This window comes from Toxorhynchites rutilus, chromosome 3 (assembly GCF_029784135.1).
Source record: "Toxorhynchites rutilus septentrionalis strain SRP chromosome 3, ASM2978413v1, whole genome shotgun sequence".
Classification (NCBI taxonomy): domain Eukaryota; kingdom Metazoa; phylum Arthropoda; class Insecta; order Diptera; family Culicidae; genus Toxorhynchites; species Toxorhynchites rutilus.
The window spans coordinates 6,103,506-6,247,684 of NC_073746.1; the positions used below are offsets into that span (position 1 = coordinate 6,103,506).

The 144,179-nt window shown below is 38.4% G+C and overlaps 10 protein-coding genes and 1 long non-coding RNA gene across 22 annotated transcripts in view; 5 read left to right on the forward strand and 6 right to left on the reverse strand.

Annotated features, from left to right (window-relative positions):
• Nucleotides 1–9,715: 9,715 nt before the first annotated feature.
• Nucleotides 9,716–19,629, reverse strand: LOC129778678 (uncharacterized). Of its 3 annotated transcripts, none has more exons than XM_055785742.1 (3): nucleotides 19,491–19,629; nucleotides 18,685–19,234; nucleotides 9,716–11,477 (listed from the first exon to the last, which is right to left on the reverse strand). In XM_055785742.1, the coding sequence occupies exons 2-3, from the start codon at nucleotides 19,148–19,150 to the stop codon at nucleotides 10,063–10,065; spliced, it is 1,881 nt and encodes a 626-aa protein (XP_055641717.1). In that variant the 5' UTR covers nucleotides 19,151–19,234; nucleotides 19,491–19,629; the 3' UTR covers nucleotides 9,716–10,062. The 3 variants fall into 3 exon arrangements, with proteins under 3 accessions (XP_055641717.1, XP_055641716.1, XP_055641718.1); XM_055785741.1 differs by having other exon boundaries at nucleotides 18,685–19,258; nucleotides 19,491–19,611; XM_055785743.1 differs by lacking the exon at nucleotides 19,491–19,629 and adding an exon at nucleotides 19,306–19,411.
• A 9,177-nt stretch (nucleotides 19,630–28,806) lies between these two features.
• Nucleotides 28,807–31,455, forward strand: LOC129778679 (uncharacterized). 2 transcript variants are annotated; one of them, XM_055785745.1, is made up of 3 exons: nucleotides 28,807–28,957; nucleotides 29,063–29,599; nucleotides 30,257–31,455. In XM_055785745.1, the coding sequence occupies exons 2-3, from the start codon at nucleotides 29,135–29,137 to the stop codon at nucleotides 31,028–31,030; spliced, it is 1,239 nt and encodes a 412-aa protein (XP_055641720.1). In that variant the 5' UTR covers nucleotides 28,807–28,957; nucleotides 29,063–29,134; the 3' UTR covers nucleotides 31,031–31,455. The 2 variants fall into 2 exon arrangements, with proteins under 2 accessions (XP_055641720.1, XP_055641719.1); XM_055785744.1 differs by lacking the exon at nucleotides 28,807–28,957 and having other exon boundaries at nucleotides 28,964–29,599.
• Nucleotides 28,848–32,447, reverse strand: LOC129778683 (uncharacterized). 2 transcript variants are annotated; one of them, XM_055785749.1, is made up of 3 exons: nucleotides 31,153–32,447; nucleotides 29,890–30,179; nucleotides 28,848–29,832 (listed from the first exon to the last, which is right to left on the reverse strand). In XM_055785749.1, the coding sequence occupies exons 1-3, from the start codon at nucleotides 31,498–31,500 to the stop codon at nucleotides 29,724–29,726; spliced, it is 747 nt and encodes a 248-aa protein (XP_055641724.1). In that variant the 5' UTR covers nucleotides 31,501–32,447; the 3' UTR covers nucleotides 28,848–29,723. The 2 variants fall into 2 exon arrangements, with proteins under 2 accessions (XP_055641724.1, XP_055641723.1); XM_055785748.1 differs by having other exon boundaries at nucleotides 28,848–30,179.
• Nucleotides 32,448–40,827: 8,380 nt separating this feature from the next.
• On the forward strand, nucleotides 40,828–42,728 carry LOC129778686 (uncharacterized). The gene is made up of 4 exons (XR_008743476.1): nucleotides 40,828–42,216; nucleotides 42,290–42,371; nucleotides 42,426–42,627; nucleotides 42,689–42,728. It is a non-coding gene; the product is annotated as an uncharacterized LOC129778686 (long non-coding RNA).
• A 15,902-nt stretch (nucleotides 42,729–58,630) lies between these two features.
• LOC129778681 (40-kDa huntingtin-associated protein) lies at nucleotides 58,631–60,195 on the reverse strand. The gene is made up of 2 exons (XM_055785747.1): nucleotides 59,910–60,195; nucleotides 58,631–59,845 (listed from the first exon to the last, which is right to left on the reverse strand). The coding sequence occupies exons 1-2, from the start codon at nucleotides 59,993–59,995 to the stop codon at nucleotides 59,038–59,040; spliced, it is 894 nt and encodes a 297-aa protein (XP_055641722.1). The 5' UTR covers nucleotides 59,996–60,195; the 3' UTR covers nucleotides 58,631–59,037.
• Nucleotides 60,135–60,665, forward strand: LOC129778685 (28S ribosomal protein S21, mitochondrial). Its single transcript, XM_055785752.1, has 2 exons — nucleotides 60,135–60,288; nucleotides 60,349–60,665. The coding sequence occupies exon 2, from the start codon at nucleotides 60,367–60,369 to the stop codon at nucleotides 60,628–60,630; it is 264 nt and encodes an 87-aa protein (XP_055641727.1). The 5' UTR covers nucleotides 60,135–60,288; nucleotides 60,349–60,366; the 3' UTR covers nucleotides 60,631–60,665.
• A 546-nt stretch (nucleotides 60,666–61,211) lies between these two features.
• LOC129778684 (uncharacterized) lies at nucleotides 61,212–62,558 on the reverse strand. Its single transcript, XM_055785750.1, has 2 exons — nucleotides 62,344–62,558; nucleotides 61,212–62,233 (listed from the first exon to the last, which is right to left on the reverse strand). The coding sequence occupies exon 2, from the start codon at nucleotides 62,103–62,105 to the stop codon at nucleotides 61,593–61,595; it is 513 nt and encodes a 170-aa protein (XP_055641725.1). The 5' UTR covers nucleotides 62,106–62,233; nucleotides 62,344–62,558; the 3' UTR covers nucleotides 61,212–61,592.
• Nucleotides 62,559–68,066: 5,508 nt separating this feature from the next.
• Nucleotides 68,067–81,796, forward strand: LOC129778680 (probable actin-related protein 2/3 complex subunit 2). Its single transcript, XM_055785746.1, has 7 exons — nucleotides 68,067–68,718; nucleotides 75,921–76,014; nucleotides 76,251–76,546; nucleotides 76,611–76,831; nucleotides 76,893–76,984; nucleotides 80,298–80,407; nucleotides 80,472–81,796. Exons 1-7 carry the CDS (start codon nucleotides 68,645–68,647, stop codon nucleotides 80,497–80,499), a joined length of 915 nt encoding a protein of 304 aa, XP_055641721.1. The 5' UTR covers nucleotides 68,067–68,644; the 3' UTR covers nucleotides 80,500–81,796.
• A 225-nt stretch (nucleotides 81,797–82,021) lies between these two features.
• LOC129780007 (transmembrane inner ear expressed protein) lies at nucleotides 82,022–84,311 on the reverse strand. The gene is made up of 3 exons (XM_055787842.1): nucleotides 84,183–84,311; nucleotides 82,193–82,679; nucleotides 82,022–82,134 (listed from the first exon to the last, which is right to left on the reverse strand). The coding sequence occupies exons 2-3, from the start codon at nucleotides 82,443–82,445 to the stop codon at nucleotides 82,022–82,024; spliced, it is 366 nt and encodes a 121-aa protein (XP_055643817.1). The 5' UTR covers nucleotides 82,446–82,679; nucleotides 84,183–84,311.
• Nucleotides 84,312–93,589: 9,278 nt separating this feature from the next.
• On the forward strand, nucleotides 93,590–108,772 carry LOC129776494 (uncharacterized). Its single transcript, XM_055782171.1, has 3 exons — nucleotides 93,590–93,927; nucleotides 106,960–107,737; nucleotides 107,875–108,772. The coding sequence occupies exons 1-3, from the start codon at nucleotides 93,817–93,819 to the stop codon at nucleotides 107,979–107,981; spliced, it is 996 nt and encodes a 331-aa protein (XP_055638146.1). The 5' UTR covers nucleotides 93,590–93,816; the 3' UTR covers nucleotides 107,982–108,772.
• A 14,388-nt stretch (nucleotides 108,773–123,160) lies between these two features.
• LOC129780610 (receptor-type guanylate cyclase gcy-5-like) overlaps nucleotides 123,161–144,179 on the reverse strand; it is a 273,526-nt gene continuing 252,507 nt past the window's right edge. For all 8 annotated transcript variants that reach the window (XM_055789065.1, XM_055789062.1, XM_055789067.1 and 5 more), the window contains one exon: nucleotides 123,161–126,454. In XM_055789065.1, coding sequence (XP_055645040.1) covers nucleotides 124,322–126,454 — 2,133 coding nt within the window. In that variant the 3' untranslated portion in view covers nucleotides 123,161–124,321. The remainder of the gene's footprint in view (nucleotides 126,455–144,179) is intronic.

Below are 144,179 nucleotides of genomic sequence, written 5' to 3' on the forward strand. Positions count from 1 at the left end.
ACAATCCCTTGATAGTGTTAATAGTCATAAAACGTCTGGATCGCTCAGATAAGGACAATTGAGTATATGCTCCTTCTAAATCTAGAGCACAAAAAACTTGGCATCCAGCCAAACTAGCAAACAAGTCCTGTGCTACAGGAAGAGGGTACGAATTCGGTACGAGAACTTTGTTGATAGATACCCTACAATCTATCACTAACCTTATTTCGCTATTTTTTTTAATCACAATTACTACCGGAGAAGCCCACTCGCTGGTCTTAACAGGTGTAATCACTTTTTCCTTTTCTAATCTATCCAAGTAATTTATAACTTTTTCCTTCAATCTGTACGGTACATCATACGCTTTTTTGAATACAGGAACGTCAGACTTCAGCTCCAACTCGGCCTCGAAGCCCTTTATTGGAATGGAAAAATCCTTAACGAAAACATTATAATATTTTTGTTTCACAATGTCAATTTCAGTAGTAACATTTTTTTCAACCATATTGTTGATCGTCAGAGAGTTTGTGAAAAAATGACTCCAATCAACGAAAAACACATCCAACCATGTTCTGCCGAATAAGGGAATAAAATCATGATCACTATTAAGCACCAATAATTGCAATTTTGCTTCAATTCCATTGTATTTAACCAGCATTTGTGCTTCACCTACAATTTTTAGTTTTTGCCCATTAACTACCATTAGTTGTTTAGTACATTTACTTAAGGGTTCATTGAAAATCGAAAAATATTGATTTTTACCAATAACCGATACGGATGACCCACAGTCAACTTCCATCTTAAGAATTTTACCCTCAACAATTAATTCAATTAGACATGGATCGCTTATTTTGTTAATGGAAGAAACCATCATGCATAGTAAATCACCTGTATCTTCATTATCGCTGTCTGAGTCCTCCGTCCGCATACGGCTTAGTAAATCTGAGATGCTGTGATCGTCACTTGGTCCCGACTGATACTGGCTCACCAGATTAACTGCTCCTCGCCTCATGTTTTTCAATTTGAAGCACTTGCGCTTCACGTGTCCCTTCATCCCGCAAAAGTGGCAAATCACGTCCGCATAGCTCAGCTTCTGTCTCCACTCACCAGGTCGAAATTTTTCCGTTTCTCTCCAGCTTTGTCCTCTTGATCTAACAGTGTGGTCGAGTTTCTGGTCATATGGCTTGTAACCCAATCGTTCCTTAAGAGGTACCCGAGGCGAATTTAAATGTTCCCTTTCGTTGTTTGCATTAACTGCGTTACAAACTGCCATCAATTTATTCATAGCTGATCCTATCTTTGGGGAAGCTTGTTGCATTGAAACTATCTGACCATATTGGTCTTCGTTATTACTATTCAAATTTTTTGCATTTTTACCGGCTAGCTCCCAGGTTGCAATAATTTTTTCTGCTATGGCAAGAGTAAGGTTTTCCTCATTTAATAATCTTCCTCGGAGGGATTTTTCACGCACCCCCGCCAAAATACGATCTCTAATAGCGAGATCTTTGAAATCGCCAAAAGAGCAGAACTCTGCCTGTAGCTTGACCGACAGAACAAAGTCTTCGACTGATTCATCCGGTTGTTGCATGCGATTGTTGAATTTTAATCTTTGGATCAGGTCAGATTCAGTTTTATCTAACCTGGTCCGTAACCTGGCGATCATATCATCATAGGACACCGTAACCAAATTTCTAGTTGGGAAGAGTAACTTTAACTCGTGGAATATTACCGGACCACTGAGGGTTACAAAATATGCTCTTTTAGCCTCATCGACAACATCGTTCAAGGTGAAATAAAATTCTAATCTTTCGACCCATTCGCCAAAAGGCATACCCTTACGATAGGGTTCAATAGTGGCTGTTACATTCACATTAGCCATATCAAAAGGCAAAGCAATTAAAAGGTACTAGTTCACCGTAAAAGCTGATTAAATTTAAGTTAGCACACAAGTGAAACGAGAATAGTGAAAATCGACTCATCCGAAATGTTCGCTGCTCACCAATCGGATCATCAACTACGAAAAATGTGAGCTTATCACCACAGCAGTTTGTTTTTTTCTGAAGACCTCACCGCCAAACTTCCTTGACCTGCTTGCTATCGTCCACAGATCGGATCACTAGCTCCAGAATATCGCTTCGTCAAAACGGATGGAACTGACTGTTTGTCACTGGGTCTCTTTTAACTCACCTATTGTACGACGTACCTTTTAACTACATAAATTAGAAGAAAAACTCTCTTATTCTTAAAACCGACAATAGTTAAAACAATTAGCTTTGTTTGTTGAATTGTTAAAAAAGTTCCTTTGTTTATGGACACCCCTTTGTTGCTTACATGAAAAGGCCTTACAGTTTTAGACGTCAAAATGGATGCACTTACCAATACATTTATGCTTCCGCGTACAATAGCACTACAATTGCAATGTCGTTACCAAAATGGAATTGCCGCTGAACTCCGCAAAATGAAGCTCACTCTTACGTAAAATGGAGTTTCGCCAGCGTTCATATACTTACAGTCGGAACAATGGACTTTACCGGGCGGCTTAGCAGGTATGGATGCTCTGATGTTGCCAACGCAGATTAGTTTTTGGGATGACCTCTTAAACAATTACCGAAATCTTTCCTCTACGCGGCTCGGTTCCTGGTATCTTCACAGTGACAGAATTAATTCTGATGATGGTTACTGGTAGCGAAAAATAGAGGATTGACGCAAGTTCAGCACTACTGACACTACGTTCCACACGCGAAAAAAAAATTTATCCAGTCGTCGCCAAACTGTTATGTCCACTGAAACAAATACGGTAAAATAGTTAAGGAGGGGCTAATCGGATTCAGATGTTTCACAGTAAAAAAAAGGTGTGTGTTGGACCAAGGTCGTAACTCGACTCCCGACTCATTTCAATATTTTATTGCATGAAACCTTTCTCCAAGGGAGACACTTATATTTATAGCAAGGTTTGCGTCTCTTTCTGATCTGATTCTATAATCAGAACTGTCATTTGACAGTACATCACAGTGATAACAACTAGTGTTTTCTCTCCATCTACTCTGTGCCCTTTTTCATCAAAGTTCGTTGACCCGAGCCAGAGTTCAGTGAACTCTTTTTATAGAACATAGTCCGAACTTTGTATATTTTAGGTTGAATAAAATGATTCCACTTGCGATCGATAAACCTCTACGCTTCATATATTACTTTTTTTTTGTAAAATATTTGACCAATTAGGTAGAACAACAGTATATTAAATTGCAAGAAACTACATCAAAGTTTTGGGAAACATGAGTTTCCAAAGATATTGGTTTGGGGAAAAAGAAATGTCGTATATCGTCAATATATGGCAACACTTAAACATATCTTGTGTTGTACTTATCGCATCGGGTCATACTATACGGCTATTTAAAGACGACAATCTGTGCTACAAGTGTCGTTTTGACAGTGTTGTGATTGTCCTTTTCAGTCTCAAGTTATAGCGCGTCGAAGATGGAGTCCACCAAGCAAGAAATTCGCTATATTTTACGGCGGCCGAAAAAAATCGTGTAGTTTATGGACCCGATACTGTAACGATTCGCACAGCACAGCGTTGGTTGCCTTCTAAATGGCAACAAGTTTGCGAACAAAACGGCGCATATTTGACTTAAATTGTATAATTTTAAGTATGTTAAATAGAGCGTCAAATTTCGATCAGAAATACGACATTTCTTTTTCCTCAACCCTATATAATTAAAGTTCTTCTTAACATGTCCGTTCTACCCCCACCTCCCCTAAACGTTGTTTTTGGTGATTTTATAGCAAGTATACTATGAACCTTAAACTTACTAATGTTGACCGAGATCCCATCTACATAACATCACTTATGAAGCTGGTGTGCGTTCCGTTTCCACAAGATGGCTCAAGGTGTTATGGATAAACGATGGCGACTGCTGATTTTCATTGAATCGCCACTTTCGAATTTACGCGAATTACGTATATTCGAATCCAGATTTTTGTTGTTGCATTATGTTAGTACTCATGTCTCTCACTTATCCTGACAAGTACGGCTATTTTGATTTTTCAGTTAATTTTTAACAACTGCTTTTGTTACACGTGTTTTGGTTCATCTTCGATTTTTACCTATTGCAAAAATGCATCAAACAATCTGTATCAAAATGTTGTGCGTAGAACAAAATTAAGTGCGCGAACACATTCCGAATGTTGATTGTGACATCTGCTGAGCCTACCTTGGAGCGAAACAACGTTTATCGAAGTTCAAAAAATGTTTCGGAGGGTCGAAAAGATGTAAACGACGCGAAGCGTGCCGGAAGCTCGAGCACGTCAACAACTGAAATCGAATATAAGTAATCCGTGGGTATACAAAAATCGTGATACTTATAGAACAGCTCTTGTATAGGGGTCCACTCTATCCCATTTCATTAATCATTTCAATAGCCATAGACTTCAGCGCTACGAAGATATTTCTCTAGAGATAGGCAATAGGCAAAAAAACGAAGATGAACCAAAACACGTGTAAGAAGAGCAATTGTCAAAAATTAACTGAACATTCAAAATAGCCGTAATTTTCAGCATAAGTGAGAGACATGAGTATCAACATAATGCCACAAAAAAATCTGGAATCGAATATACATAACCCGCTTAAATTCGAAAGTTGCGATACTTTTTGAACAGACTTTGTATATCGACATCTGTCAATCAAATATTGTTCACAAGTCTTTCAATTTTGCACAGCAAGTTTAATTTTTAATGCGTTGAGAATGGCGAGTTTCATTGCAAATAAGCATCGGGAGTTTTGATTTTTTGTTTCCATTGGAAGAAAAGTGCAGACGAAGTGCTTTTGAAAGTGTATGGTGTCTCTTCACCAACGGATGGATTTGGTATGGAATGGTTTGGACGATTTAAAAATAGTAATTTTTAGTGTTAAAGACAAAAAGAGTCCGGGTCAACCGAAAAAGTTTGTATACGAGGAACTGGATACATTGCTCGATTAAGATTCGTATCAAACACAAACAGAGCTTGCAGAATCATTGGGAGTAACATGATAAGCTATTTCTAAACTCAAACTCAAAGCCGACTTTGAAGCACCATTTGAGTGCAACTGTTTTCGTTCTTTTTCAAATTGTATACTCACTGTTCGGATTTCTTCCACTAATTCAATGCACATCAGCTAGTTTTTAGCCTGATCAAAGCTGAAATTATATATTTTTTCTTTTTAAAGTTCACATTTGAATTGTTTTTTATAAAAACTCAGAATTTTAGTTTCTTAATCCGTATTGAACCCTCTTTCATATATGATTCGTTTCTGTCAATACGATTTTAATATCTCTGTGCGAAAATTCATGGTTGAACTTAATTTCGTTTGAGAAATAATTATATCAATTGCATACTCACAGATAAATTATAATTCACTTTAAATTATACTAAATTCAGTTTAGTATTTTCTGTAATTCTCCAAGATTGGTTTTCTAATTATTTTTCACTTCTAACTCAGACTTTCTTCGCATGTTATGTGTTTGTTTACTCTTTGTTTCTGTTCTCTCGCTTCGTATCCTCAATTCGACAACAAGGGACTGTGGAACTAGACAGAACTCCTCTATGAGGGAAACCTTTAGTTGGTTTCGTTGCTAGTGGATCCTCCTTATTTAGCTGTTATTAGTCGGTTGGTTAGCACATTATCCAGTTGGAAATGCACATGTCAAAACCACTTTTTTTCATAGCTTCATTTATAGAATCGTGGGATGCATTGTCAAATGCTCCTTCAATATCAAAAAATGGTCTATGTTTAAAAATCATGAAATTTTATTCTGAACACGTTGATGTTCTGTGGAAAATGTACTTCACAAACTTTTCTCGGATGCGAGTCTTTCCATGATGAGATGACAATACTCGTTAGCTCTATTTTACTATTAAAGGGCTCTATTATAGAAACCGAGTCGATAACGATTTTTCTCGTTAGCTCTATTTTGCTATTACAGATACGGAGCAAATCGATAGCATCGACCGAGTGAAAGCAATCGGTGCAACTGTCACAATTACTCGAGTTGTTTGGTTCGCTTGTCACATATCTTCAGAGAATTATTTTGTTTATTTGCAACACACATTGAAATTCGCATCGCACCGCACCGCGTTTACTATGATCTCGGCCTAAGGGAGGCATCGAGTTAGGGAGGTATCGAGTTATGGAAAGAAGGGTGCTCGTAAAATTAAAACTGCCATGAAATTCATCGAGTTAGATAAAATATCGAGTTACAAAACATCGAGTTAGGGAGAGTTGACTGTTGTACGAAATTTTGCTCGGTGTGATAGTGATAGGGATTGTATCGAAATCTCGATTCGATTCGGAAGTCGATAGCATCGACCGAATGAAAGCTATCGGTGCAATTGTCATAATTTTTCGAGTATGCTTCGTTTCTGAAATGTTTACCAAAGGAGAATATCAGGGACGCAAACCAAAACAAAATAATTCTCTAAAGGTATGCAACAAGCGAACCAAACTCGAAAAATGGGCCAAAAATGATTGTTAACATACAAAAATTCGAATTTCGAAAATTCATAAATTTACCATCTTGGGCTCATTTGTTACATTTTCTGCATGACTTCTATTTTATATGAAAAAAGAAATAAAAAAATACACATTAAAATTAAAAAAATAATAAAATTAGAAAAAAAAAACTATAAATTTCTCTCTACGCTGATTCACGTCATCGTCTAGGTGTAGCTATCCGGGTTGTCGAAGACATAAGCAGGGACATCTGCATGGAGTTCGGCCTTGACAAGTGCCGCTGTGTCCATATGCTGAAAGGGCAGCTTACCGAATCCGGAGGTTACGAGGTCTATGACGGCGAGTTTATAAGAGACATGGTTCGTGGCGAATCCTATAAATATCTTGGATTCCGACAGCTCACCGGGATTCGCCACTCCGACATCAAGACGGAGCTGCGAGACAAGTTCTTGAGTCGAGTGAACTGTGTCCTGAGGACTTTCCTCAACGCGGGGAACAAGGTACGCGCGATCAACACATTCGCGGTTCCCCTGCTGACCTTCAGTTTTGGTGTAGTCAAATGGAGCAAAACTGACCTAGAGGACCTTGAGAGGAGGATGAGGAAAGCATTTAAAGAGGCCGGAATGCACCATCCTCAATCGGCACTGGAGAGAGTTTCACTGCCACGCAAAGAAGGGGGACTTGGAATAGTCGACATATCTGCACTGTGTGTTGCCCAGGTACGACAACTGCGCGAGTACTTCGCAGAACGCGCCAACCAAAACGCGCTATACCGGGCTGTCTGCGCCGCCGACAGAGGATACAGCGCTCTGCACTTGGCGCAAGCGGAGTACCAACTCAACTGCAATCTGCAGACAGAGGAGGAGAAGATTGCAGCTTGGAAGCAGAAGGCAGTGCATGGTGCCCACCCCCATCAACTGGACCGGCCACACGTCGACAAGGCCGCATCTAATCTGTGGCTAACGCGTGGTGAACTCTCTTCAGTAGTAGAAGCCGACATGATAGCCATCCAGGACAGGATAATGCCGACGAGAAACTTCAGGCGGTACGTCTGGCATCAAGACGTTGATGACATTTGCCGGATGTGCCATCAACCAGGTGAAAACATAGAGCACATTATGGGAGGCTGTCCCGTTTTGGCCAACGCAGCCTACACCGAGCGCCACAACAACGTGGCCCGTATTGTTCATCGACAACTGGCGCTCCAATGTGCTCTACTGGAAGACAACGTACCGAACTACCGGTACCTGCCTGCACCTGTCCTGGAAAATGACCGTTTCAAGCTGTACTGGGATCGCACTGTTCTGACCGACCTCTCGATCCACCACAACCGGCCAGATATAATGGTTTACGACAAGAGCGACCGCAAAGTCACCATCATCGATGTCGCTATTCCACTGAACCAGAATCTGGAGGAGACCCACGGTCGCAAAATCTGCAAGTACCAACCATTGGCCGTGGAGCTCAAGGAACTGTGGGGGCTAAGGGAGGTCCCAAGAATTGTTCCAGTCGTTCTCTCTGGAACTGGAATTGTCCCGAAGACACTTCTGGAAGCGCTAAAGGTGTTGAATATGGAGAAGGAATTGGCCGGCATCCAAAAGTCGGTCATCCTTAGCACCTGCGCGATTGTCCGACAATTTCTCGGTCAGGACTGAAACAGCACGAGCATGCAGATACGTGCATTCCGCAGAGCCTAGTCCCCCTTTGGCATTCAGAAGCCCGGGGGCAGGTGAAAATTCTGGCTAGGTTCGCCTAGTTAAGAAGTGAGATAAGTCTGCCAAAATAAATATTTTTTCAAATATGTCGAGAATGACTGCATTTAGAAGGAGATTGATAAATAGCTTTTTTTATTCTAAATCACATCAGGATTCATATAAAAAATAAAAAAACACAAAAAAAATGACATATTTTAGATATTGCAAATTAAAGTTTTTTTTTGTAAATAAAAAATACTACTAATTTATTCACATTTTATTATCAATACTCTATACAGGGTAACTTCGATATAACGTACCCTCGATATAACGTACTCATTTAAAAAGTGATTTTTTCTGAAAGAACATAATGAATTATCTGTATTGTGATGCTAAAACATTAATCAATCCCAAAATACAGAATCCGGAATCACAAAACCTGCATTCTAAATGAATCAAGCTTTAATCAATAGTACGAAGGGAAGCATCATGAGAAAGGCTGACTTCGTCTTCTGATTGAATTTATTCATTGCCTTTACTAAAACAACAACACAATAATGTATTATAGGCTACATTTGTGAGTTCTTTATTATGCTTCGATATAACAACGTACAATTTTGAAAGTGAAATGTACGTTATATCGAAGTTATCCTCTTTTTAAGACACTATTTCGGGACAAAATAGATGTCTTAAAAAGATTTCGAGATATAAATTATCAAAAATTTCTCTTACTAAAATCGATACGTCCTTTTCAAAAGTTACACTTGAGCCAAGATGTATCATTTCATTTCTAGACTTTCTTTTCTTGTGGCTATGAAATATTCAAATGCTACATGAATAAATTCCCTACAATCAAGGAATTGGAGGTCCGAATTCACGTATGGTGCTTGATCACTATATGTCGAATGAACCAATATGTGTGACTAAAAAATATTTTATATATTTTATAGATACGTAAGAAATCAGAAACTCCCAAGTGCTTATTTTAATTTCCTTTTGATAATATAGATAGTAAGTGTAGCATCTTAGTAGCCGAAATGGTAATATCACATGGACTGACACTTTTCATTAATTTCAGATATTGGAACCAACCGATCTAAACTTTCATATTAAGATCATTGTCATATCATTTGTAGGCGATAACGCTCATCGCGTGTGGAGATCAATTTGGCGGAGGTGAATACTTTCAACTTCTTACTAACAATGAATTGTAAAATCCGATGGTACATCCACAGGCTGGATCGTCTGTAGTATGACGGGTGACTAGACTCGACGAGTCAGAATACGTGACATCGCTGATGTCTAAATTATCCGATATTTGAGAAGTATAATAAAATCCGCATTTAGAATATTAATGAAGTCGAAATGAGGTCAATCTTGTTATGAAAACACGAGGTAAGTAGAAGTACACATCGTATACAAAAGTAAAGTTGGAAACAATCCTTGATGCCTCAAATGGTTCTGTTATCCTTCAAAAGCCGTACTCTTTCAATATGTTTCTTTTTCACGTAGAAATCTCAGGGTATTTCGCAGAAAAACATAAACTAACAACAGATCCACATATTATTTTTTTAATAATATAATTAATTTTATGACATCCTATAATTTATCTTTGTATATCTTACTCTTAGTGTCGTTTCCATTAAGTGTTGAACCTTTATAAATTTCTAGAATTTGCTGTTCTCAACATGTTTTGTACAAAAACGCATTTCAACATTTAAAAAAGTGCATATAACAGTCACAGTAACACTTTAAAAATTGTCTAGGCAGGAGATTGTGTGCTTCTAAGCTATAAGTTATAATATTTTCAGGTATTCAAAAGCTATGGCAGCCTCGAAAGTGGCGTTATGGAGTAATCAGGCAAATGTTTCTAGTTGCAGTCTTTTCTCTTGTATGTATATATCACTGAACATTCTCTTTGTTCTCTCGCTTGATGCGTTTCGAGTGTATAATAGGAGATTCCGGGGGAATTTGACTTTGGCCCTGGTTATCTTCTGCGGTACCACGGATATACCGTGTCATGATGGTTTGTGATGCTGCCTTGCCGCTCTTCATTCTGCTCATTTTGTTCTCATCGGCACATTTGGTGGTGATTGCTGTCCGAACCATTGGTTCAGACACGCTGCATGTCTTCGTTACGATTGCTATAATATCTGCTATGATTTTCTGATCTAATTTATCTTTAACTGGTTTCGCACGATCTCCCATGAAAGCCGGTGATGGGCGCCCTGTGAGGGTATGCGATGATAGTATTTCACGAGTGAAGAGAGTCATCAACAGTTTCCTGGTAGCTGCTTTATAATTGGTCCAGTTGATTGCACGAAGAATCTGCCTCTTTACCATTGTGTTATTTGGCCCAATTGGAGTCAATTCATTGTCATCGCCATCGTCATCATTCCAATCCTTCAAAACGTCGTTGACGGTCGAGTTGTTGGTGTTTCCAATTGGCGAATAGACACTCACGTTGCTCACGCTCAAAGCAGATGATGAAGGCCGCTTGGAGAAGTTGAGATTCTTTGGCGTAGATGTTGCTGATGATGTTTCCTCTTGTACAGAGAATTTGCTTTGGCTGAGTGACATGCTACTATCGTCCTGCAGACTAAGACTGTCAATATGCATGTTATTTTCACTTTCATTCGACAGTGTGCGTTTTTGAGGCGCTGTGTGAATTTGAGGATCGCGACTTTCCTCGTCGCCAGTTCCCAATATTACATAACTACCAACAGTAGAGGGATGTTTAACCACTTCCGTAACTTCAAACCTAGTGTTATCAACCATTACCTTTGCCTCCAAGTTCTTCAATGTTTCCGAGAAAGTGTTGAGTTGTTCTACTATGTCGAACATTATTTTTCTGTTGTATTCGTTTTCCATTCGAACACTTTTTTGTTCTGCCAAGATTGTCTCCTGGATCGACAGTATCTTGCTCAACTGTCCACCGTCTTGGGATGGGAAAAACTTCGCATCAGTTTGGGTCTGCTGATCGAACGTCATCGGGGGAGGTTTGCTCGGTACGACGACTGATGTGTGCGCGGACCGTACAGACGGCGAGGGTGATAGCACTCGTTCCGTCTTGCACTTGCTAACCCAATTGGCGGTTGCAATTTGTGACTGCACACCAAGCGGATCGTACTCGGGACTGACCGGTTCGGCTTCGTCCGATCCGGAAGGAGTGGTGGGCAAACGACGTCGCTTGTTGGCGTAACCCACGTCCGGAATCATTCCGTTCCGATTGCAGTGATCCTGATTTCGTAGTTGAAGGTTTTCTGCCGCCATCTTGCGGAGTTGCATCACCTCGGTGTCGATGAAATGTTTGTCCTCTGTAATGATAAAAGATTTAGTTCAAAAGTGTTCAATATTTCGATGTGTAATTGACATATAACGTGTGCAATGAGTTACTGTTAGTATAATTTTGCATCATACTTTGAAGATAAATTTTTATCAACTTTTAGGCTATGGAGTCCTCTCTTATGGGAATTGATTCTCAGGCATAAAAGTGCACCATTAAAACAAATATCGAAAATAAATTAGATTCTCCTTCTCCCTCTTCTTCTTCAATGGTACAAGCGTTCCTAGAGGAACTTCGTCTACTCAACGTAGTATTACTTGCGTCATTTTTGTTAGTACTTAGTTGAACTTATTAGTACTTAGTTGAACTTGAATCCGAATCCCCGTAATGATATTTGTGACGCTAGTCATTTGTCCACGGGAGCACATGATGGATTCCGTTATGTTACGCTATGGATTCGATTCAATCAGTAGTAGGAAGAATTTTCACATTGCTGAAAACATTAGAAACATGTCCTAGCTTAACTTAACCAAGCTTGAGATCCCAACGGTAGTGATTTATTCCCATCGAGGTATTTGTGACCAATGGATTGAATACTATCAAATCATTGAACCAAGAATACTACCTCAAAATATGGTGGTTGCTCTAGCCATCAATTACAGAAATAGTTCACTTCTTTTGCAGAAAGTATTAAACGAGACCTGTACTGCGTTCCACCATTTGTTGAATGTCCCCAACCCCAATATAAGGTATCCAATGCACCAATCCAAAATATGTCGTAATTTCGTTAGAGGTTTGTGACGCAATACGCTACCAAAAATGTTGTGGACTGTGGATCAAAACATGTGAAATCGCTATTAAACGAATGAAAATGAAGAATTTTCGTACCAAATGATGTGCAGGAAAGTTTGGTCCAATTCTGAAATAATTTTGAAATAACGAAACGTACGTCAAAATGAATTTTGGACAGTTCCCAGGCCTGAAATTCTATAAGATGTTCCCAGCAATCCTCCCAATTGCTGCCAGTTCTGCCCAATGCAAAAAATATTGGGCAATTGTCAAACGGAAATTGAAGAAGGGTTCCAAAGAGACTCAGAAAACAGGAAGTGGGTTATATCTATGGTATAACCGCAAGGGTGACATAGGACTATCGTTGATTTAGAGATCATTTGTTTGAAGTTGAATCTGAATTCATTCTGAATGAATGAATATTTGGGGGACTTCGAAAACGAGAGCGTTACGTTGGAGGCACAAGGTTTTGTGCATCCAATATTGAATACGGAAATATCCTACTGATGGGGAAGAATATTCTTCAGAAGCTATCCTGTTAATTGCGGTTGATTGAAAAATCACAAAACCAAATGTATTTGGTCACAGTGTTACATGGATAGAAAACATTCAAATAAACTCTTTCACATGAATGTATTTTTAAATTCCCAGAGGAACTGGCAGATTATTTTCCGGATCTTTCTCGATACTGAATGGCATCCAAACGGAAAGAATTCCGCGCGTGTATGTGTGTGTAGCGGCTACTTCGATGGTCACCTTCTCTTCTCCTGAAGGATCGGCTTCTCTGTGCTCCCTCACAGTTTCAAACAAACTGCTTGCGTTTCAGGGCAGATCTCGATCCTTCGCCGTCCAGCACCCTCAGCAACGATGTTGTCTTGTCGATCTCCTCACGAAAAATGAATGCGTCTAGCCACCAGAATATCGCTTAAGTATGCTTTTTGTGCGTGATTGAATCGAGAGAAGGCGTGGTTTACGATGGCAATTTGGAAGGCAAACTAGAGGGGAATGAACTCTTTGAGCTCGGAACATTCGGCGACTGAGCAATAATCGATTGTGGGCGCATACAATATTGGATACGGAAATATCCTACTGATGGGGAAAAATAATCTTCAGAAGCTATTCACAAATCCAAATGTATTTGGTCACAGTGTTACATGGATAGAAAACATTAAAATAAACCCTTTCACATGAATGTAATTTTAAATTCCCAGAGGAACTGGCAGATTATTTTCAGTAACGATTAGATATTTCTACATTTTCCTCGATACTGGAAGCCCACCAGTGGTTAATGCTAACTCGATAACCATCTGTTAATAGCACTTCATTGAAACATATTTGGTCACAGTGTTACATGGATAGAAAACATTCAAATAAACTCTTTCACATGAATGTATTTTTAAATTCCCAGAGGAACTGGCAGATTATTTTCCGGATCTTTCTCGATACTGAATGGCATCCAAACGGAAAGAATTCCGCGCGTGTATGTGTGTGTGTGTAGCGGCTGCTTCGAGATCTTCCCGGGGAACCGTTTGTGGCATCACTCTACTCCTGATGGATTCCCTTCTGGCCTAAGGTGCACAAACAGGCTCTTGGTGACACCGTTCATCCGCGCTTTCATGATAAACGAAGAGCTTCACCACAACAGCGACAACATGCTCCAATCGCTGTTCAATTTGAACTGAGTGGATTTCCGAGCGGCGTTCGCTTATATACCGATTGGTGATTTCAATAGCCTGTTTTGAAAGCAATTTTAAGACTATTGGAACAAGTTTTTGGATCAGAAAGTAACAAGTATAGAACGCGTAGACATTTTATCTTTCGAATGAAGTGTTTATCATACCATTTCGTTCAGTTGTTTAGGAGCTATTAACGCTCAAAATCTCGGTCTCCGGCGTAACGCTTTCGTTTTCAAAACTTTGATTTTACACCCCGGTATAGAAATGAAAGACGTAGTCCTACGTCAATACAGCAGACATAAAGAAATTGTGAAATAAAATGACCACTTAGGTTGAACAACGAGAGTTCAAACTTTGATGGAGGGTATCCGAAGAAAAGTACAAGTAATCAAAACTCTAACGGAATATTTTTTTCAATATTTTTTTTCCGAAATCTATATATATATATATATATATATATATATATATATATATATATATATATATATATATATATATATATATATATATATATATATATATATATATATATATATAAATGGATTTCTGTCTGTCTGTCTGATTCTTATGTACTCGGAAACTACTGAACCGATCAACATGAAAATTGGTATATAGGGGTTTCTGGGGCCGGGGAAGGTTTTCGTGATAGTTTGAGACACCTCCTCCCTCTCCAAGGGGGGCTGCCATACAAATGGAACACAAATTTCTGCATTACTCGAGAATTAATCAAGCAAATCAAACCAAATTTGGCATGTGAAGGTTTTAGGGTGCAATGTGGATGTGGACGATAAATAAATGTTGGGCAGGACGAAGTTTGCCGGGTCAGCTAGTGAACAATAAATTATCTGCATTTTGATATAAAAACATTTTTTGTACCTTTAATTTTAACTCGGATATTCTCAGTTCATTAAGGCTTTGTAGACACTCATTTTATTTTCTCACAATAGTAAGACAACAGATAAGTGTACAGATCGAAAGATCTTATGATATAACATCTGTATGAGTTCCATTATATTGCTCAATGATGCCTGAGTGTTCGGGAAGGCGATTTGATCGATAGACAAATTTCATACGAAGATTTTTATCTATTAGTGCGTCAGCACTCCTTATTGTGTCGGCGAATCGATTGAGACACTGGATGTCTTGGGCGAGGGTTACATTCAATTACAGCAAATCTTTTATCGAGAGCATCGAAAATCTTGACTTTTATCGTGTAATAATTAGATTATCGAGAGCATCGAAAATCGTAACTTTTATCGTGTAATAGGTCCAATTCGCTAGATGTACACCTCCAAAAAAATAACCTCGGAAGCAACAATTTACATCGATGTAAAAAAGTTACGTTGCCATCGATCACGCAGTTCGGCATTGTCCGGATAGCGACGCCGCCAGAGAAAAAAAACCCTTATGTTCCTCTTTTTTACACATCCAGTTGTTCGACAATAATTTGTACTAAACAAAAAAATATCTTTAGGAACGATTCCTACAATGTTTTCTTCAGACATATAATTTCGAAAATGACAAATTGAGAATGCTGAAAACAATAATACATCCGGCATAAAGTTTAGAAAAGTCATTCAAAAAAATGTTGTGAAAAATTACGCATTTCAAGACTGCGAATGACAGAATGCGAGTTTTGATGAAGCTTTGTATTTTTTAATATGGTAGGTGGTGTGAAATAATGGAAATGGGAATCATTTTAAGGACATATTAATTGAATGTTTGAACTTATATAAAGAAATATAAAGAAACAAAATTTCGATTTATTCGACTAGAATGCTCCCTTAACACGTTGAATTACCTTGAGATCTTGTTCGATTCCAAAGGCCAAAGCCAAAGCCTCTTCGGAAGCCCATATTAGATATCGAATGCCATCAAACAATAAACTTTCGTACATACACCTTCTAGGAAGTTTATCCAAAGTTTCATCTGTTTTTTTCTTTTGTTTTCGAGTAAGACTTCTGCAATGTCAAAATCAACGAGACGAGTGTGAAACCGTTCGATTCGTTCTCTGCAATAGGGTCCATAACCTCACATCTTTTTCTTCTCCAATGTAATGTTTTGAATTCGACAATTGTGGGCCGCAAAATCCTCCATCCACACTTCCGGATTCCAACGATCTTCGATCCATGCTTCGCATCGATTGTGATAATATGCACCTTTCTGATGGGTTTCTCTTTGAACGAGGTCACAGGCACCTCCATAATCTTTAGTTTCCTTATCCTGTGTACCAGGTAAATGAAATACGAGATTGCATCTCTAAGTCGGGAAATGCATACAATTGGAGCAATCCAACGAAACTAAATATTTAGTCGTAGCGCTTGGCCAAAAGCTAAATATGAATGACCATCTGGAGCAGGGCTCGGCAAAGTCATTTTCAACTGAGGATAGTCAGGGGAGTATGCAGCCTCGACCTCCGCATTCAATTGGAAATGAACTTTTGCTTCTACCAGCAGTTTCTCCGACAACATAGATCATCGGTCTTCCGGGCGTTTTCGTTGCTATCTGCTCCACGATGGTCCGTGTTCATTTTATTTTTAACTGTCAAATTGACTTCAAGGCATATGGAAATGACTCCCTCCCAGACTAAATTCGTTTCTCTCTCTCATTTGCAAACTGTGTATGAGTTCCCGATGGGTACACAATGGAGCCCTCTATGAACACTTTGGCGTCCGGCGACACGGCGAAAATGGTCATGTTAAATTTCAAAAACCGACCATGTACATTTTGTTTGTTGGCCCAAAAAAATGACCTGTTTCAAATGACCAGTTTCAGCTCAATCGGACATGATTTAAAGTACCTCAAAGCGCTCTAAGTTTTGATTTTTCGATCCTCGAAAATCTTCCAAGGGGAGAGTAAAGAAAATTTGGAAAATCGAAATTTTGTTCGATGCCAAACGACTTAAAAATGCATGAAACGAGATCTGGTGTCATCTCGAAAAAAAATCGAAAATAGACCTTTTGGGAGTGGTCAAAAAATCAAAACTTTGAGTGCTTTGAGGCAAATCTAAATCATATCCGATTTAGCTGAAATTTTGCACAGGTCATTTTTTGGGCCAATAAATAAAACGTACATGCTCGGTTCTTTAAATTCCATAATTATTTTTTTTCCATATCTTCATTGTCTCTCAGGCAAGATTTTCGAGGATCGAAAAAATCAAAACTTTGAGCGCTTTGAAGTACCCCAAAATCATGTCCGATTGAGCTGAAAATTTGCTCAGTTCATTTTTTTGGGCCAATAAACAAAATGCACATGGTCAGTTATTGAAATTCGATGATGAAATTTTTTCCATGCATCCAATGCCACCCTAGTGCGCATAGTATCTCAGTGGCCGGCGTCAATATCGCTTGCATTCTGTTGAGGTTTTGTTTAGGTAACAATAACTTACACACGCCAACATGTTTTGTGTTTTATAAGTAGGGGAGGTGGGGAAATACGGACATATTAGGACGAACTTCAATTATATCTTTCGAAACTCATGTTTCTCCAAACGTAAATGCCGTTTCTTGCATTAATCGGTCGAATGTTTTTCAATGTTATTACTAAAATTAAAACAGACCGAAAAGTAGAACATTTTTTCGATGATTACCCGCATGGACATAGAGTGAAGGAATATGGACAGGTTTGTAATATTTACGTATGTATATCTTCGAAATTTCATGAAAGTAGAGAAAAAAGGTTGAGAACTTATGAAAACTAACGATGAGATTAGTAAAATTTGACAACTTATAATTTCCCAATAATTTCAAGAACGGGCGGCGACAAGCCAAGTAATCCGAATTAGCGCTGCTGGCGCCAAACGAATATTTTTTTACGAAACCTGCGGACGTCAAAGTGTTAATGATGTAACCACTTTTTTGCATCAAAAATCAAGTTTTCGTTTCACTTTATATAGACTTTAAAATAAGATTGTGTACGCGAGCAACAAGGTACATGTCGGTGGAGTAGTGTGGTGAAGTAATATCAGGTTGAATGGGGGGGGGGTCACAATCGTATTCATTCGCCACGCCAAATAGAACAACAATTTCCTTCAACTAGGAATGAATTGACAGTTTAACGAGTCATGTTGGCATTCGTTCGTTGTGACTCAGTAGCAAGAGAGAGAACATTTATGGAAGTAGTCCTACTCGAAGCAAAGCGATGGTTTTAATGTTTCATCTTCGAAAATGTTTTACCCTGATCTGAAGTATGCAATCTGTAAGGGAGGGAGGAAGGGATTAATACCAAGAATGACAACTGGACGGAATCTAAAACTGACTTCAGTGTTCCCTTTAAAGTTATATGAGAAGATGGTCCTAAAAATTGTCCAGAATAACTCGTGTTTTATACAGTAGCTTGGATTACAAGATCATGTTATCGATATGTCTCAGTTTTCTCGACTGAATTGAAACTTGTTAAAGCGGAAAACGCCTGATTTCGAAGCTGAGCAAGCTCCGAGTCCCGAACTAAAAAATCAATCCGGTCGTTTTTGTGGGTGCGAAGAATGTTTGGATAACCCATGAATGCTGTGCGGTTTTCAACCTCGTGTTTTTTATGATAATGCTGCAAATTATGATATTCGTTTTGAATACTGTTTACTGATGAAAAGGCTACAGATTTGGATAATGTAGTACTGTCGAACACTTCTGAAAATTCCAACCTTAACATCTCATAGTACATTCTATGAAACATTCACACTATACTTTTGAATACAGAGCCTCAAGTTAAGGCGATTTTTAATTGTTTATAAAACCATCTCTATGAATCAGCACGTAAGCCATAATGTGAACTTACCGGAGATGATAACCACAGTCGCTTGTTGCACCCTCTTGCCTCGTTTAACGAAAATAGTTTTGCCCGTGCTGATAGTCTCCTTTACGCCACCCTCGGTACTGTGAAGTACAAGTTCCGATGAGTCAATCGCGGTATAGGTATTGGGTTCGCCGGGTGGCATCTCCCATTCGACCAACAGCCATGTCTTCTGTGGGGGTGGAAGATGCTGCTGCTGGACTGGTTGGTGGTATTGTATTGGTGACATTACGGACCCTCCATTCATTGTGTGGTTGAGAATGGTTGGTTTCTGCTGTAACTGCCGTTGTTGTTGGTGATGAACATTATGATGTATCACTTGAGGTTGAGATCCATATTGACAATCCGGTTGCACCGCCGTCGGACCGACCGCTGTTACTCCCGGTATGGGATTGCTGTTGGCATACGGCTGATACTGCATTCCCATCTTACCATTCTGCATGGATGCCATATCTTATTGACAGCAGTTCCACCTGGATCCTGGTAGTGGGGGAAGCAATGGGAATTAACTATTCCCGTTCCAGCTGTATCCGGCCTTCAGTAAAAATATCAAACAGAACTGAACGATAAGATTACAAAAAGAACAAGAATATTCTACAAGCCAACCAAACTGTTTAGTTGAGATCTAACGTGCTCCACACTAGACCAAACGTATGAATGATCAAAAACAATAAAGACCGCCAAACGAACGGTTCGACACTGCGTTATGTTGGACGGCAGGGGTAGCCTACACTAATACAGGCAAACAAACAAAATGAATGCCGGGGTATGAGAAATAGTTGCATACATACCAACAGGATATTCGGCATATATTTCGTTTAAACAAGATCTTCGAATCAGACTGCTGATACATGACACTCTTGGTATTATAATTTAAATCTCATACCAGAAAAATGGAATTCCGCTCGACAAGTGGGTAGAAACTTTGCACGATTATTCTACACAAGTTCACTGGGTATATGAATAGTAAACTACGAATACATATGTATTAGTGAGCATGGATAGCAACTTTCGATCTATGTTTTCTGTTTACCAAATGTGCGCGAAAGAACAGAATACAATTATGACATAAAACTAGGAGTGTATATGGCGTATGATTAACCGGTAAACATAACAAAATTTGCTCTCGAATAATTTGTTACTATTGTATCTACTGTTACTACAACATCTATATCATTGGACTAATCGTAGCACAACTTTTTCTTCATTGTAAACCCCTTTTCAACAATTTCTAAGCTGCTTTTCTCATCTAGAGAGATAGAAAACAGAGCATGTATATTTTCATTGAAAGAGCTGACTGTTCTTTGACCCATACTGTAAGAAAAATTGCATAAAATATCTTAAAATACAGCAGTAACCAATAGCATTATTGAATTGTCATAACCGAAATAATGTCGTAAAACTAGAACATATCGTACCATTATTTCATATTTTCAAGGACTTCGTCGTTTCTTGGCTAACCCAAAATTAGCCAAGGAATTTTATAGATTATGTGTTATCAGGTTCGGAGGGAGTTTTCATTTGAAACCATCCATTCGACGATTGTAAACAAGATAAGAAATAAATCGGTTTTTAAGGGTTTCGTTAGTGAAGAAACACGAAGGAAAAAAACAATCGGTAACGTTATTGCTTCATATAGGAAAACATTTGTGCTCCCGTGGCCGAGTGGTTAGCGTCATAACTAATATGCCGGGTGTTCGGGTTCGATTCCCGTTCTGGTCAGGGGTATTTTTCGTCAAAGAAATTCCCTCCGACTTGCACTGTCGACTTGCATCACGCGTATTCTAGAGCTTGCCACTCAGAATGCATTCAAGGCGTGTTATTTGGCATAGAAATCTCAACTAAGTACTAATGAAAATGACGCAAGTAATACTACGTTGAGACGGCGAAGTTCCTCTAGGAACGTTAGTGCCATTGAAGAAGAAAAAGAAGGAAATCATTTTATAACTTTTCTTCACTGAGCGTTGATTAGATCAACCATAGCAAACGAAACGATATTCAACCCGCTACCAATAATATAATGTAATATTAAGACCAATAACACTGCACAGAACGCAAATTTTTACAAGGGAAAACGTCCTTCGGATACATCCAAATACCCAGAATTCCATCAACCAAAAGGGGAGAAACATTTTGCCGAAAGTGTTGGCACTGTAAATCACACGATCTGCCCAGCGCACAAAGACTAATTGTGTGATACATCTCCAGATTTAGAACAATTTAACAGTATCGAATTTAGAAACTGTTCTGTTTAACCAGAAAGATTAATATATTTTTCAAATTATTATTTCTGAATTGAAGGTAACTCCAACCAAACTAATGTCGTGTATTACGTAAAAAAATTCAATTTCTATACCCGAAATGGGTAGTGTCGGATTGGAAGTAGTTGTACTACCTCACATCCTAAACAAGCATATTTTTACCGAGAAAAACAATAATAACGAAAATTAGCATGGTACCTCAATCACAGTGTGTTACATTTAGAATCAGTAGGCAGATTCTTGAGACGGGAAGGTTCAGATCTGTTACTTTTTGATGTTCGGTGTTTTGCACTCGTAAACAATTTACTCTATCAGTTTAACGGGCCCAAAAGCAGTTTTAAATCATTTAAGCTTGAATCAAAATTATTACTTGATGTTATTTGAGTACTCGGAACGCGTCGTCCTGAGCTTTATCCAACTGTTTTTGTTGAATTTCATGATATTTCAGCTAAATGTTATTAAAATATAAAATTATTATCAGAGCCAATTGCAGTACATGTTTTTTACGCCTTTCAATTCCATTTCCACTAATAATTTTTATTTTATGAGCAAGTTTATTCCACCCAAAAATCTATTACCATTTTCGCTTTATGGAAATGCCATACAAAGCTCTATGTCGTCAATATCGAATTGTGTGGAACGGTTTGCCACATATACACATCCCGATAAGGTTTAACTCAATCGAATTATAGAATGTAAACTTGTGTTAATTTGCATTCTTTTGAATTCCGGAATAGAGAATGTATTGATCTTGAAATCAAATTCGTGCTTGGAGCGAATTTAGATTAAGAACACATTGGACGGCTTTCCCGTGCGGATTTTACAATGACAGATACGCCGCAACGGTTATGTGAGGGTGCTATCGGGTGAGCCGAAACGTGAAAACCACTCCGCGGTCATATAGCTGCGTATCCTCGAATTCCATCCAAATTGTCGAGAAATGCAATATTTCAGACGTTTGGAATCAACTTCTCTCTCCCTTTAGCTCAGGTAAACATCCCCTCTTCCGTTTTTCACCATTCTGTCTTTATATACCACCCTTCTAATTCGCTTACTGTTCAAACAGTTGTACCTTGTACCATAGACTTGTCTTGCATCCGTCTATATAAATATAATAATGGCAGCTAGCAAAACCGTCGAAAGCCGCTGAATGTGTTTTAAATCAAGCTTCTGCTGCGACTTGTCATTGCGAAAATCGCGCGGGAGAGTCGTCTAGTGTGTTTTCACCACGTAGACGTTCAAATAGAATCCCTATTGAACTGACAGAAGCCAACATATCGATTTCCCCACAGACATTTTCCCTATGTTTTGCTCTGAATCGGGTTCCCCACTGACAGATTTGCTTGAAAGATGTTTGCCTCAATCATAGCACCCGGCTGGTTTCTACGCTTAGTGGAATATTCCGACTGCATTTTTTCAAGGTGAATACAAAATGCGACCTTTCCTACAATTCAATCATTTCAAGACTTTCCCAACCAGTTAAACAGTTATACGTTCTCTCATGGCAATTTTTTAATAAATTTTCTTATAAGATTTATGCTGTTGAATTACAAAGTTCACGAATAATGGGATTATGTAAATTATTGACAAAACTGTCTTTCCAAATGCTTGAGGTTAAAATTTAAAAACAATGTTTATGAAATCAACTCACTATTCTACCTAAAAATAACTTGTTTTTCTTCCAGTCGTTAGAGAATATCTGTTAGCAATTCAAATTCCAACTCACCAATACACGAATGAACTACTGCTAAATGAATATCCTTGCCGCTCACTGAACAGGATTGAGATTGGTATGTATTAGTTAGAAACCGTATTTATTCGTGTATCCTAAAATCAAAGAAAAAGTACCTGTGAGGTTTTTTTTCCTCAGATTCTTAGTAATTATGTATGTCCCGCATTATCCTGTTCTTTTATTTCTTATTCGTACTCAGGCGGCAATTTTGCACGTCCTTTTTTGTTTGTAGGGTAAATATAGTCTGATTCTTCCGGTTGCATTTAAAGCAAAATAATGCATTGTAGCATTCAAATGGGACATCTTTTGTATTTTTGAAATGTTCATTTATGGAGCTTTATATCTTGTAATAATCACTCTCACAAACAACCAGTTCACTATGACTCATCTTTTCAGTGGTTTACATAAAATTATATTGTTTTCACCTAAACGTAAACATAGAAAATCGACCATTTTGACGTAGAACTACGTCTTTCATAAAGGGTGCCAAATCAGAAAAACAGGTCACGTTTTTATGAAATAATGTTAACATTAATAACTATTTTTGCCGCGAACGGATTTTGGCGATTTACATACTAAACGAATCGGAAATTCCGTAAGATTTGTTTAATATGCTCTACATTAGCATCCCCTGGTTTGTAAATGGTTAAAATTCAAGAAAACTTTAAGCGTTTCCATTTTCCCATACATTTTTTCTGTACATTTGTGTGCTTTCCCGAACAGAGCTGTCAATAACGAGCAACTTATCGACGACCAACGGAGGGGAAATCGTAGAATTTGAAGTCTCCGTGAACAAAGGAAAAGTAGAAGATGGAGGGGAATACTTGACTAGAGTATAAACAGTGGATCTCGCTGAGGCATACTTTCATTCGGCATCGGACTGTTGAGCGATTCAGTTCACTTTGCTTTCGATGCGCTTCGATCTAAGATTGGACCCCACCAGTGGTAATCCAACTTGGATATCGTCGTTTGGTTTTTCTGTTCGTTTTTCGCGTTATTCGTATCGTGTGTTTTTCTTTCCGCGTCATAAATTGGACACTTCGCGTAGTGTGTGATGAGCAAGAAGAAGAGGAAGGCAGACACGAGCCCTGCAAAAAACGAACGCATTGCCAGGAGCAATAAAATTTCGAGGCAAGCGTCATCTAATGATGCACGCGATGTTGCTGTAGTGAATAGCGCTCGCACTGAGCCGAGCCTTCGCGAGTGTGACACTGCATCGAACAACAGCGAAGTAGGCGATTTCGGCGCGTCGGTCGAAAATGTAAACGCCGTTACCCATGTAGCAACCAAAATCAAGCTCTCCCCGCTGGTGGTGGAGGCGGTCGCTCTTGACAAACTCATCAGCAAATTCGCATCGATGGGTGTTACAGCAGAGTACAAGCTGTGTGGAACAATTCAGTCTTTTTCCAAGCAGTTAACATTATTTGTTTTCCGTCATCATAAGGACCTTCTATGGTCCCTTTGAGAATGCATCAATGCATTAAACCGATGTTATAGCGAAGTAGACGTTAAGGTGCGCCAAAGCATTATAGAATAATATCCGAAGGTATGAACAAGCGACTTATATCAAATAACAGCGTAGTTCTACGTCAAAAATGCGGTCGTATCTTGGAAACAACCTCCTATAATTTTTTTCGAATGTTATATAACAGATTTTCTTCTCACAAATAACTAAATAATATCCCTAAATATACGGTAAAACATGTGATGTCAACATCCCATCAATACAGTGTCGTGTAATTAACTTTACTGTCAGGAAAACGCATTATGGCACATTTCTGACATCCAGCTATATTTTATCTTCAGTACGATCTGAAAGTTCTTGGATTTCCGACCCAAACCCCGCTGAGCAAATCATCATATTTGAAGTTAAAGTATGTAAAACATACATGTGTCATATCATTCCATTAGCAGTATTTTTCATATAAATATCATCGGCTTATTTATAGTTATTGAGACCTCTTTATTCAAATAACAAACAATACTACTGGAGAGGGGGTCTTCGTAGCCTCATTGGTTACGTGTCCGCTACTAAGCGAACGATCATGAACTCATAACTCAGAGCCCCTTAACTGACCATCTTTGTGGGTAAGTCTAACTACTATGTTCACGCAACAATCATGATGTGACGGTAATCCCAGTCCCTTACCGCTCCCATTTTCGGTCTTCTGCGTCGGTAATTGGCACTATTAATAACACAACAATGGAAGCCTCATATCAACAGTCCAACTGTGAATATTCGAACAACATGAATATTCTTACGCCTGAACGGCTACTGTGTAATAGATAAAACAAATGTTTATCGATGGATAGGAATACTCTTACGCCTAAAAATGGTAACAGTGTTATATACAACAAAAGTTATCTTAACATAAAAATGTACACGAATGAATTCGGCTCTGTTGCAGCTGAATTGCTAAATGACCCTAATAAAAAAAACTGATAATATAAAAATATGCTACTGGAGATATCAATATTTTTCCAAGACATTGTGGTTGTTATTTGAATATAATTTTCAGCTTCTGTACTTTTTCGAAGTGTAAAAGTGTCGATTGTCTGCACGGACACACATTGTTCGTTCTTCGCTACAATATCGAAACTGAAAATTTTGTTATCTCTTCCACCAAAGTGAGTTTTGATTAGTTTTTTTTTCTTTCGCCCTTTCGTGGCTAGTTAAGTGCTGAAGCATCTGGAACAGTGAGGAAGCAGCACCTCTCTAGCGACGCTAGATCGGTGATCTGTGAATTGGTTCTTTTGAGCGTCGCATGGGTATATTTCCCACTTCAAAACAGAGAAGTACAATGAAATAGCTTTTGCCGTCGCGCTAGTGTTTACCTGGATATTCGATTTCGCTAAAAAGGTTCGTCCAGACTCAGTTCCAGCCCAACATATTCTTCGAGAAACGTCTCCAAGCGGTGGACCCCTGGACACACCATTCTCAATGCAGGAATTTTCTATGGCTCTTCTTTCATCGAACAACGATATGATTAAACTCGTTCTTCTAAAAAATCTCCCCGATATCGCGGAAAGACGCTTGCTAGACTTATTCAATATCCTCCTAGAAAACAACATTGTGCCACCCGAATGGAGACAGGTCAAAGTAATAGCAATCCCAAAAGCCTGGCATACCAGCGTCTGACCATAACTTATGCCGTCCGATTGCTATGCTTTCGTGCATTAGAAAATTGTTGGAGAAAATGATCATTCGAAGACTCGGTCAATGGATCGAGACAATTAACTTGCTATTAAGTAAACAATTTGGGTTTCGCAAGAGCCAAGGAACAAACGATTGTCTAGCGTTGCTTTCTACAGATATTCAACTGGCCTTTGCGTTCACATAGAACGTTACGGAAAAGAACGTCCTCGTTCCGTCACCGTCTCCACCAATTCACACATGCAGTCTACCGTCACGTCAAGTGTCAAACAAATGATTTATTCAATTTTATTCAATTTATTCAATTATTCATGGTGTCGCCATCTACAACAATATTAAATTGCAATGCCCTCTTTCGAATCAGCATGCCTAGAACCAGTTCTAAATTTAGAAAGATTCAATGAAAATCATTGAATTATATTATTTAAATGCTTAAACCCCGTAGTCCCGATCCTTATTCAACAATAATAATATATAGACTATTTTTCTCAGCTAGTCGCGAATGATTTTCACTTCGAAATTTGGAACAAAGAGATATGTTGGCATAAAAAATATAACCAAAATCAAAACAAAAGCCGAGACACAAAGTTCAGACAGAAACCCAACGAACCGTCCGTCTCCGTCAATTATTCTTTTTTACAAATACTGCCGGTCGTTTTCGTTGAACGTATGCTGACGGGTCGTTACGTTGGCGGTGTATGTGAATGTTTTCATAAGAATTGCATGGTAGAATATTTGACGTAACGTGACGTGGATGTTGTATGTAAATCGCACTTAAGTGAGCTTTTGATTCGGTTTCCATCGAAATTCTGTACAATTTGTTGTCAGAAAAGCGAATATACTTCACCCTTGGACAAATGACAACTTCTAGAAATAGTTATATGGGTCTACCCCAAGGCTCATGTCTCAGTCCCCTTCTTTATAATTTTTATGTTTAAGCAACAATGCACGCTAAGACAGCTGGTAGATGATGGTGTGTTTTCCGCCAGAGTTCCCCATGCCGAAAACTTTCAAAGACCTGTGGGAGATAAGATGAAGATAATTAAATGAATAAAAATCAGAAGATAAAAGTGATAAACACGTATAATTTAGGCGAGCAAATGTGATACATATATTTGGATGTTTCGTCTGTTCTGAATCTTTGTCGAAATTTAGATTGAGTCTATTCGTTGATATTTGGGTTCCCTATACATAAAAAGAGATGTGAGAGCATTGAGAGAGATGAAAATAGTTAAGAGAGCGTAAGAAATATGCATCGATATGTCTTCATGTTCTGACTGAAGATCAGAGCAAGAGAATGAGAAAAACGAGAGTTTCGTGTTCCACTTCTGCCTATGTGTGTCGCAAGTTTCTATGGATCACGATTCTCTTGAGTAATATTGAAGCAGACGGTCGCAAGAGTGCTTTAACAATGATTTTATTGCAACAGGAAAAAGGAGTCACGATAAGACCATTGCAAAATTCCCTAGATAACTTGTCTTCTTGGAACTTAGGGATCGAATTTTCGCCGCAGGCAACCGAACTGGTAGTGTTTACTCGAAAGCGGTTCCCAGCCCAATTACAACTTAAGCTTTTGGGCAGAAGCATTACCCAATCATTGACCTTCACGTACCTTGGTGTCTTGTTTGATTCAAAATGCACTTGGAATACTCACATTACGTATTTGAAGCAAAAATGTCAAAAGAGGGTTAACTTTCTCCGCTCGATTTGCGGCACGTGGTGGGGAGCTCATCCGGGAGTTCTCATAACGTTTTATGAACCATCTATTCTGAAGAATGGCTCTTTCTGCTTTCTCTCATCAGCTAAAAGTCACCTTCTAAAATTCGAACGAATTCAATATCATTGTCTGCGTATAGCTCTCGGCTGTATGTACTCAACGCATAACATGAGACTCGAGGCTCTGGCAGGAGTAACTCCTCTACAGAACTAATTCTGGGAACTTTCCTCAGAATACTGGTGAAATGCGGCGTCACGAACACACTTGTGATTGAAAACTTTGAAAAAATTCTTCATCTAAATATACAATCTCGGTTTATGAGAATTTATCACAACTATATTTCGTCAGATATTTGTCTTCCATCGTTTACTCCAGACCGTGCTCACTTCACCATCAGCAGTTCCTCAATTGAATACGATCTGTCGATGAAACAAGCAATACTTGGGATTTCAGATCAGCTTCGACCAACTTTCATTCCCCGTGTTTTCAATGAAAATTCGAGCGCCTTCTGTAAACTGAAGGAACCTTGTTCCGTTTATGTTGCTGAGCTGTCAGCAATCGACTTCGCATTGGGGACGATCTCCACCAAGCCTGCAGACCCGTACTTCATTTTCTCGGATAGTCTCAGTTCGCTTGAGGTTCTCCACTCGATGAAACTAGTAAGCACTCATTTTATTTCCTAACAAAAGTGAGGCAGCAGATGAGTGCACTGATCGAAAGATTTTATAAGATAACCTTTGTATGGGTCCCCTCTCATTGCTCAATTCCTGGCAATGAGAAGACGAACACTCTCGTAAAGGTGAGTGCCCAGGAAGGCAAATTGTTTGATAGACAGATCTCATACGATGAAGTTTTCCAATTACTGCGTCAGAGTTCCCTCTTGAGTTGCCAAACCGATTGGGACACTGGAAGTCTTGGGCGATGGTTATATTCAATTATTCCAAATGTTTCTTCAAGAGCGTGGTTCAAAGATTTGGACGTAAGTCGTGACTTCATTCGTGTAATGAGTAGACTTATGTCCAACCACTACGCGCTCTCCACAGAATAAATCTTGTTCAATCCAATGTCTGTCGGAGTGGTAATGGTTACGATGACATCGATCACGCAGTTTGGCAATGTATGGATAATTACGCAGCCAGAGAGTACCTGTTGAATGTCCTTGAGACCCAAGGAAGACAACCCTTTGTTTCTGTTAGAGACGTGTTGGAAACTCGCGACATCTGATATATGCAGTTAAGGCCCATTTATACGTTGCTAGTAGCTGACTTGACAGTGAGCAGCTACTGACCCGGTGGACTCGCTTGACAATCGGTTGACTCGCCTTGTCTGTTCACACAGTGTGAGTTGTTGGCATGTAACTAGATACAACAGCACGGGTTTACCAGGGATGCCAGGTGATTTTTCAAATGTACATCAAATAATGAGAAACAGGAATCAGATCAGAATTTGACAGATAATTGATCCGAAATCGACATCTCTATTGGCAGTTTTTATCTCAGGTTTTCAGTTGCATTTATTATCACACAATTTGATCCCGAAATACACGCTAACCGTAGTTTATACCGTATACAATGTTGTCCAGCAAAACACGGCTGACTGTAGTTCGTACCGTGACAAAAGCGGTTACAAAAATACTTTGTGCTGAATTACTTCGAGCTGAAGGTACTATTCGGAAAAAGCAGAAAGGCAAAAGGATTTGGGCCAGGAATTGGATGCAAAAAAAAGGAGCAACAAATACAATACTGAACGAACTCTACGATAATGATCCCCGAGAGTACAGAGCAGTGTTGAGAGTAACACCAGAACAAGTGGAAACACTATTGGATTTAATTGCTCCAAAAATACAACGCCAAGATACACTTATGAGGGGTGCTATACCTGCAAGAGTGAAATTAGAAATTACTTTGGTGTACCTCTCCTCTGGAATATCGTTCAGATTATTGTCGATATTTTTTAGAATCTCGAAGGCATCCATAGCTAAGATAATTCCGGAAGTATGTGACGCTATAAATTTCAGTCTAAAAGATTTTATTAAAGTAAGTAGCTTTTTTTATTATCTAAGTTCTATTGTATGGAAAGTGATCCTTAAAAATAGTACAATATTGCATGACTTGGTTATAGTATTTGCGACTGTTGATTTGATTGTGAAGATGTAGGACGTTAGGGTGATCTTGGTGGAAAACCTACAGTCGCCTGTGATGTTTCAGTATATTCGTGATCAGAATATGTGTATTGCATTCTACTGACGCAGAGGGCATTCTTACGGTATCTAGAAAGAATTGCATGTATTTCATCTGTCGCATCAATTCTATCAATTGGGGATAACTGTCTGAGCTGCATTATAACATGTCTTCCAATTGCCTCACATTCATCTTCTGGTTCTCCCATACTCGAGGCAGACACTGTTAAATTATTATTCAGTTCCTTCAGTTCATTCACGGCCGCTTGTATTGTAGACTGCTCAGTTGACAATTTCTTCTTCGATCTTCTGTTCGATGGCTTCTTTGGTAGGATTTCATCAGCGTTGTTTTCATCAGTAGCATCGAGGTACTCCTCATCGATTATTGTAATTTCTTCAGCAAAATCGCTCCCAGATGTTGATGCATGAAATGGTTCCTGAAATTGAAAATATTTTATTTTATGACACTATTCTAATTGAAATCATAACTAACAATTATATTTTAATTTTTCAGATGCCGAATAAGGAAGAATGGCAAGATATAGGAGTAGGATTCCATTCAAGGTGGAACTTCCCAGGTTGCTATGGAGCTATTGATGGGAAGCACATCACAATTCAAGCACCACCTAATTGTGGTAGTGAATATTACAACTATAAGGGAACGAATAGCATAGTGTTAATGGCAATCGTGGATCACGATTATTGTTTTAGATATGTTGATATAGGCTCATACGGTCGTAACGCAGATGGTGGGATATTTCAAAAATGCTCTTTATATTCTCATCTAGAAAACAATATTCTATTGCCTGAAAATGGCGTTTTAGTAGGTGATGATGCGTTTCCATTAAAGCCGTATTTATTGAAGCCCTATAAAAATACACCGACTAAAGAAGAAAAGATTTTTAACTACAGATTGAGCAGAGCAAGGAGAATAGTTGAAAATGGATTTGGCATTTTAGCATCTCGTTTTCGTATTTTGGGAAAACCAATCCAGGTTAGAGAGGATACCGCAATGAAGATAGTTTTATGTGCATGTACTTTACACAACTGGTTGCGTATGTCTGCATCGAAAACGTATACTCCACCAGGAACAATTGACTATGAAGACATAATAAATTTTGAAATTAATTTAGGGCAGTGGAGGTCAGAGATTGAGGGTTTACGAAGCATTCAACGCTCACGGATGAATAATAGATCAAAGGCTATTGCAGAGAAAATGAGAGATAAATATAAACATTACTTTAATAGCGAGGGAGCGGTTACTTGGCAAAATAATATGATTTATTAATTAGAGAATACAGTATAATATAGTGTAGTATAGTTGCAGTATAGTATAATATCGAATCATTTAGTAATGTATATATATATTTAGTGTTATAGTGCATTATATAATAGAAGAAAATAACTTACTAGATTACTTATTGTTTGTTTTTCCTTCAGATGAATAATATTCATGATGTAATCCATGGCATCGAACCATTGGACGGAAGGTTTATATATCTCATCAGTACCACATCCGCTTCGTTTGCTTTTCTCAATTTTTAATTTCTCCTGGTTGTATGTAGAACGTAAATTTTTTATTTTTTTTGTAACTTCTTTCGTATCCGATAACCCCACTTCTGAACGAATGTATTCAAGCGAGGCTTTACGCAAATCTCTGTTTTTATAATTGGGATCCATACAGTTCCACAAAATGGTTTGTTCTTTATATAATTCCACAAAGTGTTCATTTTGTTCCGAATTCCATCTTTGCGTCATTTTTTTGCTTTTAACTGCTGCTGCTAACACGAAAAAACATGCAAACAAACAGAATGCACACGGACTACTATCTCTTCGTATTTCGCCTTGACAGCAGCTTCTTGTGCCGATTTGTGAAGTGAAAATGATAGTTGATTTACAGGTGGAATAAATACGCGTCAAAAATTGAAATTATGAATGAAAATGAACTTTTTCAAATCGAATATGTATTCTGTTTAATAGAACAATACTTTTTCTGCAAGTAGTGAGTGAATCTTGAACGAAAATTGTGTCTGATGATAACTTTATACTATAATGATAAGTTTTGGTGGAAATATAAAAAAAATATATAGGAAAATAGTTTATTGAGGATCAGGGTCACGTGCTTTAAATGGTCAAATAATGTATGTATGAAATTTTCATTCAAATTTTAACGGTTTAAAACTGCCTTCAAGTATACTAATCTGATAGAGAAATTTGCCTCACAAACACGGATGCCGCCATTTAATATAGATATTCTATCTTTGATTAGGGATGCCAGGTATCTTTCTCAAATATCCTTGCACGGCATATGGAATTATCATCTGATGTCTTCACTCATGGATGGCTTATGTTTTTGTTTTCAAGAAAACTATCTCAAAAAGAAAGAGTATAAAACAAAATAACAACGATTTTATTTAGAAACTATGTGGGTTTTATTTGTTTTCCAAGAATTTTCGAGTTTGTTAATATTTTGAAATATCTTCAAAATGGAGACATTTCTTTACGTTTGGCATCCCCGATTCGAGCGCTAAATGCTGTTTTTGACGTTTTTAGGGATGCGAGTGCGAGTAAAATCAAAAAACTTTGAAGTAGCTCGCACGCCGGATTACTCATGACACTAACTGGCATGATGTGTTCACACGGTGTGAGTAGCTGCACTGCAGTAACTGACTAGACCGACTCGTATGCTTACTCGCACCGTCTGAACCCGGCTTTAATCTATATGTTTGTGAAACGGTCTAGGATAAGAGTTTAATGATTTTGTGTTTTTTTAACTGACCCATCCCACAAAAAGTGTTGCCCCTCTAACCTCGAGTAAACAGCGAGTAATCGGTCGGAACCTACTAAACATAGATTTAAGTTGAAATTTTGTATAAACAAATTTTGAATTAGCGGCTCCGCGAAGCTTATGCGATTAAGCCTTACAAAAAAATGAATTGGAAAAAAAGACAGTAACTGACAGTAGTACTAACTTAAAACAAAAATGATAAGAGGTTGTGTTCAAGAGACGACCGCATTGTTGACGTAGAACTACGCTGTAGTTTAATTCAAGTCGTTTGTTTATAACTGCGGATATTATTTTATAATACTACGAAAATTTAGAAATAACCATTCTACCAGTTTGATCGCCCTGAAATGTTTTATTACTGTAGAATTATTTGACGATAATTGTGTAACGATTCATTATTGAGCTCGCAGAACAATACATGCTCGAGATAAGCGCAGCACGGGTGTCTAAATAAAAGAAATAAACTCCATCTGTTAATCTCAACAAACTCGAAAAGAGTAGCACTGCTTCATTATGATCAAGATTAGCGCAAATGCAATCCTAGTTGAAAGTAGTTTTGCGACTGGCACGCGAGCCCAAATAAATTAATAACTTAATATAACTTATTAAATAACTTGGTATTCCCCAAATAATTTTTTGATGCACAACCTTAACACCTGCTTCACTATAGCGTCAGATCAATGCATTGATGACAGAAACAAATAATGTTAACTGCTTGGAAAAAGGCTGAATGTTTGCCTCAGCAGAGATTCATTACCAATACACTAGCGTAATTATAAGGTTGGGGGAAAAAAATGTCGTATTTCTGATCGAAATTTGACGCTTTATTTAACATACTTAAAATTATCCAATTTAGGTCAAATATGCGCCGTTTTGTTCGCAAACTTGTTGCCATTCAGAAGGCAACTTCATTATCCCCCCCTTATAAAACTCCCCCTCCTTATTTGCAAAAATCTCAGAGAGCCAGTTTTCACAAGCCTCTTTTGAGGCCAACTTAGTATCACCAAGAGCGTTTTGCATGGACCGGAAGAGATGATAATCACTTGGAGCCAGGCCCGGACTATACGGTGGGTGCAATAGGACATCCCATCCGAGCTCCCGTAGCTTCTGGCGGGTCATCAAAGATGTGTGAGGCCAATCGTTGTCCTGGTGGAAAACAACACCATTCCTATCGATCATTTCTGGCCGCTTCTGGTCAATCGCCTGCTTCAAACGGTCAAGCTGCAAACGGTTTTATGGTCTATACCCAGTTCCTGGCCAATCGAGCGAGTGCTCACATGCCGGTCTACTTGGATGATTTCAACGATTTTATCGGTTTCCACGACGATAGGCCTACCAGAACGGGGTGTATCTTCGACAGCCACTACACCGGAACGAAATCGATCAAACCAACGCTGTGCTTTGCGAATCGTAACAGTATCGGGTCCATAAACTACACGAATTTTTTCGTTCGCCTTCTTTGCAGTTTTACCTCGTAGGTAGTAAAAACGTAAAATATGACGAATTGCTTGCTTGGTGGACTCCATTTTTGACGCGCTAAATTTGAGACTGAAAAGGACAATCACAACACTGTCAAAACGTCACTTGTAGCACAGATTGTCGTCTTTAAATAAACGTATAGTATGACCCGATGCGATAAGTACAACACAAGATATGTTTAAGTGCTGCCATATATTGACAATATACGACATTTTTTTGTCCCCAACCCAATATGTTCCTCCCGCTATCTCTCCTCCTTGTTTAAATTCATCATTATGGCTGCATAACTTGCACCACCAATACATACGGGAGCAGATACAAATAGGGTTCCAGCGTAGCAAAGATGCACTATTTATACATACGGGGTATGAAACACGCACGTACGCACACAAATATCCATATTATCGATGGCTCGAAGGAATTAAATATACCCACACTTATCTCTGTTTTGCGCTCTTCTCAACAGACGCCCTTTCTGTTAATATTACCGGTCTAGATTAGAGGTGTGCAAATCAGCTCATCATGATGAACAGCTCTGATCATATCAGCTCATCTAAATGAGCTGTTCTTTATGAACAGCTCTTCAGCTCAGTTGTCAGTGCCGACTTTCAATTTGGGTCCCAAACTCGATAGCCACGAAGCCAGTTTGAAAATGTTAAAATTCAAATGAAATTTTTCACACCATATTATTAATTACTTGAAACACGTATTCCAGACTATTATTTACAACAGACTCGGCGAGTACAACATTTCCGACATTTTTACTGAGGCTTTACATTACAATAGAAAGTTTTCTTCAAAAAAAAAAATCTTATGAGATTTTTGCACCGCCTGCAAACAAAGTGTTTTTCATTGAAATAGAATACTCATTTGATACACAGAAGTTAATTTTCATTAATAATTTGAATTTTAAAAACGTGTTCATTCTGCCTGAGAGCCAATTATTATTTTTGGCGCCCCCTAAACTGGTAAACAAAGCTCAATGCCGTCAACGCGAATATAACAGTTGAAAAGACGAGGGACAAATGAAACTAAACTGATGTCTTAACACGAAGAGCGAGAGATGGTCAGTTCATTTGAATCTTACAGCTCACACACTCTCTTCAATTCTACAGCTCTTTTCTCTCCTTCATCATCATCAAAGTGAGCTGAAGAGCTGTTTGATTTTTTTTGCGAGCTGTTCCGCGTCAACTCACTTCAAAGAGTCGATTCTTCGGAACAGCTCATGAGTGGATGGCACATCTCTAGTCTAGATCAGCTTAGCTTTCATCCTTTGTGGAGAGAGTTTTACTATCTTCATGCGAAACAAATCACTGACAAAATTCCAGAACAGAATTATTTTCTTGATGAGCCGACTAGAGATGGGCAAAACAGTTCACTTTGATGAACGGTTCACTCAATAACTGTTCATCTAAGTGAATCAGTTCTTTTGAACCGTTCTTTCGCTCTTTCGTTCAACGATATTAAGAACAACATAGAACGTTGGATGGAACCCAACATCAATAGACAGCTATTAATTGATATCGTTGGATTGGATAGTATACGTATGGGATTTATATTTTTGAAATTTAGTGGGGAAAGATAAGCTGCTTCATTCAAAGTCGCAAACTGTATGTGAAAATATGTTTATCGGTCGACAAAAGTTTATGTAATAATTTGATGCGCACAAAATATATGTACACAGGTTCCATGTAAAATCATACTTCATAATGTTCATTCAGGGAAAAAAATCAGCAGCGATTTTCACTAACAATCAATCATACAAACAATCACGATAAGACGTACACGCAATAGGCAAAACAATGAATTGAAAGCAACGAAAAAACTTTTTTCTCAACATGCCCTCACTATGAAATTTTATGTTTACCTAATCCATGAATCGCCCTAGCTTCCCCCAGATTTTTTCTGATAATCAGAAAGTATATGATATGTATATGAAGTTTTGCTTTTAAAACTACGAAAATCTAATTAAATTTTTAACTCAAAATTGAGAATACATTAACAAAATAAACCCTGCGTTACATGCATTTTGCTCATAAATGACAAATCGTTTTATTTTCCTTACAAGCGTTCTCGTTATGTTTATCCATTTCGCCCAGTGCATATCAGTTCAACTGCACTCGTTCGTTCGTAAACAATTTGCCCGCAAACACTTCGTTCTCAAACAGTTCGTTCCCAAACAGCTCACTCTCAATCAGTTCTTTCCCATACAGTTCACTCGCAAACCGTTCTTAAGGAACCAGTTCGTTCACAAACCGTTCGCTCGCAATCAGTTGGTGGGGAGAACTATCGTTCTTTGAAAAAGAACGACCGCTCGTTCACTCTTTTCGGCGAACTAGTTCTTTCGTACCGTTCGTGAACGGTTTGCCCATCTCTAGAGCCGACGATAGCCCGGCTTGATGAACCCCCACACAATTGTGTAGCTCAGAACCTTAATGCAATGGTGTCAGTTTGATGCAATGATTGCAATGCCAGAGACATCAACTAGTGAATAATTTGGTAGCGTTCACAGCTCAATCCGAAACGAAGACATGTGATGACGCAAAACAAGAAAGAACAAACGATATTCATTACTTTGAATACAGAATGATACTGAAAGTTTGTCTTCCTTCCTTGGGATCCCTAGATCCCCGATAATCGTTCGATTAATCGATTAATCGAATACTTCCTACAGAAATCGATTATTAATCGAACGAATACTGCACAACCAATAATCGAAGCGAACGAATAATTTACGTCGATTAATCGATTTTATCCTGAAAATCAATCATTTTCTTTGACGCTCTCTTAAGTTCATAAACGAAGCTCAATGCCGTCAACGCAAATTGAGCTTCGTTTACGACTTTAGGGGAGCGTAAAGGATAATAATTGATTTTCAGGCGGATTGAAAATTTTTTTGATTCCATATGGCTTTCTAGCAAACGAGAAATATTAGTCTAACTAATTATTTCGCTCAGTGTTGCGATTAATCGATTAATCGATTATTTGGGTCGATTAATCGTATCGAATAACAAACTGCTGAAAACTATTCGATTAGCTGATGAACGATTAATTTCAAAAATCGGGGATCACTACTTGAGACTATAAACTTCTTAAGTTCGTTCGTCTCTAATACCAGGGACAGACATACAGCTGTACTTGCGTTGTACGTGTACAGCGTTGTACAGGTACCATCGTACCATGACAGACATACTTTGGTTGTACATTGTACCGTATGTCAAACTGACAATCAGATATTTTTCCAATTTCCACCACATATTTCAATGAAAAAGGTTTTTATTTAGTGTCTAAACTATCAAACACAACAAAAAAGACGGGTGGGTAATGTCGGTGACATAACCGGAGTGACGTAGGACAAAGGGGACAGCTTTTGCTAAATATATATTTTGAATATATTGTTTTATTTTCTTCTCCTACGTGAATTCCTACCTATCTACCTGAAAAATGGATTAGTTTACTGTTTACTCTTACTCTTAAGTTGGGGGTTCTGAAAAGAACCTTTGGTGTTGTGTTTTTGCGTTTTTTTACAAACTTGATTCTTGATTTTTTTCTGAAGGCTTTGTACTTATTAAATGTTCAACGTCGGGCATCTTTCGGCGTATACACATATCGTACAATCAAAATTATGGCTGTGATGGGGGATGCACAGGTGGTCATCAGCTCGTTCACTATCATATATTTCACTATTGAGCACATTACCGTACATTAAGCTGTGGTTTCGGAGACGAATGAATTGTAAGATTTGTAGTCTCCGCAAACAAAGTAAATAAAAACGTAACGAGTAACGAGCTATAAGCGTTCTGAAAAACCAACAGTAAATACAGGGACGGATGACCTTCGGATTAAAGTCCTTTAAAATAAGAACAGAGCAGTAGGAAATACATAGCTCATCGTGTTGCTCCTTAGTTATTTCTCTATGCAATGCAGATGTAACGTCAGTCAATTTTCAACATCAGTTATCTCTATAATCGCTGTTAGGTATACTGGCACCAATCCGTTCGGCCTAGTTACCCTTGCGGAGCAATCAGTGAATGAGACCAACAGGGAATTGGAGACCTGCACAGTTCGAGTGAGACTTTGACTTTCCCTTAACATGTCCTCCTTTGTTACGTCCACACGTCCACGTTGCTGCTTGTTTTCTTTTAATGATGTGATGCGATACGATGTTAAACGATGCCGTACAACCACACTGGTTTACGGTTTGAAAGAAAATGAGATATTTTTTTGGGATCCGCGCGTTTTATACTCTAGCGGTACACGCTCACAGGATAGAGACAAATCGGCAGACTCAGCCAGAGGGGCGAGTCCAACGAGACGAACGAATGAGCGTTAAAAGGCAGCGATGGCAAAAAAATACATTCATTACGATTTGTTCGCTCGTTGGATTCACATGCAGTCTAAAAAGGGTCCTTTTCAGGATCACAAAATTATCTTCAATCTAAAGAGTTAATTTTTTTTTGCTATCACTCGATATCCCCATCTTGTTCGGCTAAACCTTTCTGTTTAGCGATTGCGTTTGCCACTCGCCACAGCTTTCACAGTTGGAAAATTTCTTCCCATCCAGCTTGTGACATATTGTACAGTCAATTACATTCAATGTCAAAAAATGACAGTGGTACAGTGTCGACTTTCAATGTGGGGTCATAATTTGGACCCCGAACTCTATGTTTACAAAAATGTCCAACTAAATATGTCGCATTGCAGGTCCGTCCAATTAGCTAAATGTCGAGATAAGTGTAAATTACTGTACTTTCAATCTAGAAGCGATTTAAGAATTGGTGAAAATCAATAATCTCAGAACAACTGCCAAATTCACATACTCATCAGATCCTGGCAAACAAATTATGAAAAAATCAATTTGTGTTTTATTATTATTTTGGATATTATTTTAGAAAGCATTGAACTGTATTTCGTAAACTCTTTTTTGAAAGGTTTAACGGCCCTGATAAGCGCCTTGTTTTATGGAATGGTTCCAATTTAGAAAACTTTGTACTCGTGGTTTTGGAAAAAAACCATTTCGAACGCCCTCGATGCCGCCTTCTTCTGGATTTGCCACCAAAGCAGATTGTATAAAGAACAAACTTTTTTCTACTGCTACCAGCTGCCGTTTTGCGATTGCGTTTGCCACTCGCCACTCGCTGCGACTGCCTGTTGTTGTCTTGATGTTCACCGAACCGAATGTGTTCTGTTCCGAATGCGGGTTTTCTTATCGTCGCGAGCAGCTTTGCCAGCTAACTCGATCACTTCGGCGGCCGAAACTATATAACGCCGGCTAGGTGGACTGGTGCACTGGTACTAACGCGCTCGGCCTAGCTACCCTTGCGGGGAATTCCAGATCAACACGGTACGAGCGGGATTTTGCCTTTCCCTTCACTTTTCCTCCTTTACCATGTCCAGACATGGCTGCTTGGGTTGGTTTGTTGATGTGTTGTGATGCGAACCGATGTGGTGTACGGTTTGAATGAGAATGATCGTTACGGCAGCGGAGCGGGGATTTTTAAGCTGACTGGCTGGCTCGAGAATTACGCATGTGTGAGACTGCGACCAATGTTTCGTTTATTTTTTTTCTTTTTCCTTTCCAATCGTGCTTCATTCTATTTCGCTGCTGCTCTGGTTGCCCGTTTTGGTAGGTACGATTTGAGGAGCACAAAATGGACCAATCAAAAATGGGCACATAGTGCATTTGGACAATGCTTGATATTTCACAATTATTTAATTCTTTATCTCAAGAAAAATGAAATGTTATTCGTTATGATAGATGCGTAGATATATTTCCTATCAATTGATGCAAAAACCTTTGCGATCTATTGAGAAATGCTCGAGTTATAAGCGTTCCAAATCTTGCATTTTTTCCTACTTGTTCAGTGCCTAGATTTCCATTTCACTCCCTATATCTTCCGGTTAGACGTAGTCCTACGTCAAAAGTTTCCAATCTGAGTTATTAACTTAAAAGAAAGTCAGTGAAAAGAACGTTTATCAAGTGATTTGATTCTGCTTGTTCATGCTACCCACCACTAACCGTCTATGGCGCTGCGCACAGTACAACTGTAGCCATGTACAGCGGTAAAACAGGTCGGTACAGGTACAGCGATTGTACCGAGTTGCTTGCATGGTTCTAGCGCTGTACATGGTGACAGACATACAATTTTCGAAGTACAACGCAAGTGCAGCTGTATGTCTGTCATAAGCTAGGTAGTGCGGACTGAATCAAAACGGCTGTCAAAAAAGATCCAATTGAAATGTCAAAAGAGATCCAACGATCAGGAGTGTTATTTTTCTTATGATAATCAACACTATAAAAGAGGTATTGTTGTCAGGGGCAAAAAAAAATAAAATAACAAAATGAACGAACTACATTTTTCCGTTAATTGTTTGATTAACCATTGTATCTCTGAAAGAGCATCTCAGCCTTTCACTGAGCTACGCCTTTTTAATGTCCCCTCTCTTTGACATAACGTTTTTCCGAATGAAATAAAAACAAACGAAGTCAGAGTCACGTAAATGTTTACTCCTGCGATTTGAAAATATTCGATAAAAAGTGGAAGAAAGAGATGCCAGATTATTTTTAAAAAAAGTCTGTAAAAACATGTGAATGTCTGTTAAAAATGTGGAAAAGTCTGTAAAAGTGTGCAGATCTATAGAAATGTCTTTTAACGTTAATTTTCACATATTCATGAATACTTTGTACATCGTGATGCACTGTAACTCTTAGGATTCGGGGATAGGGTTCTCAGGGTCGCTTATTCCCTAGCCGGCTACCTTCAAAACCCTTTTTTCATAAGCAGAAGTTCCTTCGTGTTTTTCGCACCTCCAGGGGACCTCCCGCACCTATTGAGGCCACCTACTAAGCCCCCTCACTGAATGCGCTCAAAGGTTGTGCAGTGCTGACCCATCTCTTCCGACCGATTGAGGACGAGGGCTGAAGACTCCTTTAGAGTCCGAAGAACGATAAAAGCGAAGGGATAGTGGTCGTAAAGGAGCACGATTATCTGTTTTATGTACAACGTTTCTTCTTTCTTTATTCTTTCTATTCTCTATTTCCTTTTCATCTGTCCCTAAATTCTCCTACCTATCGTTTTCATATTTATACTGTATGTGACGTCACAGTTTTTCATGCATGATATACTTGCGGTACTTGGGGGTGAATTCTTTCTTTCTCTTGATCAGTGATCTAGCACTGGGACTATTTCAGCTGCTCTGTGCAACTTCCTCGGGGAATTTCCGCTCTTCACAGTCTCTTTGATGCCAATTCGCGATGGCGTATACGGATTGTCGTCTTCGCCCAAAATGGCTGGTAAAGCTGATCAGCTTGTCGAGCTGCGAATTACGTTATACGAAAAAAAAAAGCCCGCTGGACGGACCTTTTTTCCAGATTTTTCTTCTCTCCTCTTCCTAGTTTTCTTATCCTTTTTTCTACGATCCTATCTTCTTATATCTCTTCTATCGCTTTTCCTCCACCACATCTATTCACAAAATCAATCTTTTAATAATTTCAAATTTAACTTTCCGTCGCGCACTTCTTACTTCCTTAAGCGGTCTAAGTCGTTTGCCGGCACTGCTCATTCACCGAGCTTTTCTTTTTTTCAGCTAATGTGCGGGAAAAAAATAAGTTTTTTCTTTGCCTAGTTGGCTACCCCGTTCGATGACGGTAGGCCAACTGGATAGTGTGTCGCGGTGGGTATTATTTACCCAGGACTCCAACCATTTGTGTATATCTAAAAATCATCCAGTAACCGGCGGCTTGGAATAAATTTAATTTATTTTTCATACCTTTCTGTGAATTTGGGTGGAGCTCAAATTGCGCTTTTGAACCAACGGTTACATTACCCCCCCGTCTAGGTTGAAAATAAATGGAATTTATTTTCGTTAACCGAATACGTTTATCCTCTATTCCAAAAGCATTTCCCCTCTCAAGAAATGAATTCAAATTTCAAACATTTATTTCTTCAAAGTCACTCATTTATCAGTAATGCCACTCTTAAAGAAAACGAATTAAACGAATGTACCCAATATATAACTGTCAACCTTTTAGTGTTACGTAGTGAATAGGTGATTTATCCGACTAAAGCGGGTCGATATCTCCCAATGTTTTCATCGTACGCGTATTTTGTTGTGGTCTAGTTCTTTTTCGGTTTTCGCACACCATCTGTCCCATTAGAACCAACTAGGAAACATGTGAGGTCCTAGGCCTATTCGGAGTAATCATGGTAAGTAAATTTTATTAATTTTATAGCTGAGTTTTCGTTTGTAACCTTAATCATTATTTCTCCCTTTGTTCAGTGGTCTCTTCTCTTTCTTAGCTTTGGCCACCTATGAGCAGAACGGACAAAAATAACTGATAGTGCTCTTGGTCGTACATCATGTGAACTATATTTTTTTTTAATTTTTTTTTTTTAATTTTTTTTTTTTTTTTTAGGTGTCTATCGGCTTCAAATCTGCCGCGGAGAAAATACCTATGGGTTTTCCACCCTCGTCTTCCAAATCATAACAATTTGTGCCAACTCTCGCGATTACTGTACATGGAACGTAACAAGGACCGAATTTGGCATTGTAGTTACTTGGCGCTGACGACTGCCTAAAATTTCTTTTGAGAACTTTCTGTCCTACTGAGTATGAAGGTGCGTTGGTCTTATATCTCAGGTTAGAATATTTTCTATTTTTGTCGTATCCCTTTTCTAGGTTTCTTCGAACCAGGTCGTAAATAAAGTGATCGATGGCGTTTTTGGTTATCATTCTTTCCTTTTCCGAAATATCCAGTTCATCGAGATCTAAGCGATGTTCATAGTCACGATTTCGTGACCGTACAATATTCTGTATGGACTGAAACCAGTTGTACTGTGAGGGGAATTATTTAGCACATGTTCAACCTCCGATATGCGAGTATCCCACAATCTTTGGTCCGTACGTACATATGTGCGTACACAAGCATTGATCGTGCGATTTAGTCTTTCTACTGGGTTGGACTGACTATGGTGTCTCGCGTTAGTCCAATGTTGAACCCGATACTTCAGTAACAATTCCTTGAAGGTTTTGGACAGAAATGTTGTAGCATTATCTGTCACTATATATTCTGGTACTGAAAACCGTCTAAACCAGCTCTCTTCAACGACCCTACGGACATTATCGGCTTCTATTTTCCGAAGCGGAATAAGCAAACAATATTTAGAGAAAAAATCCATGATTACCATCAAGTGTGAGTTGCCAGCTTTACTCCTAGGGAGCGATTGTATGAAATCAATTGCAACAATTTGAAAGGGTTTGGTGGTTATCCGTTGTTTACCAATTTCCGGATGTAAAGATCTATTTGCCGGCTTACTTTGTTGACAGATCGAACATTTACGAATGTGAGTTCTCACGTCATTTGAAAGTCCTGGCCAATAAAATTTTTTTCGTATTCGGGCTATGGTTTTTTCTACTCCCAAATGGAGAGAATCATCATGCTCTTCCACCAATATGTTCTCGCGCATATTGTTTGGTACACACACTTTCCATTCAAAACGATAATCTAAAAGATTAATTTTTGTGGATACAAACTTCTTCAAAATTCCTTTATCTATGCGGAAGTCTTTATACTTCTCAGGTTCCTTTTTGACCTTTTCGAGTAGGCTGTTGTACCAGTCTCCGTTTTGACTGTTCGCTTGAAGAGCTAGCACTTCGATTGATCGTGATAGGGTGTCCGGCACCACATTGTCAATTCCACGACGATGCTTGATAGTCATATCATTTCTTTGAAGTTCTAAGCTCCATCTACACAGTCTTGATGAAGTTCTCCAGTTGCTTTTGAGAATGTAGGTTAATGCTGAAGCATCTGTAAAAACAGTGAAAGATGTTCCCTCAACGTAACATCGAAATTTCCTGATTGAGCTCAATACGGCGAGAGCTTCCTTTTCAGTTGCGAAGTATCGTTGCTGGGTACTACTCAATTTCTGAGAAAAATAAGCAATTGGTTTATCAATTCCTTCGTGATTTTGTGTGAGCACTCCTGCAATGGCCGTATCACTAGCATCACAGTGGATAGAGAAAGGTTTACTAAAGTCTGGATTCGTTAAAATCGGAGCGGTAATCAACCTCTCTTTGATTTTCACGAAGGACTCATCAGCCCTTTCGTTCCATTTCACTGTTTTGGGTTTTCCTTTGAGCAACTCGGTCAATGAATGCACAACTTCGCTGTAATTGGATATGAACTTCCGGTAGTAATTACACATACCCAAAAACCGTCGTAATGCCCTCAATGATCGTGGCTTTTCGATGTTGAGTATCGCTTCGACACGATCAGGATTGGGACGTAAACCATTCTCGGTCAAAATGTACCCGAGGTATGGAACTTCATTGACACAAAAGTGTGATTTTGTTAAGTTGATCGATAGGTTGGCTGTCTTGAGCCGTTTTGCAACTTCTTGAAGCAAACTCAAATGTTCGTCGAAAGACTTGCTAATGACGATTATATCGTCCAGGTAAACAAATACCTGGGGTTCAAGTTCACCTGATCCCAGCACACGATCTAGACAAAGTAGCTGGGCTGTTTGCTAGACCAAATGGCATTCGGGTGAACTGAAATAACCCTCTACCTAACACAGAAAATGCAGTGTACTTTTTTGATTTGGGGTGCAGGGGAACTTGAAGAAATGCCTGTGATAAATCAATCGTGGAAATATATTTACAAGGACCTAGTCGGCTTAAAATCCGATCAGCATGAGGCAATGGGTACGAATCCCGGATAGTTTTTTCATTTAACTTGCGTGCATCTAAGCATAATCTAACAGTACCATCAGACTTATCAACGGGTACGAGACGTAATGCCCAATCGCTATAGGACCTTTCAATTACTCCTGACGCTAGCATTTTGTTCAGTTCTACATTGATTTGCTCTTGCCTTTTTGGCGAAGTCGGAAATGGATTTATTCGTACTGGATCCTGTTTTCGGGCTTCTTCGGTTAGTTCAATACGATGACTTATCAGCTGTGTGGCATCTAATCGACCTTCAACTGCTGCTTTAAATTGGGTTTTTGTTCGTTCTAATGCTTCCATTTGAGATTCTGTCAAACTTGGACTTGTGGGACTGATTTCTATTTCTTCGACTGAGGCTGACACCACGGAAGGTACGATTCCAAAAGCCCTCCAGAAGTCTGATCCTAGTATAAGCTTCCGGGGCAATTCCGGTACTACCAATACAGATAATATTTTTACTGTATTGTTGAACGATATCGGGACGTTTACGTAACCTTCTACCGCTAATCTTTGACCACTGGCCGTAGTTAATTGTACATTCGAAGAAAACACTTTCAATTTACACCTGTCGATGAGCTGGGAAGCACCTGTACCCAGAATAGTACGGTGTGCTCCACTGTCTAATAAACCGAGAATAACTATATCAAATATTTTAATTTGTACAAATGGTCGATCATCGTGATTCAAATACACGAATAGTTCCTCAACCTCTGCTTCTGTGTGGTCGATATAATCCTTGCTTTTTAGTTTTCGGAAACCTTTCTGAAATAATTTATTTTTAACGCTTTGATACTGATGGGGATTTGGAGCCACGAAAAAGCGGACTTGCCCCTTCAAGCCGACTCTCCTGCGTTTTTTGAACAATATGGGCAACTTTCTGTTTCTACCTGATGAAAGCCACATTTTAAACAAAAATTGTGACGTGGGCGTTCGCATTCGGTCATGTGATGACCAGGTAACCTGCAATTGTAACAAACTCCTGGTTTGGGGGGTTTGTAATTTTCCAGCAAAATTTGCAATCCTTTGACATTCTCTTCGTTTCTGTTTCCTTTGGACTGTACATTGTTTCTTGGATCATTGTTTAGCTGTTTTCTGTGCTTTTTGTCATCTACATTTACCGATTTTGACGAACGGTAAAAATTCCTAGACTGATAATTCAGTTTATCGTCATTTACAGCAGGATTTTGATTGAAATTCGACCTAAAATTCACCTCGTTGATTTGAGGTCGATTTCGGGAAATGGACGTCTCGTGCGAACTTGATGAATATTTATACCAAAATGTCGAGTCAAGTTTTCGACCAAATCTTTTGAGATCTGCTAAGTTGTCAATATTGGATGCAACCGCGAGTCCTTTATAATCCGATCGTAAATTTCGAAAAACAATCTCGAATTTCTTGCTTTCTGAGATTGGTTTCGTTAAAGCATTGAATATATCTTGCATTTCGTTGAGATAATCCTGAAAGCGTTCTTTAGAACCTTGTTTTCGTGAAATGGCGCGTATCTCATTTACATGATTATGATCTGGACTAAGGAATTCTCGCTTCAATTCTTGTACGAGTTCCTTCCAGGATCTAAAATCTCCATTTTCGTAACCAGTCATATACCATATTTTTGCTTGTCCTTTGAACAAATGAATAGCGGACCTAAACAATTCTCTTTCAGAAACCCTTTCTGATTTAGCGTAAAAATCTATTTCCTTTATAAATCTCATTAATCCCTGTCCATCATCCCTTCCATCATATAGCAGATTCCACTCAGAAATCGGCTTACGTTTTTGAGAATAACGTTGTTGAGTTCTTGAGCGACCTCTGATATGCGAACGGTTGGGAGATTGACTAGAATCACTGGTTTCCCTATCCGATCTTGAATTGGGCGATTCGTTATGTGGCAGTTTTCCCTTATTTTTGGGTCCTAGCGTGATTTTTCGAACATACTTTTCTCTATTGATCGTGTCATTACTGACCCGGTTTTTACTTTTGAACTGAGGTAATGCATAACGAGAACCACCAGCCATTGATAAATCTCTTGTTTCGTGTACAGATTCTAATTTTCTTTTTACTAACGGTGGAGCAGATGTCCCCTGCATCTCAACTTCTGAATTTTCTTCATTTGTTGGGTTTTCTTTCTCGCGAGTATTTGATAAATCTTGTCTGTTATCTTCCGAATTACTTTCAGTTAGATTTCGACGCACTGATAGTTCCAGGTTTGATATCGATTGTATAATTTGTTGTGTTATTTCTTCGCGAATTTCCTGCAGTGCAGAAAATTGAGAAAAATATGTATTCATCAACCCTCTAATGGCACTGATGATTTCATCCAAGTCTGTGAGGTCATTTTCTACGTCGGAAAATTCCTGCACTCTTCTTGCGCGTGAGAAGTAATGAACTAATCTTGTTTTAAGACTGTCTTTCAATCCTTCAAATCTTACTACACCTTCTAAAAACTCTCTGATTGTTTTGAGGTTTCTATCTATAGTTTTTATTTCTTCATCTATCGTAATATCACATCGCGTGAAATCGATATCAAATTGATTTTTCTCTCTTTCGTCTTTCAATCGATCCCGCAACTTTCGTTGTAATGGCTATCTGTTGATTCGAATTGCACTGCTCTAATTTTCAGTTCGTATTCAATTTCATCTCGCTCTAAATGGTGAACCAAAAGGCTCTTGTACTGTATTTGAAATTCTATATCCATTTTTCGATCACAACCAGTAACGATTTTTCCAACAATCAGCGAAACAAATTTTAACCAATTAAAGTAAGATCAACGTCTGGCCTCTTCAGACTCACTCTGATTTCCAATCGTACTGACCGTTCTCAGTTAATGTTCCACAAGAACTTAACTCCCGGAAGATTTGAAAACAACTGCTTGGTTCTCAGGCACAAATATGTTTCCCGAAATTTACAAAAATCGTATCCCAATCGCAATCGCTTTTCCACGATATTTTAATAATTCTCAAAAAAAAAATATCGCCTATGCACAACCCGTTTTATTTCCATGTATTAATCCAACTATTTCATCTTTAATCGAAGTAAGTATAATTGTGAATAATAAGAAAATTAAACTTATATAATAAATAATAATTCCTTCTTATAACTAGAAAACCAACACCATATTTGTATATACAAAACAATTTTGTTATTCTATTTATCAATTAGAATAAATTCTACTACTATTCGTTTGGAGAACGAATTTGAAAAAAATATAAATTTATTTTTCCCCCCTCGAACAGGAGGTGAAAATTTAAGTAACCGACTGTTTTCACAGTTTAGTTGGGCGCCAATTTGTAACTCTTAGGATTCGGGGATAGGGTTCTCAGGGTCGCTTATTCCCTAGCCGGATACCTTCAAAACCCTTTTTTCACAAGCAGAAGTTCCTTCGTGTTTTTCGCACCTCCAGGGGACCTCCCGCACCTATTGAGGCCACCTACTAAGCCCCCTCACTGAATGCGCTCAAAGGTTGTGCAGTGCTGACCCATCTCTTCCGACCGATTGAGGACGAGGGCTGAAGACTCCTTTAGAGTCCGAAGAACGATAAAAGCGAAGGGATAGTGGTCGTAAAGGAGCACGATTATCTGTTTTATGTACAACGTTTCTTCTTTCTTTATTCTTTCTATTCTCTATTTCCTTTTCATCTGTCCCTAAATTCTCCTACCTATCGTTTTCATATTTATACTGTATTTGACGTCACAGTTTTTCATGCATGATATACTTGCGGTACTTGGGGGTGAATTCTTTCTTTCTCTTGATCAGTGATCTAGCACTGGGACTATTTCAGCTGCTCTGTGCAACTTCCTCGGGGAATTTCCGCTCTTCACAGTCTCTTTGATGCCAATTCGCGATGGCGTATACGGATTGTCGTCTTCGCCAAAAATGGCTGGTAAAGCTGATCAGCTTGTCGAGCTGCGAATTACGTTATACGAAAAAAAAAGCCCGCTGGACGGACCTTTTTTCCAGATTTTTCTTCTCTCCTCTTCCTAGTTTTCTTATCCTTTTTTCTACGATCCTATCTTCTTATATCTCTTCTATCGCTTTTCCTCCACCACATCTATTCACAAAATCAATCTTTTAATAATTTCAAATTTAACTTTCCGTCGCGCACTTCTTACTTCCTTAAGCGGTCTAAGTCGTTTGCCGGCACTGCTCATTCACCGAGCTTTTCTTTTTTTCAGCTAATGTGCGGGAAAAAAATAAGTTTTTTCTTTGCCTAGTTGGCTACCCCGTTCGATGACGGTAGGCCAACTGGATAGTGTGTCGCGGTGGGTATTATTTACCCAGGACTCCAACCATTTGTGTATATCTAAAAATCATCCAGTAACCGGCGGCTTGGAATAAATTTAATTTATTTTTCATACCTTTCTGTGAATTTGGGTGGAGCTCAAATTGCGCTTTTGAACCAACGGTTACAGCACGTAAGATTGTATTTTGTTCTCAGATCTTCGTCAAAAGTGGTAATATTATTCTATCTATAGTTTTTATTTCTTCATCTATCGTAATATCACATCGCGTGAAATCGATATCAAATTGATTTTTCTCTCTTTCGTCTTTCAATCGATCCCGCAACTTTCGTTGTAATGCAGACCGGCTATCTGTTGATTCGAATTGCACTGCTCTAATTTTCAGTTCGTATTCAATTTCATCTCGCTCTAAATGGTGAACCAAAAGGCTCTTGTACTGTATTTGAAATTCTATATCCATTTTTCGATCACAACCAGTAACGATTTTTCCAACAATCAGCGAAACAAATTTTAACCAATTAAAGTAAGATCAACGTCTGGCCTCTTCAGACTCACTCTGATTTCCAATCGTACTGACCGTTCTCAGTTAATGTTCCACAAGAACTTAACTCCCGGAAGATTTGAAAACAACTGCTTGGTTCTCAGGCACAAATATGTTTCCCGAAATTTACAAAAATCGTAGCCCAATCGCAATCGCTTTTCCACGATATTTTAATAATTTTCAAAAAAAAAAAATCGCCTATGCACAACCCGTTTTATTTCCATGTATTAATCCAACTATTTCATCTTTAATCGAAGTAAGTATAATTGTGAATAATAAGAAAATTAAACTTATATAATAAATAATAATTCCTTCTTATAACTAGAAAACCAACACCATATTTGTATATACAAAACAATTTTGTTATTCTATTTATCAATTAGAATAAATTCTACTACTATTCGTTTGGAGAACGAATTTGAAAAAAATATAAATTTATTTTTCCCCCCTCGAACAGGAGGTGAAAATTTAAGTAACCGACTGTTTTCACAGTTTAGTTGGGCGCCAATTTGTAACTCTTAGGATTCGGGGATAGGGTTCTCAGGGTCGCTTATTCCCTAGCCGGCTACCTTCAAAACCCTTTTTTCACAAGCAGAAGTTCCTTCGTGTTTTTCGCACCTCCAGGGGACCTCCCGCACCTATTGAGGCCACCTACTAAGCCCCCTCACTGAATGCGCTCAAAGGTTGTGCAGTGCTGACCCATCTCTTCCGACCGATTGAGGACGAGGGCTGAAGACTCCTTTAGAGTCCGAAGAACGATAAAAGCGAAGGGATAGTGGTCGTAAAGGAGCACGATTATCTGTTTTATGTACAACGTTTCTTCTTTCTTTATTCTTTCTATTCTCTATTTCCTTTTCATCTGTCCCTAAATTCTCCTACCTATCGTTTTCATATTTATACTGTATGTGACGTCACAGTTTTTCATGCATGATATACTTGCGGTACTTGGGGGTGAATTCTTTCTTTCTCTTGATCAGTGATCTAGCACTGGGACTATTTCAGCTGCTCTGTGCAACTTCCTCGGGGAATTTCCGCTCTTCACAGTCTCTTTGATGCCAATTCGCGATGGCGTATACGGATTGTCGTCTTCGCCCAAAATGGCTGGTAAAGCTGATCAGCTTGTCGAGCTGCGAATTACGTTATACGAAAAAAAAAGCCCGCTGGACGGACCTTTTTTCCAGATTTTTCTTCTCTCCTCTTCCTAGTTTTCTTATCCTTTTTTCTACGATCCTATCTTCTTATATCTCTTCTATCGCTTTTCCTCCACCACATCTATTCACAAAATCAATCTTTTAATAATTTCAAATTTAACTTTCCGTCGCGCACTTCTTACTTCCTTAAGCGGTCTAAGTCGTTTGCCGGCACTGCTCATTCACCGAGCTTTTCTTTTTTTCAGCTAATGTGCGGGAAAAAAATAAGTTTTTTCTTTGCCTAGTTGGCTACCCCGTTCGATGACGGTAGGCCAACTGGATAGTGTGTCGCGGTGGGTATTATTTACCCAGGACTCCAACCATTTGTGTATATCTAAAAATCATCCAGTAACCGGCGGCTTGGAATAAATTTAATTTATTTTTCATACCTTTCTGTGAATTTGGGTGGAGCTCAAATTGCGCTTTTGAACCAACGGTTACAGCACGTAAGATTGTATTTTGTTCTCAGATCTTCGTCAAAAGTGGTAATATTATTCTTTATCGCAAAACATTAGACTCGTATTTTTTTATTTTTTCATTGGGGTGCCCATTTCCATTTTAGGGTGATCCCAAAAATCATTATTTTTTTCCACTTTTTCCTAAAATGACTTTTTTCTAAAATTTATAACTTTCGAACCACTTAACCGATTTAGATGATCGACATATCAAATTGAAGCCAATGAGCTTTAATTGAGAAATATTGAACTTGCAGATAATATGGATCCTATTTTCGTAATTATTGATTGTAGTCGTTTTTTAATGTTTTCATGGCTTTGGACTAGGGGCGCTATATTTTTTTATATTTTTTCTTGGAAGCTGAGAATTTTTTACATAAAATATCTCGATATCAGAGATGCTATTTTTTTCGTTTTTGAAATATGATTTTTCAAAACTAATCGATGTTTCGAAAAACAAATTTTCCCCATTTTTCCCACTACAAAAACATAACTCTTGAACTATTGGACCGACTCATATCATCGACATATCAAATTGAAGCTTACGAGCTATTTTTCTTTGGAAAAATGTTACTTTTGCGAAAAAAAATTAATTCTTGTTTTTGTAATTATTGATTGATTTATTTTTTCATAGTTTTCTCGTTTAAAGATAGGAGCGCTATATTTTTTTTATATTTTTTATGGAAAGCTGAGGATTATTTACCTAACATATCTCGATATCAGAGATGTTATAATTATCGTTTTTAAGTTATAAATTTGTAAATTTAACATGTTTTAAGTCTTCGATCAATATTCATATGTGACTAAACTAGAACTATGCTACTAGAATCCTTCCCGCAAGTGTGATATTTTTTCAAATTTTGCTTATTGGCTTCAATTTAATACATCGATCATCAAAACCGGTTCAGTAGTTCAAATGTTATGATTTTTTTGCAGAAAGTAATTGGACAAAGGGGGAAAAATGATTTTTCGAACCACCATTACTTTGAAACATCATATCTAAAAAACATAAAAATAGCATCTCTGATATCGAGATATGTTATGCAAAAATCCTCAGCTTTCAAGAAAAAATATAAAAATATAGCGCCCTCTAGTCCAAAGTCATAAAAAAATAAAAAACGACTACGATCAATAATTAATAAAATATAATTATTTTTTTCGCATGTTAAATATTTTTTAATAAAAGGCTAAGTCAATAGTTTCAATTTTATATGTCGATCATCTAAATCGATTCAGTGATTCAAAAGTTATTAATTTTCATTTGTCAATTTTGGGAAAAAGTGGAAAAAATTGATATTTCGGACCACTTAATAACTTATGTGTCGTAAGTGTGTTTAAATGTTTCAACGATCTACACATACATACATACACATACATACGCGTTGTTAATTTTTATAAAAATCAGTATTTCTTCGTTGATATATTGGACATCCACCAAGGCTTGCGGTCTTGTCGTTGATGAAATTTATAAGAAAATACAGTGTATATTTTCCATCCGCCATGCAAGGCTATACAAGTTTTAGATCCCCACACGGCCATGAACCATGTCTGTGGTAACAATAACGAACAGTAACCCATATTTCGTCATAAGCAGACCCGAAAGCGAATGTAAATTGTTGAGAATAGAATGAAAATTTTTATTTGATTTTGTTTTAATACTTAGAAGACAAAGTCCTGACCCTAGCTTAACTATTTTTCAATAAATCTCCTTGCATTTCAGCAAAACAATCTTATCTAGAACAAAAAATAATTATCAGAGACAATTTTCGTTCAAGGTTTTTCGTTACCTGCAGAGAATGCAATTTTTCATTAATTGTGAATAACCGTATCCTCTCTTTCGTCTGCAATGATGTCAGGGCAAAAGTACTTATGTGTATGAGTTCCAAACTTCATACACACCAGATGGGCCAACCAGAAAGACTGCCGGGCCGCAGGTTGAGTATCGCTGATCTAACGTCATGTGTATTGATATAAACTAAATATAATAATTTTCTGTATTAAAACTATGGAAAAATGGCATATGGTGAGTCAAATATCTTTGATGTGATGAATAGAGCCCTTTTATTTTTCAAAAACCTGTGAAATATTATTATATCCAAAGTCTACAACAAAAATAAAAAGTGTTTTTCAGATATGTCTGTAAATTCACAAACATATTTGTAAATCTGGCATCTCTGGTGGTCTAAGAATTTATTGCAAGAAATCGCTTGAAAACATGCATGAATTTGCTTGAAAATGAAGTGGATTGAGTCCGCACCACTTAGGTAAAAACATGTGAATGTCTGTTAAAAATGTGGAAAAGTCTGTAAAAGTGTGCAGATCTATAGAAATGTCTTTTAACGTTAATTTTCACATATTCATGAATACTTTGTACATCGTGATGCACGTAAGATTGTATTTTGTTCTCAGATCTTCGTCAAAAGTGGTAATATTATTCTTTATCGCAAAACATTAGACTCGTATTTTTTTATTTTTTCATTGGGGTGCCCATTTCCATTTTAGGGTGATCCAAAAAATCATTATTTTTTTCCACTTTTTCCTAAAATGACTTTTTTCTAAAATTTATAACTTTCGAACCACTTAACCGATTTAGATGATCGACATATCAAATTGAAGCCAATGAGCTTTAATTGAGAAATATTGAACTTGCAGATAATATGGATCCTATTTTCGTAATTATTGATTGTAGTCGTTTTTTAATGTTTTCATGGCTTTGGACTAGGGGCGCTATATTTTTTTATATTTTTTCTTGGAAGCTGAGAATTTTTTACATAAAATATCTCGATATCAGAGATGCTATTTTTTTCGTTTTTGAAATATGATTTTTCAAAACTAATCGATGTTTCGAAAAACAAATTTTCCCCATTTTTCCCACTACAAAAACATAACTCTTGAACTATTGGACCGACTCATATCATCGACATATCAAATTGAAGCTTACGAGCTATTTTTCTTTGGAAAAATGTTACTTTTGCGAAAAAAAATAATTCTTGTTTTTGTAATTATTGATTGATTTATTTTTTCATAGTTTTCTCGTTTAAAGATAGGAGCGCTATATTTTTTTTATATTTTTTATGGAAAGCTGAGGATTATTTACCTAACATATCTCGATATCAGAGATGTTATAATTATCGTTTTTAAGTTATAAATTTGTAAATTTAACATGTTTTAAGTCTTCGATCAATATTCATATGTGACTAAACTAGAACTATGCTACTAGAATCCTTCCCGCAAGTGTGATATTTTTTCAAATTTTGCTTATTGGCTTCAATTTAATACATCGATCATCAAAACCGGTTCAGTAGTTCAAATGTTATGATTTTTTGCAGAAAGTAATTGGACAAAGGGGGAAAAATGATTTTTCGAACCACCATTACTTTGAAACATCATATCTAAAAAACATAAAAATAGCATCTCTGATATCGAGATATGTTATGCAAAAATCCTCAGCTTTCAAGAAAAAATATAAAAATATAGCGCCCTCTAGTCCAAAGTCATAAAAAAAATAAAAAACGACTACGATCAATAATTAATAAAATATAATTATTTTTTTCGCATGTTAAATATTTTTTAATAAAAGGCTAAGTCAATAGTTTCAATTTTATATGTCGATCATCTAAATCGATTCAGTGATTCAAAAGTTATTAATTTTCATTTGTCAATTTTGGGAAAAAGTGGAAAAAATTGATATTTCGGACCACTTAATAACTTATGTGTCGTAAGTGTGTTTAAATGTTTCAACGATCTACACATACATACATACACATACATACGCGTTGTTAATTTTTATAAAAATCAGTATTTCTTCGTTGATATATTGGACATCCACCAAGGCTTGCGGTCTTGTCGTTGATGAAATTTATAAGAAAATACAGTGTATATTTTCCATCCGCCATGCAAGGCTATACAAGTTTTAGATCCCCACACGGCCATGAACCATGTCTGTGGTAACAATAACGAACAGTAACCCATATTTCGTCATAAGCAGACCCGAAAGCGAATGTAAATTGTTGAGAATAGAATGAAAATTTTTATTCGATTTTGTTTTAATACTTAGAAGACAAAGTCCTGACCCTAGCTTAACTATTTTTCAATAAATCTCCTTGCATTTCAGCAAAACAATCTTATCTAGAACAAAAAATAATTATCAGAGACAATTTTCGTTCAAGGTTTTTCGTTACCTGCAGAGAATGCAATTTTTCATTAATTGTGAATAACCGTATCCTCTCTTTCGTCTGCAATGATGTCAGGGCAAAAGTACTTATGTGTATGAGTTCCAAACTTCATACACACCAGATGGGCCAACCAGAAAGACTGCCGGGCCGCAGGTTGAGTATCGCTGATCTAACGTCATGTGTATTGATATAAACTAAATATAATAATTTTCTGTATTATAACTATGGAAAAATGGCATATGGTGAGTCAAATATCTTTGATGTGATGAATAGAGCCCTTTTATTTTTCAAAAACCTGTGAAATATTATTATATCCAAAGTCTACAACAAAAATAAAAAGTGTTTTTCAGATATGTCTGTAAATTCACAAACATATTTGTAAATCTGGCATCTCTGATGGTCTAAGAATTTATTGCAAGAAATCGCTTGAAAACATGCATGAATTTGCTTGAAAATGAAGTGGATTGAGTCCGCACCACTTAGGTCATAAGTATAACGTTCAAAAGGCCCTCGGAAAACTTTACTTTATCCATAATTTTACTCCTCCACCCCATTGCCTTGAGAAAGTCATTCGATCCCTCGCCGTCCAGCTCACCCAAGTTCCAAAACTGTCCAAAGAAGGATCATTGGACATATCTGACGTATTTTACTAGTGAATCAGCTATTAGAACTCGAAGATGATGTTCTTATTGGCATCATCTTTGAAAACCATATAACTTGTTCAATTCAATCTAAATTAGCACCATTCAACTCGGCGCATCTTTGTCAACATGCAATTTTTAATTGAGTATTCATACATGCATTCGCTATTCTTCCTTCAAAACAAACTAATTCACTTTTACAAATTGTGACCCGCTAAAAATCATCACTCAAAACAAAACCATTAGGGGAAAAGGGGGGAATTTGGACCACCTAAACAAATCGCCTCATATTTCCAAACCAATACGGTCTAAATAAAAAATGTCACATTGTATACTGAGCTACACTTGTTTTCTCTCAATCAATAATGTTTAATCATTATATCAAGCTTCAAACTACCAAATATATTATAAAATAAAAATGATGATTTTTGGACATCAATATTTGACGCGGGGTGATTTGGACCGTCCAATTAGTCCAGTGTGTGTTTCATCGAAAAAAACATGCCTATGTTTATGTAAAGAATTTTGGGATAATGCTAAAATCAGTAACAGTGCTTTGGGATCGATACCAGGTGTTTTGGCCAGATTCCAGACCCGAAAAATTGGATTGACACCATCTCGAAGTCTGCATGAATCTTTTCACTGTTGTTCGAGCATTTTCAAACACTTTCGTTGTTGGTCAATGAAAATCCGTTCTTGATGGCCTGAGTTGCTCTTCCAAGCTCCTCCTTCTTTCAACGTTGTTTGCTCATTCTCTTTTTGTAATTCCGTGACATCCGGAATTAATTATATCAAAGAAAAGCCTCAAACCTGTAGGACCAATTCACCCCACAGAAACATGTCCATGTCACCCCACACAACATGCAACAATTAAAATGCAATTAATTTCATTTATTGTTATCAAACTTACAGTTTCGCTGCATCAAATTGTTCCTCTTCTTTAGGCGAACAGAATTTTACTGCACAATACACGAAAAGTTTGTTTGATCAGCGGGAAAAACCTTAAAACCACGATCGGAAAACTCACATTTTTTGACAATCAAAGTGCTTGTTGTGTTCATGCTACTGTTTCCTTCCACCTGTCGAATTTTACCAAAGTTTTTTTTACGTTAGTTACACACGGTTCAATAATAAAAGAAAATGACATTATAAAAAATCTAAGTTGAGCCGTACTTTTTGAGATAAAGGGGTGGTCCAAATCACCCCGTATATCCAACTCACCCCGTGTTACCCTACTTCCCTTTTCAAAGGAGTATTTTTCCTCTACATTGATTATGATTCTTTTGGTACATTACTCGTAGCCAAATGTGTTGCATGGTAGCTTACCAAACTCACTCACTCACTCACAGGCAAGTATGGAAAAGTTAATTCGTTCATTTCTCCACACCTAATTAGAAATCACTCTTGTATCTGCTTGGAATAATCATGACGAAAAGAATGCAACAAGCAATCGTGAGATTGCATGATGAATCATTTTTCACTCTCCGACCATCTTCATTCGGGACTGAGAGTGAACATAACAAAACATAGAGTGAAAACAACATTCAATGAATGAATACTTTTTTGGAAGGATCGCGCGAAACAAAATAACGAGTCAAAATAGACTCAATCTGCGTGTATGTATGATTTTATTTCCCCTTGTGCTCGTGTACTTGTCAGCATTCAAGTACAGATGAATCTACCTTCCCTCTCACCAATAACTTGGTCTGGTAATATGGTTTTTTGCGTTGACTTAGATCGTTTCATACTAGAAACAAAAAAAAATGCCATTGCAATAGTGCACAGGAAACAACTCGATTTCAACTATCTATCTATATTTTACTGCCGCGACCGAGGCTTCAGTGATTGCTATTTGAGTGAAAAACGAATGATTTTACAGAGACACTCGCTGGCTAAGGCGAAGGTTTCCAATTTGATTCTATCACCATCCAACGTCATTCCGAGAGGCAAGTGAGGGAATGCAAAATTTTATGAGAATAGATGAGCTGAATCGAGACAGTGGGGTCTATTCCGAGAGTCGCTTCACGACGTGACAGTCAATTTGCGCACGTGTTTGTATTCTGAAAATCGGCGTAACTAAAAAAAACCAGGTGCAATGAACTCTTTTCATTTCTCATTGTACTTCCGAGTCACTCGACTCTTAGAATTGGGTGAGAATTTTCATATAACTCCGAAGGGAAAAATGTCACTTACACCGACTTGACTCTCAGAATAAACCCCAGTATTTCGTAATCGAGAATGAACTTTATCGAACGTAATCGAGAATGAACTTTGCGAAGAGGATAGGTGAATGTTTTGTGTCTCAAATAAAGTGAGGCATAAACAGAAAACAGGAGGGTTAGTTTTAGTGAGGATGAGTGTTGTTGAACGAATTTCGATGCGATTTTGCCCATACCTGCTCACAGGACCATCTATTGACAATTTTTAAAAAAGGCATTTTCGATGCCTTAGGCGGTCGGATCTGGATGCTTAATACCTCAATAATATGACAAATAGAAAAGGACATCTTGCACAGGAATATACAGCCTTGTCATGCCAAAACAATACAGTGGTTGAAGTGAAAATTTGTAGTTTTGATCCTTATCGTAAAATATTATCAAAGAAAGCAACAAAGCAAACATAATCATTCAAAATGTATATTGTGAACATTGATATTTTACATTATAACCAGTGTAATTCCCCAAGCTTCTTCAGTATAACCTCTATAAAAATGCAGATGCGTTCAAAAACATTTTAGTTTTATATCTAATGTTAAATTAAACTAAATATTTATTATTTTTCATACTCATTGAATCACAACATGCACATGTTTTTCAAAATAAACTTGGTATAAATGATTATTACAAGTTATCTCGATAGTTTATTTCTCAGTATAATTTATTTTTTAATACCTAAAATTTACTAGATAATTTTTATAGAATGTAACATATAGTTTTGCTATAAATATTCAACATCTATCAAACGATCACTTCAATATAATTCGATTATCTATGATTAGGAGTGATTTCACAATGTTTCCCAACATGTTTCTCGACCCAAACGAGACGCATGCAGTTAATATCATTTGGAATATTTGGAAACAAGTTCAGCTAGCAGCAATTGTTGCGATGCGCTCAGCTCACTGCAGTGACTCAATTCATCTCGTACTTCTACGAGCGACTCGATGTCTTTTGCTTGACATGAAATCACTAATGACTGCAGCAAAAAGAATAGTTCGTCCGAAAAGAGCGAACTCAAGTTGGTGCTGGTATCCCCAAGCGACGAGTACCGTTCGATAAATTTATGATCATAGCGAACCGAAGGCGGAAGTTGTAATATACACAGCAGTAGCAATCTGGTTATTTCGACTCGTTTCATCACCTCCGGATAGAGTGCCTCGCAACGTCGTTCGATTATATCGTCATAAATCTCAGTGAGCTTTTCGAACGCAGCCACGTAATCGTGAAATTTGATGCTATCCTCAGCCGATTGCTCGAGATCCCAGATTCGATGACATGGCGAACTGAAATTGCTAATTATCTCCACATTTGGGTTAATCTCTTTCAACTCCCGAATGATTGCCGCCTTTGTCACGGAGTCATCTGGAAGTTTTAACAACGCTTGTGTGTAACATCTGAAGGCTCCTTCCAAGTGATCCCCGTATATGTTTTCAATTTTAATCTTGATCTGCTTATTGTGGGCCACTCGGTAGGTTCGGGCCGCTCTCAGCAATGCGTCCACCTCGCCTGCATCATTGCCAATCATTTTCTCACATTTTCCCTGGCCCATGTAGCATAGTGCGGCGTATTCCGGAAGTAACGAATTGTTGAAACTTGCAGCAAGTGATCCAAATTCGTCTGCCACTTCACATACATTTGGGGCAAAGTGCCTGGAGTTTAAGACAAACAAAAACATAGCTTTTATCATAAATATATGATATTGTTTGTTCTTACTTGAAAAACACCCTTTGAATTTTCTTCAATTTGTTGCATGTTGTTTTGTACTGATGAATAAGATCCTTGTGAAACTGACTAGACATTTTATTCTTTTCTTCTGTGCACAACTATTTGCACAATGAACCAAACCGTATTGTTTTTATATTCGGTTATATTATCCGTATTTCAAGTACATAATTTTTTTTTAGATATCGAAATGTTATCAACACCTGAGACAACACAATACGAAAATTTTCTCCGATTTGAATCATGGGAATCATGTCAAAAGACCCATTTGGGAACATAAACAAACATATTTGAGAACTGTCAAAAGCATAATAATTGTTGTTGTGTCAGATACTCGATATTTTCTTACGTGAATATTTCTGTAGGATTGGTAAGCAAAACTGATTCGTTTCAAACATGTAACCACATTTTCAATGTCCTTGCTTTACAGCGGCATTTATTACACATCATGCGACACGCAAAGTTCCTCGCCCGGACGGTATTGGTACAGAATGGTAATATCGAGGAAGCATGTCGAGTACTGAATCGGATTCTAGGCAAGGAGGACATCCTGGATCAATTCCGACGCACGCGATATTATGAGAAACCATTCCAGACACGTCGCCGCGTGAACTTCGAAAAGTGCAAAGCAATTTACAACGAGGATATGAATCGGAAGATCCAGTTTGTGCTACGCAAGAACAGGGTAGACCCGTTCCCGGCATGCCACTGAGGAAATTATTGGGTCTAAATAAATATAGTACTGTATATCGTGTAGTTTTTTTTTTATTTCAGGAAGTCTAGGAATTGTAAATATGCTTTAGAACTAAAATTAGATATAGCATCTAATGAAACCACCGTAAGTATAGGTTCTAACAGAAAAACTAATCTGTGCTATTTTCTACGGATCTCTTCTTCTTCTTGGATGGCATTAACGTTCTCAGTGGAACATTTGCCTTCTTGTATTACTTGCGTCATTTTTATTAGTACTACTTAGTTGAGTTTTCTATGCCGAATAACACTCCTTGAATGTATTCTGGAGTTACTAGAATACGCGTGACCACAGTGCAAGTCGGAAGAAATTTCTTTGACGAAAAATCTCCCGGCCAGAACGGGAATCGAACTCGAACCCCCGGCATGATGATGTGGGACGCTAACCACTCAGCCACGGGAGCACTTGATGGGGAACCGATTAATCGCGGACGACTCGAGGTTAGTAGAGATTGTTGCTGACAAGATTTATACGAAATAACAGCGCGTCTAACGAATAATGATTGGTCATGAGCCGAGAGCATGTGCGAATAAAGTCCCGATTTTTGAACCACGGTTTGAGACTAACCTTTGGGATAATTGAGTGTAACCCCTATTCTATATTTCGATCGATTCGAAATATTTCGAACGACTTGATAAAATTCCATTCTGTATTCCGTTCGAGTTGTTTTTACATTTCATTCGATCTGACTCCCATTCTTATCGCGACACATTTCGGCTAGCGGCACAAAGGCTTCGGTGTTTGCTTTGAACTTCTGGTAAAACTTTCGCGTTTCCTGAGACCGATGCAGCTGCTCCAACTCTGCATACTCCGCCTCCTCCAGGCAGCGCTTTTTCTCCCGGAAGATTTGGGTACGCTGCATCTTCTGTCGATGTCTTTCTACGTTCTGACGAATGACAATGCAACTTAGCGCAGCGTTCTCCTCACACGTTCCGCTGAATACGTTCCACGTGCCCGAGTATGTCCTCGAGAGGGGTTTCGTTCAGTTCGTCCTCTTCCGAGTATGTTCTCTGATACGCTGTTGATGGCTGTTTAATGGTGTTCCAACAGTCCTCGAGAGGGGTTTCGTTCAGTTCGTCCTCTTCCGGCAGCGCAGCTTCGAGCGAATGCACGTAATTTCCGGCGACATCAAGCTGCTTCAGCCGCGCGAGATTTAACCGAGGTGGGCGTCGGTACCGAATGTTGTTCACAACGGCGAGTTTTGGGCGCATCTTCAGCATCACCAGGTAGTGATCCGAGTCAACGTTAGCGCTCCGATAGGATCTGACCTCGATGATATCTGAGAAGTGCCGACAGTCAATGAAAACGTGGTCGATTTGTGTTTCTGTCTGATTAGGTGATCTCCAGGTGTACTTGTATAGGAGTTTATGTTGGAAGAAGGTACTACAAATGGCCATGTTCTTGGAGGCGGCAAAGCTGATAAGTTTCAGACCCATTTCGTTAGTCAGCTGGTGTGCGCTGAACCCTCCAATTATCAGTTTATATTCCTCCTCCTGGCCAACTTGAGCGTTGAAATCCCCGATGACGATCTTGATATCATGTTGTTACCGTTTAGAAATTAGTTCTTCAATTGATTAAGTTAGATATATAATTAAATAAATTAGAGTATAGGTAATTTCAAATAAACTAGGATTTAAGTTAGCTATAAATATAATTTCACACACATATACTCACACCAAACACATAAACCTGTTGTCGGGCGAAAACGCCATAAAAGCCGTGGATTGCGCAATAGACATTTTACACTGGAGAAAAACTTTAGTAAATTCAGCTACCAAATCTTTAGTAGTCGAAACATTTGTAAAATGTACAAATTTTTTGTAAATATTACAAAAACTTTGTTAAACTGATGTCAGATGCAATGTACACCCCTACCAATCATTCGTACATTTTACTTCATAGCATGTGTAACCTTGAGTATTTTCATTTCTGGCAACTGTGTGTATGCAACTGCCATTTCTCTAATGGAAGCGAGGTAAACATTTGGTTGTATTATGATTCCTTTTACCTAAATATTTTCCCTTTTCAGCATATAATTGTAGAAATCCATAGCAACGGTTTCACGCAGCCGTAAGTATTTAGATACATCAGAGGCCAAAAACGGCGGATGTCGCCGTGCACAATTGATTGATTATTGTTTGATTTTTCCCCTTATTCTATTATCCACAGATCGCAACTAACAGCAGCAATGGATCGCCTCTCGATCCATTTGTTGTTCCAGGAAACGATGGAGATCAGTTGGGCCAATCGTACCGTCAGCAGCGAGGAAACCAGCAACAACCGTTTTACACTGAGCAATCAACAGCTACCGATTCGGACAACATCGACTCGGATGGAAGCAGCAGCAACAGCGCAGATTGTCGGTGTTATTCCATATACTGTCTGCAGCAAAAACTCCACTAGCTGATGAACGATATGCTATGGCGAAAGTATCACAATTTTCAAACACATCGTCACATTATATAAAAATAAGAATAGAATAAGAATATTAATAAAAATAATAATATTTTAAATAAAAACTATATTGCACCAATGGAGGGCCAACAAATCAGCCATTACCAAAGCCGAAATCGAGCTAACATTGGACTTACAAACCATAGTTTTGTTTGACATTTGTGTCTACCAATTTTTTTTCGTAGGATGTACCAATGATTAGTACGGTAGAAAATGACTAGAGGATTGGTAATATTTACCAAAAAATTGGTCATATATACTAAATTTTCCTCTCAGTGTATAAGCGACATCCGAAAAAGGAAACGATGGGAAAAGGAAAGCACTACTAGGTCTACAATAAAAGCTCTTTATCCAAGGCACAACAAAAGCTATTAAAGTGATCCCGATTATAGAAATTCAAATAAAGCATTTGAAAACTGCAGTTCGACCTGAAAAGACGGAAGGATCAGGTATGGATTTGGATAAAGAGCAAGACCCAGTAGTAACTCTGGACTTTCAATTTTTTCCCATCAGGACCCAATATTTTTGCCCTGAATTCAGATTCCCCGGAGCGAAACGATTTTGAGGAAGATTGATGCCGTCCACGAAGCTTTGTAGAAACGAGCAACTTGAGTCGCCAACCCTATAGTAACTCTTCGAGGTACGGCAAAGCTCGCGGCGCACAGGTTTCGCTCAACAACATCCGGCCGGCCACATCACACTGACATACACACAAATGTAAGTTGAATAAACGAAAAAAAAGGAATCCATCTGTGTTTTTACTTGTGAACTGAATCCTTGATTTGTGCCCGAAAAGAGAGTGAGCCGATCTTGAGCCTCCGAGTGTCAAGCTCGAGCTAGCCGAGTTAAAAGAGGCAGTTGAAAGCCCACCCTCAATGGTCCCCGTGGCTTAGACCAGGGATCGAGGGCTTTTCTAGGATTACCCCTTCTGGCTAGTCTGACATAATTAAGAGAGAGTAACAATGTTTTGGGCAGTGATCGTATTCACGCTCTAACTGTGCACGTTAATGATGCTAATGTTGAAGAATCGGTCCTTGATTCTCAACCTGCACATTCGAGGCCCATTCGAGCCACCACCCAATCACTCGCTTTCGCATCTCGCCCGTCTCTTTGAAAGCTGTACTCAGCTCGTATGTGTTATCGCAGCTATGGTAGATGGTGTGACCATCCCTAAACGTACGTACCGTTGAGCCCTTCCAGCACATCTCCTGCAGCGCTACGACGTCGAACTTGCGGCTCTTCAATACGTCGGAGAGCACTCGAGTGATTCCTTGTAGAGATGGGCAAACCGTTCACGAACGGTACGAAAGAACTAGTTCGCCGAAAAGAGTGAACGAGCGGTCGTTCTTTTTCAAAGAACGATAGTTCTCCCCACCAACTGATTGCGAGCGAACGGTTTGTGAACGAACGGGTTCCGTAAGAACGGTTTGCGAGTGAACTGTTTGTGAACGAACTGTTTGCGAGTGAACTGTATGGGAAAGAACTGATTGAGAGTGAACTGTTTGAGAACGAAGTGTTTGCGGGCAAATTGTTTACGAACGAACGAGTGCAGCTGAACTGATATGCGCTGGGAGAAATGGATAAACATAACGAGAACGCTTGTAAGGAAAATAAAACGATTTGTCATTTATGAGCAAAGTGCATGTAACGCAGGGTTTATTTTGTTAATGAATTCTCAATTTTGGGTTAAAAATTTAATTAGATTTTCGTAGTTTTAAAAGCAAATACATATCATATACTTTCTGATTATCAGAAAAAATCTGGGGGAAGCTAGGGCGATTCATGGATTAGGTAGGTAAACATAAAATTTCATAGTGAGGGCATGTTGAGAAAAAAGTTTTTTCGTTGCTTTCAATTCATTGTTTTGCCTATTGCGTGTACGTGTTATCGTGATTGTTTGTATGATTGATTGTTAGTGAAAATCGCTGCTGATTTTTTTCCCTGAATGAACATTATGAAGTATGATCTTACATGGAACCTGTGTACATATATTCTGTGCGCATCAAATTATTACATAAACTTTTGTCGACCGATAAACATATTTTCACATACAGTTTGCGACTTTTAATGAAGCAGCTTATCTTTCCCCACTAAATTTCAAAAATATAAATCCCATACGTATACTATCCAATCCAACGATATCAATTAATAGCTGTCTATTGATGTTGGGTTCCATCCAACATTCTATGTTGTTCTTAATATCGTTGAACGAAAGAGCGAAAGAACGGTTCAAAAGATCTGATTCACTTAGATGAACAGTTATTGAGTGAACCGTTCATCAAAGTGAACTGTTTTGCCCATCTCTAATTCCTTGGAAGTTGAGAGATCGACAGTTCCACGTCCCAAGTTTCCAATCCATAGTCCGTTTTCGTCGCGTGGGTCCACGCCGATTGTTTCGGTTCGAATTTCCTTGTTCATTACTCACTGTTTGCTTTTTTTATGATGACAAGGCCTGCGTCCAACCACTCGTCTCCCCGGAGGACCGTCGTACCGGTAATGTTTAGAGTCCCACACCGACACGAGGACGGGGATTCAGCCGCCCCTACCCTGTAGAAAACAGACGCTCGGGTTTGGCGAAGCATTTCCTCTACCGCGTTGCTAAAACCATAGCAGTGTTCGCTTGTTAGAATTTATTGACTGATTGCTTGGTAGATGCTCATAACTCAGCATTTCTACTCAATCCCACTAGACAAAAATCATAACTGCCTTCGTGTGAAGACCAGCTTTTAGGGTAATTAATAATGGTTCATGTCATTTACCCCAAAAATTCCTTTTTGAATGGAATAAATTGTGGAAAAAAATTGTGGATTGTGGAATAAATGTTTTGGCGTTCTGAATCATGAATACCTAACATTTGGTGAGAAGTAAAATTGGATTATAATGGAGTTTCTAGAAGTTTATAAGTCAAAAATGCTTAATTTTCAATATCTGCCGAAATATCAATTGGGTGCCTATGATTTTCAACGCTTTTAATTGATGAAAAAATGTAGTTTGTACATTTTTATTAATTCCATTATTGTTGCCTTTAATAGCAATACTCTTTCTATGAAGTGGATTATTATAAGAAAATTAGTTTGGATGATAGTTTAGTTCAATTTTGGAGTTATATTTGTGGAAACTGGATCAATAAATCATCCTAAGTTTATCGCTCTATAACGCGATCAATACGTGTTGTACATTAATGATTGGAATGTGGTACAACGTGGAAAACAATTCAATAAAATGTATATTGTGTATCAATTGTCATTAACGTGTAATAACTAATTGATTCGCATTTTTATCTGAATGATACAATTAATTGAAAAAATAAGACATGTAAAAATTGACAGCATTTCAGTATAGACCAAGGCGCGTATATGTATATATTCATATATATAAATACCTTGGTAAAGACGAGGGCCCCTCACCATTGAGAACTGGACCAACCATTTTGCTCGCGCACCAACGTTCACAGCAAGGAAAGTGAAGTGGAAGGTAAAACGTAATGTCAGAATTGCCGTTCGGACGTATCCCGTAAGTTTGAACTTATTTACATGAATGGTATCCAAACAACACTAAACATTGACTACAGTTTCGCCGGCACCTTTGATTGCCGTTATGAACCAGCACAAAAAACAAAGCTGCAAATTATGCGCTAGTGGCGGTACCACGATCAAAGCATTCCCTGAATCACATTAGCCGAGCCAGCTGGCGGAAGCATATGCATAAAGGTTGCTAGGTTACTATTTTCAACGACAACTGTTTATTTATTATACTGCTTCAAATACCTTCGACGAAATCAAATGTAACCATACGTAACGTAAGTAATAACATAAACAAATCCAAACTTTTCGTCTTGCCATTCCTCATACGTCTTTTCTAAATAGTGTAAATTACAAGCCACCTGTTAACTCCACCATCTTGGTTCACAGCAAATGTCAAAACCAAGACGCCTAGAAGTATATCCTAAGGTGAGGCTGTTTCGTCACTAAGTAGGTTAGGGGAGCGGTATATGAAAGCAGTACGGAAGAAAGCAGAAGGGGAATTATTTGCTTGTACGCTACAAGCAAACAGACAGGGGTTAGACATCAATTGAATATAGGCTAAATCAAATAATAGGCTAAATCAAATAAAATAAATCAAAATCATTATGGCGTCATTTGTTTACCAACATATCATTTGCGAGCATTGAAATCGTTGAAATCACGGAGATAGTATACTTTATTTCTAACTGCATGAGCGATATTTCACATGGAGGTGTTCACATTTAACATGGAGTTTAAAGTTAGCCACTATTCGACTATATAACCGAACCGAGTTGTAAACAACAGTAATTGACAGAACCAAAATGTCAGTGAACCGCAGCAATATTGGGTACACTGGCAATATAAGGGATTTGACGTTTTAGTCATACCCCTGGAAACAGACAGACTGATCACGAGCGAGCTTCGGCACTAGCGTATTGTGTTTTGTTTACAAACAAAACACAGTAGACTTCCAAGATGGCTGAAGAGTTGTTTTCAGGGGTTAGACATCAATTGAATATAGGCTACCCAAAATCAAAATCAATATGGCGTCATTTGTTTATCAACATATCATTTACGAGGATTGAAATCGAAAAATGCGCTGCTTTATTCTAACTGCATGAGCGATTTTCATATTTCGGTTTCACATGGAGGTGTTCACATTTAACATGGAGTTTAAAGTTAGCCACTATTCGACTATATAACCGGACCGAGTTGTAAACAACAGTAATTGATTGAACCAAAATGTCAGTAAACCGCAGCAATATTGGGTACACTGGCAATATGAGGGATTTGACGTTTTAGTCGTACCCCTGGTTGTTTTAGCAAGTTGGCCCACCTTAGGATATACTTCTAGTGCCTTGGTCAAAACGTTGGTCCTCTCATGTGCCGCGAGAACCAACACACATGCACCGCTCTCTCTTCTCGGTTAGTGCACTCATTTTCGTTCCGTCAAAACGCTTACGACGAACAGTCATCATCGCCGCGGCTGGGGCTGCCCGAATGGACTCTATCACTGCTAGTATTTGCTGAGAAAGGAGAAAAAAGAACAATCACTTCGCTAGGAGTAAAAAGTGTGTCAATCGCTGCCCGATTTTAGCCAATTTAGTGGACAAACTCGCGATCCTATAGTGTGAATTACAATTTGCATGGCAAAGAGGCTTTCTCCAGCTTAGTGAAAAGGTTGAGGACAGCATTTTCGGACTGTGTACCCTTGGAAGGGAACTTTAGCTGGTGTTTTTTCTGCACGACAAGCCGCCCCCGGAAATTAAGAAGAGCTCCAGCAATTAGGGAGATAGTGTGCTAGAGAGAGAGGACAAACTAGTGTCTTGGTGGAGCAGAGGGTTGTGTGGTCTGTTGTTTTATGTGTTTGGCCGATTTTTTCAACTAGACCTGGAGTGACTGTGTCTCAGGGAATAACATCCGAAAGCATATTATTAGTTGGATTACCTCATCGGCACCATCGGTTCCGTGTTTAACACCGCTAGCAGAATCTGGATGTGCAGCGCTAAGCCAAGATGATTTTGCTCGAGATCAACAACCGGATTGTGGAGGAAACGTTAACCGTCAAGTACAAGAATGCTATTGCTGGGTGAGTAATGCTTCCGGAATCTCCTTACTCCCGAAACCATCAGAAGCGCATGTAGCGCTAGGTGGCAATGATGATTAAGTCGAAGCAATACGCCTTGGGAAAGGAAAGATAAACAGCATCGAAGGGGAGCGTGAATGTGTTGTATACCGCTTGATGCAGCAGTCCGAGACGACACATCATCCGCATGAAGTTGGACAGAGTTGTCAGAACTGCTGCTCAGACTGTATTTGCTTGAGAATGATGAATAACGCAATCATATTGTTTGTTGCTCATTTACAAATTGGATTATAATTATTACCATATCTACAAACATTTGTTCTTTAATTCTCGTCAGAAATAAATCTGTCGTTAGGATACAAGATAGTCTTGAAATTAAGGATTGCGTATTGAGAAAATTTCGAAATATTTGTTACCCAGAGATCTAAATCAATCACTTTATAGCGTGAATATTTTTTGAAAGTAAATAATATATTTCAGAATATGTCTAGTATTTACTGATTGCTTCATCTGAATACATATCATCAATTGAACTGATTGTTATCTGCAGGTTGTCATCAATAGAAGCCCTTGGTATTGGAATATTGTCCACAAATCACTCTTGAAATACATAGCGCTATTATTGCACTTCTTAATGACATAAGTTTCAATCGTTTGGCGAATCACGTAAACATGAACATTAGTCACCGCATTGGGTACAAGTCACCCTGGTTCACAGCTGCAGAGACAGCTTTGATAAAATATGTAACCAGTTAGGCACGCTTATCATATCGTATATCGTCTTTTTCTTCGATTCTACAATTCCACAGTCTGCCAGACGAGTCGAGAGAAGTGCGAAGAAGAATGTTGTTTGCACTGGATATAAATATATGTGCCCATCGCATCACGTAAAGCAATGCAATAGCCCTAAAATGGACACTAGAATAGTCGACCTAAATGCGAAAAGAAGCATTGCGGTATGCTTGTCCATAATTGTATTTATTATTTAGAAAACGTTCGTCGAACATCACTCTCACACGCCACGTTGGAGAATTGATTGCCGTGGCCGGCAGTTTATTCAGTTTTTTGAATCATTTGTCGTCCAACGTTGGTAATACTTTTTCTGTAAACCTTTATCAGTTTATCTAAACGAAAAAAAACGAGACCACTTACTGATAAGGTGAGCTAGGTGCAATAACAATGAATGTCAAAAATTGGGTGTGGACTTGTAAAAACGAATGTTTTTCGCAATTGATCGAATTCAACGAATCAAAAAAAAATGACCACCCGTCAAGCGAGAGTCATAAAAAACCAGTGACAAACGAAGAAGAAGAAGAAGCACTTGTTACTTATCTGGTTCGCATAATTAAATTTAGTATCGCTCTCCACAGAGGGCACAAACTTTCAACCGGACGAAAGGCATGGTAACCAGCACAATTATAACCGATAGCGGAAGCGTTGGCTGTGTGTGTCAACACACAAGGCAACTGGTGTGAATGGAGTGCACCAAAAGGGAAACCGGAAAGATCCATTCATGTTATTCGGTTGCCTTTAGGCGGAATGTCTAGGAAAGGAGATTCAATGCAATTATTTTCGACGATTTGCTTTGTCGTTTGATAGTTTTATTTTGCTTTCGTTACGCAGAATGTTAAATTGGTTCATTATTTTGTTAGTTGGTTTTAGAGAGAGCTCAGTTTACATGTTTACCTGGGTAGCTTCCAAGGCTTCTGGGTAGATCGAGGATTGAAACAATGTTGGCGCTGTGAACAAAAGCTTGTATACGCTTAACCCTTAACCCAGCGGTAGCACTCCGGCGGAGCACACTGCCGTATTAAAACGGTTAAAGGCATGTCGTATCAACTATAAATAGCTAAATAGAGTTGCCTTGTTTCCAGCAACATTGATTGATATTTTGCAATATCAAAATGTTTGGCGCTGTTTATATTTCTAAAAACGGTACACAATTTTATAATGAGATTTACATCTATTCCAGTGATTGCAGCACTCGTCGAAGGAACGGAAAAATATCTGCGGGCGGTGCGTCTGTCGTTGGTCGTACCGTATCTAGGTTTCGGCATGTCAACTACTAAGCCCATTTAAGGCTTACATTGACTTTGAATACGTTTCTTGCATTCCTCGTAACCTTTCTTGTTAGCCTCGAACTTGCTACGTTTCGAGTGGAAGCCTAAAAATAAAAAAAAAAACATAAATTTCTTCTCAAATTTTGAGATGAATAAGACAAACCTGTAAGCTATATGCAAAAGCCATTCAAAAGAATTGATCCAGCAATGCAGAATCGACGGCCGAACCTGAAGTTTCCAGAAGGGTTTTCTCGTAGACGTTGAAACTAGAGATGGGCAAAACAGTTCATTTTGATGAACTGTTCAGTCACTAACCGTTCATCTAAGCGTTAGTTTTTTTCAACCGTTCTTTCGCTCTTTCGTTCAGCGGTTTTAAAAACAACATAGAATATTAGCTGGAACCCAACATCAATAGACAGCTATTCATTGATATCGTTGGATTGGATAGATTTTTTTATTCGTATAGGATTTATATTTTTGAAATTTGGTGGAGAAAGATAAGGTGCTTCTTTAAAAGTAGCAAACCGTATGTTAAAATACGTTTATCGGACGACTATAATATATGTAATAACTTGATGCGCACAGAATATGTTCAATTTTTCATATTTTCAATTTTTCATATATTTTTTTATATAGAAAATATATAGCTTTGCCTTTAAAAAATCAAATTTTATTTTCAACCCAAAATTGAGTATACATAATCAAAATAAATCAAAATGCATGTATTTTGCTCGTAAATAACAATATCGTTTTATTTTTCTTACAAGCGTTCTCGTTATATTTATCCGTTTCGTCCAGCCAGTCTTCAGAAAACAAACGCAGCGCCACCATTGCTGATGTCTCCGAAACCGAAATCTTTTTCGGAATGATTCTATCCGCGTTGACGGCATTGAGCTTCGTTTCCTAGTTTAGGGGAATGTCAAAGAATGATTTTCAGTCGAAATAAACACACTTGTAAAAGTAAAATTATGAATGAAAATTTTTTTTTTTCATCAAAATAGTATTCTATTTGAATTCAAAACTGTTTTATGAGGTGGTGAAAAAATCTCACGAAAATTGTTTTTGAAGACAACTTTATATTATAATGGAAAGATCCAGTAACAATGTAGGAAATGTATAGACAAATGGTTAAATAAATGTCAGAAATACGTATTTACGTAATTCAATAACATGACGTGAAAATTTTCACTCAAATTTTAACATTTTAAAACAGGCCTCGTGTCTTCTAATCTGATAGAGATTGCACTAACGAGTTTGGAACCCAAATTATGGCCCCTAATTGAAAGTCGCCACCAGTTGTCGACACTGTATTACTGTCATCGCGAATTCTTTGCTTGTTTACTTGGAAAGCAATCTCTATGTAAATCGTTAATCACCTCTCGAAGCGCAATATATTTCCGGACCGTCAGATCCAATTCTACAAAAACAGCCAGTGCTTGAGTAGGTGTTAAGCCCTTGATGAATATTCACTGCTTACCTTGATAATTGCATTCCATCTCAGTTGATTTGATGGTACACAAGATTCTGCTTTGAAGGCATACTACTGAAATCACAACAATCTCACTCGCTGACGATGTATGTAAGCACATTGAGGAACAATAATCATCCAAAACTCAATGTATAGTATACATTCAAACACCACCATCACCTTGTGAGCATTATCTCTCGAATTAATCTTGCAAATCAGAACATCCTTGGCAACATTTCGCTAGGGATGGTGTGCTATATGTGACCTGAGGTGACGAGTGAGGCGTCGGTTGGGTCGACTCTCCCATGCGATCTTCACTTGTTACTAATGGGGCATCCGGTATGGGTTATACCCCGCTATTATTTTATAGTTAAACCAAGATGATCCTTGCGGGAATATCGTCTTTTGGGATACTCGTTACAGATGAAACTAAGCACTTTTTTCCTCGAGATAGATTTACCACATATAGGGTTGGTTCCTTCACTGATTTGTTGAGAGATTGCTAGAGATCGTAGTATGTTTTACTTGCGTCGTTTTTATTATTGGGTGTACAAATAAGTTCCAATCGTTTGACTCGATAGGTTTTTCATTTCAAACATACACATTGGACAATATTGAACTCAACTTTATGGTAAAGATAAGTGTTGAGGCTTCAAGTATCAGTGCGTATTGCGTATCGAAATCCGTTTTCGCGGGGAATTCATTTGCATTACTGCAAACAAAAGAAGAAAGCAGCTGTGACACATCGGATTCTTGTGGAAAGTAACGGCAAGCATGCTCTGTCGAAACCAACATGCAGAGCTTGGTTTCACCGATTCAAGAATGGTAATTTTGACCTCGAAAGTACGGTACCTCGAGGATAGGGTAGGTAGGTAGGAAAGGTAGGAAAATCCTAAGCGTAAAAAAGCTAATCAACATCAACCGCAAAATCGAATATTAATGGTTTCAAGCTTATGCTGTATATCTGGTGGGATAAGCTCGGAGTCATTTATTATGAGCTACCTACTCATACGAAATGAAACTCATAGGAAATTATTACCGACAACAATTGATGCGTTTAAGTCGAGCCCTGAAGTACAAGGGGTCCCAAAACGACGATAGACACGACAAGACAATAACACGGCAACATGACAACGCTCGGCCTCATGTTGCAATTGGTGTCAAAAACTACCTGTAGAAAATCAAATGGGAAATCTTACCCCACTCACCGTATTCACCAGGCATCGCTCCCTACGATTACGATTATCTTTGCAGCCAGAGCGATTAGTACTTGGTTCGCTGGCTGCAAAGAGAATGATGTTTTGCCTGTCTAGCAACTACATAATTTTGATTTTTTTATTTTCCTAAAAGCTCCGAATCAGAAATTCAGAAGATCAGTAAGCAAGAATCAGAAGATGTGTGCTTACAGCATGAAAGGGAGTATTATGTTTGACATCCAGTTTGTTTTGACCCTTGGTTCGTTTTGGCAGAACCCCGACCATATATCGTATATGATTTGGTCGAAAACATCCACAGCCAGTCCTATAGTTAAATTAGTTACTGTCTAAAATCCTTTATTGAATTTATTTTAGGAGTACAATAGCGAATCCGCGGAATAGTCGGTCAAGATCCCCGCGAATAACGAAAATCGCGGATTACGCAATAATGGAATAGAAATGGAGTGCAAACAAGGAAAAAATATATTTCAGCATAGACGCTCTGGTTTATCAACACAAATAATATAGTTTATTATATAAAAGGTCGTATGCTCCAGTGGTCAGATAATGTGAAGGCCATGACCAAAATAAAAGAGCATGATCCTACCTCTCACTGGCAAAATCCATGAAGGTCTATAGATTCACTATAGGGCTCGCTGTCGCGAATAATCTCCACCGCGGATAATCGGTGTTTTACTACTTTTTTACTACATTAGTTTCAGTAATCTTATCCATGACACTGTGTAGGGGAAACACCAAGAGAGAAATAGATGTAGGAATCTACGAAAAATCGCTTAAGACACTCTGATATCTTTCGAAAGATGACCTACGATGCAATAGAAATAGAATATTCGAATTTTAGGTTGTTCTCGTTATTACGTAGAAAGAATAATTAATCAAAGCCCTGTAAAGATCGTGCCCAGCTTTATTCTAAATTATGTATAGATAAGCCTTCTATGTCTGGATAATAGCTGACTGTGTCTGTGTCTTGGATATAGCTAACTTTAGTTTGCATCTGTATGTCTGAAATCACCTCTATTGCTGAATAGCATTGACAGAAGAAATTCACGGAGTCGTTAGTTAAAACTGATCGGTCGTTTTATTCCACCGACTCTTCGCCTTGTTGCAATTTTACCCAATATTTTGGATTGAGCGAAATTGGATGCAATTGTGTAGCTCTGTCGACGGTATCGACCCCATTGTCACGATTGTCACCCCGTTGAAATGTGTCTCTGCTATAATGGCAATTAGCCAAAACAGACCAAAACTTTACAGGATTCTTTTGTGAACGGTAGCACACATGTTTTGGGGCAATCTTCCGTATAAAGTTTAGAGCTCGTAGTCTGTTTTGCAACTAAAACTTCGTTTTTTCGAAACTGCGTATTTCTTACCAGATCAGGAGTTGTGAAGTAAATTTATCTATAGAAATAAAAATTTGAACTCACTGGGACATCTCCTACGAACCGTGTTCTTCTAGAGCTTTTACCCGAGAAGCTGCCCAAAAACATCTTTACATACATTTCGTTGTCCATTAGTAAGCATCCTTGAGACCTCATTAGGATCTTGGTGTTTTTTTCAGACCAACAAGTTCTGCTTCAGCGCCTGGTTTGGATGTTTGTCGACGCAAAATGAACGATAACCTTCACACAACTGCGTGGAGGCGATCTGGCGTAGTGGTAACATCCATACCTCTCACGCAGAGATCACGAGTTCAATTCTCACTCCCGACATTCTTCCAAAAATGGAAGTAAAAAAAGATGTGTTGAAAGTCACTATAATAGAGGTAAAAAACAACCGAATCCTCCGCACGGTACTTTTCGTTTGCATTGCACATTCGACAAAAAATAGAGAAAAGTAATGTGCGAAGTAGAAATTTTGGAGTGATTTTTGAAATGCTTCAACTTCGTGAAAAATCAACGCATCAAGATGGGATATACATAATTTTAACAGCAATATTTGAAGAATTCTGTCCGCGCATGTCTACGGTGAGAGGGGTTGGGGGTACAAACAAAGTCCACGTGGACCCGTTTAATGATGTTCTTTAAATACATTCAGATCTGTGCTCAAAATTAAATTTAATCAGAGATTTATATTTATGCATTGGAAGATGCAGAAGATGTATCGACAATAAATTACTTTTAAAAAATACGAAAAGCAAAAGCTTTACTTCCAAAGAAAAAGAAATAATGTGGCAGGTAAAATTGATTTTTTATAAATACTGATCTCATGACATCATTCCAATCCAATCCTACAACTTTTCCTCAATATTGTCGATCCCATGTGGTTTACGAGTTTCGCGATGCCCGTGTGTATCGCCCTTTGTTTACCTCACACTTATTTACGACGATGAATCACGTTGATGTCCCCAATACATATCCGCAACGTCTAATCATAATTTGAACATTTATTTGCATTATATACTAGAAGAAGACATGTGTTTAACATACTGTATTTTTCTTTCTACGTTACCTGTGTTTTCAGCAACAAAGCTGAATCAATCGACGTTACTGTGGCCGATTTCGATGGCGTGCTGTTCCACATTTCCAACATCAACGGAGACAAAACTAAAGTGAGGGTGAGTATCGCGTTCCCAACGGTGGTATTAGTCAATCATGGCATTGCTGGGCGGTCCGTCCGCCCCATCCTACAGCGCAAGCGAAAGTGTTTGCATCGTGATCATTATCTAATTTATTCCGATAACTGTGGCAAGATTACCAGACAGGTCAATGGCATGACGCTTGGATTGGAATATTATTATTTAAATGTCTCATCAGCAAACAAAGTTATGTGAATATATTTTTTTCTTCACAGATTAGTATATCTTTGAAATTCTACAAACAGCTGCAAGAACACGGCGCAGACGAACTACTGAAGCGGGAATACGGAGATCTGCTCATCACTCCGGAGGATGGCTACAACGTTTCGGTACTGGTCGATCTGGAGCATATTCCCGAAAACTGGGAGGAGACAGTGCGGAAGATAGGGCTCCTAAAACGAAACTGTTTCGCTTCGGTGTTCGAGAAATATTTTGACTTCCAATCACAAGGCGAAGGTGAAGGAGAGGGACAGAAGCGGGCGGTGATCAATTACAGGAACGATGAGACGATGTATGCCAAATAAGAGTGGGGATAAGTTGGGGATAGTTTCTAACCAGAGGAATTATTTTTGCAGGTACGTCGAAGCGAAATCTGACCGAGTGACGGTAGTGTTCAGTACGATATTCCGAGACGAGGACGATGTGGTGTTAGGCAAAGTGTTTATGCAAGAGTTACGTGAAGGTAGAAGAGCATCACACACGGCACCACAAGTACTGTTCTCCCACAGGGAACCTCCGATGGAACTGGCGAACACTGGTGCTAGGGTCGGGGAAAACATAGGATACGTTACGTTTGGTATGTTTGGATCAGCCTATGATGAAGCGAGTTTATGTCCTAATTTTTAAAATCTTTACAGTACTCTTTCCGAGGCACACCTCTAAAGAAACGCGTGATAATACAATTAATTTAATTCACATGTTCCGTGATTATTTGCATTATCATATTAAGGTAAGATTCTTAGTACTTATTGGTAGTGAATAAGATATATTGATGTAATTAGAACAAGTCAGAAATCGAACTGTTTTACGGTCAAGGTTGAGTTTCTCAGAATTTGAATATAGTCGCTCAACTGAATTTCCCGTATATCGCGTTGGCGTGACATCAGACTACTTTTTATTTTGTCCAAAAACGACATTTGTACTCAACTTCCATGCTTCCGAAGAAACTTAACGGTACACCTAATACTTTCCGCACATAGTTGCTTTAAACCAAATTTATTGCCCAATAAAGTTATACAAAATTGAATGAAATTGATAGCAAGTGGTAGCTAAGAGACTAAGCTAGCATTTGATGTCAAACCTTACCATATGATTGCTTTCCAATACCATGAAAAATTATCAAAGTTGCTGTTCAATTTTGGCATAAAACGAGTTAAAGCTAGGGGACCATGATTACGATAAAAATATTTATGTTGGTGCTTGAATGATGAAGATGTGCTAAATTATCTTCTGTAGTCTATCGCTTCCAACGAACAAATTCGTGATAAATTATTAGGCCGGTTTCAACTAAGATCGATTTACTACTGACTAAATCTTCACCTTAGGGCATATATTGAGAGCCGCATATGATTTAAGCGTGGTGTTTACCATGATGGGAGGTTCGTGTTGATTCCGTTCGGGTCAAAAACTCTGTCCTCAAAGATGTTTTCTGGGGAACTTTCTAGGGTGTGGTGGGACGAGCAACGGGCATCGCCAATCTGGAAGTAAAGCCACAAAAACAGCTCTCCTAAGCGAATTTACGCCGCTTTAAGAGTCTGCAAAGTCCTGGTGTTGCTCGGGACGTAAAATTGCAGTATCATGATGATCCTCCTGCGAGACAGTGGGGTTGGTCGCAGACCTTGCAAGCTGCACCGCAAACACAAAACAACGAACGATACTTAAGAAGATTTGAACCGTACTAATCGACATAGACCCAGGTGACGTAAACGAACTAACGGTTGGAAACGCGGCACGTGGAATTGTCGATCTCTCAATTTCATCGGAGGTATTCGTGTGCTTTCCAAGCTATTGAAGAACCGCTAGATTGACATCGTAGCGCTGCAGGAAGTGTGTTGGAGAGGATCTACAGTACGGTTCGGTTCGGTTTTTGTTTTTGAAGATACTTTAACCCAAAGGTCATTTATTCCTGGCAGTACGTACATTTCGCGGCAACACAAACGAGCTGGGTACAGCTTTCATTGTGGTGGGCAATATGAAGAAGCATGTGATTGGATGGTGATAGATCAATCCACGAATATACAGATTGAGGGCCGATTCTTCAACATCAGCATCATTAACGTACACAATCCTCACCTTACAAGCCACGATGATAACAAAGACGAATTCGACGCGCAGCTGGAACGCGAATACGAACGCTGCCCAACACATGACATGAAGATCATCGACGGAGATTTCAATGTTCAGATAGGTGAAGAGAAGAAGTTCAAAGTTGTAATTGGTATGTACAGTACAAACCAGTTAATAAATGGCTTATGGTTTCGCCACACCTATGAAAATGACCGTACAAATTTCTCCATCAATACGCCTGGAGATTACCAAACCAAACAGGATCTCAGATCGACTTGATATGATACTTACAAAATTTCTTGTCATAAGATGAAATGTAGGAAATTGTTGAAATTTTCACAAAAAATAACCAAAAAAATTTTGGAAAAAAACATGACATGACATGAATTTTGTAGGCATCATAGTTTTTAAGTTATAAAATTTAGTAAACATTTAAGAAAAAAAAGTTGGCTTTTTCCAAAAAGTAGTCTAATTGTTACTATCTGAGATGGTGCTGCCAACGGCCAGTCGAGTTGGCATGAAATCCGTCATAAGCGTAGCGGAGAACATTCTAGGACACGTGGAACGAAGACGACAGGATGAGTGGTTCGATGATGAATGTTAGCAAATGTTAAAAGTTACAAGAGAAAAATGCTGCGCTGAAGTCAATGCTGCGTCAAGCTACTCGTCAGAACATGGAACTATAGAAATAGAAGCGGCGCCAGCAAACCCAATTTTTCCTGAAAAAGAAGCGCCGCCAGGAAGAGGAAGAGTGTGAAGAATCAGAACAACAGCACCGCTCTCATGAGACGCGAAAGATCTATCGGGAACTCAATGCATTCCGAAAAGGTTCGGTGCCACGAGCAGAAATGTGACGAAATAAGGATGAGAGTATCCTGACAAACGATGATGAAGTGAGCGAAAGGTGGAGACAGTACTTCTTTTTTTATGTATTATAGTGACTCAACATTTTGGCTGATTCGTCACCTTCGGAAGAATGTCAGAAGTGAGATCCTCAGTTGGATATGCCTTTGCCGACTCCTGCTACCCAGGATGCACGTACTGTACCGTACTCACATCAAGAGGACTAGCCAGGCACTCACTTACTTATGCAATCGCGAAAAAAAATTACACGAGTTGCAACTAGACTTTCAAAATGGAGAAGAAAATCTTTTTAATATGGGTAGCTTCGGATAGCATATTTCTCGCACAAAAATAAAAAAACTCGCCAAAATTTTACAACAGGCAAATCTTGCAATTTCGTTTGGGATGTAGAGGAATGTTGAAAGCACTGATTCTAAACCTTTTGGAGCGTTGATGTATCCTGCGACGAAAGACATATCCTTCCTTGACCCTTTCAACATTGATTTGGCTGGAAACCATTCGAGGAACTTTTGACTATATCAACAGATTTTGAACATACCAGTGGAACTTCAGCAGAGTTAGCACTGAAACAATAATGCTAGCAACGGAACAACATGGTGCTCTCTACGGTCAGAAAAATTAACGACTATACCAGTTTTGGAGAGGATAAATTTAGGGATGACGGATTGACGATTGTGCGGTGCATGGCACTAAATTTCTGAGCTTTCAAAGCTGATAATCGGGGAATGACTATTCAGTTTAGAAACGAAGAAACTCAATAGCAGTTGAAACCCGAAACTCGAGTTTCATGAAGTGATAGAACTGGCAAATGGCCCACTAGGCATTTTTTTAACGTTAATACTACACGAAAAACGTCAAACCCGTTCGATGGATTGTTTGGATTCTTCTTCTTCTTTCTTTGTTTTTAAGAGGCTTTAAACTTTGCAGTTCATTCGCCTCTTTGTTTGGATTAAGATTTGACAAAGTTGCATACGAAATGATCAACACTGAAAAATTGCAAAGGCTTCTTATCTGAATCTTGATATGATGTCAAATTATAAATTTTCTTTACCAATCAAACTAAAAGTGAACATATGATGCTTGCCGAAAGTCATACTTTTCATTTATTGCAGTGTTCTAAAGCGTACATCCACTCGCGAATGAGGGCAAAGACGTCGGAATTCCTGAAAGTGCTCAACCGTGCTCGCCCTGAGCCGAAAAACACCGAAAAGAAGACCATAACGTAAGTTTTTTTTTTAATTTTCCATTGAATAAAGCGTTTTTAAGTATCTTCTCTTTTATTCTAGTGGGCGAACTTTCATTAGGAAGGAATGATTTTGGAATTCATCTGACATCTAGTTGTTAAATGTGTAAGTAAATATTTACTAATAATAAAGCAAAAACCAGGCAAAAATTTAGTGACCCCTCATGCAGACAAAAAAGCAAAAAAGCGAACGAACAGTAGTAGTATTCCACTGTGCAAAAATGAACAATGAGTCAAAAAAAATGGAACAATGTTTAGGCATGAAACGCGTATATTAAAACACTAACATTCGAGTAACCAATTCAAGACGAAAGTATGAAAAAATCGTTATAAATATTCACGCTACTTTAGGAACTTCATCACTAAAAATTTCTTTAATCGCCGCTGCCAACGAGAAATAAAGTTTACAGTTATTATAAAATAATTATAATAAAACCATTTTTAAACAAATTCAAATATTTTATTTAAGTAAAGGAATAAATTGCAATTACCTTCGAATGAATGAATAAAGAACAGCCACTAGTGGACTACTAGCTAATAGGAACCAACTGAGCGAATGATGAACGGATAAAGGCTAACTGAACAGAGTGAGAGGTCGCTGTTCAGAACGTTGAATGAAAGAATTGCTGACGAATGAGCGAACGTCGGCAAGCGAGATATAGAACTGATGCAAAGGAAGCGCACGGGCAACAGAGCTCCTCCTTTTCCTTAGTGTTATCGTGCATTAACTAATAATCTAAGAAATGTGTCGCACAATTCAGAGATTATATCGACCCCAAAGGGAGCAGCAAGAATGTGTAAACGCTGAACAAAGAGCATCCCCCAATCTAGTGTAGAACTATTTAGTAGGATTGTAATGATAAGAGAAGGACAAACTACCACAACTAAACCAATTTTGTTTATGAGTAGTCAGTTACAATGTTTAACAAAAAAAAACGTGTAAAGTGTAATACAACTTTTGTCCGACCTTAACGTAGTAGTAATGTTTCGATAGACTAAACGAAATTTATGAGATCGTGGGGTTGTATAACGTTTAGAGACCATAGTTAGCCAGAACGCAAATACGTGCGCCGCCACATTTGCTTCGGAAAACGTATATTTTCCACCCAAACTTGGAAGCAACAATCCTAAACACGTAACACATTTATCGTCATTTATCTGGTGAATATTCGTGAGCCTGCGTTTTTCGAACGCCACTAAACGCATAAACAAGAAAAAAAATGCAATTAAAACAAATCAGTTCATCTTGTTGAAATACGATCGATCAAGTATGTACTGCTGTGGAAAAATCCGAACCTAATGATCAAGATGAATTAAACTATTGAAATATATATTAAATTGAAAACGTGTAAGATATATTGACACTAACGGCGTTTTGTTTGTTTTCAAAGGATGACAGTGTGGTGGTGAAATGTGTGAAGAGTTGTGTTTCAAGAAGCTTGGACTTCGTAGGTCACAATGATGACGTGGTTCCTTGAAGCGTAAGTATAACACGAACAATCCGAATATTTTTTTCCATGTAATTTATTCCTATAAAAATACAGATTATTTCCGAAATCCATTATTACATTTATTCGACTTCGAAGTAAACATTTAGACACACTTGCAAATATCATTGGTGGCTTGATTATTGGAGTTTTCATTAGCCTCTTTTCCGTCGTTTTTCTGCTTCTCTGCTAGACACTCCTGGCGCACGCGGTCGAGCGCTGGAATGGCACGAAACATAAGACACAGCACGGCAATTTAATATGAATTCTTATTAACCTTTAAGTAAATCCATCTCATCAATTTCGGCGTTATGCATACAATCCAACCGCTCGCGAAATTTTCGGGTTAATTTCTTCCTCTGGTAATCCGCTTCGATTTCCTGTTTGGTACGTGGAATCCGGAATCGTACACAACAGCAGAACATAATCACTACACCCAACACTGAACCGCACACGAGAAACAATAGATGCCAAACCCGCATTCCCAGGCTGGTTTCTTGCTCGAAAATAGCCTCGGCGTCGTGACTCATTTTTTTGTGGCGTGCGTTCGATTGATTTGCAAATCTCTGAATTATATACGATGTCTAAATCTTGGCTTAGATCCTTATCGTAATTGTAGAATTATTACTTATCTGCTCACCGTTTAACTTTCTTCACTATGCTTCAATGCTCAGTTCAGAGTAATGACTCCCTTTCTGGTGTAATATTTCCCATCGACCAAGCGGTTCTCTTACTTCGAAGTCGTAGTGAAATTCTATGCTGAACTAATGTAACGGCGGAAATAAAATAATAGGGAAAACCTTACTCCTGTTGAAACGTTCTGTGTGCCAGCGAGGAGTGGTAGCATATTTACACGATCTGCATCGTTGGTGGCAACAGTTTTATTCACAGTTTGGCTGTGGGCGCGATAATAAGGAGTGCCACCCGCTGGGTTTATGCACATTCTTTTGTTTGGAACCACGCTATATCGAAAGCAACAAGATGTTGAACAAATTGGTGTTTCATTGCACACGGACATTGAATCGCTAGCTTAAAGAAGCATATTCTCTGTGTGTTGATTTGCTTTTAATTTGTTTCCATATATTGGGTTGGGGAAAAAGAAATGTATTTCTTATCGAAATTTGACGCTTTATTGAACATACTTAAAAATATCCAATTTAAGTCAAATATGCGCTGTTTTGTTCGCAAACTTGTTGCCATTTACAAGGCAACTTCATTATACCCACAACTCCCCCCCTCCTTATTTGCAAAAAACTCAGACAGCCAGTTTTCGCAAGCCTCTTTTGAGGCCAACTTAGTATCACCAAGAGCGTTTTGCATGGACCGGAAGAGATGATAACAACTTGGAGCCAGGTCCGGACTATACGGTGGGTGCAATAGCACATCCCATCCGAGCTCCCGTAACTTCTGGCGGGTCATCAAAGATGTGTGAGGCCAAGCGTTGTCCTGGTGGAAAACAACACCATTCCTAGTGATTATTTCTGGACGCTTCTGGTCAATCGCCTGCTTCAAACGGTCAAGCTGCTCACTAGAGAACCGAGTTGCGGGTCTGGCCATAGTTGAGGAGCTCATAGTGGATGATTCCCTTCCAATCCCACCAAACACACAGCAAAACCTTCCTGACCGCCAATCCGAGCTTGGCGATGGTTTGGGCCGGCTCACCGCGCTTCAGCCACGACTTTTTTCGCTTTAGGTTGTCGTACGTGATCCAATTTTCATCACCAGTTACCATCTTCTTCAAAAATGGGTCGAGTTCGTTCCGTTTCAGCAGTGCATCGCAGGCGTTGATTCGGTCTAAAAGATTTTTTTGCGTCAACTCCTGTGGCACCCATCTTCTTCTTCTTCTTCAATGGCACTAACGTTCCTAGAGGAACTTCGCCGTCTCAACGTAGTATTACTTGCGTCATTTTTATTAGTACTTAGTTGAGATTTCTATGCCAAATAACACGCCTTGAATGCATTCTGAGTGGCAAGCTCTAGAATACGCGTGATCACAGTGCAAGTCGGAGGAAATTTCTTTGACGAAAAAATCCCCCGACCAGAACGGGAATCGAACCCGAACACCCGGCATGTTAGTTATGACGCTAACCACTCGGCCAAGGGAGCACTATACATACCCATACATTCAGCTTTTTTTTGGAATCCAATCTTCCGCAAATGGTTCCAAACGGTTTTATGGTCTATACCCAGTTCATGGCCAATCGAGCGAGTGCTCACATGCCGATGTACTTGGATGATTTCAACGATTTTATCGGTTTTTGGCCTACCAGTACGGGGTGTATCTTCGACAGCCACTACACCAGAACGAAATCGATCAAACCAACGCTGTGTTGTGCGAATCGTTACAGTATCGGGTCCATAAAGTACATGAATTTTTTCGGTCGCCTTCGTTGCAGTTTTACCTCGCAGGTAGTAAAAACGTAAAATATGACGAATTTCTTGCTTGGTGGACTCCAGCTTTGACGCGCTATAACTTGAGACTGAAAAGGTTAATCACAACACGACACTTGTAGCACAGATTGTCGTCTTTAAATAGCCGTATAGTATGACCAGATGCGATAAGTACAACACAAGATATGTTTAAGTGTTGCCATATATTGACAATATACGACATTTATTTTCCCCCAATTCAATATTTAGTTTAAAAAATCTAATAAATTTATGAAAGCGAGCATTGCTTTCGCTTTTAACTATAATGCGGAAAATTTACATATGCACCCATACCTCGCTTTACGGCCTAGATTGGCTACACGAAACTTGGCCGCAAAGCGAAAAGCCGTATAACGAATCAATTATTCTAATACAAATTCATATAAGTTCAATCGGAACGGCTTCAAATTTATTAAATTTGTAACATGGTTTATCATTCAAATGCATTTTATCTTTATATTCCATGTGAATTTAAAAAACATAAAAAAACATAAAATAATAACAGACTCCAAAAACCAACAATAATCCATAAACATAAATGAAACAACTTCAATTTTATGTAACAAAATATATATACAGCCATTCCATGCGAAACCGATATAGTGGTTCTCAGATTTGCGTGAAAAGTGGTAGTTTTGTTCTTTATCGCAAAACATTAGTCCCTTTTTTTTTATTTTTTCAGTAGGGTGACCATTTCCATTTTAGGGTTGTCCGAAAAATCAACTTTTTCCTCATTTTTTCCAAAAAAAAATCATAACTTTTGAACTACTACACCGATTTAGATGATCGACACATCAATTTAAAGCCAATCACCAGTCTTTTTTGAAAAAATATTACACCTGCAGATAATTTAAATTCTGTTCTCGTTTTTATTGATTGTATTCGTTTTTATTGTTTTCATAGTCTCGAGCCGGAGGGCGCTATATTTTTTTTATATTTTTTCTGAAAAGCTGAGGATTTTTCACATAACATATGTCGAAACCAGAGAGGCGTTTTTTTCGTTTGTGGGTTATAATTCACAATTTTTCCTCCTTTTTCCCAAAAATGACTTTTTTCAAAAAATCATAACTTTTGAACTACTGGACATATCGACATATGACTACCAAATTTAACAAACAGTTGAAAACCACTATATCGATTTGGCATGGGATAGCTGTATATCGACATCGCAAAACTATTTTTTGCCGTTATAGCGAATCACTTCAGGCCGTAAATCGAAAACGTATCTTAATTGAAGAGGGCCGTTATAGCGAAATGCCGTATAGCGAGGTATGGGTGTAAAAAAGACTCTGAGTTGAACGTATTATTGATTACTGAGCTTTATTGGGCAATTTTTATGTTACAATCTGGCCAGGTGGAAGTTCCTACATGCTGATAAACATTTTGGAATGTCGCATGTTATTGCGCGCGATTCAACTGATGAAATCCCGATGGTACATTTTTTTCTTTCAACTTATATCCAGCTCAGTGCGAAAGAAAAGTTAATATTGGACCGTGACTCCTTTTCTCGTTAGCTAATTAAAATGTGGATTTACTTGAAAGCTAGCATGTATTCTTTAACCCTTTCGCTACGCATGTCGCGTATAGACGACATCCGGGTTATGCTGCACATCGATCACACTGGGGGGTGCGGAGGGGGCGGACCGCCCCGGGTGCGCGTTTTAGGAGTGCAGAATGAACCGAATTTCTATAAAGAAAATGGATAAATATGATTTCTGACGAGGGGGTTTGGGGTACAAATCGACTTTTCCGCCCGGGTGCGACGCAGTCTCTTTCCTGGGTGCAAATGTTTCTACTTTTCTGGCGGAAGGGGAGTGCAAACCAACTCTTCCGCTCCGGGTACAAAAACTTCACTCGACGCCACTGCTTCTACCATAGGGGTAGTGGGGGCAATTGGTCATGGGGGGCAAAGTGGTCACCCGCATATTTTGGTAGTATTGCCGTATTGATAGTCACCTTATGTTTGAAAAATTTAATGACTTTTGAGTCACCCTTTACTTCAGTAGAGCAGTCGCATGTAAAAATACAAATAAAAACAGAAATTACTCTCTCGATAGCCACTCGGCCGTAGTTCTGTGCGCATGGTATCTAAGGTATTTATCGTGAAATTTAGTTTATTCAATCTGATATGTTGGACAATTCATCAGTTTGGACGACTGTTCACATATTCTAGGAGAGGTGAACAGATATTTTGTTTAATCTCAGCGATTAATTAGCATAGAAATTATTATCATGTTTGGGGGCAAAGTGGTCATAGGTGAATAACAACTTACAATGTTCTGTTTACTAAAGCTGATATACCTCATCACATTCTGCTCTTGAAAAAGATCCTTTTGTGGCTTTGACCCTGGATAAATATGCAACTCCAACAAAATCAACGGAACGTTATGTGTTTCTTACTACGATTTTGTATGCAAGAGAAAATTTAAATTAAGACTCTAGGTGAATAGGCCTAGCTTATTTCATGCATGTACCTACTATACCAAATATGATTTGAACAAATTTGGACGAAAAAAACGCATAAATCTATCCCATTTAGTTTGATATGGGCGGCTGACCACTTTGCCCCCACTAGGTGACCACTTTACCTCCAAGCAAAAAAAAAATTAGATTTTTCACCTTTTTTTCTAATGATGAAAAGTGTACTATTTTGAATTTTTATAGTAAAAGCCGTTTGCTATCGTAAGAACAATGAGTTGAACTATTATATTCTTCGAGAAACGGGGATTAAATCGGTATGTGGGTGCTGGAAATGGTCATATTCCTTAGGGTGACCACTATGCCCCCCACTTCCCCTATGTCGTCATTATAATATCAAATTATTTTCAGACACAATTCTCGTTCAAGATTTTTCGATCTCTTTAAAATGATATGTTTCTCCGTTACATGGAACACATGTTTGATACAGAAAATATAGGGCCCTATTCCAGAAAACGAGTCGAGTAATTCGTCTCGTCTCGTCTCGTCTCGGCTTCAGTCACTGTCGAGACGAGCAAAATATCCTATTCCAGTACACGAGTTTCAATGGAATGTTTTATTAGGTAGACTGGTAGAGCTCTTTCATTTTTGGCGGATATAAATATCAATATTTACATTTGGTTGTGACCAAGGTGTGTATATTGGTTGTGATCAAGATGTATATATATATATATATATATATATATATATATATATATATATATATATATATATATATATATATATATATATATATATATATATATATATATATATATATTTGTATAGGTGTGTATATATATGTACACCAGTATCATCGTAACTTTAATATGAAGGGAAATACGGTTTGTAGAGCATGGGTTGTTTGTTTTGTTATTGCCTAATACTTGGTGTCCAGACTAAAAAATATGGTGTTTGCTCGAATCATTTTATTGAAGCTATAAGCTATAAGAACTGAGTGTGAAGATTGGGGCTAAACAGCGCAGATAATTTTTGGAATATAGTGTGGCAGGAAACTCAAATTATAAAATGATATTCAGAATGCATTTCATTTTTAGCATTACTAATTGGACCTATGAATCAGGATAATACTATATTTTATACTTTCGAGAATTCATTGTTGGAGGCAGCGGTAATAACACCATACTGAGTGGTACACTTAGCAAAAGCATGTGCAACAATAACAACAGGAGCAGTAGCATCAATGAAGAAATCCTATGAAACAGCTTATCCTATATAAAACATAGGAGTAGATCGCTCACCTGTTTCTAAAACAGTAAAAATTGGTCAACACAAAGTTTTATCGAATTGTCAATGTGTAAGAAGCATTAAAAACCAACAAATAATGACTACAGAGTGCACTGACGACACCTTGCGTGACCATAAAGGGATATAGAGTATTATGGTTTCTTGATACCCAAACTGTTCGATGTTTATTTTTGAAACTTTTACTTACTGTTTAATATGTACAAAACAATCTATGTAGGCTTTATATATATCATAAAATATCTACGTAAATATCATTTTTAAAACCAAGAGTGGAACTATATTATTATCATTTAATCTGGTAGCGGTAACAAAGAACGCATATTGTTGCATTTTCATGCAAAAAAAATGTATGTATGATAGATGAAAGTATTCTAAAAACTTCTAGTGAGGGTGAACATTGAAAATAATGTCTAAATCAGTGTCTTAGAATATCAACAAATATTCACGAGAAATGAATATGATTTTGTTCCAGTGTAAATGACTTTTTTTTCAGCTTGAAAGACACTGCCCTCATTATATTGATGACAATAACAAACGAGTTCATTTTGTTCATATCGCTGTTGCATGAACAAATTTGCTATAATGAATGAATGCGACATTGAGTGGGGTTCATAACTTCGCTGTTATTTATACTTTGGGTATCAAAAGCAACAAATTGATATTCATCACATCCGAAACGATATTCGTTCTGGCAGTGAATTTAAGTTCAAAATAAATTTTATTTGGCGAGACGGTAGCAACGGCATATGCAGAATGGATACAACAAGTGGAGAAATCATTGATAATTTATAACTCAAAAACTATGAGTCGTACCGAAATAGTGTCTTAGAAAGAGTTATAGAGTATTGATGGTTGAATATGAAAAAAATGTACACTGAGAAAAAAAAAATTATTACTCTTTTTTTTATTTACAAAATAAAAATTCAATTTGCAATATTTTTTAATTTTTTTTACTTTTTTCATACAAAATAAAAGTCATGCAGAAAATTTAAAAAATGGGCCCTAGATGGTAAAACTATTTTCGACGAACTTTGTGGAACATCGAATTTTCAGGAATTTTCAGAAACTTCGAATTTTTGTATGTTAACAATCATTTTTAGCCACAAATTATGAATCCTGATGTGATTTAAAACAAAAAAGGTTATTATCAATCTCCTTCTAAATGTAGCCATTCTCGAAATATTTAAAAAAATATTTCTAATTTATTGTCTTTTTTATAGTAAACTAGCTGACCCGGCAAACGTTGTTCTGCCATATAATGTATTTATAGAGAATATTTTGGTTGGTAAAAACAACGAATATACTTCAAGAGAGTTTGTATGTTATCGCACAAAAAATATATGGACGACGTAGATCTGATCAGTCGTTCTCCCGTGATGATGAGTTATACGTACGTGGGAAAATCCTTCTTTTATATATAAGGGGCTGTCCACATACCACGAGGACAGAAAAAGCACGATTTTGGACTCCCCCCTCCCTCTCCGTGGACAAGCGTGGACATTTTCATACCCCTCCCCCTTTTGTCCACGTGGACAAAGAATAATTCAGGAAATAACTGTATTGCGCATAAATTAAATTTTATTTCCATTTAAGTTTATTTGGTTCCAAATTTTACTTGCTGAATGGCAGGGTTCAGCAAGTAAAATTTGGAACCAAATAAACTTAAATGGAAATAAAATTTAATTTATCCGCAATACAGTTTGCTGTGGCTCATTGATGTTTTATGACAGAGAAATGAGTAGTAAAACAAATATTCCATATGAGTTTAACTTTGAAATATTTGTAATACTTTGTTTTTCTGTTATCTTCGAAGATATAAAGGCTATCTGGTTTGTCAACACGGAAACACGCAATATCCAGTTGAACAATCCGCATCCGAATATAAACTACAAAATTCCAAGGATTGATCTTGAGCAAAGCCAATCGAATAGAAATAAATGGATTTAAAACCATTATCAGATACAATTTAAGCTCGCGATTTTTAAACACCTGCAAAGAATTTTGTTGCTATCACATAGAACACATTTCAATAATTTACTTTCACAGCTTTATTTCAGAAGTGTGCTTATTTCATCTGGAAATCTTAAAGCTTCTTGATGCGTTGGCAGCATTTCATTTGAGGAAATTTTGCATAAAATTCTGTTGTGAACACGTTTAAATTAGTGGAAGATAACAAGAAGGATAATAGTGTGGTATCAAGGAAGGAACTGTAGTGGTTGGAGAGCTTCAATTTGGCTGATAGAAACAATCCAGTTTATCATGTATTTTTGGAAAATTAATTAAAAACACGAAATTTGATGTTTCTTCTTTACATTTAAAAGTTGATTCTGGGTTCCATTAATTTGAAAGTTTTACAACTGCATTATATGCAAAATTTTCTATAACAGTATAATTATTCTAAGGAGCGTACTGTGTAAATTAGAGTCAGTTCAAGACATAAAATTGGACTTAAGAAAATTTCTACAATGTTCTAGTTGAGAATTGACCACATGCGTAGGATTTTTTCATCAAATATGATCCTCTATCATCTCCTGAAATCTCTCTATATATAAAAATGTTCTGTTCGTTTGTGTACGCGTCAAAAACTCGAAAAATACGGAACCGATTGAACTCAAACTATGATACAATATACAAAATAACCAAACACATCTAGGTTTGTTATTACAACATAAAAACATGAAAAATCCAATTCAACCATGCAACCACAATATGCCACAGCATAGTGTGGCAGGGTACAGCTAGTATTCTATAATTTAGCAGAACACTGGCTCAATTGTTTTAAGTTGACGACTAGTCATGCATAGACGATCTCATGCAAATGTAAATATTGATTCCTAGAAATTAATGGAAAGAAAATACTTTGGAAAAATTATTTTACACGCAATTCTGTATAAAAACTATACAGACATTATTATCATATACTGTTCTCGAGATATAACAAAATGTATAGAACATTATATTTGATGAAAAATCATCTACGCATATCATGGAGTCTTAACCATTAAAAATCCTTTAATTTTTATAGTTTTGGCTATGAGAGCTATGTATACCCCGTAACTACAAAAGTTTGATCATAGGAAATGGTTGGTCATTCACAATTTACGTTAGATATTTTTATAATACAGATTTCACTGAAGAAGATCCATGATATGAGAAAAAATATAAGAATGTTTGACTGGGCAGCACTTTCAGGCGGCTCAATCCGTTTATTGATAAATACGGAGAGAAAATTCTTCCTGTCAACGTGGACTCAGTCTATACCCCCTACCCCCTCTTCGTGGACAAGAGTGGACAAGAGTGGACATTTTCTTACCCCCTACCCCCCTAAAGTTGTCCACGTGGTATGTGGACAGCCCCTAAAGATGTACATAGTCATTTTTTCGAAGTTTTCCAATCATCTCAAATATTTTACAAAGTACTCTATCATTCAAATTTGGGTAAAGACAAACTCACAAAATATATGGACGACATGGATCTTATCAGCCGTTCTCCCGTGATGATGAGTTATACGTACGTGGGAAAAACTCTCTTTTATACATAAAGATAATCCCTTTTAATATGTTTGTCGTGTTTTACATGTTCATGAAATTTTATGAATTTGCTTATAATTTCCAACAACTTTTCCAAATACATCATCATGGTTCATTTTTTGACTCAAGCGTAACTTTTGAAAAGGGCGTATCGATTTGAGTAGTGTGTTAGAAAGAGTTATAGAGTATTGTTGGCTAAATTTGAAAAAAATATACACTGAGAAAAAAAATTAGTACTCTTTTTTTTATTTACAAAATGAGCCAACAATACTCTATAACTCTTTCTAACACACTATTTCGGTACGACTCATATTTTTTGAGATACAAATTATCAAAGATTTCTCTTACTAAAATCGATACTACCTTTTCAAAAGTTACACTTGAGTCAAAAAATGAACCATAATGATGTATTCGGAAAAGTTGTTGGAAATTATAAGCAAATTCATAAAATTTCATGAACATGACGGTATAACACGACAAACATATTAAAAGGTATTATTTACTATAAAAATAAAAACAATAAATTAGAAATATTTTTTTAAATATCTCGAGAATGGTTGCATTTAGAAGGAGATTGATAATAACCTTTTTTGTTTCAAATAACATCAGGATTCATAATTTGTGATTAAAAATGACTGTTAACAAACAAAAATTCGAAGTTTCGAAAATTCCTAAAAATTCGATGTTCCACCAAGTTCGTCAAAAATAGTTTTACCATCTTGGGCCCATTTTTTAAATTTTCTACATGACTTTTATTTTATATGAAAAAATTGAAAAAAAAAATAAAAAAACACATATTTTTTTATATCGCAAATTAAAATTTTATTTTGTAAATAAAAAAAGAGTAATAATTTTTCTTCTCAGTGTATATTTTTTTCAAATTAAACCAACAATACTCTATAACTCTTTCTAACACACTATTTCGGTACGACTCATATTTTTTGAGATATAAATTATCAAAGATTTCTCTTACCCAAATCGATACGCCCTTTTCAAAAGTTACGCTTGAGCCAAAAAATGAACCATGATGTGTATTTGGAAAAGTTGTTTGAAATTATAAGCAAATTCATAAAATTTCATGAACATGACGGTATAACTCGACAAACATATTAAAAGGTATTATTTACTATAAAAAAGACAATAAATTAGAAATATTTTTTTAAATATTTCGAGAATGGCTACATTTAGAAGGAGATTGATAATAAGCTTTTTTGTTTTAAATCACATCAGGATTCATAATTTGTGGCTAAAAAGGATTGTTAACATACAAAAATTCGAAGTTTCGAAAATTTCTAAAAATTCGATGTTCCACCAAGTTCGTCAAAAAACCGTTTTACCATCTTGGGCCCATTTTTTAAATTTTCTGCATGACTTCTATTTTGTATGAACAAATTGAAAAAAAAGTTAGAAAATATGTATTTTGGATACTGCAAATTGAAATTTTATTTTGTAAATAAAGAAGTAAAATATACGTGTTTTGTTTTTGAGTTTTAGGTTATATTAGCATCATTTTCTTAGTTCAAAAACAAAATCCAGATGTCTCACCGATCGTTTACGTTTTGCGTTACTTCCGGGCTTTCCAAGGTAGTTCTCACAAGCAGGAATAGTGCATTTTTCTACTTGTGTTTGATTGTGCTCTCGAATTTCCTTCTTTAATTCAACCATTGTCAACATTTTTATAGTTTTCACTACTGAAAGAGGTAAATAAATAACATGTTATATATAAAATTGCGCAGAATTAAATTTCTTACAAACTCATCGCAATCAAATAATCTTTTATGATTATAACATTGTAATTTATGGAAAGAACTACAAACCTTCCATAAGCTCACATGGCAAAATTTAAAACCATCATCACTTTCACCGCAGCGCCGCCTAGGTGTAGATTTGTACGTTAGATCGCCAATTGCGATAGAATGTGACACTCATAATACCGCGATTTTCTTGAACACCACTAAATGTATCTCTCTTCGAGACTTTTCTCCAAATTGTTTTCGCCATTCAGATCCCTCTGCATAGCTTCGATCGCACAGTTTCGATACACTGCTGTTAGTAGCGAGAGAACAATAAAAACATATCAATCGTTCCAGTATCGTGTTTTCTTCCGTCTGAGTTACTGAGTATAATTTGTGGCTAAAACTAGCAAATCAACCTTGGAAACGCCTACAAGCCCGTGTTCGATAGGGTGCAGCAAAAGGGCCAACTTTAACCGACGATGACCATCCTGACGAAACCCTTTGGTGATGCGAAGAAACCAGAGAAGACGGTGTTGCCCCTCGTAGGAGGAGGAGGCTCTGGAAATACGACTGCTCCCAGCGCTCCGCTAGTAAGTGTTTCGTCCATGTTTTTTTCTGTTTGATTTTTTTTATTGCGCTTTACATTGCTGTTGCCTTCATAACAATAAACGACGAGTGCCGAGCTGCCTTGCTGTCGATTTCTGGAGTAATTTATGATTTGTGGTGATAAAATCCATGATATTTGCCTTCTGCTATTGCAGAGTGATATGTCCGAGGGAATAGGGAACAAAAGACTCCATTTCAATTTCCACCTTATTGTCGTCAGTAAAAGTTTCTCCGTTTTGTGTTGATAATTAAGGGTTTTTTTTTCTCGTGTCGTGCATCAATAAACAGACAATGTATAGGAATGGCCCTAATACTTTTTCGAGTTGCCCTTCTATGGAATCTTCCGTTATGGCTGCTTCGAATATACGCGTGTTCTTTTTTTCACACACTTCATGTGGTATTGAAAAATCGATACCCCAGAAGTAAGTTTCTTTTTTAATTAGAGAAATGATGGTCTACCGGTAACATTAAGCGAATGTACGCTTCGGTAGACTTTAATAGAAAATATGGTATGAATTGGGTGTTTAAAAAAAAAACTTTGTGTCGTGGAATTTGGGGCAGCCGACTAACTTGTCCCGACAAGTTTTTATATGATGACGCAAACAAAAATAATTACCATCTCACATATGCCTTCGGGTTCGATTGTCGCTCTGATAATGGAATTTCCGTCAAAACAGTCTCTTCCAACTTGCTCTGGTACATGGGTATTCTCAAACATGCCTTCAGAATATAATCATGGAGTGTTATTTGGGATGACAATCTTAATCAAGAACTATCAAATATATTACGCTGAGATAACGAAATTCCATTGAAAGAGAAAAATCATCGCGATTTATTATTGATTTTGTATCGATGCAAACCATTAATGTAATAGTACTTGAAAGCTAGCCGTCAAAATTTCGATAAACTTAAATAACCTCCGTCTCCACGGTTCAAAAATTTTGTATCTTGTATCGTTGGAATTGAGTGGCTTGGTATATCAATCATATCAATGTTATTGTTGTCGCATTCGATTTTTGATTTTTGAAGCTTAAGGACTTCCGTTAATCAAGGAGCATTCAATTGGATAAAAATGAATTGCTGCGACGATTGCTAGAGGGACGGTAACACAGTGACAATCACTCAGTGATCGGGTTGACACGGTAGTGTCAATCGTGTGCGTTTGTTTTCAAGGTAGATCCAACTGCTAGACGCGGTAAAATACCTACAACGTATAATTTTCATAAAAAATATGTCGGCTAAAACTCATTTTCTGGATGAGCATAATTTAAATTATTAATATACTCGTCATAATACGTGGCGACATTTAACATAATAAAAGTGTAAAATCTACTGTAGCACTCAGCTATGCTCAGCATAAACTGAACCAAAAGCTAATGTAGCGGTTGGTCGAGGTTGCGTTACTTACTGTGGACTCCCAGCAAAATCCGGATTTTCGGCGCTACATAATTTGTGCGCCACGCCTAAGGAGCTGCCCACATCCCACGTGGACAACTTTAGGGAGGGTAGGGGTTAGAAAAATGTCTACGCTTGTCCACGGAGAGGGAGAGAGGGGCTATAGATTACATCCAGGTTTTGAAAAAATAATCTGTATTCGATTACATATGAAAAATATTCTGTATTTCCAGGAAATTTATCCGTATTTATGAAAAAAAAAGGCTGTTCTTCATATCGTTGAAATTCTTTGCTGAAATTTGTATTCTGAGAGTATCGAACATGAGCTGAGAGCGATCGACTTATTTTCATTGGTTTCAAAAGAATGCATTATCATTATCGATCTGAATTGAGACGCCATTATCGGCAGGATTCAGACGCCACTTAAGCATGTTGGAATGATGTAATATTAAAAATACACGACATTTTTTTCGTTGGTTCGATTTAGCTTCCGCTGTCAATATAGTCGCTTAGTTTGTTTTTTAAGAACAACAAATTCTTTCACAAGGACCGTATCTTTCTCAAAGTCTCCCTAGCAGCAATGCTCTTCTTCGTTGAATTGTTAAATTTTCTGTATACGCTTCTAGTTATTGGTTAACCCAGCAAGATGTGCGCAACTGATGATAATCGATTCGATATGCTGATCATGAATAATCCTCGGTATACGACACATCAATTCATGAGCACCTGGTGAAGCTTGATGAAAACGCTACAATGTATGAGTCATACAGTTTCTGACCGAAAACAAGAGACGAATGAACTCTCAGAGTTTAAAGTCTCTCTAATTCAATACCTTCCCTACCTTCCCTGACCGAAAACATTAAATAAAATGCATCTCCATCAACAACTCGCTTTATAAATGCAATGAAAAGTCACAGTTTGAAGCAATTCGTAACAGCTAGTGGAAAAAATAGAAAAAAGAATATATACATTATGAGCTTCTACCAAACAATCAATCGATAAATTCCAACAAGTACTATTCAAAGCTAATCGAATCAAAATCGGCATTCTAGAAGAAGCGTTCTGATTTACCCAAGGTGTTCCCTGCCAACCCTTTTCTTCTTGAATGGCGTTAACGTTCCCTGCGAAACTTTTCCCGTCTCAACGTATGATGATGATTTTGGATTAAAGAGGCTTTAAACTTTTCAGTTCATTCGCCTCTAACATCAACGTATACATTAACTAGCGTCATTTATTAATACTTAGTTGAGATTTCTTAAGCCAAATAACACGCCGTGAATGTATTCCGAGGGGCAAGCTCTAGAATACGCGTGACCACAGTGCATGTCGAAGGAAATTTCTCTGACGAAAAATCACCCGGCCAGAACGGGAATCGAACCCGAACACCCGGCATGATAATGTGAGACGCTAACCACTCGGCCACTGGTGCCAAACCACCAAACCTCCGGCCACTGGTGCCATTGACTTTACGAGAAATTTGCCCTTGCTGCGCAAAATTGGGAGTTATTAACACAAAAATGACTCCAAAATGAATAGCCTTTGATTTTTTTCGCGCTCAAAAAATCAGGCATGTTACTAAATATCAAAACAAGTTACCACATAAAGTAAGAAGTGATCATTTATTGTTAAAAAAGAGATATAAATAAAAAACGATGGTGTCAATATGGTTTCCAGTACCCGTTAAAGGGTTAAATTTTTTCTTTTGATTTTCATTTATTTCAATATTTTCAATATTTCCCAATATTTATGAAGGTGAACGAAGAAACATCATTGGTAGATGAAACGCGTGGACTTATTATTGAAGCTCAGACGAGGAAAGATTTTGTAATATTAAACTGGTTTTGATGGGATGATGAATTTGCGGATTAGCTAAGTGAACGGCATCAAATATTGGGCACTGACTTACATCTATTAGTTTGATTGGCAAATTTGTAGTTGAACTCGCGTAAACTTTATAGCACAACACAACATGTTTATTTCCCCAAAGGCATAAAAATGTGCATATCAATTTTTATACTCCTGCTGTCTTATTTTGAGATTTAGTTTTTCTTGAATGATTTCCAATAATTGAATTCCAATTCAATGGATTTTGGAAGAAAACAAACAGCATTACAAATAATTTCACGGATTGTTCTCCAAAGTTGTTCAAAGAATTGAGAAGAACCCGCTGCTTTTGATGAAGTTTAAATTTTTCATAACGTAAAAATATAAGATAATAAATAAAAACAAACATAAAATTGAATTTGAGCGCAATTGAACTATTTTTCCGATTATTATCCAAGAAATAGAGAAATTCCCACGTGGATGACGGGGGGAGGGGTATAGGGGTATAGAAAAATCAACAGTTCTCCTATTCGTAAAACTGCTAATTCTGCCCTAGATCTACTCGTTTTCAATGTTAGGAAGGCCAATTTGGACACCGGCCGGCGAAAATTCAATTGGTTCTTCGGATACGTCTGTTCAAACCTGTCACTCCGACTTGTTTTCTAGTCCACCTATTCCGCATCGGTTGATCAACTACGATAACCAAATCTCCTTCACCGATATCTTCGACATCGTTAAACCATACTTCGGAGAACGATAACGGGGATAAACGTCTATATCTATCGCCGCCAAAGATGTGAGTTCCCTAGCCAGATTCTAGTAGTCTTATTTCTTAGATCCCTAACGATTTTGACGAATGTATGACGTTAACTAGAGCTCATCAGCATAAAATGATTAAGCGTGAGTACCTCTTATGTGTCATTCTAAAGTAATACAAAGGTTGGGGGACTAATGATATAACTCGATGCATGGCCAAATACCGGTTCGGTTCGGTTTTTGATTATAGAGACTTTAAACTTTTTCAGTTCATTCGTCTCTAGCCTTGAAAAAGGCCCTTGGAAAACTCTACTCTACACCTGCACTACATCTCCACATTCATTGCCTTGAGAAAGGCACTCGATCCATCGTCATTCAGCTCGTCCAGCAACGATGTTGTCAAGTCGGAGTCCACACAAAGAATGCCAAATACCGAATGAGGAATTTGAATTTTGTCAGGATAGTGGAACTTAAATCATAGCTCAAGTGGTTAATCTAGTAGGAATAATACAATGGAATGAAAAGTATTGGGTTGTCACCAGCGTTATTTTTACGTTATACTGCCAAGATGTTTTTCGAGCTAAAGTATGGCAGTTGTGAAAACGCTGGCCTAATTTCGTTCATCTTTGACCGTCGTTACCGAAGGATCACCATATGATTACAGGACGAAGAGCATCAAATGTGAGGCATGTCGCAGCAAGAAATCCCAGGGCTGCGATAGCGTCAAAATTTTCTCGGCTCGAAAAAAATGGCAATACTAGTGGGGAACAGATGCGTGGATCAGTAGTAATTGAACGGACAGTAATTGAATCACGCCAAAAATAGTTTGGGTGGTCCGTAACGAGTGAGATTTGATTATCGCCTGTTCACCGATTATCTCGCATCAATCACCGCTACCATCAGCTCTGGTCTAGGGATGGATGATGGCTTCAATGCACTCCTTTTGATTTAACTGCAATCAGCCCATGTTGAAACCGAAACTGGATTTCAGCTCGTAGGTACACCCACACAAGCATATGTCGCTTGTGCGTTAGATATAAATATCTTTTTTTATTATTTTTATTATTATTTCAAATGTTGAAACCGAATAAAAGCAAACAAAGAAAATCGAAAATATTTTAAATAATGAATAGTGACATCTAATGCAGGAAATGCATCAAAGCCCCATTTCTTGGTTTCTTTATCAGGCAAGCTATCGTGGTCGTTGACATTCAAAAATCTATGACAAAAAAAGAATTGTTCAAGTACATTTTCTCATTGCCCCATTTATCTCATTTACTGCAATAATATGGTAACTCAATTGAGAGTGCCAATAATGCTATTGAAAAACATGCGTCGAACTCGCTTCGCGTGAGAAATGATGTTCGAGTCGATGGCGATGATTACGAAACCAACCGAAATCAACCCAATCGCAAAAATGACTTCGACAACAACATTTAATTACTTTCCATTTAATTATTGACATTCAGTTTCGTCCAGACCATGTTGAGTTGTCCTATTTCAAATTCGAACGAATATTATCCTGCTATTGTCGATGCATCTAACAAAAAACGCTTTACCCCACCCAGCCATTCAAAGATGCAACGAACATTTCGCTATCTTGCTCTACTTTATGCGAGCAGTTTAAAATTTTGCAGATCAGGTGTATAAAAATGACACTCGCTATGAGCAGACTTTCACGTTATTTTATGCCGTTTTCAAATAATCTATGCAATTAGGCATGTGCAAAACAGAGACTACTAATTGGAGAATGTCAATGCTTGGAAGAAATTAGGAGAACCGACACTGAATTATAACATTTGAAACGTCAGTAAAGAATTCAATGGAAGTTCAATGATTTGTAGAATGTAGAATGCCAAAATCAATGAATAGAAACCTCCTTGTGGTAAAACCATATATATATAATTCTAAAGTAATACAAAGGTTGGGGGACTAATGATATAACTCGATGCATGGCCGAATACCGGTTCGGTTCGGTTCGGTTTTTGATTATAGAGACTTTAAACTTTTTCAGTTCATTCGTCTCTAGCCTTGTAAAAGGCCCTTGGAAAACTCTACTCTACACCTGCACTACATCTCCACATTCATTGCCTTGAGAAAGGCACTCGACCCATCGTCATTCAGCTCGTCCAGCAACGATGTTGTCAAGTCGGAGTCCACACAAAGAATGCCAAATACCGAATGAGGAATTTGAATTTTGTCAGGATTGTTGGAACTTAAATCATAGCTCAAGTGGTTAATCTAGTAGGAATAATAGAATGGAATGAAAAGCATTGGGTTGCCACCAGCGTTATTTTTACGTTATACTGCCAAGATGTTTTTCGAGCTAAAGTATGGCAGTTGTGAAAACGCTGGCCTAATTTCGTATATATATATATATATATATATATATATATATATATAAATATATATATGGAACGCTAGTGGCCTAAAGTTCACAAGCGAGGAATCACTGTTAGGTGTCATTTCTGAATTACACAGTTGAGGTTGAAGTTGGGTTAAGAATGCCACGCTGTGCGCCGCGTAGCGCTGACAATTTATTTTGAAGATGTGCCTTGAAGCCTTGAAGCCTTGAAGCCTTGAAGCCTTGAAGGGCGATAAAAATAGAAACGTCAAAAAGTGTTGAAAGTTGAACTGGATTTATAATAACACTTAATAATCTTAATATGATTAATTCACGTTCTTTTCTCTTATGATTTTCTTGGTATCTAATAGAAACATTTGTATCTTTGAAAATTAGTAGTTGATAGTTGACATTTAGATCCAACATCTAACGCATTTTTAAGAAAAAGGAATCAGATTCAGGGTCATTAAAATTGCTTTGTGTTGTTTACTTCATCTCGTCTTATATGCTCTTATTCCTGCTAAGCATATTTGTCCAGCGTTTTTTTTTAACAAGACAGGTTACTATTATGTGTAATTTTATTGGCGATTGTTAATGAAATAATTAAGCATGGGTTATTTGTATAAATAAAAACCTGAACAATTCCACTTACTTTACTGGATCACAAAATGAGAACTGATTGCTCAATTTTTGTTTATTCTGACTGTTGAGACATGCGGATGAGATTTTATTCAAATAATTTAATTACTTAAATTGATTTACATTGAATTAATCGTACATCCTAAATTAATTTTAGCTCATATTTTGACCTCCTGATATGAGTTTAAAAATAACAAAAATGTGTTACCTTCCCATACTGGTACAGCATTTGTATAATATACAGTCAAAGCTCTCTATAACGACAATATTTATAGCGACGAGTCTATGTATAACGACATGTTTGAAGGTCCCTTCGAAATCGCATAGAAATTCTTTTCTTTATTGCGACATTTCTCTATAACAACACATTATCGCTTCTATTTACTAAAACATTACATTTTCTATTGCGACAATTTTCAATTTCATTCCACTCATAGTGTGTGTCAATGTTAGTGCCTACGAACGTAATGTTGTGTCTATGTTGTGTATTATAAAGTTTAACCCTCTACAGCCCAAGCCCGCCTTTAGACGGGCTTTGCGAATTCTCTTTCCAAATTATTCAGACATTATTTTCAATGAACATTGAAAACTAGAACTAGAACGCCTTTAGAATATTTTCATTTATCACACATACACATTGTTTTTATGGTGGCAGCTTTCTGCTAGTAGTATTTTATGTTGAAAGTCGGAAATTCGAGATAAAAGTGGAGTAGGTTTTATTAGATAAATAAAAAACTTGGGTGGTAGAGGGTTAATTAACTGAGAACATTTGTTCACGCCCAACTGATTTAAATTTTCGAATACTTACAAAAACAGAAATTCAAGCCATAAAAAATAGGGTAAGCTTATTGAAACAAATTGATCGAAGCATTGTTGTACAAGAATCCCGTCCTAGAGCAAAAGAATAAATTGCATTTTCAATACATTTAAAAATGAATGTATTGTTTACGTAGTTGTTTTACGGATAAAGCTTTTAATATCGAAATCAGGCAATAACTTGAAGTATCGTTTGTTTCACTTCGAAAACATTTACTGCCTAAAATGAGTTAAAATACACGAGAATCATTAAGGCTCAAAATAAATTGGACATAATTGAAAGGTTCGAAAAGGGTACTAAAAAGATAGCATTGTCTAATGAATTCAATGTGCCGCACAATGCGAATTCATTCATCATCGAAAATATGGACTAGAGTCGTGAAAAGGGTAAGAATAATGGCTTCAATGATGTTCAATTGGTATATTTTGTCTGGCGATGAGATAAAAAAAATCAATCGTTTATTAAATCAGGGACTGATGGAGCATTCAACAATGAAACTATGAGCCCACCCTCTCAAAACTAGCAAGCAGGTGCTTTCCAGATTATCTATGCTGGTTTATCAACAAAAAAAATCAATTCTAATTACCGGACGAATGAGCTGAATTTCATATTCATATCAATTACTTTTGTTTCTGATGATTTGATTGTTTTGCGTGAGCTTGGGCGTTGCTCTCCTTATAGCGACATTTGAACTCTCTTAACGACAATCTTTTATAGCGACAATTCTCCATAACGACGGTCCCTTGCGATGTCGCTATAGAGAGCTTTCACTGTATATTTCATAGCAATATAAGAGCAATATGATAGAGCGAAACAAGAGACACATTGCAAATAATCACGCATTAAGCCTTTTCGCATACTTTACCACATGCACGGCCCCGACGGAAAAGGATACATTTACGTTTATGCTTTTCTTTTTATTCTCAGAAAACACTTTATTATCACGCACTTATGCAACAGCACCAGTGGCGATGTGGATAGAGAAGTCGTGTAAAACAATTTTTTATTTCAACCGGTCTTCGTTCAATCCCTGCTTAGCATCGTTTGGACCTTTTTTTTTTTGGGTACTATTCTAGGCTGACGTTCAGTCTGAGCTCTTTCTCTCAGGTCTGCACTCATATATACAAACATTTTAAAACTCTTGAAAGGTGGGCTTTTATTTGTTCATTTCACCCTTCACATCCTTGCACAGGGAAAGTATTTCTTTTTCCGAAGATGACATATTTTCTGACAATGCTAGTTTGGGTGTAGAATTTCGGTGGCATAGAAGAGTCGCATAATGGATTTTTGGTTCAACATGCTTGAAATATGTTTGGATGTGATCAATGAGGTTCTGGTCAGTTATTTTCATAAATGATTTTTTTTTCAATTCTGGGTAGGTAGAGGTGGGGTGAATCTGACACGTTTTAAAGCGCGTCTGGTTTCAGGTGCATATATTCCATGAACAAACCCATCCGTATCTCCTAAACCCTATATCCAACCCAAAATCTGTTGCTGAGAAACACATCGTTTAATTTTTTTGTTACCTGCGGAACTTAGAAACACTAAAGTAAACATATTTTCGCATTTTGGGTTCCAAAAATCAATTTTCAACTAGCGACACACTATTATTAAATTTTCATTTTTGAGGGTCGGGAATATAAAAAAAAATGCGGGAAATTGAAATTGAAATTGAGCGGCCACCCTGCATATACTGCTCAGTTATTTCCTGGTTGATTTATGAGATTTTTGCATCAATCGATTTGGGCACTCCATAGCAAATCATGACAATGAACAAAATAATGTATTTTATGAAACTAACTGTCAAACAATTGAAAAATCTGAAGCAATCCAAACGAAAATATCATGTTCAGATTGGTTGATTCTTGCTTCATTTGTTAGATGTCTGTTGTTACGTGAATGTTTTTAAATACAGTTTAAAACGTTTTAATGAACTATTTAAATATTATTATTATTTATATTCTTATATACTATGAGTTAGATCAGGGACTCTCAAACTATTTTGTCCAAACGACCTATTTTCCAGAATGAAGTGATACAATCGACCCCCAAAAACTTTGTTGTTGTTCAGTGAGTATATTATATATAATTTTCTCATCAATAGACATTAAATTCAGAAAATATCATGTGTAATTAATAATTATTAATACATGTTTCACACTTCAATACTTTCCACTAAAATATTGGTTATTCTCATAACGAGTTGGTTCTCGTAACACAACTTATATAGTATCTTGTTGACCCCTGGGAAACTGATATCGACCTCAAGGGGTCAATATCGACCACCTTGAGAAAACCCTGAGTTAGATGAATCACAAATAAATAATGATATTCAATAGAATAATAATATTCTAAACCGACGAACCCGCGAGTTTTAAATAAATACTCCCGGCCTTTTCCCCATCATGCTAGTATTGGCAGGAACTTATAGGTAGGGGAACCGCGGGTAAGACGAACATTCATCCAGGGTTGCCACATTTAAATCTGTAAAATTTTCTGAGAAAATCTGTTTATCTGTATATTTAGCAAAAAAAAACTGTATAGAAAAAATAAGGGAAAAAATTAAAATTTAGCTTTATTCTGAATTTATTTTTCTTATTTATGAGTTTTCGTATCAATACAACAAAATGAATCATAAAAAGGTTTTCTCATAATCCCTCTTCCCTCTGAATTGTATGATGTTTATACATGGTTTTGTTGAACTTTGCCTTCAAATGTTTCGTCAATTTCATCCTTGAAGCTCCTCTTTGAGCCGATACGTAGTTCTTCGCTTTAATTAATTATTTATTTATTAATTATGGGTGCCAACCGATTTCCGGATTTGTTTAGTTTGCATTATAAAGCGAAAATATTCGTTCAGCACACGCTGATGAATGTCATCGAAAAGTGTTTTACCAACGACCTATGCAATGAATACAAAATTTTCTCATCACGTCTTTTGGCATCCAACAGCTGGGACCAAGTTATATCTGAGTCACTCAATTTTAACGTTTTAACGAATTGAGAAAATTGGCGCATGAAATCATTAAGGTTTGGTAGCATGACGAAATTTTGAGGGTTTATCAAGGCCGTGGTTTTTGATAACCGGATTGCTAAAATCAAATCACTTTGAAATCTGTTTCACGAGTTCAATATAGAAGTCACGACAAATCGATTTGAAGATCAGATTCCTAGTTGCATCCAATCCTTTTTCAGCTTCTTCCGCATCAATACAAACGTAAACATCCTCAGGCTTCTACTGCAAGTCTTCAAAATTTTTCACATCAATGTCAGCATCAGCAAATGATTGCACGTAGCTCTCCAAACATAAGTTACCCAACATGATAAGCAATATCATTTTGGTCTCATTACAAAGTTCGTAAAATTGAGAACTTTCGGATTGAAAGGTGTAATTGTCGTTATTGATGAGCGGTAGAACAATGTTTAGAAACAGCATAATTAGCATATTGATTATGGTCATACTTAACTTGGAATGAATAGCTCTTAAAATCGCTCAATATTTCGCTTAAAAACTGCCTCCAACGAAAGCCATCTCGTTGCGTTGCGTTCAATATTTATGTTTTAAATCAAGGTGTCTATGTATGCACTGTAATAAATTCAATGTTTAAAAATTAATTTTAAAAAATCTGTAAATTCAGTATTTTTGCTGAAAATCTTTAATCCTGTATATACAAATTCTGTATCTAAAATTTGGCGAAAAATCTGTAAAATACAGAATATTCTGTATATGTGGCAACCCTGGGACCACGACAATGAATTCTGATCAAAAGTGGAATAGGGAAACAAAAACCGAAAATCAAACATGATTCCGCGTGTGAATGTAATTTTCACGGCTTAGATATTGAGCATTTTGAGTGGTTTAATTGTAAAATTTAATTCATTTCGGTTTGGGAGTTGACAAAGAAGCTTATGTACGGAAAAGTAAGTTCATTCGTGAGTGGTAAATTTAAATTACTAAAATAATTGCACTGGTGGGGTTGAAATGGACAGTCACATCCATAATCACATCCAATGCATGATGGAAAGTGAAGGGAAGAATATTCAGCTAAGCGTGAAATAAACGAAAAAGTACGTTTTTCACTATAGATCCTACGTCAAACCACATAGGCGTTCAAATAAACCACCAAAATTTCTTATTTAATATCCTTTACAATATTTGCCATACAGCTAGTGATTTGGTTTGGAAGCACTTTTTACTCCCTTACTTAACCACTCTTTGGAAATATAAAAAAAAATTTGATACCGCGCAACACTGAAAAAAAGCTGAAAAAAATCACACATATCTAGAAAAGCCGTAGAAACACATTTAAATATGAATTAGAGTAGTACTGAATCTCTAAATCTAAAAAAAATCAAAATTTCATTATTTTTTGGTACTAAAATTTTTGATGAAATTTTTTTTTGATAATTTTTCTTGATACATCGTAGTAAGATGCACATTCAGTATTTTTTTTTCAAATTTTTATCTCGGATCTTTTGAGGATGGCGTGAAATAAACGAAAAAGTACGTTTTTCACTATAGATCCTACGTCAAACTACATAGGGGTTCAAATAAACCGCTAAAATTTCTTATTTAATATCCTTTACAATATTTGCCATACAGCTAGTGATTTGGTTTGGGAGCACTTTTTACTTCCTTACCCGGCAAGGCCCTTTTCCCTAAGTTTGAAGAAAATCGTTTTATTAAAACTATAATTTGCTCTCCAATCAAACCGGTTGTCTTTCGTTAATGAAACATTACTTCCAAATGCAGCAAAATAGAATTACACACCATGTTCTGTTCTTTTTCTCCATAACTTGTTCTTCACAGTACATTCGCGCACGTATTGCTGATAGCAGTGTGCAAAATGTTACGGCAGCTATATACATTGGGGGACTACGTGGATTCTGGGGCTTTTCAATACTGTTGACAAGTATTTATTCGTTGTTTCAACGGGGAGTGTGCGAAAAGTTGTTGCAGGCATCTTCTTCATCGCATTGTTTTAGTTGGCCATTGAGTGTCTTCCAAATGGTAGCTCCAATTTAAGATTATGAACATTGGGAAACAAAAGGTGTTTTCATCGACGATGACTTTTCCACCGAACGGACGATATGCGAAAAATATCAAAACGTCGAATGTGAAACTATTTCCAAGGTTATTCGGGCATCGGATTTTCCGCGTGGTTGCTGCCATTTATAACCACTTATAGCATTCAAGAATAATGCTTGAATACTAAACTTACTTTCTATTTTATTTTACAGGATGCTCCCCACGATGAGGAGTCAATCGCGTCTAGCATTATTCTGATCCGGCGAGCCCGTCGCATCTCGTCGGCCACCACATTTATCCTGCTTCTGATTGCCATGCTGGTGACATCCCTGGGAATCATCGCGGGTGTGCTGTACTATCGTCAGTATGCCCACTCTCGGAACCACATGAGGTTTCACGGTTTCTGTCAGATTCCGTATGATTCCTCCAGCGTAAACAACGACAACATGTATTATATGAACGCGATGCTTCGCGACGATAACAACGGCGGCGTGACTCGGCTCAGTACTGCTCTAGATCGGTTCGGGCGGATTGAGGATCTTTTCAAGCCTTTCCAGAACGAAATGAAGGAGGTGGAGAATCGAATGGAGGAAGCGGAAAAAGCCACCATGGATAATCAATTTTTCAAGGAAGAATTCGAGCTGGATGAAGATGAAAACTATTCCAAGATTAATGTTCCTGTGTTCCACGGACAGCGTCAGGGACGTTTTCTGCACGATTTCAGGTTCAACCAGACCGGTATTATTGACAAGGACAGCGGACGTTGTTTCTTGATGACACTGGACCGTACAACCGTGTTGCCACCCAGGTCGATGCGTGATTTGATTGAAAAGATGTGGAACGGTTACTACAACATTAACACGGAAACCATTCGTAAGAATATGCGCGTTATCACTCCAGAGCTGAAAGATTTGTCCGAGGTTTCGCCGAGAATAACGAAGGAATGCGAGGATATGAAGATGTACCGGTTGGAGAAACTCGTTTCCGGAGGTGAGTTCGCTCATTTTACTGTAAATACCCTGCTACACTGCTTGTTTGCTTTTATAAATCTTTTTACCAAATATTTTGATTGCCTTGCCAATCCACTTCATCCACTCGTATATTAAACAAACGTTGAAATGTTTCAGTTTTTAAGCGATCTGCAGAGCTGCACGAGCACGCTAAGTTCGCCGAGTTTGGCGGCAATTACATCTCGGTGATTGACATCCAAAATCTGGAAGACATTGCCAACTAAGAGAGAGAGAGAGTTCCACGCTGGGATCCTTTTGAATGGGCGATTGCCCCAAGCAGCACAATAAACGAAGTAAAACCAAATTTATTTCACCGAGTGGAAGCAACATCCCTAAGTGAAAGATCTTTTAGAAGCACTTACTACTATTACTACTACCATATGAAATTGATTTCTTTTTCAAAACTTGTAAAAAAACGTTAATTTGTTACATACAGAAATGGAGAAATATATTTTACTTTCCATTACATATAGACACAATATAAATGGATGCCGAGGAAACGAGCAGCGAATAGTGGTGTGATGTAGTAAAATTGGTTCTTTTATGATAATACAAAAAACAAGGATTTGAAGACAAAAAAAGACAGTAAAACGTGGATTAAACATATAGAATACCTTTGCAGCGAAGCTATATTTTTAAAACAGTATTTGAATCGAATAAAATTATATGAATATTCCTTTAATCCTACTCAAAATTTGTATTTCACAATTTCTTTGCAGTATACTCATGTAGGATTTACGTGGTAATTCATTTTGTTGTGTAAAATTAAGTTTTGCCAGAAACCAGTATCGATAATTAAAGAAAATGCTGATACTGTATACCTGTTATGTACACTCTGCATAGATGAACGTTTCTGTTTCCTAGAATTTATTTCCCAGGATTTTATTTTGCAGTTGCAATTTCACAATACTTGGCCTATGAAGAAATATTTGTGTGAAAAAAATGGTATTTCGTTACGTTGACGAATTGTCTTATCGGGTTGGTTTAACTTGGAAATAAAAGCAGTTCAAGAAAAGGTGGTGTGTTGTAATTATAGACAAAATATTGGAAAACTGAAAAAATATTGATTCACAGGATCATGTATATGGAGTGTTGGCACAGTTGTTGAAATATCGGTATTGAATCGAATGAAATTGGTTCATAACTATGTTAATGCAGTCGATTTGTGGCAATATTATCGAAAATTTGTTCTATAATATTTTTGCGATATCCACACACATGAATTTGTCAATATGCAAAGTTTTGAAAGATAGTAACAAAACTATCCTTTTAAAGTACTCGTTCGTTAACTGGGCAGGTAATGCAACCCATTTATCGAGTTCCACTTGCTATCTGGTCTGAAAAACAGCAGAAGTAAAAGTTCTATTTGAATATGACACCCATTATTGATACATAAATGGACTGCAGTCGAGTTAACGTACACCCTGTTCAAAAGCAGTCCAGTTGAAGTAGGCCTAGTTGGCGAACGACTGTTGTACTCTACGGGTATTTTATCGAACCTTATTTTTGCAATGTTTCGCCTAAAGTTATGCTTGTTCGATCATGCTGTTTAGAACTTCCACTATTTTGCAAATCAAGGCGCTTATATAAATGTATAACAGGTGAAGCAACACCATCACTTTAAGAAGAAGGGGATTACGGTTTGTGGAGCGGGGGTTGTTTGTTTTGCTATTGCTAGGATACGCCATTTTTGCATTTTCACATGCGAGAGTAGTGGATGAACTGGATAAGAATGAAATTCTACAAAATCATCCCTTCTTTTTCACATAAATTCGCGAAAGCCGAACATAGGCATCGTTCGAATAAGCGTCGTAGCAGTTTGTAGAGGGCCGCTGGCAGCTTTTTGTAAACAATACCGACAGCAATTCCAATATGGCTGAAAGTGCATTTCATATGATTGTTTCACCTGGTATATATAGAAGCGCCTTGGCTCAAATAGCACATAATGAATATGAATGAACACAGTTGTGAAGGGCCTGGCCGGGTAAGGAAGTAGCAAGTGCCCCCAAACCAAATCACTAGCTGTATGGCAAATATTGTATAGGATATTAAATAAGAAATTTTGGCGGTTTATTTGAATCCCTATGTGGTTTGACGTAGGATCTATAGTGAAAAACGTACTTTTTCGTTTATTTCACGCCATCCTCAAAAGATTTGAGATAAAAATTTGAAAAAAATACTGAATGTGCATCTTACTACGGTGTATCAAGAAAAATTTCATCAAAAATTTTAGTACTAAAAAAAATATTGAAATTTTGAATTTTTTTTTTTTGGGATTTAGAGCTTCAGTACTACTCTAATTCATATTTAAATGTATTTCTACGGCTTTTCTAGATATTTGTGATTTTTTTCAGTGTTGCGCGGTACCAAAAAAAATTTTTTTTTATTTCATTTCATTTCAGAATTTTCATTTGTTCATAAAATTAGTTACAATCATCTGTTTTAAGTCAAATATGCGCCGTCTTGTTCGATGACTTGTTCCCAACGAGATGCCAACTTCATAATACCCCTGTTATAGAAGCTCGCTTCCTTATTAGCAAAAAACTCGGATAGCCAATTTTCACAGGCCTCTTTTGTGGCTAACTTCTGACTACCTAGCTCGTTCGCCATGGACAAAAACAGGTGGTAGTCACTTGGTGCAAGGTCCGGACTATACGGCGGATGCAAAAGAACCTCCCATCCGAGCTCCCGTAGCTTCTGGCGCGTCACCAAAAAAGTGTGTGGCCTGGCGTTGTCCTGATGGAAGCCAACGCGGCCTCTGTTTATCAGAGATCGCCTCTTCTTCATGAGTGCTATCTTCAAGCGGTCTAGTTATTGGCAGTACAGGTCCGAATTGAGCGTTTGGCCATAGGGAAGCAGCTCATAATAGATTATTCCTTGACAATCCCACCAAACACACAGCAGAACCTTCCTGGCCGTTAATGAGGGCTTGGCCACCATCTGAGCCGCTTCAGCGGGCTTCGACCACGACCGTTTGCGCTTCACGTTGTCGTAAGTGACCCACTTTTCATCGCCAGTCACCATCCGCTTCAGAAACGGGTCGATTTTGTTGCGATTCAGCAGCGATTCACATGCGTCGATACGGTCAAAGATGTTTTTTTTGCGTCAACGTGTGTGGCACCCATAGATCGAGCTTCTTTGTGAATCCAAGCTTCTTCAAATGGTTAATAACGGTTTGATGACTTATCCCCAGCCCTTGGCCGATGCTACGGCTGCTACTATGCCGGTCTTTCTCGGCTAATTCAGCGATTTTGTCGCAATTTTCGACGACAGGCGCGACGACAGGAGCGTGGCGCATCTTCGACGACCTCTACATCAGAACGAAAACGTTGAAACCATCGTTGTGCGGTGGAAATGGAAACTGTATCGGGTCCATAAACTGCACAAATTTTATTGGCAGCTTGAGATGCATTTTTGCCTTTGTCATAGTAGTACTGTAAAATATGTCGGATTTTCTCTCGGATTTTGCTCCGTATTTGCGACACTATAACTCACGAACGACTTAACCAAACAAAACACTGTCAAGGACTATATTATAGCGCGCAAAAATACCTTTCCAACAAGCTATAGTATGACTCGATACAATGAATACAACTAGAACTACGCGCTTACAACGACACCTCGCGGAAATACCGCAGGACTTTTTTGACAGCCTAATATTTCCAAATAGTCTGGCTGGGTAAGGGAGTAAAAAGTCCCCCAAACCAAATCACCAGCTGTATGGAAAATATTGTATAGGGTACTAAATAAAACATTTTGGCAGTAGTACCATATATTTGAGTCCTTATATGGTACACCATATGATCTATGGTGAAAAAGGCACCTATTCGTTTTTTCACGTCATTCTCAATAGCTTTGAGACAAAAATATGAAAAAAAAAACTGAAAGTACATCTTACTTAGGTGTATCGATCAATATTTTCAAACAATTTTTTCATCAGAAAATCAAACACTAAAAAAATTTTAAATTAATTTCTATCTTTATTTTAAATTAAATTTTAATTTTGTTTTATTTTGACATTCAGTACTACTCTAGTTTGTATTCAAATTTCTTCCTACGTCTATTTTAGGTATATGTGATTTTTTCAGAATTTTTAGAGTGTTTTTCGCGGTACAAAAAAAAATATATATATATTTTCAGGCATTTCGAAATTTTGAAAAAAAAATATTACTCTGAGACCTAATTTTACTCTAATTTTTATTTAAATGTGTTCGTATGTATTGTTTTTTCCACATGTAGCGTATTTTTTTACTTGAATTTTTAAGAGGATTGTGCGAAAAAAAATGGTTTTTTGGCCTTTGGGCATTTTTAATATATTTTGAATTTAGAGACCCATAACTGCTCTAATATTTTTTAAAATTTGTTTTTCATATGTTCAAATTTTGTCGGTATATTTAGAGCATTGCGCTGTACAACTTTTTTTCTCGTATCTTAAAATATATGAGATTATCTTTACATTGGATTTAGATGGTTTACCAAATTCATAGGAGTCAGGAGTACGATAGAGCTCTGTGAGAAAAAAATAAAGTCCTTGTGGAAAGATCACTCGGATTAATGAGAAGAACACTTAAAAAAATCCGATTTGTTTTTTTTTATTTTAATCTTACAATTGAAAACCACGAATATAATAAAATTATCGATTTCAAGAAAATTAAAAAATAATGCAGACGATGAAGAAAATTATTTTTGTGCGTCGCAATGCTCTTAAAAATCCAGGAAAAATTACGCCACATGTAGAAAAGAGACACATTCGAACGCATTTAAATAAAAATTTGAGCAGATGTGGGTCTCAAAGTTATATTTTTTTATCAAAATTTCAAACATTTTTTTGTACTGTGTATTTTTTTTATTATTTGATGAAAAAACTATAGATCCTATGTTAAACCACATAGGGATTCAAATAAACCGCCAAAATTTCTTATTTAATATCCTATACAATATTTGCCATACAGCTGGTGATTTGGTTTGGGGGACTTTTTACTCCCTTATAGCGAATTCGTTTTTAAAACTGAGTCAGTGCCAAACTGACTCTGTAATAAAAAAACGTTTTTAGTTTCACGAATGCGGTGGTTTGTTGGTGTGCGTTATATAGTCTGATTTGTTTATATTTACGACGGCAAATGTACAGTGTCGACGTCTGGTGGTGATATTAGTGCTTGGGAGGTAAATTGTTCTCCATCAGATCAGAAGGGCCAAGTGCAGTGTAAACATATAAAAGTTTGAATGAAAATTTTTACTTAATATTGTTTGATTACCTAACACATGTAGTTCTGACACTCACTTAACCATTTGTCGATGCATTTCCTTTTTGTTCCACAAATAATTACTATTTTAATATAAAACTATCATTAGACACAGTTTTCGTTCAATATTCTGCGATATCGGAAAAAAACTTTTATTTAATCACATAAAATAAATATTCGATACGTTAAAATAAATTTTCATTCATAATTTTGATTTTGAATATCCATCATTATTTTCACCTCCCAATGAAAGCACACGTAGCTTAATGCCGTCTACTCTACTCTTCAAAATAAGAATCCGAATTGGATTACGATTCCAAAAATACAAAAGCAAAAGCAGCAGGTTTTCCATTTTCATAGTCTTTATTTTTAGATTTTCCAAAACAATATTCGGAACTTGACAGTTCAGTATAGTTGTATTGGTGAACCCGAGTGCCAACCCGTGAAACATCTCAGTGCGAAACTAACAGCTTTCGGGGCGAACTAGTGCGACACTGAGTGCGAAACTGAGTGAATAAAAAAACGTTTTGACAGCAGTTAGTGCGGCACTGGGGTGGAAACTGAACAAAAACGAATTCGCTATTAAGCGGACCTACACGGTCAAATTTATTGACAACATTTGAGAGCATAATGACAGCTGAACATGGCCGACAACGCAGAAATCCGGATTTTCTGATTTTCAGGCATCAATATCGTGACATTTCATATGGATGCATGATGTTGACGTTTTACGTCACGGACTTCCAGACTGAGTTGCCAGATTTGCAAGCGGACATTTAATGTTTGTTAGTCTTTTTTGCGATTGCAATTAAAATTTATAAACTTCTGAAATTGTAGGAATCATAAATGAAAGCTTTTGGTTTGGAAAACTGATATAGTAATTTACATTTAATGCTACATGCCGGAGAACCACTCAGTGTCGCATTGGAGGCGATTTGACCTGTAATTGGACATTGAAGATGAGAGTGGTACAGCGTCGACGTCTGGCGGCGAATGTCAATGTGGGCCATAATTTGGGCCCGAACACGATGTTTACAAAAATGTCTAACTAAACGTGTCGCATACAGGTCTGTCCAATTAGAAAAATGTCGCATTAAATGTAAATTACTGTACCTAAAATAGCAAAATACAGTACTTTTCGCGATACAAATCAAAACCTCAAAGTAACTGACAATGTGATGGTGAGAGAGTGAATGAAAATTAACAACGTCTTAGGAATGTTTTTAACATTGAACTCGGTCATTCTTTGCGCTAGCGAGCGGGGCAGCCACTTTAGTCTAAGTTGTGTGTTTCTTCACACTCCGCTATACAATTTGGAGAATGAGAAGATCTGGGAAAATCACAGGTGAAAAAACATCACGTGTTAATTCAAGTTACAGTAGAATCCCGATTATCCGTGAATAGTCGGGATGATTTTTAAACATAGAAACTATGTTTTATCAATACAGAAATAGATACAGATACAGATAATCGGGGTACAGATACAGATACAGATAATCGGGGTTCTACTGTCATAGTCTTATTTATCGAATAAAAACATTTGCTTGCAGATAATATAATTTGCATATATTTTCACAATCTAAAATAATTTGGCATCCCTGAAACTGAAAGGATCAGTCTGTATTTGTGAAGCGAGTATTATGATGTGTTTTTGAGAAGGAAAAACGAGTTTTAAAGTGTAAATTATGAATGAAAATTAACTTTTCCAAATCAAATTAGTATTCTATGTGAATGCAAATCACTTTTTTTCTGCAAGTGGTGAGAAAATCCCATATAAAAATTGTATCTGAACTGACGTTATATAATAATAATAAATTTTAGTAGGAATATCTGAAAATTCATAGAAAATAGGTTAAGTTAGAGTTAGGACTACGCGCTTCAACTAATTAAATAATACCAAGTAGATATTTTCATTCAAATTTTACCAATTGAAAATTGCAATTTAGCCTTCTAATCTGATGGAGAATAGTTTGGATCCCAAACTCGAATGTCACCACTAGCCATCGCGGATATTTTCGTTGTCTCGGGTTGAGGGCGATATTGACCGTGTAAGGTGGCAAAATATTGATTGAGGTTAGATCGGATGTCGAAAGCCTAGCTGTCACGATATTGAAGACACTTATTGTCAATCAGTTTGATCGTGTAAGGTGCCCATTAGAGAAGCAAAATAAACGCGTTACACTGATAAAAAATAATTTTTTATATTACTTAACAAGCTCTGATTTGAAGTCTTCAAAAAAAAATTTTTTTTTTTCGCCGCACTAGAAATGTTGGCAGTGGCAAACTGGTTTTTTGGTGTTACCGGGCAGTGACAACTATATGGCCCCCAATTTTTAATAATAATTATATTTATCTTTGATGAAAAATAGTGTTCTTTTTCATGTAAGCATTATGTTCTTTGAAGTTATACCAGGGACAGACATACAGCTGTACTTGCGCTGTAAGAGTACAGCGTTGTACAGGTACTATCGTACCATGACAGACATACTTTGGTTGTACATTGTACCGTATGTCAAACTGACAATCAGAAATTTTTCCAATTTTCACCACATATTTCAATGAAAAAGATTTTTATTTAGTGTCTAAACTATCAAACATAACAAACAAGTTTCCAATCTGAGTTATTAACTCAAGAGAAAGTCTATGAAAAGAATATTTACAAATTGTTTTGATTCAGTTTGTTCATGCTACCCACCACTAACCATTTGTGGCGCTGCGCACAGTACAACTGTAGCCATGTACAGCGGTAAAATAGGTCGGTACAGGTACATCGATTGTACTGAGTTGCTTGCATGGTTCTAGCGCTGTACATGGTGACAGACATACAATTTTCGAAGTACAACGCTAGTACAGTTGTATGTCTGTCATAAGTATTAGAGTCGATTCCTTGCCTAGTTAGTTCCAACGTAATTAGACGATGACCAGGTATGCTATAAGGGTCCTTGCGTTAGTGTTAGTAAAAAGCGTGGAAAATTAACTGAATTTCTATAAATTTAGAAAAAAAACTGTAATTCAATAAAAAATGGATACATATTTATTCCTTTAAAGCCTCATATTTAATCTAGAAATAAAATAAAAATTTCATATATTTTTTTTTATGTATTCACAATGGAAAATATGATTTATCAACGTTTTTCTACTGCAGTCTGATACGGCTGACTTAAAAACCAGCATCGTAGGCTTTGTTGACTGCGTCCATAAAGGATTGCTTCCAATCTTCAAAAATGCCCCGAGGTATCCAGACCCGGAAAAACAAAAAAAAAGTATTAACATTCTTTAAAGGACAACACAGACAAATATTAACGAAAAGAATAATTTACCTGAACGTCATCATAAGGAGCCAATGCACCATTGCAGTCATATCCGTACACTGCACTACTCCTTAAGGTGGCCGTACACTGTTTGCCCGGAGGTCAAATATTTGACATTTTTGGAGAGATAAGGTTTGATTTGATATTTGTACAAACACTATTTTGTTTGCCACTCTCCAATTTTCAACAGTAGTAAACAATATCAAACACCGAACATGGAAAAAATCAACTGACATATTCAAGGTAACCTAACCATGTATCGACAGGTTCGAAGAACAGACTGAAAAAATATTTTAGGCATCCAATAATTGAATATTTGCTTGTCGTGTTTTGTGTAGAATATATTTGATCAGTACACGTTGACCAAATTTTATCTGTCAAAAAAAGTCAAATATTTGGTTTCGGTCAAACAGTGTATGAGCACCCTCAGTGTTCCAATTTATTTGCTTTTTCACACCTAACAGCATGCAATCCGATGTTTTAGTTTAAATTCGAGGAAAACTTTTCGTAAGTTTTAAGAATGGAAGGTTGTTGTTCCGTGCTATATTCACAATTCACACTTCTATATCATAGGAGAAATCATTAGTGGCGATTGGTAAACTTAGAAAGCTCATGTAACTATATGTTGAATAATTTCCATGAGGAGCATCTATTTGTTCGACATTTTTGATGAGCCAAATTCACGCGTCTTCTGAATTAAAACACGGCAAAAGTTATAACTTTTCAGTTAGTTTTTCCCTCGAGTTCAATTTTGTGAGAAAAAATAAACAGAAAAACGGGTTTGAATCAACTAAATTTATTAATTTGTTAGATTTTACGAACAAAAAGCCGTGATTCTGCACGCTATTTTATCTGTGTAAGTATTTTCCTTGTACGATACAAAAAATCTGGCACACCTGTAGTATACAGGCAAACCTTTTTTTTGACGTAGGACTACGTCTTTCATTTCTATACCGGGGTGTAAAATCAAAGTTTCGAAAACGAAAGCGTTACGCCGGAGACCGAGATTTTGAGCGTTAATAGCTCCTAAACAACTAAACGAAATGGTATGATAAACACTTCATTCGAAAGATAAAATGTCTACGCGTTCTATACTTGTTACTTTTTGATCCAAAAACTTGTTTCAATAGTCTTAATATTGCTTTCAAAACAGGCTATTGAAATCACCAATCGGTATATAAGCGAGCGCCGCTCGGAAATCCACTCAGTTCTAATTGAACAGCGATTGGAGCATGTTGTCGCTGTTACGGTGAAGCTCTTTATTTATCATGAAAGCGCGGATGAACGGTGTCACCAAGAGCCTGTTTGTGCACCTTAGGCCGAAAGGGAATCCATCAGGAGGAGAGTGATGCCACAAACGGTTCCCCGGGAAGACATCGCTACACACACATACACGCGCGGAATTCCTTCCGTTTGGATGCCATTCAGCATCGAGAATGTTCCGGAAAGATCTAATCATTTTGGAAAATAATCTGCCAGTTCCTCTGGGAATTTAAAAATACATTCATGTGAAAGAGTTTATTTGAATGTTTTCTATTCATGTAACACTGTGACCAAATATTTTTCAATCAAGTACTATTAACAGGTGGTTATCGAGTTGGTATTAACCACTGGTGGGCTTCCAGTATCGAGGAAAATGTGGAAATATCTAATCGTTGCTGGAAAATAATCTGCCAGCTCCCCTTGGAATTGAAAATTACATTCAAGCGAAAGAGTTTATTTTAATGTTTTCTATCCATAAAATATCCATATAATACATTTGGGTTTGTGATTTGTCAATCAAGTACAGTTAGCAGGTTAGCTTCTGAAGATTATTCTTCAGAACAAGGTTTTTCGTATCCTATATTGGAAGCATAAAACCTTGTGCCTCCAACGTAACGCTCTCGTTTTCGAAGTCTCCCAAACATTCATTTATTCATTCATTCAGAATGGATTTAGATTCAACTTCAAACAAATGATCTCTAAATCAACGATAGTCCTACGTCACCCTTGCGGTTGTACCATAGATATAACCCACTTCCTGTTTTTTGTGCGGGGGATAGGGACCGCACAAAAAATTCGCATAAATCGTGCAAAACTTCACCAGCAGCTTTAAAAAATCGTGTTCGGTACAAATTTTGAAAAAAAAATAATTTTTTTTTGTGCGGTAGATAGGGACCGCATAAAAAAAGGTTTCCCCAAGAAAATAACTCAAATCCACGCCATTTACAGTTCGATTTCCTTTTGTTTCCCTGCTTTGCGATGGGACACTTTGCCTCTTCGGTTGCGCGTGGCTGTTTTGTGCTTTTAGTTGCATATCGAAACGTGTTGCTGTTAGAAATCATGTCATGCAAAAACTTAGAAAAACTTAGAGCATTTGATGAGAGGAGGGGAATAATTTCAGAAGTGGATAATTGAGACGCAAATATGTTTTTTTCGCACCGAAATGCATATAAACCATCGAAAAAAAACTAAATGGACGATAAATTCGTCAAATATGCTTCTTTTCATACACCGCACATAAAAAATCGCACAAAAACAGGATTTACTGTATGTCAAATCACGTTGAGTTTGCACGGCCTTATGAAGGGTTAAGGACAAGAAATAAAATAGGTCAACTGGGGAATATTCCCTAGATGTATGCTTTCGTTCGAGCTGACAAGGTGTCGCCTGAAGTTATACTTGTTCGACTAGGGTTTTCACCTCTATTTCGCAAAAGTTCTGGGCTCTATTTCATTCTATTTGCATAGCTTTCAATGGGACTTTGTGCACTTCGAAAAATGAAAAGACAGATATAAGGATGAAAAGCGATTCCCCCTTTCAGTCCCTACAAATTTTGAATCGGGACAATGGCTTGACTTGAGACAAAATTCTTATCTGACATTGATACTACATCCCAGGAGAGATTAGATTTTATTCAAAATATTTCGCCACTAAACTCGATCGATAGTCGGGTCACACCAATTCTTGTCAGGTCTTGCTCCACCTGGCTGAATCATCTCGCAAGTTGAGCTCCTCTTCTTCCTGTCCCCACCGGATTCGATGCGAACACGGATCTGCTGTTCGGTAATCTTGCAACATGTTCAGCTTTGGCGATTTCATGGATGAAGGATGCTGGTCGAGACAGGGTTTTGTACATGGTACACGTCGTACGGTATCGGAGTATGTTGGATCTTAAGGATTTTCTGAACTTATAGTAGACATTTTTCTGAATAGCAACGCAGGTTGTCAAGCAACCAAAGTGTTAGTTACTGTTACGGACCCAGTAAAATTGAGCGCTTCCAGGCGCAATGTAAATTTTAATTTAGAAGCGCATTTGGCGTAATTAAAAGAACAAATTTATTTGTAAACAGATTCAGGCGAGCATATGTTTTGACTCAGCCTGGGTCTGTATGAGATAAGCGCAACAGGCGTAAATAAAAATCAATACCAGCGAAAAGGGACTGTTTCTCTTTCCGTCTTTAGCTTCCAACAAGATAAGCGTGCCAGATGTTTTTCCATCCGAGCCTTATGAGTTATGTTTAGATAAGACCCAAGCGAGAGCACCGGGCCACCCAAGGGGTGCTAGTTCCATCAAGTGCGGCCCAGATAGGGAGCCAGACAAAAATAAATATTTACTGACGGCAATTAGCCAAGTTAGGTTTGTGCCTTATCGCATGAAATGTGCGAAGGGCCGAAAAAGGAAAAGGCGTGTAAACCACAGGGTTTATTTAGATTCCCATGTGGGAGTCAAAACCTAATTGCTAACCGCATGGTCTCGCGCCTTACCGCGTGAGAGCGAAGGGCCGAAGACCAAATAGGACGCTAAACGCATGCGTTTAAGCAATAAGCGGCATTTATGACGCACGCAAATTAGAGCATATGTTTGTTTGGGACCCTACGCGGTGGCGTAGTGGAGGAAGAGAAAACAGAAATTTCCACGCTGGTAGATTAGATTAGGACCGTACGAAATAGGCGGATAAATTATTATCAAGATGTTTGTTGACATCCTAATTATGAACAAGGGCGTACACGCCAATAAGCTAGAACAACTTAGGGAAAAATAATCAGGCATATGTTTTACGACAGGCGTAAACATGCGCAAAGCGCACTAATTTCTTTAGGTCCCGTCCTCTTCGGCGCACCAAAGATAAGCGCGAATGACGGGAGACGCATAGGACCGCAAACAAGTGGAAAAGGTTCCATGCGGTAAATACAGATAACCGATATGTTTCGGTTATCTGAATAGGAAACAGCTGGGAAAAATCCCACGCTGAGAAATTCGGAGGCAGATAACCACGTGGTTGGTTATCTGTGAGAATAGGAAAGGGAGATTGTTCTCTCCCTTAAAAAACATGTATATATAGTTTAAGTGAGGAAGAAGTAAGTTAGTCCAATTCTAAAAATCAAACCAAACGGTTCATCTTTCAATTCAAATTAGTTTAATTCAAAGTCCAAAAAATAAAGGTTAAGTTCATTTTTCAAATTAGCAGATTGGTGATTCCTTAAATCCGAAACCATTCACCAGCGTTGGCAACCAGGCGCCACGCACCCAAGGCCAGAGCTCCTAACAAGGAAGGAGCTCAACCAAAAAGGTATAAAAAACATTCCCAATTTTCCCATCCGAAAGTAGTTACGAGTTTCACTCGGATGGACCAATCTGGAGCCGTCTGATTCTGAAACGTATTCGTGATTACGGGAACTTTGGAAGGGCTTTGGCCCGTAAGAGACAAAAAACAAGTCCAGGGAAATAGGTTCCCTGGCTTAGCAAAGATTTGGACCCGTGATTCTTAGGCCTCAATTGGTTGGATTGGACAATTTCTGAAATCGTCCGTCAGTTCATGCTTCATGCTGTTCATGCTGTTCATGCTCAAGTACTGCTCTATCCAAATATACGCCGACGATGTGCAACTTTACGTCGGGAGACTCGGTTCCTGTACCCGCGATTTAGTCAGAATAATGAATGATGACCTCGAACGTGTTGCAAATTGGTCGAGACAAAATGAACTCCGTGTGAATCCATCTAAGAGTAAAGCTTTATTCATCACCAGTCGACGCCTGAATATTTTACATCACCAGGGATTGTAATGGACGGTCAGAGCATCGAATTCCTGGATAGTGGCAGCAACCTAGGATTCATCTTCCAAAGTGACCTGCAGTGGGACAATTTGATAACACAGCAATGCGGGAAAATCTATGCTGGTCTCCGGACACTTTACCGATGTACCTCCACCGCACCGATCGCCACTAAATTGAAACTTTTCAAATCGCTAATTCTGCCGCATTTCGTGTTTGGCGACGTTCTTCATATCCGTCCAAGCGCAAACTCCTTCGTTCGGTTACGTGTCGCACTAAACTGCTGTGTGAGATATGTTTACGAACTGAGCCGCTATGATCACGTGAGTCACTTGCAACAGAACCTTATTGGATGTCCTCTACAAAACTTTTATGCTAATCGATCTTGCGTATTCTTGCGGAATCTGCTGAACACACGATCTCCTGGGATACTATACCAGAGGCTTCTTCAAACTCGTGGACGCCGCCTGCAGAATCTAGTGATTCCAACCAACAACACAGCATGTTACGCAAATTCATTGTTCGTTAGGGGTGTGGTCAATTGGAACTCTTTACCACCCGTTGTGAAACGATCCCCGTCAGAAGCAATTTTCAAGAGTGGCTGTATCAGTTTTTGGAACCGTGTAAATTAATTTAATTATTTTTAAAATCAATCAACGAATAGGTTAGGCAATAATGTACTCAAACCATTCATAAATCGGAAGTAGTAATTTTTAAAAGATTTGTATCTTACGCTACTGGACAATAAACAAACAAACAAACAAACAAACAAACAAACAATTGCCTACATCTAGGGAAATAAGTTCCCTAGATTAATCACGAAGCGCTCGAGAGAGGACGAGCGAAAAGTCTTGCCTTCATAGCAAGCATCTAGGGAATTTCGATTCCTTAGATTATAGTTACCGTCGACATTTTCATGCGGCTAATACCGTTTTGAATCATATTTCGGACACTTTGTTCTAATATCTTGAAATACATGGTGCACTGATGATATAACTATAAAATTAATATCACAATTGCTTCTTTAGAGTAATCCCTGGGCTTCACTATCATTTCATATGAGAACAGCATTTGAATTATAACATAATGGTCAAAAATCTGACAACACTACTCATTATCGTTTGTGTTAGACGTTTGCTTAGGGTGAGCACGTATAATTTACCCGTTCATCAATATTTAAATTTCTCCCGTGTTTCATCAGTTCTCATCATCGTTAACAGTTTACTGTGATTGCTTGGTATTTGTTTCGCAGTTGATTATAAAATATAATCAAGTGTAATGTAGTTTTCGTTCAAAAAATTACAAAATAAAGTGTCCGAAATTTGAATTCAATCTGTCCGAAATTTGATTTTTTCTATAAATGGTGTCCGAAGTTTAAATTATATTCGGTTGATTTGAAAAGCATTTTCTTCGATGATTTCTTTATGTTTTCAATCAAATAGGTATCAAAGTAGAAAGCTTAAAAGCATATTGAACTAATTTTAAAAAAATATCAACCAAATAATACCTGTGCATAAAGTTTAGATATGTTTTCTGCATCATATGCCTTAAGCGTCCGAAATATGATTCAGAACGGTACCCTAACCAACAATGTGCCTCTAGTATGAGTTTTCCGATTGGTCTTTTTTTTTGTTTCAGAGAAGAATATCCATGAAAATAATTCAATATAATTTTAATGTGCGACATAGAGAACGTAGTGTCAATTCATCCCATTTTTCGGAATCCCTACTCTTGCATTCATGGTATTATATAAATTCCTGTTTTATCCAATTCAAATCGTACAAGGAAGTTCGGATCATTGCAATGCGCGCGAGCTTTCAATTTTATCTAATTATTATTACTGTGAACATGATTAACTGCAATAAGTGTTGATATTGATATAAACTTCTAGAAATTCAGTAGAAAATATGAATAGTTTTGACGCATAATCCATATGCGATCTTTAGTGTTAATAAGCTATCATATTGTGTTTCATCTACAATTCAATTGTCATAATAGTTGAAAAAGACGAGAGAAAAATAATAACTCCTCTAGAGAATATCTTTGAATACCTGTCCTTACGCTAATCAGTCTTGGATTGATTTATTCCACTTGATTTCTCATTTCTATATATGGTCGATAATCAAAAAAAAAATGCAGATCAATGCATTTGTGTTATGATGAGGTATTTCAGGATTTGTTATCTTTGTATGCACTTCATTATTCCACACATTCATCTCTCTCTCCTAATCGGTGTATTCCGTTGCTCTAGTTCTACGTGGTCTTCCCCCTCCTCCGTCTTCCTATCTTCATTCGTACTTTTCGACAGTACACATTTAACTAAAACAAATAGTTGAGAGCTATGTTGATTGCGCTACACTACGGTAGCCGACTAGCTTGCGGAAAAAAATACGAACTTACATGCGATTCAACAATTCAACTTAAATATTTGTTTACATTTGAATCTCGCTTTCCCTATATATTTTTTCTCATATGGGTAACTATCATCAGATCATTGTGCTTAAAAACTAACAACCAAAAGAAGTGCTTGAAGAAATGTCTTTTTTTTTCGAATAGAACTTTTAGTTCGAATGGTAAATTACTAGGTAGTATATAATACATGTTCTATTTGGCTTCATTTACAAACGGTACTCTGAAAACTGTGGATTTGCTATTTTGGCATTCGGATCTATCGGAGGACCCATCCCATTCTTTGTATGTATGTGTGTGTGTGTGTCTCACGGACAGAGTTCCCCGGTTCTGTTGGACGGCATAACATTTGTACTATTGTTCGATTTACGCCTCTTCGAAAAAAGCTAGCATCATCTCTGCTGCTCCAAACTATTACGTTGGTGTTGGTAAAAAAAAACTTATTTACATACCTACTAACATTCGCTCAACGAATTACAAAAATGTTTTCGAACTTTTTCGACTTTTTTCGGGACCTTGAGCTTTGGTATAAACGTTGTCCGGCTCGACAACTACATCCACTCTATGCTATAAGACGCTGGTGCTGATGCTTCGGTTGCCAAAACCAAACATCGGCACATACCGCATGAGACTGCTGTTACTTTTCGTTATCTCCGAGTCCCGTTGCAACAGAGGTTCGACTGGGTTGTACACGTTCAGTGCAACGCTGGTGTTGTTATTGTTCGTGGTAATATCATCTGCGGGGACGGTGCTTGGTTGGCCACGGAAATCTGTGTTCACGTTCAGATCGTTCAAATTGATACCATTCCGCATGTTCATCTTGGTGTACCCTTTCGGAGTTCGGTTGAGGTCGTTTATCTGGGAAGTGCCTACCAGCAGGTCGGCGGTTGGTTCGTCTTTCCTTTTGCGCATCCCTGGTAGCAGCTCAAATTGGTCACTATCGGTTTCGGCCATTTGAACTGAAGCTAGCGGGACATCCAAGCAGGGACTGAGCAGTCTCGGGTAGTTGGAGATGAATTCGGAAACCTCGGATGCATTCGGACGCTTCTTGTAGTCCTGATTCCAGCAGGCCTTCATGAGTCCCTCCAGCTGGGGTTTGACCCCGGTTGGAATTGATAGGCAGTGTCCGTTTTTCAAATGCTCGAGTACTTGATTGTTGGTCATCCCTTGGAACGGGAACGAGCCAAAGGTTATGATCTCGTACAACAGCACCCCGTATGACCACACATCGGATGCTGGCGTGAAGAGTCCCAGCACCAGCGACTCCGGTGACATCCAGCGCACGGGAAGCATTCCTTTGCGGTTGAATCTGTAGTAATCGTTTTCGAACGTTGGCCGTGCCATACCGAAGTCTCCCAGCTTGACCACTCGCTGAGCGTTGACCATACAGTTCCGGCATGCAATATCCCTGTGGACGTATTTTTGCTCCGCCAAATAGGATAGAGCTCGGGAAATATCCAGAGCCATCATTGTCAATCGTTTGGGAGATATATCCGACTCTTCCGAATGCTTGCTACTGTTCACCAAATGTCGTCGAGCCAGAAGGAACGTTTTAAGATCTCCGTACAGCATGAATTCCATAATTGTGTAAACAGGTTCTGTCTGCAGACACACTCCCAACAGTTTCACAATGTTATTATGATCGAATCGTTTCATAGCCTCTGCCTCTGACAAGAAATCCACCTTATCTTCAGTCGTTGAACCAATCTTCAATGTTTTAACGGCCACAGCAGTCCAACCATCCTCGTCGATTTGCGCTTCACCACCGTAAACAGTTCCGAATGCTCCTTCACCCAACCTGCGGTTAATCACAACACGATCCTTTGGAATCTCCCATTTATCCAGTGTATTCACCGGAATCGATGACGGGGAAAGCAAATCGATGCCAAACTTCTGCAGATATTTGGCCGAATGTTTCATCTTCCGGTTGTAACGAACTTGGAAGAAACAAAACGATGCAAGCGAAATTATCCCAATTACAATTACACACATAAAACCGGTGAATATTAAAACCGCCCCATCACAATCCGTCCCGAAGAATCTGGCCAACGCACCTAGGTTGCAATTCAGTGCCCCGTCATCCGGCACTCGGCCATCTTTCGTCATCCATACGATCGCCTGCTGGTTCAGAGCCAGTGACCCTCCGATCAGCTGATAACCACTCTCCGATATGTTCGGCGTAAATTGTCCCACAATGTTCGGGGTCCCATTAATCCACTGCAATACGTTTATAATGGTGTACCTAGAACCCTCCTCCCCGAAGCGAATCCTCCCGGAGACACCCTGAAAATCGGTTTCCCTTATAACCTCCATCAACCGCCGGGTGGTCTTCGGTGAGTGCAAATCACTCAAGTACGAGGGGTCCTCCTTGATCAGCTTGTCCAGCGCTAGCCCGTAAACCCACACCGCATCGTACGCGTAACCGGCGTAATCCGACGGTAGCAAATCTTTGCTCTGTAGCAACTCGTGGTACTGTGCCTTCCAGCTGCCGACCGAGGTGCCCGCCGAGGTGGTGTCCAGCAGGCTGTCATTGGCCGCGAACGGTGCGAACGAGAGCGAGAAGTGACCGTTGATGGCTTTCAGCATTTCCTGGGCGCTGCAGTGGGATGGGGGCGAACGCGCCGGTCTGTCCTGGCTGACATTCCACAGGTTCGATAGCCAAACGGGTAGGAACCACACGTAGCCGTTTTCCGCTGTCATCTGAAAGAAAACGGATGGAAGAAAAAGGGGATAATAGTTTAGTACCGATTGCAAAATGTTTAGTTGAATGTTAACACTCCTATACTCGCGCGAAAAATCGTAACTCGTGTACTCACAGACTGTGCGCGTCTCTGTAAAATTGCTATTGTGTATTTTTAGGCGTTATTGGTATTCATTCAAAGAAAAATATATAATTGCATGGAAAAACTCCATCAAAAAAGAAAAGAAGGTGTATTTCCGGGATCTACTATAAAAATGGAACACAAATTTCTGCATAACTCAAGAACTAATCAAGTAAATGGAACCAAATTTGGCATATGGAGGTTTTTGGGAGCAATCAATGTTTTTATGATGGTTGGACACTCCTTTCTCCTCTCTAAAAAGTGAAGGGGGGGAGAGGTTGCTGAACAACTCGAGAACTAATCAAACAAATGGAATCAAACTAAGCATATAGAGGTAATAAAAAGAAAGTAAACGAATAAAAAAATGCTGGGTCAGCTAGTCCTGTATATAATCGAGTAAAGAAAAAAATTCTTTTTTTTCGTTTTTATGCTTATATTTCGAAAACATAACGGCATTTTTTTAAAGTCCGTTTCCGGAGTATCTGGAAAATGATCCATTCTATCATGGCTGACATCAGAGGGTGGAACATACGCTCGCTTAGAAGTGTATTTTCCCACTGTGATCATACGTGGGTGACCGGGAGTTTTGCAAAACATCTGGGCTTGATAGGATTTCGTATTTTTCTCTATCCGTGAGCACTTTTCCTTTCTACATTTTCCAGATTTATTAATCAAACTAACTGAAAACAACGGTAAACGCAACTGATCTTATAGGAACTTGACACTTGAAAAATACAAAAACATTTGTTTACGCTCAACGCTTGCACACACACACATATGAAAATCATGCAGCATATTATAGTTATCAATACAAATACACTAGAATATAAATTGAAACGTTGTTTGTTTACAATTACACAAAGCAGCAATATCATCACCTGGTCTTATAGAAGTTGGACCGAGTGTATGTGTTCGGACGAGTGTTAAGAAAACGTTCTATTTGGCAATCTGTTTTGATGCAACAGATCAAACTGCAAATATATTTTCCCATTAATTCGATATCACATAATTTATTATTGATCTTACAATTTTAGTTTCCTTCGCCTTCTGAACAAAAACGTTTCCCTACTGTTTGGTGAATTTCAGTTCAATGTCGTGGATTCGTATTAGTGATCTAGATTAGACAATGAAAATGATCTATTCAAACCCCGTTATATTCACAATTTGAATTCATTATCTACCTGCCGTTCTACCGCTAATTCAAATTTGAATTTCAGCCCAGTAAACTTGCAAACACCTTTCTTCCACAATTACACGATCTTTCAAGCTTTCTTAAATTTCCTACTAACTTTCCCCAACTTTCTCTCTTAAAACTTTACACAATTTCCTTTTCACAATTTCCCAATGGCTCTTTTGTGCAACTCTCAGCTTTTCTTCCAAATAGCGAATGTTTGTTTTTTGTTTCCTCTATCTGTCTTTGACGTTTCTCGCTCCGTTCTTTTCCCCATCGGCCAAAGTCTACAGCGATGCGGCAGGAACAACAACAGTGTGGCCAGAACATTCCCCGGCCCGTAACCCTGTCCCGGGAGTCAAATCCCGATCAGAGTTACCTTCCTCACCGATTTCCATCACTGCCAGTTTCGCTGTCGCTCGCTTGAACCGTTCGCTCTTTGTTCGAATCCAAGTCCACTTAGTCCGCGTATTCAGCGATGGAACGTACTCCTTAAGCCAGCGTTCCCACATAATGTTAGCTAGCTGCTGCGAACGCTGGAAAGCGTCTCGAAGCGCCACCGCTGGGTTCGAGGTTGGTAAAACAGCACACGGTGAATTCGGTGAAGCACCCTTCAAAAAATGATTCGGCGTTAGTGCTTCTGCTTCGTCAGACTGTAGAGAAACGTAGGTGAGTAGACGAGAGTTGACTATGTCCTCCGCTTCAACGATGGCAGTCTGCAGAATTTCGTCCGTTATTCGTCTACCGTCGTCAAGAACAGTCAGTACTTCCTTCACTGAACGTACGAGGCGCTCCCACACGCCCCCCATATGAGGTGCTGCTGGGGGGTTAAACGTCCATTTCGTTCTCGCACTCGTAAGTTGATCAGCACAGTCGTCTCCGATATTCCTCACAGCCTCTATTATTTCTTTGCTGGCGCCTCGCAGATTCGTCCCATTGTCGGAGAAGAACTCGAAGGGCCAGCCTCGGCGACTGGTAAACCTATCGATCGCCATCAAACACGACGGGGTTGTCAATCCATGAGCCACTTCCAGGTGAACCGCACGTGTAACCATACAGGTGAACAACGCTATCCACCGTTTCTCCGTCCTGCGACCAACGGTCACCTCGATCGGTCCCAGGTAATCCACACCGATGTAACTAAACGGGCGAAGATTCGGCGTGAGCCTCTGCACCGGCAGCGGAGCCATACGTGGAACTTGAGGTCGACTACGGTGTACCTTGCACCAAACGCATAACGACGACACCTTCCGAACTACTGCATCCACGTGCGGAATATAGTACAGTTGCCTCAGTTCGTTCTTCACCGCTTGACGGTACCCATGACCGCTCTTCTCGTGGTAGTACTGGACAATCAATCTGGTAATCCTGTGATCGCTTGGAAGAATCACTGGAAATCGCATATCAAACGGAAGGAATTCCGCTCGCTCGACTCGGCCTTCCATTCGTATTAAACCTTTTGCATCGACCAACGGTGTTAGCTTGTACAGCGGACTGGACTTCTCCAGCGCCATCCACTGATTTACCGGGCGATCCTTGTTCCTCTTGAGTACCTTCAACTCATCTATAAAGCATTCAGCCTGCGCCGTCTTCATCAGAAACAATTCCGCTTTCTCATACTCGTTCTGCTGCAACGGTATGTGAACCGACGCAGCGGACCTCTGCTTCAGCACCTTTAACTGTCTCCCTGTTGCTCGCATAGTCTCAATCGGCAGCCCTTGAATCTTCCTCCTGCCGTTAGACACAAAACGGAATACGCAGGCCATCGTACGTACCAGTACTGTTCACTTGGAAAAGCGAAGAGCGTCCACGAGAACATCCGGTACCTTCACATCGTGCAGCAACAAATGAACGCGTAGCTCCAACGTTGAGTTTGCTGGCGGTAATTCCTTTTTCGGCCACTCTTCTACTCTCTTGTACAAAAAGGAAGGACCTCGAACCCACGTACTATCCGGATGCATTTCTGGGTCCTTACCCCACTTCGTAAGCTGGTCTGCTACGTTTAACCTTGTCGGAACCCAGCGCCAGTCCGTCAGCTTTGTCAGGCTAAGTATTTCTCCGATCCTAAATCCGACAAACTGTTTGTATCTGCGCTGATCAGACCGAATCCACGACAGTACCACGCTTGCGTCGATCCAGTACACCACTCTATCAACCTTAAAGCTGTGGCTCTCCAGCACCGTCCGTGACAACCGAGCTCCAAGGACAGCCGCAAGAAGTTCTAGGCGAGGGATCGAGATTTGCTTGAGTGGGGCCACCTTGGACCGACTCATAACCAGGGCACACCTCACCTCTCCACGAACAATGGCGCGAAAATACGCCACGCATCCGTACGCTGTCTCACTCGCATCAGCAAATACGTGAAGTTGCAAGTCCGTTATTTCGCCTGACTTGGCATTCCCAAAGTAACTCCGAGGCAGTCTGAACGATCCAATATCTCGCATCATCTGTATCCAACATTGCCACTTCGTGAAAGATACCTCGTCGATTTTATCATCCCAGTCACAACCTGTCCGCCAAAGATCTTGAACCAGCATCTTCCCGCACACGGTGATCGGAGTGAGAAATCCCATAGGATCGAATTGCGCCATCACGAAACTGAGGACAGTCCGCTTCGTCGGATGTTCTTCTCCACAAATAGCTTTCAGAAACTCTGACTTAGATACGGTGGCAAAACAGAAAATGTCTTCCATCGGCTCCCAAATGATGCCCAGCACACGTTCGTACTCCGTGCCTTTGTCTCTGGAAAAATGTACTGCTTCGTTTGCGCTACGCTCGCCGAGGGCCTCTAAGAACTTCTCCGAGTTTGACACCCAGTTTCGTATGTGGAAACCTGCCCGTGAATGGATGTATTTCACTTCTTCGGCTCTTTGGATCGCCTCCTCGATGGTGTCTGCGCTGTCGTAATAGTCATCCACATAGTGCTTTTTTGTAATTGCTGCCGCTGCCTCCGGGAACTGCTCAGCAAATTGTTCTGCATTTAGGTTCTTCACAAACTGCGTCGAACAGGGGGAGCACGTGGCGTCAAAGGTTGCTACGTCCATAACGTACACTTGTGGTGCCCCTGAATCGTCGGTTCCAAACAGAAATCGGAGCGCTTGTTTATCCATAGCTCGAATTTTCATTTGGTGGAACATTTCTTGGATGTCTCCCCCGAAAGCAACCGGACCTTCTCGAAAACAACATAACACTTTCGGTAGGGGCACTAACAAGTCTGGCCCCTTCAGTAATTCGGAGTTCAGTGACACACCTCCGACAGACGCAGCCGCGTCCCAAACCAGACGCACTTTGCCGAGTTTCCTCGGATTGACCACCGCGTTCATCGGCAGATACAACACCGCCGAACAAGAAGTATCTTTCATTTCTGCCGCTGTTATTTTGTGAGCATAACCCTTAACTTGATAATCCTCGATCTGCTGGCACACGTTTCGCTTTAGTTCTGGATCTCTTTCTAATTTCCGATCGAGGGACTTCATCCTCCGAACAGCCATTGGGTAGCTGTCGGGAAACTTCCGCTCATCTCTCCGCCATATCAGCCCCGTTTCGAAACGATCGTCTACCCGTTTTGTGGTAGCTTCTAGGATTTCTCGAGCGCGTTTCTCGTCAGCTGGCTCTGGCATGGCGTACAATGTAACCGCACTTCTTCCATCGCATACTGCTCTCGAATAGCGTCGTGTAGTTCTTGGTTGCTCACTGTTGTGACGGAATGCAGATTCAAATACGTGTGAATACTGGGTTTCCGCTTCTCCAAACCATAAATCGTCCATCCGAGTTTTGATCGAACTGCTATCGGTTCGCTAGGCTTTCCAACCCGTGAATCTAAGGGTGCGAACAAGTACAGGTTGTCTAACCCAATCAGAATCGTAGGCGTGGCTGATGAATAGTTATTTACCGGTACGCCAGCCAGATGCTGATACCGTTTTGCCACTTCCGCAATTCGTACATTCTGCTTTGGCAACTGTAGTTTCGACACCGTTCTAGTGTTGAACAGTGGAAACCTTTCTCGTGAACCCTTCGCTGATATCATCAGTTCAACCTTTCTTGAGCCATTCTCAAAGCGGTTAATATTGCCAGTCCAAGTTACAATCAGAGGCTCCACAGCGCCCTGCGCCCTCAGCAGCTTGGCTACCGCAGCATCCACCAACGTAGCAGATGACCCTTCATCCAAAAACGCCGCAGTGTCGAACTGCCGATTCCCAACATATAGCCTTACCTGTATCTGGCGGAAAATTACTGAACACTCCGTGTCCTTAAGCGCGTTGCACTCCGCTTTCTGCAACTGTACAGATTCCTCAACACGGTGTAGCAGAGGATGATGGTTCCCCTGGCAGTTTCGAATCGTGCATCGGATCTTCGAAAAGCATCGCCCATTACCGTGTCTGTTCAGGCAGAGTCCACACAGTTTCTGCCTCTCGACTTCCCTCAATCGCTGCGCAATATTCGAGTAAAGAGGAACACAATATCACTCGGCTGTTGTGGATTACGTTTTGTTGGGGTGTTCAATTTGTTTCCCGCATAAACAAAAACATTTCATTAAGTTTTGTAATTTTAGTTAACTGCAAACTGCAAACCAAAAATAATTGGGTATGAACTAAACACAACATTTCGGAAATATTTAAATTTTTCTGAAAATCGTGATCAATTTCCCCCGGTTTACGGTACCAAAGTAATACTTAAGCGGTGTTGTTTTGGTATTGAATGTGCTCATTTTTGTATTGGAATAATATTGTGGAACGATTGTCGCGGTTTTGCGAAGATCTTCTATCAGCGATTTTATAGCCATGAAGCAATAAAGGGTGTGTCACATCAAATTGCATCACGGAAAAAACGCTGTAGAAATTCGCCCAGTAGACCGATCCTTTTGAAAATTTTAGACAGTAAAATAAAAACTATTAAACAACTTTTGGCATTTTCTTTTTATTCATACTTCGAGCCCAAGCCCGTATGCTCGCACCTTCCTCTTTACCCCGTCCATAAGGTTCTGTACAACGTCAGGTTGTAGTTTTTTTTGAACAGAAATCCATTTTCTCTTGAAGTCCGCCTCCGATTTGACAACTTTTGGGTTCTCCCGGAGGGCCTGCTTAATAATCGCCCAATATTTCTCTATTGGGCGAAGCTCCTGCGCGTTGGGCGGGTTCATTTCCTTTGGCACGAAGGTGACCCCGTTGGCTTCGTACCAATCCAACACGTTCTTTGAATAGTGGCACGAAGCGAGATCCGGCCAGACGATGGTCGGGCCCTCGTGCTGCTTCAATAGTGGTAGTAAGCGCTTCTGTAGGCACTCCTTAAGGTAAACCTGCCCGTTTACCGTGCCGGTCATCACGAAGGGGGCGCTCCGCTTTCCGCAAGAACAGATCGCTTGCCACACCATGTACTTTTTGGCAAACTTGGATAGTTTCTGCTTGCGAATCTCCTCCGGAACGCTGAATTTGTCCTCTGCGGAGAAGAACAACAGGCCCGCCAGCTGACGAAAGTTCGCTTTGACGTAGGTTTCGTCGTCCATTACCAGGCAATGCGGCTTCGTCAGCATTTCGGTGTACAGCTTCCGGGCTCGCGTCTTCCCCACCATGTTTTGCCTTTCATCGCGGTTAGGAGCCTTCTGAAACTTGTATGTACGCAGGCCCCTCCCGCTGCTTGGTCCGCTGGACGAATGAACTTGACAAATTCAGCTTATTGGCGACATCCCGGACCGAACTTCTCGGATCACGTCTAAACTGCTTGTTACGGACCCAGTAAAATTGAAAATAATAAAAAGATAGGAGCGCTTCCAGGCGCAATGTAAATTTTGATATTGTAGCGCATTTGGCAATTATAGAGAAGAACAAATTTATTTGTAAACAGATTCAGGCGAGCATCTGTTTTGACTCAGCCTGGGTCTGTATGAGATAAGCGCAACAGGCGCAAATAAAAATCAATACCAGCGAAAAGGGACTGTTTCTCTTCCGTCTTTAGCTTCCAACAAGATTACCGTGCCAGATGTTTTTACATCCGAGCCTTATGAGTTTAGATAAGACCCAAGCGAGAGCACCGGGCCACCCAAGGGGTGCTAGTTTGATCAAGTGCGGCCCAGACCGGGAGCCAGACAAAAATAAATATTTAATGACGGCAATTAGCAAAGTTAGGTTTGTGCCTTATCGCATGAAATGTGCGAAGGGCCGAAAAAGGAAAAGGCGTGTAAACCACAGCGTTTATTTAGATTCCCATGTGGGAGTCAAAACCTAATTGCTAACCGCATGGTCTCGCGCCTTATCGCTTGAGAGCGAAGGACCGAAGACCAAATAGGACGCTAAACGCATGCGTTTAAGCGATAAGCGGCGTAAATTTATGACGCACGCAATTTAGGGCATATGTTTGTTTGGGACTCTACGCGGTGGCGTAGTGGAGGAAGAGAAACAGAAATTCTCACGCTGGTAGATTAGATTAGGACCGCACAGAACAGGCGGGAAAAATAATCAGGCATATGTTTTACGATAGGCGTAAACATGCGCGAAGCGCACTAATTTGTTTAGGACCCGTCCTCTTCGGCGCACCAGAGATAAGCGCGAATGACGGGAGAAGCATAGGGCCACAAACAAGTGGAAAAGGTTCCATGTGGTAAATACAGATAACCGATGTGTTTCGGCTATCTGAGTAGGAAACAGCTGGGAAAAATCCCACGCTGAGAAATTCGAGGGCAGATAACCACGTGGTTGGTTATCTGTGAGAATAGGAAAGGGAGATTGTTCTCTCCCTTAAAAATTGTATATATAGTCTAAGTCAGGACGGAATGAAGTCAGTCCAATTGTTGAGTCCATTTCAAAATTCAAATCAAACAGTTCAAATCAAACAGTTCAAATCAGAAGTCTAATTCGTTAGTTCAAAATCAAAGTTCGTCGTTCAAAGTTCAATTCGTGATCCGAAAATCCACCAAGCGTTGACAACCAGGCGTCACGCATCAGAATCCGGATACACCCAAGCGTTGGCAACCAGGCGCCACGCTATAAAAGGTATAACCAAAAGGAACAAATCCCAATCCGAAAAGCGGACCATTTGCTTCGCTTCACCGGACCGCACTGGAGCCGGAAGAGGTTGAAGTTTTGTGGCTGCCCTAGCCGGGATTTGTTCACGCAAAGGGGCTTAGCCCATAAGAGACCAACCAAGTCCAGGGAAATAGATCCCTGGCTTTAATAAATTTAAACCGTGATTCTCAGGCCTCAATTGCCGACATCTAGGGAAAAAGTTCCCTAGATTAATCACGAAGCGCTCGAGAGAGGACGAGCGAAAAGTCTTGCCTTCATAGCAAGCATCTAGGGAACTCCAGTTCCTTAGATTATATTTTGGTGGCTCCAGAGAGGAGATTTAAAACTCACACCTTCGCCAAGAAAAGAATCACGATCCCTCGCGCAAGAGGAGTAAATCGGGAGGCTCAGAATCACGCCTTTTTGAAAAGACTAAGAAGTCAAGAATTGAAATTTGAACTCTCGCGCCAGAGAGTGAAATTGAACTCACGTGTATTCAAACGGGAATCACGTTGTAAGAGGAGATAAGACTTGGAACTCAAGCACTCATAGAAATTGATTTGAACACACGTGCATTCAAAAGGGAATCACGTTTATAAGAAAGAGATAAGACTTGAAAATTTAAGCACTCAAAAAAGATCTGAATTGAACTCACGTGTATTCAAGAAGGAATCACGTTAATTAAAATGGCTACATACGCATATAAAGCCAACCCTAATGGGCACTGCCGTCTGTGTACGGACAAAGACAAGAAAGAGGACATGGTCGCATGCGATGAATGCGATCGGTGGTTCCACATTTCATGTGTGGGACTCACATACCTACCCAAGAAAGATGAAAGGTGGGTATGCCCTAAGTGCATGAGCAAAGAAAGGGAAATGATGGAACTGAAAGTCAAAGTCAGACAATCAGTTTCCGGAGACAGCTTGCAAGAAATTTTGCAAGAGAACAGAGCAGCAATGGAGGCTCTGGTAAAGTCCATGAGGACAACGAGATTCGAAGCTGAACCAGGTACAAGTTCAGCACACAATAATGACAGCATCGAAGGTCAAAATCAGGAGGCAGAGCCAGAATGGACTGTCTACCTAAAGCGACAAGCACTCATGAGCTTGCCAAAATATGGAGGTGCGGCCAGAGAATGGCCGAAATTTAAAAAGGCCTTTGATGAGACCACAAAACAAGGTCAATTTAACAGGCTTGAAAATTTGAATCGCCTGCAAACAGTGCTGTACGGGAACGCAGAGAGGAGCGTCCGACAGTTAATGATGGATCCAAATAATATGGACCAAATAATTGATAGACTAGAAGATAATTTCGGAAGACCCGAACTAGTCTATAAAGAACTACTAGCCGAACTCACCAATATCAAAAGGGAGAGTCGGAATTTGATTACCGAGATATCCGAAGCACTGGATAATCTCGTCTGTAATGTTTCTCTTATGGATAGAGAAGAATTCCTGATTGACCACCGATTGGTGGAAGAGATCATAAGGAAAATGCCCTACGGTCTACAGGTGAAGTGGACTGAAGAAATGTACGACGGGGCAAAGACTTTAGCTGATCTCAATGAGTGGCTGAAGCCTCATTCGAGAACCAATAGACTGCTGAATGGCACCAGCAGGCCGCAGCCGCGAGAAACAAGCAGACCGCAGCCGCGAGAAATTAACAGATCGCAGCCGCGAGACACGAGGCCTGAGCGTCGATTTAACGTAAATACGCATCAGGAAAATAGATCGACAATAATAAAACGCAATTGTGAAGCATGTCGGGGAAACCACAAACTCCTCGAATGCACCAGATTTAAGGCTATGAAGCCTGAAAAGCGAAATGAATTAGCCTTTAAGGCAAAGGTATGCTTGAGCTGCCTTGCATTCACAAATCACGTGATGCGAGATTGCAAAAGAGCAAAACGATGCGGAGTTAATGGATGTAACTATAAACATCATCCATTAATTCATAAATCTCAAGAGAGAAATACAAATGATACAAATCAATCGGAAGGGCAAGATAGCCCAAGCAATCAAATAGATGGAGAAGTACACAGTCATCAGCAACTTACAAGGACAAGTGTACTCTATCAAATAGTTCCCGTTAAGTTAAGAAACGGAGAAAAAATAATAGAGACTTTCGCATTTCTGGATGCAGGGTCATCGCTCTCGCTCATAGACGAGGAGACAGCGAACAAGCTAGAGCTCAACGGAAGGGTTGATCCATTAAAGCTTAAGTGGACGCAGAACGTAACCAGGGACGAGGAAAATAGCCGTAGAGTCCAGGTACGAATCAGCGGCGTCAATCAAAGAGAATATGTATTGAAGGGAGTAAGAACCATAAAAAATCTTCAACTACCCAAACAAACATTTATAAAAGAGACAATGGAGAAAAGATACCCATACCTGGAAAGCCTACCCTTAACAAGCTATACAGATGTACGCCCCACCATATTGATAGGGTTAAGTCATAGTCACCTTTTAGTTCCATTCGAGAGGCGAATGAGAAAAGAAGACGAACCAATCGCCATTCGTACCAAACTAGGCTGGTTTATGTTCGGAAACATTTCAACATCAGAGGACTGCGGACACATCATGATCCATCAAGAGGACACCGTACCGACACAAACAATTGCGGAGACAAATGAAGAAATGGATTCATGGAAAATTCTCAGCTCCTGTTCGGCATTGCAAGTACAAAGTCATCCACAAGCTGAAACCGAATTATATAAGAAGATTCAATCAACATCCTTCTCGACGGAGTTGGAAGTACTCCGTAAGGCAGAGATTATAAAGACAGGAATTCTATCCAGTTACAAACCTTTTCTAGACGAAGCCGGAATAATAAGAAGCAGGAGTAAGGATAATAAAAATCCGATAATACTGCCCCAAAAACACCAACTCGTACTTAAAATAGTAAAGGCAATGTACAAGCATCTTCAGCACGACGAAAAGGCCACCATAAGGGAATTACAAAAAACATATTGGATTCCAAATATCAAATCTATACTGATTAACGTACAACGAGATCTGCAAGAAACTGCGACACCAATTAACAACGATCATCAGCTTCATCCGTTCGCTAAATGCGAGATTTTCTATTTTGGACCGTTCGAAGTAACGGAAGAAGGAAGAACTGAAAAAAGATGGTGTGCAATAATTTTTTGCGTCAAAACCGCGGCTGTTCAACTCAAGATGGCCGCAAGCTTCAATTTCAATACCTTCATGGCTATCCTAGATAAGATTCATCAACAAGGAGGGAGGCTCTTTAGTCTTCAAAGTTCCAATGAAACGGCGTTCACCGATTCAGAACAAGCATTACGAACAATGTTGACGGAGATCGACGGAAGAATGAAGAATGGGGAAGCCAGAAGAAAAGAGTTATTCTGGCAAACTAATGCGTCCACATCATTAGAATATGGAGAGCTAGGCGAGATAATTAAATCATCGCTAGCAAAAGTATTTAAGCAAAGAATGTCAGCATTAAGTGCTCAAGCCGCATTATCAAGGGCAGAGTATATAATTAACTCTCGACCATTGACACAAATACCCATCTCCCGAATGGAAGCTGAAATATTAACACCATTTCACCGTTTGCTAAGTCACGCGGGAGACTACCCAACATTCAACGTTTTATCATCGACAAGCAAGGCGAATATCCCTAAAACCACAAAAAGGAAACACGTAAACATGAATTTCCCGAATTGGGGAAAGAGGTCTAAGGTCGACGAAGACGAAGTAAAGAAAGCAGCAGATGAATTAAAAAAATCAACTACTAAGCCTTCACGGAAAAGGAAAATAAAGCCAGCCTCCAAAATCGCTACAACAATACTTACTGTCGCAGCCATACTGTCATTCGGTAATACCCTGCAAATAAAGCCCATAGAAGAGAGTGGACTAATATTCAGCCATTTAAGTACCTGCATAATAAAAAAAGGAACATGGGAAACCAAATTAAATACCAAGGTACGTTCCCCAGAAGACGTCAAGACCATAAATAACATACATGACAGCTTGTTCATAACTTTCCAAAAAATGAAAAGATTGCCAACGCCAAACTCAGTGGTTTACTATACAAGCAAACCAAGTACAATAATCATAAGCTGCGAGAACTCCATAATATCTCCACCGTACGAAGCAGCAATCGTAGAAATGACACCAGACTGCAGAATGCAGACAAAGAACGGAACAATATACGCAACCTTAAACGGAAACAGCAAAAGAATGCTGACATATTTTAAACCTCGGAGCCATATCGACGTCAGCTTAGAAATAGAAGCCAAAACAACAGTAAAAACAACCACGCCATGGTCCATCAACCCTTATAAAAATCTACAAGAGAACACGGAGATGAACGACTCTCCGAAAATCAAGCATCACCATATCTGGATCGGAGTATCGTCAATTGCAGGATTAATCACGATAATATTGATCCTTTTTGCGTACCGTAACCTAAAGAAGGTACGCCTATCAAGTATTCCCATGAGGATGTCGGAGCTCGAAGCCAGAGCAATGGACAACAATCGCAGAGGTCAACCAAATTAAGTTAACCACCAAGGAAAAGATATCAGTGCTCGCTACCAGAGCACCAATATCCGAAAGAAGAGCAGCCAACTGAAGTAAGCTCGTGCCAGAGCCTAGGACTAAGCATTGAGGAGGACAAGCTGTCTAATATCCGAAAGTTGCAGTCAATGAAGATAACTCGTACCAGAGTCAATATGAAGGAAGTTTCCAAGGACCAAGCATTGAAGGGACATCCATTGGGATCAGGCGAATGCCGAAGAAGATAATAAAGTGATTTGAAACTTTGTTAGGTTATAAGGATCAATGTAAAATAAATTGAAACTTCCGAAATAATGTAACAACTCTATACATAAGATACAGATAGCATAGGGTCCGTTCCAGAATTTATAAATCTAGTTGATTTATCAGGGCCGGAATGTTACGGACCCAGTAAAATTGAAAATAATAAAAAGATAGGAGCGCTTCCAGGCGCAATGTAAATTTTGATATTGTAGCGCATTTGGCAATTATAGAGAAGAACAAATTTATTTGTAAACAGATTCAGGCGAGCATCTGTTTTGACTCAGCCTGGGTCTGTATGAGATAAGCGCAACAGGCGCAAATAAAAATCAATACCAGCGAAAAGGGACTGTTTCTCTTCCGTCTTTAGCTTCCAACAAGATTACCGTGCCAGATGTTTTTACATCCGAGCCTTATGAGTTTAGATAAGACCCAAGCGAGAGCACCGGGCCACCCAAGGGGTGCTAGTTTGATCAAGTGCGGCCCAGACCGGGAGCCAGACAAAAATAAATATTTAATGACGGCAATTAGCAAAGTTAGGTTTGTGCCTTATCGCATGAAATGTGCGAAGGGCCGAAAAAGGAAAAGGCGTGTAAACCACAGCGTTTATTTAGATTCCCATGTGGGAGTCAAAACCTAATTGCTAACCGCATGGTCTCGCGCCTTATCGCTTGAGAGCGAAGGACCGAAGACCAAATAGGACGCTAAACGCATGCGTTTAAGCGATAAGCGGCGTAAATTTATGACACACGCAATTTAGGGCATATGTTTGTTTGGGACTCTACGCGGTGGCGTAGTGGAGGAAGAGAAACAGAAATTCTCACGCTGGTAGATTAGATTAGGACCGCACAGAACAGGCGGGAAAAATAATCAGGCATATGTTTTACGATAGGCGTAAACATGCGCGAAGCGCACTAATTTGTTTAGGACCCGTCCTCTTCGGCGCACCAGAGATAAGCGCGAATGACGGGAGAAGCATAGGGCCACAAACAAGTGGAAAAGGTTCCATGTGGTAAATACAGATAACCGATGTGTTTCGGCTATCTGAGTAGGAAACAGCTGGGAAAAATCCCACGCTGAGAAATTCGAGGGCAGATAACCACGTGGTTGGTTATCTGTGAGAATAGGAAAGGGAGATTGTTCTCTCCCTTAAAAATTGTATATATAGTCTAAGTCAGGACGGAATGAAGTCAGTCCAATTGTTGAGTCCATTTCAAAATTCAAATCAAACAGTTCAAATCAAACAGTTCAAATCAGAAGTCTAATTCGTTAGTTCAAAATCAAAGTTCGTCGTTCAAAGTTCAATTCGTGATCCGAAAATCCACCAAGCGTTGACAACCAGGCGTCACGCATCAGAATCCGGATACACCCAAGCGTTGGCAACCAGGCGCCACGCTATAAAAGGTATAACCAAAAGGAACAAATCCCAATCCGAAAAGCGGACCATTTGCTTCGCTTCACCGGACCGCACTGGAGCCGGAAGAGGTTGAAGTTTTGTGGCTGCCCTAGCCGGGATTTGTTCACGCAAAGGGGCTTAGCCCATAAGAGACCAACCAAGTCCAGGGAAATAGATCCCTGGCTTTAATAAATTTAAACCGTGATTCTCAGGCCTCAATTGCCGACATCTAGGGAAAAAGTTCCCTAGATTAATCACGAAGCGCTCGAGAGAGGACGAGCGAAAAGTCTTGCCTTCATAGCAAGCATCTAGGGAACTCCAGTTCCTTAGATTATACTGCTTAACTACGCGCTTGTGATCTTTTTCACTGACGGAGCATTCATTTTTGCCGTTCTTCACCTTCCGGTCGATGGTTAGGTTCTCGAGGTATCGTTTTAGTACTCTGCTGACCGTGGATTGGACGATTCCCAGCATCTTACCGATGTCCCGATGTGATTCTCGAAATGAGTGCGCAGGATTAATTCACGACGCTCTTTTTCGTTCGACGACATTTTTCCAAATTTACGAAAAATTGACAGTGAAGCATGGCCAACGTGATCTATACACTCTTATCTGATTATAAGCGAAAGCTGAAGATATAATTCCCAAAAATTTAATTTCTACAGCGTTTTTTCCGTGATGCAATTTGAAGTGACACACACTTTAAATACGAGATTTTTCTGTTTTTATTTTCTAGAGGAGTTTCTCAAACATTGTTTCACAGTAATGTTCGAGTAGTGGGAAACATAATTTTGATCTGCTCGAATGATATGATTAACTAATGTTTTTTTCGCCATTTTATGAACTTCATATAAATACTACACGGAGCTTAGAAAAAAAAATCTATTTCTTAAGCATTGGAATGGGTAGAAAACCAATTTAGATAGGTCAAAGACGATTTTCTCAAAATAAAACGGTTTTACAGGATTGACTTTTTTCAAGAGCAATCTTCCAGTTTTTTGAAAAATATTATTGGCAACCCTGACTGTACGTATTAGAATTACAGTTTTTCGCCATCTTTCTTCTCTGCAATCTTTCAGAAAGAGTCTTCAGTCTTTCTCAAGGCTTCCGATCCAGCGAATCAACTCGCATCCGACTACAACCACAGAAGAGAGCTCCACCCTTTCAACCAATTGATCTCGCCCCAGAAGTTCTTGAATATACAGTTCACCACAACTTGGTTTTGCCCCCGGATTGAACACTGATTAAAAAATATATGTTATTTTAAACAGACATCTGAATTTTTGAGTCCCGATTTTTTGAAAGAGATACCAATGGTTTCGAGTTAACCCCTTTTAAAATCAGCCCTAAGTTTAATTGGTCATATGATAATAAAAATTGTCATATCATAATAAAAATCAGCGGCCGTGTGCCGATTTTTTGAAAATATTAAAGAAGGCATAAGATATGTCTGCTTTGTCTAAAATACCTGATCGTGGATGTTCGCTCTGTATCGCTCTGGTCGACAATCAACGACTTCATCGATGAAATAAAGCAAATGATAACTGAACATCGTCATGTAAGTTCGAAAGAAATAGCCACAGTGCTTTGTGTGTTTCATGAAAAAATCCATGATTTTTTTGGGCGTTGCTACTCAATTAATTTCGAAATAGCTAAAAACTAAAGAAAAACAGATTCGTAGAAACAGGAAAGAGCACATGATTTTTGCGCTGGAACCTTTGCCAATGAACTGTCCCTAAACAAGACGTGTTTGATCTATTCTGGAACTAACGGATAAACACAACCCGTCTTTAATCATCGTTGCTGATTCGAATGGGAATGGCAATGTTATGAAACCGTATGATGTGACAGTCGTACATGGCTGCAGTTTTCCAGGACATCAACTGATTACACGTGGTCCCGGATTACAAAGGGTGTTATCCGCCCTTAGATTGCTTAGAAAATCCGTTGAAATGAGAGATTGGTCTTACTATTTTGTCACACATTTCTATGGCCTTTCGCAGTAACCAAAACATCACATTAAAAAGGGTTGGTTTAGTTGATTAAATATCAGAACTAATGCTAGCACAAATGCTCAGAACATGGTGTCCAATACAAATGACCAACACGTTCGTCGGCCAACGTGATGTTACTGAGTTTCCTGCAGATAAATTATTAAATGAAGTTCAAACCTAGTTTGTAGACAATTTTTAAATGATCTAGCAATATGTACAGCCATTACATGCCAAACCGAAATAGGGTTCTCAGATTTTCGTCAAAAGTGATAGTTTTGTTCTTTATCGCAAATTATTAGACCCATATTTTTTAATTTTTTTGTTAGGGTAACCATTTCTATTTTAGGGTGGTCCGAAAAATGTATTTTTTTGCATTTTTGCCAAAAATGACTTTCTTCAAAAATTCATAACTTTCGAACCACTGGACCAATTCAGACGTTCGAAACATTAAATTAAATTTATTATAATTTTGTAAAAATACTACAGTTACAGAAATATTGAATAATGTTTTCGTTATTATTGATTGTATTTGTTTTTTTATAGTTTTCATGCTCTCGAGACCAAAGGCGCTATATTTTTTTATATTTTTTCTGAAAAGCTGAGGATTTTTCACATAACATATCTCAAAATCAGGGAGGCGTTTTTTTTCGTTTTTGAGTTATAATTTTTCAAAGTTAACCGATGGTCCGAAAAATCTTTTTTTTACATTTTTTCCACTACAAAAAATCATAACTTTTGATCTACTGGACCGATTCAGATGATCGACATATCAAATCAAAGCCAATAAGCTAGTCTTGTTAGAAAAAATATTACACTCTGAACAAAAATGGATTTTGTTTTCGTAATTGTTGATTATATTTGGTTTTTATAGCTTAAACCGATTCGGGACCAAGGGCGTTATATTTTTTTTATATTTTTTATGGAAAGCTGAGCATTTTTCACATAACATGTCTCGAAACCAGGGAGGCGTTTTTTTCGTTTTTAAGTTATGATTTTTCAAAGTTTACAGTAAATATTTCGTAATTATTCATTGTATTTATTATTTATGGCTTACATGGTTTCGGGACCAAGGGCGCTATATTTTTTTATATTTTTTCTGAAAAGCTGAGGATTTTTCACATTACATATCTCAAACCAGGGAGGCGTTGTTTTTCGTTTTTGAGTTATGATTTTTCAAAGTTACTCGAAAATTCACAGCTTTCCAAAAAAAAAATAATATAGCGCCTTTGGTCCCGAGACCATGAAAACTATAAA

Bases quoted from the DNA above. Each gene is read 5' to 3' on its own strand.
- LOC129778683 (XM_055785748.1), bottom strand. From the start codon at position 31,500: ATGACGCAAAGATGGAATTCGGAACAAAATGAACACTTTGTGGAATTA. The intron at 30,180-31,152 runs GTAAGTTATTTT...TTTCAATTTCAG, and splicing joins AACAAACAATAAGTAATCTA to GAACCATTTCATGCATCAAC.
- LOC129778680 (XM_055785746.1), top strand. From the start codon at position 68,645: ATGATTTTGCTCGAGATCAACAACCGGATTGTGGAGGAAACGTTAACC. The intron at 68,719-75,920 runs GTGAGTAATGCT...CTGTGTTTTCAG, and splicing joins TACAAGAATGCTATTGCTGG to CAACAAAGCTGAATCAATCG. The intron at 76,015-76,250 runs GTGAGTATCGCG...TTTTCTTCACAG, and splicing joins GAGACAAAACTAAAGTGAGG to ATTAGTATATCTTTGAAATT.
- LOC129778679 (XM_055785745.1), top strand. From the start codon at position 29,135: ATGTTGTCCAGCAAAACACGGCTGACTGTAGTTCGTACCGTGACAAAA. The intron at 29,600-30,256 runs GTAAGTAGCTTT...TTAATTTTTCAG, and splicing joins GTCTAAAAGATTTTATTAAA to ATGCCGAATAAGGAAGAATG.
- LOC129778681 (XM_055785747.1), bottom strand. From the start codon at position 59,995: ATGTCTAGTCAGTTTCACAAGGATCTTATTCATCAGTACAAAACAACA. The intron at 59,846-59,909 runs GTAAGAACAAAC...CTTAAACTCCAG, and splicing joins ATTCAAAGGGTGTTTTTCAA to GCACTTTGCCCCAAATGTAT.
- LOC129780007 (XM_055787842.1), bottom strand. From the start codon at position 82,445: ATGAGTCACGACGCCGAGGCTATTTTCGAGCAAGAAACCAGCCTGGGA. The intron at 82,135-82,192 runs GTTAATAAGAAT...GTGCCATTCCAG, and splicing joins TGAGATGGATTTACTTAAAG to CGCTCGACCGCGTGCGCCAG.
- LOC129778685 (XM_055785752.1), top strand. From the start codon at position 60,367: ATGCGACACGCAAAGTTCCTCGCCCGGACGGTATTGGTACAGAATGGT.
- LOC129778684 (XM_055785750.1), bottom strand. From the start codon at position 62,105: ATGGGTCTGAAACTTATCAGCTTTGCCGCCTCCAAGAACATGGCCATT.
- LOC129776494 (XM_055782171.1), top strand. From the start codon at position 93,817: ATGACCATCCTGACGAAACCCTTTGGTGATGCGAAGAAACCAGAGAAG. The intron at 93,928-106,959 runs GTAAGTGTTTCG...TTTATTTTACAG, and splicing joins CTGCTCCCAGCGCTCCGCTA to GATGCTCCCCACGATGAGGA. The intron at 107,738-107,874 runs GTGAGTTCGCTC...GAAATGTTTCAG, and splicing joins GGAGAAACTCGTTTCCGGAG to TTTTTAAGCGATCTGCAGAG.
- LOC129778678 (XM_055785742.1), bottom strand. From the start codon at position 19,150: ATGGCATCCATGCAGAATGGTAAGATGGGAATGCAGTATCAGCCGTAT. The intron at 11,478-18,684 runs GTAAGTTCACAT...TTATCATTACAG, and splicing joins GACTGTGGTTATCATCTCCG to AGGACAAACATTTCATCGAC.